We start from the raw sequence: 144,179 nt of genomic DNA, 5'->3' as shown, positions 1-144,179 counted from the left end.
TTCAACAAGGTTTTAAGTTTTGAGAATCATTTACCTGATTACAAATGCTGATAAGTCTGGCTGAAAATAGCCTTGTAAGAATTAGAGATGATGCTTGCAAACCATCATTAGAGTGTCTGATGCATGACAAGCACTTAGCACCTTGTGACTATGTTTCTTGACCTGTTTTAAACAGAAAAAATCAAGCTTATTTAATGTTGCCTTGACAAGCTTAATGTTTTCAAAAATACCAGTAAAGTTGCTGATCAGATGAAAATGGCAAGTGTCAGGACATTTTGTTTTACTATAAAATACCAGGAATCAGGAAGATATTATGTGGCAACTTTAGTATGTAAACACACATTGACCATCCTTCCAATTTCTGAAAAGTCACTCTCAGTATATGAACATTCATCACCAACTATTCTTACCACTAAATGGAAAACTGGCAAAAATATTGGGGTGTGGTGGACTGTAGCCCACCAGGCTTCTCAGGACAAGAAAGTGGTAAGGAGGGAACTGATACCAAAAAAAAAAAACACCATAATAGCAATATATTATACACTTCACCATAAAGCATATCCTTCATTTCAGATCAAATTTCATGCTAACTTTCAGCCTGAGAACCAAGAGTTTATTTACAAAGCCATTTTTTTTTTTCTGTAAAGATTTTCACAATGATTCATTCATTTTAAGAATCCGAGAGTTTCACATACTCTTTGTGACCCTATGGACTGTAGCTCACTGGGCTCTTCTGTCCATGGGAACATGGATTGCCATGCCCTCCTGTAGGAGATTTTCCTGACCTAGGGATTGAACCAAGGTTTCTTATGTCTCCTGCATTAGCAGGTGGGTTCTTTACCACTAGTGCCACGTGGGAAGCCCTATATTTATTCAATTACATGCTAACTGTATGAAACAAATATATAAGAAACAACTATGTTATAACACAACATCCCTTGTGAGCCTTCTCAATGATTTTAGATCACATATCTTTAACTCTGAATGACTAATCTACTTCTGTCCCAAGAGCTGAAGATCTGCTCTCTCCATATGTCTTAGAATAGTTAATAGCAGATTTTTTGCAGAATGGTCTCACTCTTGTTACATTTTAAGGCTTTATTAACAAATATAAAGCCTTTCCAAATTATACAACATGGAATTCTTAAACCCTCCCTTTCATTCAACCTGCTTTCCTGAAATAGCTATAACTTGGACAACACATAAATAGTAAAAATGTAAGTGCACTGTCCACAATGGTCTGCTGCTCTGGTAGCTCAGCTGGTAAAGAATTCACCTGCAATGCAGAAGAAACTGGTTCCATTCCTGGGTCAGGAAGATGCCCTGGAGAAGACATAGGCTACCCACTTCAGTATATTTGGACTTCCTTGGTGGCTCAGAAGGTAAAGAATCTGCCTGCAATGGGGGAAGACCTGGATTTGATCATTGGGTTGGGAAGATATCCTGGAGAAGGGACCAGCTGCCCATTCCAGTATTCTGGTCTGGAGAATTCCACAGACTGTATAGTCCATGGGGTCGCCAAGAGTTGGACAGGACTAAATGACTTTCACTTTCTATCTAAAACAGCATTTAAGTGTATGTTGTAAAGCATTCAAAGGGAAGTGTAGCCTCAATTCTTTGGGGATTTTTCCCAGTCACAAGGAGTCAAGGAAATATTAAGTGTATTAATAATAGACTTTAAAACGTGTAAGTTGAGAAACCTGTATGTAGGTCAGGAAGCAACAGTTAGAACTGGACATGGAACAACAGACTGGTTCCAAATAGGAAAAGGAGTACGTCAAGGCTGTATATTGTCACTCTGCTTATTTAACTTTTGTTTTTCTTTTTTCATTTATTTTTATTAGTTGGAGGCTAATCACTTTACAATATTGTAGTGGTTTTTGTCATACATTGACATGAATCAGCCATGGAGTTACATGTATTTCCCATCCCGATCCCCCCTCCCACCTCCCTCTCTACCCGATCCCTCTGGGTCTTCCCAGTGCACCAGGCCCGAGCACTTGTCTCATGCATCCAACCTGCTTATTTAACTTATATGCAGAGTAAGTTGAAGTATTTGTACTAATTTTGTACAGAGAAGACTGGGAACATGCTATCTCAGAAGATACTTTGATAATAAATAGAATCTGGCTAATAGTTATTGGTGGAGGATTTTCCAATTTTTTTACTAAATACTCATGGAAAGCCAAAAATAAGAGATTGTTTGAATGCAGAATAGTAAGGCTGACAGCCAATCTCTTATAATCTAGGATAGAATTCCAAAAAATACAAGCTCTAAAAAACTGGATTAAAGAATGTCATTAGGGGAAGTTAGCTAGAGGATATTTCACCCCTCCCCTTCCTTTATTCCCTCATTTATAAGCAGAAGGAAAAACCCACTAAATAATTGGGTATCCAACCATGGAGCTGAACATGGTGCTTTAGTTAGCTCAACTCCACACCAAAGCTATCATTGCCTTATGACAGTGGGCAGGATACTTTGGTGGTAGGCCAATGATAGTGATGTATTGAATTTTGAGACTTTGGTTTTCCAAGAGTAATTTGTTGTTGGCAGCCAGAGTAAAAGCCTTCGTAAATTCTTATAAGTCCCCATATGCTCTATCTACATGAGTATCAGAAGGGGAAAAAAAAAGACAGATGGAAAGAATCACAGTTATTAGAGCACTATGGCTAAAGCCCTCGGACAGTAAAACCTGAGCCGTATGTTGACACACACAGACCTGCTCTCCAAGTTTTGTTCAGAGAGGAGACATCAATCAGCAACCAAGAGGTTGAGATTTGCACCGAGTGAACATCAAACATTCATTTGGTATGCACCAGATTTTGACAGGTCACTATCAAGAATCAGTAAATCAAGGCTCATTTAGGATTGGAAAAAGGCTCCCTTTCTCTGTGCAGAGTTTCATAGCGTCACTCCGGAAGTAGTCATTATCTTTGCTTTACTGCCACATTCTCATAGTGCCCTCTGCTGCCTTTCAGGTAGGCTTGGAGATGACAGGTTGGTTGACAGCTAAAGGAAGTGCTTTCATATATTTGAGACCAACAAGAAGGAAAAATAATGAGGTTTCCTTTGTTATGTTTTTCATACCTAAAAGATATATTTTAAGGCCATTCTAAGTTCTTGTAAGCAGTACTTCGTCTTCAACCCCAGATCAAATATCCTCCATGAATATATCTTAGAATATTCTATCCAAGTAAATGAAAAGAAGTATACTTTAATTTTGTAATAATGGATTTGTTAACAAAAAAATGCTTTCAAGAAGTTAAAATAATCTTCAGTGGATGATGAGCTAACATTGATAAGTTAACAAGTCATGGCTTTAAAATCTTAACTACATAAAAATAGCATTTGTACTGAATATTACGAACCTCCAAATAAGTACTGTCATCCACTAATTGTTGAAATTTACCAGTATACCAGTAAATAATTCTAGAATGATTTTACAATTGAGAAAATTCAGTCCAATTTAAGAAGTTGAGAACTATCTTTATAATACAAATGCTTGCAAAGAGAAAAAAAAATTACACATTCTCAGAAAATTGCAATACAAATGCAACAAATGAGAAATAATTTATAACAAAGCTCATAAGATAGTAGTAGAACTTTTTTCATATTACATAGTTACACCTTTAAAATTCACCTAGTAGTTCTCATAGAAATCTGTAATGATATAGCAGAACAGTTTAGAGAACAAAATAAAATGGTGCAATGTTTTGAAATTCATTTCTTTTAAAGAAAGTCTGTAGTAAGTTAATATGAAATGGAGTTTAAAAAAATATCAACCTGTAGATATAAACTTGTGTCCAAAACCACACAGAATGCTGCAAGCCAATTTTATAACACATAAACACAACAGCAGTTTTGCTTTGAAATTTGCTTTATGTAAAATCACATTTTGATATTTCTTTTTATAGTGAGTAAATGTAAAAGCAAATATCATAGTAAAAATAATGTATTTTATACGTGCTTTGTGTTAATAGTGCAAATTTATCAATGAATATTGAAGCTAGCAGTGGAAAAAACAACAAAAAATTTCCAAAATACAGTAAATCACACAAAAACATAATTTGTTCTGTTATATATTCTAAAGGTTATATTTATACTATGAGCAGTGAATGAGATTAATGAGCTTTCTCAGCACAGTAAAAATCCTCCTCAGAAACAGAAGCTAAATTGCAATAAATCATGGATTTATGTCCACGTATTTATGGGATGGGAAAGATTTAGAGTTCTTCTGTAGAGAAAGCCATCCCAAGTAAAAGAGAAAATTATGGCATCCGTAACATAAAGGTAGATAAACTGGGGCAAACTCAAAGTTGTGCATTCAGTATGCTCTGATAATGTCAATAATTTATTAAAAGTAATTATCACAGCAGACTTGCCTGGTTATACTTCACCAGAAGTGACAAAATGCTAGTTCAATATGTTAGTTAACTTCATATGATTATTTATCAAGACCAATTAAATTAGAGCTATCATTTTTCTACATTTCCCTTAAAACTAAGTGCTACTTTTCCTTTCAAAAATGTGTCAACAGTATTACAGGTGATAGAGTGCAATTCATCAACTATAAAATATTTCATATCATTTATGCCAATAACCCAACAATAGATCACTGCCTAAAAATGTTTTTCCTTATTTATTAAAAAACAGATCTACTGATCATATTTGGTTTTCTAGTAAGAGTATAATCTCTGACATTTATATAAAAAAGATTATTGATCACAAATTTTGTGGTCAAATATCATGAAGACAATCTAGTATCATTTTTAAGTGAATAGGATCCTGGTTTCTTCAATTTGTGGCATCTTACTGGAAAAATTATCTGAAGACAAACACTGGGAATACAATTATAGCAATACTAACCCAGATGCCAAAAGCCTAGTAAATTTTATTTTGCCTGCACCTCTAAATGAAAGAGTCACTATCAGAAACAGTAGAGTGAACTTTCTACTCAATATCTTGAAAAGAAAAACAAAACAAACAAACAAAAAAACAATAGAATCCAATTTATTTGTTTCTGGGGATGTTATTCAATCTGCTTCAAATACACTGTAATGCTAAGAAAAGAGGCAACCAGGTTGATTTGAAAAAAATCAGAATCATTTCAAGAGAAATACTGATAAATAAGAAAATTTTACTGGTTAGAAAATAATTCCAATCTTCCAAATAATGATAAAGTAATGCAGACGAACAAAATCTTGCAAGGCCTGGAATGTCATGTTTTAGACATTTTGAAATGGGCTGTTTTCTCATCAATGTTCAGAAAGAGATCAGACAAACCACAGAGATAAATTTAGATCTTCTGTGGTCAGATGTGAGTAAAACATTTTTGTTAAGATTATACAGACTCTGTTAATTCTTCATACAATAGAGACTGCTTGATGGAAGCACCAGAAGTTACTCAGATTGAAGGGCAACATAACTTTCCAAAGGTAGATTATTTTGGGCTTTTTGAGAAATGTATATCCATTAATGGATGAGCAATAACTTTCATATGTCTAAACTATTTTAATCCATTCAGTTTAAATATTTCCAAAGAGCATATATGATGAGCACTACTTGAGAAAGAGCCAGAAGTATATGCATAATATTATCTCTAAAACAGTGAACAATCCTGGGTAGAGATAATATAATATGAGAGATTTTTGATATTTTATGAAATTAAAATGGAACAATTTTTAAAACAGCAGGCAACCTTGAAAAAGAAAAGGTTAATCTACATTTATTTCTAAGATTCAATAAGTAGCAAATTGACAAAAGGTAAACTATTTCTGATTTGGCATGCTTACAGACACCTTGTTACCACATATCTTAGTCTTTCTGTATGTCACATTTTCACATATGCATTCATACCATTAGACTGCTTTTTAACAATAAATGGCAAGTACCAATAATTTTTGTTTTATTACACAAATCAACAAAATAGTTTTTCTTATTCCCAGCCAAATTTCTTCATTTCTATCTAAACATGGAAAAATACAAAATGGGTTAAATGTATTCTTTTGTAGTGTGTTCACACTTGTTCAAAATTTTATATTGGCTTGATAGGAATTCTATTATTATAGCAGATTTTAAAACACCACACTCTTAAAAATAAGCTGATCAATGTATTATTCATGCCTCATAAAGTTGTACAATGTAAGGTGAAGTCAAAAGTAAGACTATCTCAGCTTAGTTCTTTCTTAAAACTTACTCATTTATAGTGAGTTTTACTTGAAAAATTTTACATTTACTCATTTCCAAGAAAACTACTTCTCTATGTAAAAGAACTATATAAGTATCCATCTTTCTTAATAACTTTAATGAATTTTTTCATAAAAGCATAAATGTGTAACAGCAAAAGGATATCAACTCTTCTCATCTACACATGACACGATTATCCTTTAATAGGAATAGTTCCAGAACACAAAACCTAAAGATGATTAAAGTGCTGTTAATAAAGAGTAGAAGACAAGTACAGGAAATTTTTCCAGGTTCAAGGAACATTCAAATCTACACAATCTCCAAACTTAGTAGTTATAACAAGCTTGGAATACAAAAAATAGGCAGATGAACTAAATTAACACCAGTCTGATGGCAGAAACATTTATTCTTATTTACTTTCAAGCAATTAAAATTATTCAACAACCAAAGCTCTCAGTTCAGGTCATTTCAGTTCAGTCGCTCAGTCATGTCCAACACTTTGTGACCCCATGAACCACAGCACACCAGGCCTCCCTGTCCATCACAAACTCCCGGAGTTTACTCAAACTCATGTCCATTGAGTCGGTGATGCCATCTAACAATCTCACACTCTGTTGTCCCCTTCGCCTCCTGCCCTCAATCTTTCCCAGTGTCAGGGTCTTTTCAAATGAGTCACATCTTCACAGCAGGTGGCCAAGGTATTGGAGTTTCAGCTTCAGCATCAGTCCTTCCAATGAACACCCAGGGCTGGTCTCCTTTAGGATGGACTGGTTGGAACTCCTTGCAGTCCAAGGGACTCTCAAGAGTCTTCTCCAACACCACAGTTCAAAAGCATTAATTCTTCAGTGCTCAGTTTTCTTCACAGTCAAACTCTCACATCCATACATGACTCCTGGAAAAACCATAGCCTTGACTAGATGGACTTTTGTTGACAAAATAATGTCTCTGCTCTCTAATATGCTGTCTAGTTTGGTCATAACTTTTCTTCCAAGGAGTAAGCGTCTTTTAATTTCATGGCTGCAATCACCATCTGCAGTACTTTTGGAGCCCAGAAAATAAAGTCAGCCGCTGTTTCCACTGTTTCCCCATCTATTTGCCATGAGGTGATGGGACCGGATGCCATGATCTTAGTTTTCTGAATGGTGAGATTTAAGCCAACTTTTTCCGTCTCCTCTTTCACTTTCATCAAGAGGCTCTTTAGTTCTACTTCACTTTCTGCCATAAGGATGCTGTCATCCACATATCTGAGGTTATTGATATTTCTCCCGGAAAACTTGATTTGATCTTGTGATTCATCCAGCCTAGTGTTTCTCATGATGTACTCTGCATATAAGTTAAATAAGCAGGGTGACAGTATAGAACCCTGACATACTCCTTTTCCTGTTTGGAACTAGTCTGTTGGTCCATGTCCACTTCTAACTTTTGCTTCCTGACCTGCACATAGATTTCTCAAGAAGCAGGTCAGGTGGTCTGGTATTCCCATCTATTTAAGAATTTTCCATAGTTTATTGTGATCCACACAATCAAAGGCTTTGGCATAGTCAATAAAGCAGAAATAAATGTTTTTCGGGAACTCTCTTGCTTTTTTGATGATACAGCTGATGTTGGCAATTTGATCTCTGGTTCCTCTGCCTTTTCTAAAATGAGTTTGAACATCTGCAAGTTCACAGTTCAGGTATTGCTGAAGCCTGGCTTGGAGAATATTAAGGATTACTTTACTAGTGTGTGAGATGAGTGCAACTGTGCAGTAGTTTGAGCATTCTTTGGCATTGCCTTTCTTTGGGATTGGAATGACAGCTGACCTTTTCCAGTCCTGTGGCTACTGCTGAGTTTTCCAAATTTGCTGGCATATTGAGTGCAGTTCTTTTTTTTTTTAATTTATTTTTTATTTATTTTTTTATTAGTTGGATGCTAATTACTTTGCAGTTCTTTCACAGCATCATCTTTTACGATTTGAAATGGCTCAAGTAGAATTTCATCACCTCCACTAGCTTTGTTCATAGTGATGTTTCTAAGGCCCACTTGACTTCACATTCCAGGATGTCTGGCTCTAGGTGAGTGATCACACCACTGTGATTATCTGGGTCACGAAGATCTTTTTTGTACAGTTCTTCTGTGTATTCTTGCCACCTCTTCTTAATATCTTCTGCTTCTGTTAGGTCCCTACCATTTCTGTCCTTTATTGAGTCCATCTTTGCATGAAATGTTCCCTTGGTATCTCTAATTTTCTTGAAGAGATCTCTAGTCTTTCCCATTCTGTTGTTTTCCTCGATTTCTTTGCATTCATTGCTGAGGAAGGCTTTCTTATCTCTCCTTGCTTTTCTCTAGAACTCCACATTCAAATGGGAATATCTTTCCTTTTCTCCTTTGCTTTTCACTTCTCTTCTTTTCACAGCTATTTGTAAGGCCTCCTTAGACAGCCATTTTGCCTTTTTACATCTAGACACAGATAACATCACTGATGAAATCTATCAAAAAAGAAATAAAATCAAATTTACTTAAATTTAGTAGAGGTATAGTAGAGGTATAGAGGAAGTGAGACTATGTCTTAGTTCCTTTTATGATATCAAAATATGACAAAACATCATCCAAAAATTACAAATATTCATCATAAGTATAGATGAGAAAACTTTTGGAAATATAAGTAAATAAATTTTTAATACAGAATGTTCAAATTATGTTTATCCAAGGAATATAAAGATGCTAACTCTGGAAAATTAATCAGTAAGTCATGACATTAGCAGGAAAAAAAGATGAACATAATTATATGGTCACCTCAATAGATATAAAGGAGTCACATGCAAAAATTGCACACATATGTATAATTTTAAAATTCAGCAAAATAAAAAATGAAACAAAAGTCATCCATAAAAAGCTATATCAAACATAGTTAGTCCTGAGGATTTAGTGTTTTCCTCTCAAATATTATAAACAAGAAAAGGAGATAGTCTTCAACACTTCTATTAAAATTTTTACTGCTGCTGCTGCTAAGTCACTTCAGTCATGTCCGACTCTTGTGACCCCATAGATGGCAGCCCATCAGGCTCCCCCGTCCCTGGAATTCTCCAGGCAAGAATACTGGAGTGGGTTGCCATTTCCTTCTCCAATGCATGAAAGTGAAAAGTGAAAGTGAAGTTGCTCAGTTGTGTCCGACTCTTAGCGATCCCATGGACTGCAGTCCACCAGGCTCCTCCATCCATGGGATTTTCCAGGCAAGAGTACTGGAGTGGGGTGCCATTGCCTTCAGGCTTAAGTTAACACGAGAAAGGACAAGAAAAACAAATTCAAGTAAATAAAGGGGAATAATGATTAAAATGAAAGAAATATAATGATCATACTCAGAATTATTTATATGAAATCTTAATATATAAATCCTAAGAGATCCAGAAAACAGCAACTAGAACTTTAGGTTCTGCAAGTTTGTGGGATACAAGTCAATATAAAAGAATCCATATAATTTCTATAATTATACAAATATATAATACAAAATATAACTTAAAATGAACTTATAAATATTGCAAACACAAATATCTTGAAAAAAATTAGGTTGTAGATGTAAAAGTTTTCTATTTTAAAATCTACAAAGTACTGCTAAGATGAATTTAAAGAGACCTAAAAGATGGAGAGATATATCATATTTATGGATGGGAAGGCTGAGTCTCCAAAATGATCTGCAAGTTCACCTCAGTCTCAATCCTACTACCAATAAGTTTTGGGGGTTTTGGTTTTTGTATAACATAATAGCAAGTGATGAGCGGATCATAAAATTTATATGGAAATACTAAGAACCTAGTAAGTACAGACAAATCTTGACAGAGAATAAATTCGGGGAACTTGACTTCAAGATTCAGGGTAAAGTTAAGGTAAAATCAAATAAGGGTAACTAAATAACAATTGGTACAAACAGTATATGTTAATAAAGACCAACAGGCTCATACACTGATTTTATACAATAGCAACCAAGCAATTCAATAAGTATGGGTTGTTTTTTTGTTTTGTTTCTTTTTTAATAAATGGCCCTAGAAAAACTAAATATACAGTGGAGCAGGGAAATCTAGGCTCTTAATTTTGCAACTTTGGGTTAAGCTAAGTATCCTTAGATCAGACACAGAAAAAATAATCAAAGAATAAAATAAAGTCAATTAATCTTCACTGAAACTAAATACTTCTGCCCATTAAAGATACTTTTAGGGACTTCCCTGGTGGTCCAGTGGTTAGGACTCTGTGCTTCCACTACAGGCAACTTGAGTTTGATCCCTGGTCTGGGAACTAAGATTCCATGTTCCATGTGGCAAGTATATGTATTTTAAATATGTGTATTTAAAGAAAATAGACCAAAAACTGGGAGAAAAGCAGAAGAAAAGGAAAGAAATCTTAACAACTTATTAGAAAATTATAAATAGAAAGTTCAAGAACATGCAGAACAAGGATACTGTGAAAAAACTCATAATTTTCTTTTTTCCTCTAGATAAGGAATTGAGGTGGTTCACTAGCAAGAGCCATGAAAGAACTTTTTGGAATGAGGTAATTTTTTTGTGGTTTGACATGGGTATCAAATGCAACACTCTATGCCTAGTCTGGGTCAAATCATAAGGATATATCTGATAACCTTAACCAAGATGCATTCTACAAAATCACTGGCCCACTGTAGTCTTCAAAAATATCAATATCAAGAAAAACAAAGACTAAGCTATCATATGTTCCAACGACAAGGAACCTAAAGACCTAAGGCAGGTAAATACAATAAATGCAGTGCCTTGAATTCATTTTTGGAACAGGGTAAAATAGATATAAAATACATTATTGGGACAACTGACAAAATGAGCCTAGACTGGTATAATGCAATAGTGGCAGTTTTCCAGGTTTTGATAATGTAATATAGATGTGTCAGAGAATTTCCTTATTCTTAAAAAATATAGATTGAGATATTTAGGCCAAAAAGGATCAACGTCAACTTACATGCTCCAGAAGAATATGTTTGTGTGTAAGAAAGAGAGAATAATAAAGGAAATAAAGCAAAATGTAAACAACTTCTGAATTGTGTAAGGACAGTACAGGAATTTCTTGTATTTCTGCAAATTTTCTCTAAATGTAATGTTTCAAAATGAAAGTCACACACAAAGGGAAATAGGAGAATTTGAAACAGAAAAAAGGGAATGTTTCAGGAGTGATTGAAGGGTAGGAGGTAGGACAGAAGAAACTTAGAGTTCTCAGCTCTGAGAATACATGATTCCTTCAGTTTTAGGCATGATTGTTATCCAGAGAAAGGATAATAGTGGAGGAAAGTCTCAGAGAAAACAGGAAGAAATAGCTTGCTGTCTAGAAGATGACTGTACTTAGTAGAAGGTACGTTTGCTTATAAGTTTTGTTTAACAGAATGATATCTTTGAGAAAGACAAACAGTAAAGAGGACCTCAAAGGTTCAACTTTTAACAAAGGATTTTCTTTAACGCAATGAGTCTCAATCAGAGAACACTGACCAAGATAGGTCAGTTCTAGCCCTAAGTATGCAACTTGGTAGTTAAACATATAAGCTAAATTTTGCTTGCATAAATTTCTCATTTGAAAGTAAGATATTTATAAATATCAATTCATGATATTTTTATTAAAAAGTAATGGCAATTCACATCAAATATTAAAACATTAACATTAATTATTTAATAAATTAATTAACAATTAATTAAATATTATATGAGACATCACCAGGCTCCTGTATAAACATAAATGTTACACCATCTTCTCACATTGTTAGGTGCAAATAGAAACTATACATCACTGGATTGCATTTTATGCACTATAAAATCAGAATGCTTGCAAAAAATAATCATCCATTGCTAAAGCACATTTTTATTAAAGATGTTGACATAATATGTGACCTTTGAATAGCATATAATCATTAAGATGTTTTATCCCAATTTTATTTCTGTCTTTTAGGGCTATGTTCTGTTTTGAATAGTTTGATCTGTCTTTCATTGGCAAATACAGAATTTCGCAGAAAGCAAGCAGCCTTGCAGATGTTTTCCTGATATACAACATATTTGAGCTGCTGTCTTGAGAAGTAGGGCATTTATATAGAATGAGTTGCTGCATATACTTGAAATGTCAAGACATGCTCTCAAGACTGTACAAGCTTTTCATGAAATCTAACTTAGAACACTGTCACATTTTTAATTCTACACACTGATTTATGAACAATCACAGTAGATTTTCTTGACACTTATTTTCTAACTTTTAAAGCTTGATCTAGAATTTCCAGTTAAGCACATTTTCTACTATCTTCTATGGAATGGTTACAGTTCTAAAACTTTACTAAAAAATCACAATCATTATATATATATATATATACTTGCAAAGGTCATTTAACATAAAAATGTTAAAATTGAGTCATGATATTAAATATGGTAAGTACATTTGTGTATGTATCTGCATGCATATATAATAAAATCTGCAAATGTCATAAAATTTTAACATATTAAGAAAGTCACAGAAAATGCTTCATAAATCAGTGTTGGTAACATATGTAGCTTATAGCCTGAGAAAGATCTCTGAAATAAGTCACATACATATGCAAATTATGAAAATACTTATAAAAGTGAATATAATATTCCTTGTAATTGTGATAAAGACACTGAACTGTAATTTCTGATTTTAAATTACTTTCTACATATTAAGGACTTAGGATTTGGTGTTTGAGTAGTCTTTTACATTTATTAAAATGTTATTTTGTCTTTAAAATCATAAATATGACTGCACAACACAAAAATCTATTATGTTCATTGAAATTAATGTGATGTACAGAATATGCTTTGACATATGTCTAGGATATTTGAAGATCTATCTAATTTTTAATGATTAATTTATTTATCATCAGACCATGACTTTCTCCACTTAAACTCACTCAGATGAAAAATAGCCAATCAAACAAGATTAAAGACTAATTCCTAAGTCATATCTCGTATACCAAATAGCAATGCACTATACAATGTATACAGTGTAACAAAAGTTTGCATATAAATGAAAGAGGTAAGGAAAGCAGAAAAGAAGGATAGAACTTCAGTTAAGAGTTACCAATTATTAGGCTATTGCATGTAAAAGACTACATAGAATTCCTCACATTTTACTTGCAGTCCAGAAAGAAAATGTAGTAATCAGTAAAGTGATCTATAATCATCTATCAAATAAATACAAGCTAATTGCTTGGGAAATGTTTGACTCTTCTTTGTATTTAAAAAAGATTATTTGTTTTCCTAAGGACATTAAAAAAGAACTTTGTGATTCTCCAAAAAGCTCATACTGCTAAAAACATCTATTTGTTCTCTTGCTCCTGGACCATTCTCTCTCTTCCTGAAGGTTAGAGAGACCTTAATAACATGTAAATCACATCCTTCTTTCCCCAAATTCTCAAATGGTATTTTATTACATGTGGTATAGTCTGATCTCTTAATTGGGTTCTACAAAGCTCTATCTGAAGTAGCCCTTACCTAAATCTCAGATATTATTTTATAGCTAGCATCTTCTCAGCTTTTCTCACTAAGCTTCTTAAATGCTGCGCTTCTTTTTTCTGTTGTTTTTTTTGTTTTTTCGTTTTCATTTATTTTTATTAGTTGAAGGCTAATTACTTTACAATATTGTAGTGGGTTTTGTCACACATTGCCAGCCCAGGTTGGATGCATGAGTCAAGTGCTCGGGCCTGGTGCACTGGGAAAACGCTGTACTTCTTTCCCATGTTCAAACAAACCTCATTCAGTAGAAGGTCATGTTTTGCAATCACTTTCACCTCCAGATCTACCCATTCACAGCTCAGTCAGTTCATTCAGGCCACTGCCTAACATTACCCTTTCTTGGACAACTTCCTCACTGACCCTGCTGAAAGTGACCTCCCTCCACGCAGTCTCTCAACTATAATACTGTTTTATCATTTTCCCAGAACTTAACATCTGATAGTGATTAGTACACATATTTTCCTTTTATTCTATGTTACTTACTCCTCTCCTTTCCAAAAACAATACAGTGTGGCCTAAGAAGCAAACTCTTGGCTATTATGCCACTACTATTACCCAGCCCCAAGAATGGTGTCTGGCTTAGAGCAGTCATTTAATACTGATTTTTGAATGATTGAAAGAATGGGGAATTAATAAAATATAAGCTAAGTACACAGCTCTCTGATTTCCTGGATAGTGCAAGAATAGAAATCAAATTTATAAAGGAGTGGTTTTTGATCCTCAAAATAAGACTCTGTGTTCAGGATAAATAAAGTCTATTCATCAAAAGATACCAAATGAGGAACTGCAAATTATTTGATACTAAATAAGCATTCTATCATTGATTCAGCTGCCTGCATTCTTATCTTTCTCCAAAACACCTTCCTTTTCTTTTTTTACACATGTGAGCTTCCTAAGATATATAACTTTTAAGAATAATAGGAGAATTTACTTTGTATCTTGTTACTCTTAGGCATTAATGTTCTAGAAAGTCTCCATCCCCCAAAGGCTAGTCAAGGCTCCCTTGTTTAGTACATAAGATACTTCACAAACTGGCTAGGCCAGCTTCTCCAGCCAACTTCCCACTTTCCTCTCGCACTCACTGTACTCTGGCTTTGGGGAAATTTGTCTTTCTTGTCCATGTTTCAACTCAGTCCAATTTCCCTTCCTCTTTTCAACTTTTCCCTTGTGCCTTTAGGCAAGACATCACACCCTTTTCTGTCTGTTGCTGTGAAAGAAACTAATTGGCTTTCAGTCAAGGATGGTATAGGGAACTTTCCAGTAGTGACACAGACGCTGGATTAAATAATCTAAAAAGGCACTTCCAACTTTGACTTTTCTACAAGCTATTATGCTTATATAAACATTATTCACGTCAATCAAAGTGCAATTACAGTTAAAGATTGTGCATGCGGATTATTAGAATAAAATGAAACTATGTTTCATTTGACTTCCCAAGTGGCTTAGTGGTAAAGAATCCATCTGCCAGTCAGGAAATGCAGGTCAATCCCAGGGTCGGGAACACCCCCTGGAGTAGGAAATTGCAGCCGATTTCATTTCCCAGAGATGCCTGGGAAATCCTTTGGACAGTGGATCCTGGTAGGCTATAGTCCATGAGGTTGCAAACGAGTCAGATACAACTAAGTTACTAAATAACAACAGCATGTCTTATTTAGCCTATGAACTGCATTTTTATCTTAGAAATGTTTGCATCTTTCAGAATGGTGACTCTGCATTTTATATTAAGTAGATATATATCAGTATAGATATAGTATTAGATAAGTATGTTTTATATATTATGTAGAATTGTATAAAATAATATACTATTTGCTAAGATTGATGTTAAAAAGTACTACAAACTGAATGGCTTAAACAACAAAAATGTATTGTCTCACAGTTTTGGATGCTAAAAGCCCAAGATCAAAATTATCATTTGCATTGGTTCTTTTCAAAGCCTGTGGGGAAAAATCTGTCCCATGCCTCTTGTAACTTACTGAAATCTTTGGGACTATTTGGCTTGTAAAAGCTTCCCCAGTCTCTGTCTTTATTTCACATGGCATTCTCCCTGTGGGAGTATCTGAATGCAAATTTCCCCTTTTTATAAAGCCAACAGCAGCACATTGAATTAAGGCCCATCTTACTTCAGTATGATCTCATCTTAACTGATTACAATAACCCATTCTAAGGTACTAGGGTTTAGAATTTCAACATATGAATTTTAGAGGGATACAACTGAACCCAAAACATATCTTAGTATCTATATGTCAGTATTTACACCACTGGCATGCTACTTTATTAGATAGTACTATTTTAATGATATGCAGACATAAATATAAACCATAGTATATTTATACTATGAGCATATTATTATTAGAAAATATATTAGTATATTTTATAATACATGGGGCTTCCCTGGTGGCTCAGATGGTAAAGAATCCACCTGCAATGCAGGAGACCCAGGTGTGATCCCTGGGTCAGAAGAAGATCCCCAGGAGAGGGGAATGGCTACCCAGTCCAGGATTCTTACCTGGAGAATACTATGGACAGAAGAGCCTGGTGAGCTACAGTCCATAGAATCACAAAAGTTGGACCCAACTAAGCAACTAACACATACATATATACATAGTACACAGGAAAGTGGTAGATAATTTAAAGATTGGCCTATTCTAAGCAAAATCTAAGCTGATTTATTTATTAAAGTACTTTGAAAAACATTCAAACAATTCTTCCTGAATCTTTTCCTCAATATACTAATTCTTTTAGGAGAAAGCACAAAATGTTACTGAGAAACATAAGATACTAATGGCACCTTACTCACGTGTTTGAATAATTAACATAAAAATAAAGTTTCAATTGTGTGTATAAGCTACAACTTTTGAAAGCTGCAATTTTATGACTAACTTGGAATTGTATTACAGTTGAATTTGTATATGTATACATGTAGTCCCATTCCTTCCTTAAAGATGTTCACAAACTGAAAATATTTGTCAAATATTTAGAGTGTATCCTCTCTGTTTATATTAGCAAAGTGATTAATCTTGTAATGGAAGTTTAAAATGCAGACAATATAAAGTATTTGGTCCTGCATAAATATGCATATCACTGTTTGTGAGTGTGTTTGCCATTTGCTAAAAAGTATTTTAATTAAAAGTCCAAAAATAACTAGTTTCATGGTATTTGGTGAAGTAAATAGCACCATTTAAAGCCAATCAAGTGTGACAAAGTGAAAAAAGTATTTGTAAAATGGCTCTTTTGCTTTCTTTGTTTTATCCATAGCCTGGATCCCTTTCCTTTACTATCACATCCAGTCATTTCCTGGGCTCCCATCAGACTTTGGAGAAGTATCTAAACATCAGAACCCATCTTGTTTTTAGAATCACTGCTTTCACTAAAAATAAATAAATAAATAATGACTAAGATTTCATTAACTAAAACAAGATTTTAATGACAAATTGTCTTCATTAAGATGCATTTCTTTTCCTAGAGTTTTTAAAGTCACACATGCACACAACACACACACACACACATATTAAAAGGAAAAATATTGTTTCCTTTCCACTACTGTCAACACTTTGTAAAAAATTCATAAATAGACACCTCAGTTAAATAAAGACTGGTGACCAGAAAGGGAAGCTCTCACACCTGTCACAATAGCAGAGCTCAACAGGAAGGTGAAAGACTTCTTTCCTAGCAAGGATTTAACCAATGAAAAGTCATGGACTATTTGTTTAAGATAGCCCTCCAAATTTCCTTCTCCTCTCTATAAAAGTCTTCTCTTTGCCTTGCTGGGCAGAGCCTTCCTAGTGACTGAACATGACTGCAGACCCTGAACTGCAACGTTCTGCTGACCACAGGTAAACCCATCTTTGCTGGAGACATACCCAGCAGTCCATCTGTTTCAGGTCAACAAATTCTCCCAACAAATTGTGTAGATTTTCCAATTCTTGGACAATAACTGGGTGTCCAACAATCAATTTAATTCTGACTCTATCTTCATAGAGTTAAAATCAGATCTCACAGCTTAAGGGCTCATGTCTCACAAGATTCCTCCCACTTTAGATTCCAGTCACAAGTCTGGATTTCCCATACTTCAGACTCAGGAAACCAATTTATTTAAAAGTATCCATTTCCTACAAAGGAGGTAACTCACAAACAGTCAAATAGAATAGATGCATTGGGCAGGGTTTGGAAACGGGATACAGAGCTTCCATTCCCTCCCTAGGGGTGCTACCACCCAGTACATGCATACATATATCCCTTCCCTCTCGCACCTCCCTCCGACCACTCCATCCCATTCCCTCTAGGTCATTACTGAGCACCTAGTTGACTTCCCTGTGCTATAGAGCATGCTTCCTATTAGCCACTTATTTTACACACAGTAGTGTACATATGTCATTTCTACTCTTCCAATTTGCCTCACCCTCCCCTTCCACCTCTGCATTCACATGTCCATTCTCTACATCTGTGTCTTTATTCTTGTGCTGCAAATAGGCTCATCTGAACCACTTTTGTACCTTTGATACACATGTAAATATTTGTTTTTCTCTTTCTGACTTACTTCACTCTGTGTGACAAACTCTAAGTCCATTCACATCACTACAAATGACTCAAGTTTGTTCCTTTCTATGGTTGAGTAATATTTCATTATATGTATGAACCACATCATTTTTACCCATTCATCTTTTGATAGGCATTTAGATTGCTTACAAGTCCCTGCTATTGTAAATAGTGCTGTAATGAACATATAGTTCTTATCACTTAGGAAATTACAAGGCTTTTAGAAAGTCTGACCATGAGCTGTCACCAAATATAAATTCCTATTATGTCACAAAATCACATACACTAGTATATATATATATGTATGTATGTATGTGTATATATATTTGTATATATTACATATGTATGTATATGACCATACATTTCTGGCAAGATGGCTCTAATTATTTGTAAGAAACATACAATATTTCTAAATTCCAGTGTAGATGATAGCTGGGATTCCTGCTATATCATATTAAATGGTTTCTATTCCTAATTCTGCTTATTAACTTATCCATGCCTATATAGTAGGGATAATAATATTACTGTAAGTATTAAATAATATAGCAGCTATAGTCAATGATCATTGATATATATCAAGAACACAATAAGTTCAGAATTACTATCATCATCACCACTCTTTTTTAAAAATCGTAGGTCAAAATATTAACAATAATTATCTTCATGTGTAAGGATTAAAACTGATTATTATATATTTTTAACATATTTTTCAGGACTTTACAAGGACTATGAATTGCATAGTAACAAATAAAATGCTGTTTTGAAATGAAATAAAAAGAACCCAACAGTATTTATCTAATAATATTAATAAATTATAAGCTGTTTATTATGTAAAATAATGTAACGTTGACTTTCTTTCAAACCAAACTTTAAAAAGTAATTACTGACAGTAATCTTGTCTAACTCAATGAAACTAAGCCACGCCATGTGGGGCCACCCAAGACGGACAGGTCGTGGTAAAGAGGTCTGACAGAATGTGGTCCACTGGAGAAGGGAATGGCAAATCACTTCAGTATTCTTGCCTTGAGAACCCCATGAACAGTATGAAAAGGCAAAATGATAGGATACTGAAAGAGGAACTCCCTAGGTTGGTAGGTGCCCAATATGCTACTGGAGATCAGTGGAGAAATAACTCCAGAAAGAATGAAGGGATTGAGCCAAAGCAAAAACAATATCCAGTTTGTGGATGGGACTGGTGATAGTAGCAAAGTCCAATGCTGTAAAGAGCAATATTGCATAGGAACCTGGAATGTTAGGTCCATGAATCAAGGCAAATTGGAAGTGGTCAAACAGGAGATGGCAAGAGTGAATGTCGACATTCTAGGAATTAGCGAACTAAAATGGACTGGAATGGGTGAATTTAACTCAGATGACCATTATATCTACTACTGTGGGCAGGAATCCCTTAGAAGAAATGGAGTAGTCATCATGGTAAACAAAAGAGCCCAAAATTCAGTACTTGGATGCAATCTCAAAAATGACAGAATGATCTCTGTTCATCTCCAAGGCAAACCATTCAATATCATGGTAATCCAAGCCAATGCCCCAAACAGTAATGCTGAAGAAGCTGAAGTTCTATGGTTCTATGAAGACTTACAAGACCTTTTAGAACTACCACCCAAAAAAGACGTCCTTTTCATTATAGGGGACTGGAACGCAAAAGTAGGAAGTCAAGAAACACCTGGAGTAACAGGCACATTTGGCCTTGGAGACAGGGCAAAGGCTAATAGAATTTTGCCAAGAGAACGCACTGGTCATAGTGAACACCCTCTTCCAACAACACAAGAGAAGACTCTACACATGGACATCACCAGATGGCCAACACCAAAATCAGATTGATCATATTCTTTGCAGCCAAAGATGGAGACACTGTATACAATCAGCAGAAACAAGACCGGGAGCTGACTGTGGCTCAGATCATGAACTCCTTATTGCCAAATTCAGACTTAAATTGAAGAAAGTAGGGAAAACCACTAGACCATTCAGGTATGACCTAGATCAAATCCCTTATGACTATACAGTGAAAGTGAGATATAGATTTAAGGGACTAAATATGATAGACAGATGGCCTGGTGAACTATGGATGGAGGTTCGTGACATTGTACAGGAGACAGGGATCAAGACCATCCCCATGGAAAAGAAATGCAAAAAGGCAAGATGGTTGTCTGAGGAGGTCTTACAAATAGCTGTGAAAAGAAGAGAAGTGAAAAGCAAAGGAGAAAGGGAAAGATATTTCCACTGAATGCAGAGTTCCAAAGAATAGCAAGAAGAGATAAGAAAGCCTTCCTCAGTGATCAATGCAAAGAAATAGAGGAAAACACCAGAATGGGAAAGACTAGAGATCTCTTCAAGAAAATTAGAGATACCAAGGGAACATTTCATGCAAAAATGAATTTAATAAAGGACAGAAATGGTATGGACCTAACAGAAGCAGAAGATATTAAGAAGAGGTGGCAAGAATACACAGAAGAACTGTACAAAAAATATCTTCATGACCCAGATGATGACAATGGTGTGATCACTCACCTAGAGCCAGACATCCTGGAATGTGAAGTCAAGTGGGCCTTAGGAAGCATCACTATGAACAAAGCTAGTGAAGGTGATGGAATTCCAGTGGAGTTATTTCAAATCCTGAAAGACAATGCTGTGAAAGTGTTGCACTCAATATGCCAGCAAATTTGGAAAACTCAACAGTGGCCACAGGACTGGAGAAGGCCAGTTTTCATTCCAATCCCAAAGAAAAGCAATCCCAAAGAATGCTCTAACTACCGCACAATTGCACTCATCTCACATGCTAATAAAGTAATGCTCAAAATTCTCCAAGCCAGGCTTCAGCAATACGTGAACGGTGGAGTTCCAGATGTTCAAGCTGGTTTTAGAAAAGGCAGAGGAACCAGAGATTATATTGTCAACATCTGCTGGATCACCGAAAAAGCAAGAGAGTTCCAGAAAAAAATATCTATTTCTGCTTTATTGACTATGCCAAAGACTTTGACTGTGTGGATCACAATAAACTGTGGAAAATTCTGAAAGAGATGGGAATACCAGACCACCTGACCCACCTCTTGAGAAACCTATATGCAGGTCAGGATGCAACAGCTAGAACTGGACATGGAACAACAGACTGGTTCCAAAAAGGAAAAGGAGTATGTCAAGGCTGTATATTGTCACCCTCCTTATTTAACTTATATGCAGAGTACATCATGAGAAATGCTGGACTGGAAGAAGCACAAGCTGGAAACAAGATCACCGGGAGAAATCTCAGTAACCTCAGATATGCAGATGACACCACCCTCATGGCAGAAAGTGAAGAGGAACTAAAAAGCTTCTTGATGAAATTGAAAGAGGAAAGTGAAAATGTTGGCTTAAAGCTCAACCTTCAGAAAACTAAGATCATGGTATGTGGTCCCATCACTTCATGGCAAATAGATGGGGAAACCGTGGAAGCAATGTCACACTTTATTTTTTGGGCCTCCAAAGTCACTGCAGATGGTAATTGCAGTCATGAAATTAAAAGATGCTTACTCCTTGGAAGGAAAGTTATGACCAACCTAGATAGCATATTACAAAGCAGAGACATTACTTTGCCAACAAAGGTCCATCTAGTCAAGGCTATGGTTTTTCCAGTGGTCATGTATGAATGTGAGAGTTTGACTGTGATGAAAGTTGAGTGCTGAAAAATTGATGTTTTTGAACTGTGGTGTTGGAGAATACTCTTGAGAGTCCCTTGGACTGCAAGGAGATCCAACCAGTCCATCCTAAAGGAGATCAGTCCTGGGTGTTCATTGGAAGGACTGATGCTGAAACTGAAACTCCAATACTTTGGCCACCTCATGCGAAGAGTTGATTCATTGGAAAAGACCCTGATGCTGGGAGGGATTGGGGGCAGGAGGAGAAGGGGATGACAGAGGATGAGATGGCTGGATGGCATCACCAGCTCAATGGACATGAGTTTGAGTAAACTCTGGGAGTTTGTGTTTGACAGTGAGGCCTGGCGTGCAGTGATTCATGGGGTCTCAAATAGTCAGACACTACTGAGCAACTGAACTGGACTGAATCGATTAAAAGTTTTTATTGACAACCACAAGAAGTTTAAAAATGATACATACATTGACTGCTTCTTGTCTTCTGTTGAGTGACAGTGGATCTGAAACTTCACACCTGGTCTCAGATTGGAACCGGAACCTGCTGTCTTTTATTTAAAATCACTCACCTGGTTTTAGGACTTACTGATGCTCAGGTTCTTAATGTCTCAGCATAGAATGAATTCAGCAAGGGGCAAAGTGACAGGGATGAAGTAGATTTACTAATACAAGATGCTTGTAAGGATATAAGTGGGCAATCAAGGGGACTCTGCTCCAAAATTAAGTAGGCCATAACAGAAAATGAGAGGCTCTAAGAGATACATGCTTCATAGATAGAAAATAGTACATATCAAAAGTGATTGTGGCCTCAAAATATGTAGCTGTTAGTCTTTATGGGCTGGGTAATTTCATAGGCTAAAAGTAGGAGGATTACAATACTATAATACTACAAGTATTTTGGAGAAAGGGTGGAGATTTTCTGGAACTGGGCCACTGTCCACTTTTATAGTCAGCCTCAGAACTGTCATAGGGCCTGTGGGTGTGTCATTTAACATGCTAATGTATTACAATGAGCATATAATGAGGCTCAAGGTGTACTGGAAGTCGAATCTTCTGCCATCTGGGCCTTAATCAGTTCTAACCAGTTTGTGTTGCACACTCAATAGCTATGTCATTCTTTTAAATGTGCCCTGCCCCTTTTCCTCCTTTCTAAGATCTAAAGGTATATAATGGCTTTCAATTGTCATTTTCCTTTGGTTTTTATGTTTGGAGAATTGACATAAATAGAGAAGAATATTTAAACTCAAACTATGACATTTTTGGTATGTGGATTATTTTGAGCTGAAGGAGGTCAAGACTGATAGAATTCAATAAACACTTTTACCTCTCCCTTAATTACCTAAAAGAATTTAGACTGAGGGCCTGGTCCAAGAAGAGAGTTATTACCAAAGATAATACAAAGATTATGGGCTAGTGTGGCAAGCTGAGGGGAGCTGGCAGGGTCTGTTTGTCTACAGTCTGTGTCCAGTTGTCTGTGCATGACATGACAAACATTTGTTTAGCAAACTATGCTCCTCTCATCTTCCTGTGACTGTCTGCCTTCCCGATGTCTACTTTCTCTGTAGCTCAGGATTGCATATATGCCTCAGTTACCTGTCTTTGAATCTTTCATATGTATGTGAGATTCCTGTATATATGAAATTTTCTTTTCCTATTAGTCTGTCTTAGATATATTTTTAATAGGTCAACTTAAAAAGCTGTCAACTACAAATTAGCACTTATCAAGAACATTGCCAACGACTGAACAAAAAAGGCATTTGCCATATGCCTCCATGGAGACTGAACCTCATACTGCTATTGCTGCTGACCTTTAACAATCCCTGAGGGAGTTCAGGGTGGAGTGAGGCACTCTGTGCTCCAGGGAATTTGGTGGGACAGGTCTTTAGATAGCTGGACATTTCTAGGAACAGATTTTCTGACCTCAGCCCTTGCATCTCCTCCTATCTAGAGAAGCACTAAATCCCTTCATGGTGACATCAGATTTTCATGACTAACAAAAAACCATTTGTAAAATAAATGAGTGCTTCATGGCATTGAACTCCCCTTCACCAAAACCTTACATATTGACTTTCTCCCATTGCCACTTTGGAGCAGTCTCTCAGAGCTATCTGAGATGCTGCCTCCTGGGCTGCAGTTCTCATTTTGCCCCAAATAAAATTTAACTCACAATTCTCAAGTTGTACTTTTGTTTTGTTTTGTTTTTTTAAGTCGACAAAGCCTATAAGGGTAGAGGAACAATTTTCCTTCCTAATAACACTTAAAAAAAAAAAAAAAAAAAAACCTAAAAAGGACTCTCTTTGCCCCTTTTATACCATTTTTTCTTTTTATATCATTTATCTTTTATACCATTTATCTGTGATTAACTTTTCTTCACTAGGATTTATGAGATAGCATTTACTATTGTCCTGGAGAAGGAAACAGCAACCCACTCCAGTACTCTTGCCTGGAAAATCCTATGGATGGAGGAGCCTGGTAGGCTACCATCCACAGGGTCGCAAAGAGTCGGACACGACTGAGCGACTTCACTTTCATTTACTATTGTGTGATTATTTTTTTATCCCTTTACACTCAACTACTGTATGTCCTTTGATTTGTTACTCTAAAAGAAGCATATACTCGAATTTCAGATTTTACTTGATATAGATGATATTTTATCATATAATATGTAGCTAAGCCTGTTTATATTTGCTGCATTTATTGACAATTTGGACTGTTTGGGCCATTTTCTTTTGACTTAATTTTCTTTTTCTTGTTTGTTTTTACCCACTTCTGACTTTTGTTAATTTTTTTCTTCCCTTTTCATCTTTGGGGTTGCATATTGTATATTTGTTACTTTTCCTTTTAAATGCTAACATTCATATCTTTAATATATTTTTCCTAATAACTGCTAATATTAATCAATGCCATGCTTTTTATCCAGAACAAGGCAATATCCAGAACATATGCCAGTTTCTTATGAACTTTTTCTCACCTGACTTTCATGTCATTTTTGCATATTTAGCTTAAATTTATTATTAACCACAAAAACCTATATTTATCATTTTTCTTTATATTTTATTTATTTTTCTTAATCCTTAGTAAAATTATTATTACATTTTACCTATATGTGTTCTTATCATTAAATTTTTGTCTTATTCCTGTCTTCTGCATTCCTTTTTTCTTTACCTACAGGAGTACCTTTTTGATAGTTCTTTTGTAAGCTGTCACTGGGAATATGCTTTAAATAACCACATACTTTTATTTTTTCAGCCATTATAACTAAAGAAAAGCTTGTTGTCCTGGTACTATTCTTCTGTAAATTTTTTTCTATGAATTTCTTTCTCTCATAGATTCTAGAATTTTCTCTCTGATCTGATGTTTTGTGATTTCACTGTGAGGTGTCTATTCTTCAGATAAGAAAGTGTCAGGTATCTATTGAGGTGCTCTTCAATTTGATGATTCATATGGTTGATCATTCTGGAATAATTTCAGGTTTGATTGTTTCAAATATTTTCTCCCTAATATTCACTTTACATCCTCTTACTACTCTTCTTTCTAATTTGTATCTGTTCAGCATTGAAATAACTTTTTGAGAATCTTGTAAAGCCTGTTGAGTAACGTTAGTCAGAGCATCAACTCGTAGGATAACATCTGTAGTTCCCAGGGAGGGAATGAATATTGCAGCCAGACAATCATACCAGTGAAATACTGATCTTGTCCAGCAAGGTTTAAGGTGTGCAGATTAGCAGACTTTTCTGGAAGCTCTGAAAATATGAAGCCACAAGTAAAAGGTAAACCTTGGATGCCATCTCCTTATGCAGCCAGGGGGAAGCCATGCCCATAGGTAACAGCCATATATCCAGTAGATCCTGTTAGGAGCAAACAAGTGTGGCTGAGGGATCCGGTCCCAGTGAGTGCCTGGCCAGGCAAAGGGAGGACCTGAACATGGGAAACTTTCAATTGGTGAAGAGGGACATGCTCTACAGACCCAGCGATTAGACTGATTATGGAATGCAGGGTAAGAATGAGCCCAGGACAGAAAGGTGTTGTCTTGAGGGTCAAATGGCAGACTCAGGACTTTTGGAGTCAGCAGAATCAGGCCCACATAGATTACCAGGCCCATCAGAAAAATAAAAGGTGAAAGCATAGAGGATAAAGACATAAAATGACATTGTTTATTTTTGGTTAGGGTGCCACTTTTTAACTCGAGTATGGTACACCCAGGAATCAATTCCTGGCACCTTGACAACTGTGGGAGAAGAAAGAATAATCTGATAAGGGCCTTCCCAGAGGGGCTCGAGAGATTGGCCTCCAGATCCCAAAGACTTTATCAGGACCTCGGAGCCTCGTTCAAACAGTGGCTTGTTTGACTCAGAGGCCAGGAGTCACCTCCCAGAGTTTCCATAATGATTCTTAAAAGGCTGAAAGCTGAGTCACATAGTTAGTTAATTCTAAGGCTTCAGGGTCTATAACAATGTCTGTGCATAAAAAGGGTCTTCTATACCATAGATACATTCAAAGGGGGACAGTCTTTCCTTTTCAGGAGCAGCCTGAACCCTCTTTAAAGCTATGGGTAGAACTTTAAGCCAATTGTCCTGAGTCTCTTGAGTTAATTTACACAGACGTCTCTTAATAATGCCATTAGCCTTTTCTACCTTTCCCAAAGATTGGGGTCTCCAGGAACAGTGTAAGTGATATTCTATTCCTAGAGATTTTGACACCCCTTGAATTACAGCAGCTTGAATGGTGAAACCATTTGCTCTGGAGGCTCTTTGGCAGCCTAAACCTGGGAATAATTTCATGGCTTAAAATTGTTATAACTTCCTTAACCTGTTCACTACAGCAGGGAAAGGCCTCAGTCTATCCAGAAAAAGTCTCTACCCAGACCTGTAAGCAAGAAAATCCATTTGTTTCTGGCATATGAGTAAAAGGAACCACAGCCTCATTTATTGAGGCTAGTCTTCATCTTGAACTAGTCTCCATTTATCATTTAACTTTTTCATACCCAAAATAGGAGTGTTTCATGGACAATTACAGGGGATTAATAGCCTCTGACCCTTTAAATTTTCAATGGTGGGTTTTAACCCTTCCTTAACCTTTAGTGGGCACTGCTTTCAATGTGGAAATAAGCGAGGGTCTTTGAGGTTGATAATGACAGGAAGAGCATTTTGTGTTTGACCCACCATTTTTCCATCAGCCCACACTTTAGTATTTACATTTGCTCAATTAATGGGAGAGAAAGTTCAGGCTTCATATTCATGAAAACAGAGGGCTGGACCTTGCCCAGTACATCCCTCTCCAGAAGGGGTGAGGGAGACTCTGGCACAATAAAAAACTTGTGAGAAAATAGCAGAGAACCCCAGTTTCAGCTTGAAGGATGACTGAAATAATAGCATTTGGCTCGTCCTGACAGTCCCATTACAGTAGTGGATTGGGAGGAAAGTGGACCAGGGGCTTCAGAGAGCACAGAGAAAGTTTTCCCAGTGTCCAAAAGAAAACTGACTGATTGACCCCCCAGTTATTAATACCCAGGGTGTTAATAGGGCGGGAGCTTGTGTGGGGACCTCCAGGCACCTTCAGCCCTAATTGACATGAGAGCCTGAGCCCTGGGGTCTACACCTCTGGGGACAGTCTCTCCTCCAGGGTGGTCCTTTACAGACCAGACAGGGAGCTGGGAGCAGCTTAGATGCCTGAGAGCAACTTCACTTGAGACGCCCCTCCTTTCCACAGTAATAGCAAGCCCATCCCTTTTCACCTGGGTTCCTCTGGGAATTTTTCTCTTCAGGCTGATTCATAACAGTTTCCACAGTCATCACTAGAGCCTGGGCCTTATCTCTGGTTCTCTTCTGTTGTCATTTTTCCTCATCATATTCTCTACTGTAATATACTGTCTGAGCCAGTTGCAACAGTTTTTCTAAACACTGATTTGGCCCAAACTCCTGTTTTGGTAACTTATGGCTGATATCTGTAGCTGACTGAGTGAGAAACTTATCTTTTGAGATCATCTCTCCCTCTGTACTCTCAGGAAAAATATTAGTGAACTTCAGAATGCCTTCCCAAAGTCTCTCTAGGAGTCTTCTGGGAGCTTCCTTCTCTTCTTGTTCTATGTTAACCAACTTAGCATAATTTAGAGGTGTAGTTTGAGCTTTCTTAAGCCCTGCAATAATGTAATTGACAAAGTGGGTCTGCTCCCATATCCCTTTCTCTTTGTGATAATCTTAATCTGGCTCTGTTATGGGAACAACTTGGTTCCCCTAGGGAGGAGAGCTATTTTATGTTCCTTCTTTCCCCTTGCCTCACACTCAAGCCACTCATCTACAAAAGCAGTAGTTCCCCCCAAAACTCGAGCTCTCGAGTCAGAGTCTGTCCCAAGACATACATTGCATCTCTCCAAGTAAACTCATAAAGTTAGTCCCATAAAGGCTTCCATGTACTTTTCTGGATCCTCTAGACAGTCTCCCAGATCTCTCTTTAACTGTTGTACCTCTGGGTAAGAAAAGGGTTTATGGATTTTTATGGATTGATCATTTTTCCCAGTGGGGGCCTCCTGAAGAGGCAGTAAATTGTGTGGCTTTTCCTCAGCCCCTCTAGTTACCTTTCACATGTGTTTCCAGGGATAGATTGGAGAAACCTGCTTTTTCTCATCCTCATCCTCTTTCTCACCCTTGTTTCATCCTTAGTTTTAGTTGTCTGTGCCTCCTCTGCTTTGACTGTCTGAGTTCCTATTGAAACCAAAGTAGTCTAAGGCTGCATTGGAACTGGGGTTGTTTGAACTTCTCTTGAGACTGAGGCAACCCTTCCTGGAGGGACTCCTTGACCCTAAGCTTGCTCAGTTGTGAACCCTGGATACAGAGGCAGAGGCAGAGTAAGAGGACAGGAGGGAGCTGAAGGCTCTGCACCCAAATCTGTACCCTTAGGACATAAGTCTGGCATATCTCGCAGAGAGAAAAAAAGCAACATATATGGCACTTCTACCCATTTCCCTTGTCTTCTACAGAACCGGCCTAGTTGTAAAATAGTATTGTAATTAAAAGACCGTTCAACCGGCCATTGTCTGCCACACTCTAGCGGATATTGTGGCCATGCAGATTTGGAAAACAAAGTCAGACCTGTCTTCTCTAAACTCTGGGGGTCGAACTTAGGCCAGTTTTTCAGGACACAATCTAAGGGCGTGAGTCTGGAACTTTGAGGAGCTTCCATCTGTAAGGGAGAAAAAAGTGGTGACCCGCGCCTTTGCTTCCTTCCTCTGGAGGCATCCTTCCTTGCTCTAGATGGGGTTGTAGACAGACTTTCCACAGAGGCTTCCCTTCCCTGGCCGGAGTTAGTCTGTCCCTTACTGACATAGGTGCCTTACTTGTCCCTCCCAGTTCTACCAATGAAGTGGGGTGGAGATGTACCAGGGGTAGACCTGACGGCATCCTGAATTGATTTCTTGTTCCATACCACCATGACCTCTGTTTGATTTGCCAGAGTAGTTCCCCAGAAACTACTAGTTTCTAGTACTACTAGAGGAAGCATCCATCTTACATGTGCCTGTTCACATTCCTGAGTACAGTCCTGACCACAGTAGAAGCAATGAATCATTGTCACATCAGTAAGCCACTGGAGAGCTTTATCTAGTCTGCTAAGAGCTAGTACTACCAAAGGAAGAGGCCCACTGTGCTCCCAAACTGGGATTCCAAACCTTTGTTCTTAGAAACCTCATGCTTGCTAACAGCACTTCCATCCATATAGTTTGGAGGCATAGCTATGACAAGGACTCACTAGTTCCACATGTTAGTTCCTAAACATGCTCCTAGCAAGTCTGAGTTCCCATGACTACCAAGCTTGGAATCCAAGTAAAAATACATAGTAACGGCATCAATCACAAGTCCATTGAAAGTCTATGATTGGGGGGAGGAGCTAAGATGGTGGAGGAATAGGACGGGGAGACCACTTTCTCCCCTACAAATTCATCAAAAGAACATTTGAACGCTGAGCAAACTCCACAAAACATCTTCTGATCGCTAGCAGAGGGCATCAGGTGCCCAGAAAAGCAGCCCATTGTCTTTGAAAAGAGGTAGGACAAATTATAAAAGATAAAAAGAGAGACAAAAGAGTAAGGGACAGAGACCCATCCTGGGAAGGGAGTCCTAATAGAGAAAGTTTCCAAACACCAGGAAACCCTCTCACTGACGGGTCTGGGGGAAGTTTTCAAATCTCAGAGGGCAACCTAACCAGGAGGAAAAATAAATAAAACCCACAGGTTACATGCCTAAAAGCAACTCTCAGCAGAAAAGTACCCCAGACTCTCACATCTGCCATCAGCAAGTGGGGGCTGAACGGAGAGGAGTGGGCAACATTGCTTAGGGTAAGGACTGGGCCTGAATGCCCTGAGGGCAATCTGAGGGAGCTAACGTGAGATAGCAACTTAAACTGTAGGACAGCAAGAGAGAGAGAGAAAATTAACATGCGAAAAGCCCTAACTGAAGACACCACTGGCCTTTCACAGAACAAAGGAAGGACTGAGCAATTCCAGAGAAGAGCTAGCCGGCTGTGGACCAGCCCTTCCCCCACCAGAGGCAGGAGGCAGGGGGAAGAGGAAAGGGGCAACCTTGGCCCCAAAGATGGCATCCCCTACCAAACTGCAAACAGGCCTCCAGTCTCTAACCAAGGACTTCCTGAGATTCTGGATGGTTGACATCCACCGGGAGGGTCGCAGCTAGAGACCAGCTCCCCAGAAGAGATACAAGGCGCACGCACCACACCTGCGCGCATGGAAACTGAGTCTGGGACCACAGAGGGGATAAGGCGCACTGCACCCGGGGAGAGTGCGCTCGTCAAGCTCCTGGCTACCTGAGCTGCTTGGGCCAGGGAAGGCACAAAACGCAGGCCCAATTGAGTCTGCGTCTTTGTGGAGTACCCGAAAACCTAAACCTGAGTGGCTTGGGCCTGGGAAGTGCACGCAACTCAGGGCCCGCTCCATGTAGAGCAGCCTGGAGCCTGAGCAGTGTAGATGGGGAAAGCACAATGCCATGAGCATGTGCAAACCCAGTGTGGCTGGAACACTGCGAGTGCTCCCCACACATGCCAGTGATATTTGTCTGCAGTGTCCCTCTCTCCCCACAGCACGACTGAACAAGCAAACTTAAACAAGAGACCACCTCTGCCCACTTGTGTCAGGGCGGAAATGAGACACTGTAGAGACCTGCAAACAGAATCCAAATAAACAATGGGAACCGCTTTAGAAGTGGCAGGTGCAACAGATTAAAATCCCTGTAGTTAACACTGACTACACTGGAAGGGGTCTATAGTTATTGAGAAGTGTAAGCTGATACAGGGAGCTATCTGAAATTGAACTGAAACCACACTGCCTGCAACAGCTCCAGAGAAATTCCTAGACATACTTTTACTATTATTATTTTTTAATTATTTTTTTTCTTTTTTCTTTTATTTTTTTAAAGTCCTCTATTACTCATCTATTACTCCTTAATTTTCATTTTCATAACCCACTATAACCTTGCCAAAAAAAAAGACCCTATTTTTAAAGCAAACCATATATATTTCTTAAATTTTTTGTATTTTTGTTTTTGTTTTTAACATTGTATTTTTAAGAAGCTAGCCTCTAATCTAGATTTTTAATCTTTGTTTTTCAGTATTTGATATCAATTTTGGACATTTAAGAACCCAACATTCAGTACCCATTTTAACTCAGGAGTGTGATGATTGCTCTCTCCCCCTTTTGACTCTCCTTTTTCTCCCCCAGATCACCTCTATTTCCTCCCTCCCCCTTCTCTTCTCAATCCAATTCTGTGAATCTCTGTGGGTGTTCTGGGCTATGGAGACCACTTAGGGAACAGAGTACTGTGTAGATCTGTCTCTCTCCTCTTGAGTCCCCCTTTTTCTCCTCCTGCTCATCTCTATCTCCTTCCTCCCACTCCTCTTCTTCATGTAACTCTGTGAACCTCTCTGGGTATCCCTCACTGTGGAGAATCTTTTCACCATTAACCTAGAAGTTCTATTATCAGTGCTGTATAGTTGGAGAAGTCTTGAAGCTACTGGAAGAATAAGACTGAAATCCAGAGGCAGAAGACTTAAGCTCAAAACCTGAGAACACCAGAGAACTCCTGACTACAGTGAACATTAAGTAATAAGAGATCATCCAAAAACCTCCATACCTACACTGAAACCAACCACCACCCAAGAGCCAATAAGTTTCAGAGCAGGACATACCACACAAATTCTCCAGCAACGCAGGAACATAGCCTTGAGCATCAACATATAGTCTGCCAAAGTCACACCAAACACATAGACCCATCTCAAAACTCACTACTGGACACTCCATTGCACTCCAGAGAGAAGAAATCCAGCTCCATGCACCAGAACACTGACATAAGCTTCCTTAACCAGGAAACCTTGACAAGACAATGGTCCAACCCCACTCATTGGGAGAAACCTCCACAATAAAAAGGAACCACTGACCACCAGAATGCAGAAAGGTCACCCCAAACACAGCAATTTAAACAAGATGAAAAGGCAGAGAAATACCCAGCAGGTAAAGGAAAATGATAAATGCCCACCAAGCCAAAAAAAAAAGAGGAGAAGATAGGGAATCTACCTGAAAAATAATTTAGAATAATGATAACAAAAATGATCCAAAATCTTGAAAACAAAATGGAGTTACAGATAAATAGCCTGGAGACAAGGATTGAGAAGATGCAAGAAATGTTTAACAAGGACCTAGAAGAAATAAAAAAGAGTCAATTAAAAATGAATAATGCTGCAATAAATGAGATCAAGAACACTCTGGAGGGAACCAACAGTAGAATAACAGAGACAGAAGATAGGATAAGTGAGATAGAAGATAAAATGGTGGAAATAAATGAAGCAGAGAGGAAAAAAGAAAAAAAGAATCAAAAGAAATGAGGACAACCTCAGGGACCTCTGGGACAATGTGAAATGCCCCAACATTCGAATCATAGGAGTCCCAGAAGAAGAAGACAAAAAGAAAAGCCATGAGAAAATACTCGAGGAGATAATAGCCAAAAACTTCCCTAAAATGGGGAAGGAAATAGTCACCCAGGTCCAAGGAACCCAGAGAGTCCCAAACAGGATAAACCCAAGGCAAAACACCCCAAGACACATATTAATCAAATTAACAAAGATCAAACACAAAGAGCAAATATTAAAAGCAGCAAGGGAGAAACAACAAATAACACACAAAGGGATTCCCATAAGGATAACAGCTGATCTATCAATAGAAACTCTTCAGGTCAGAAGGGAATGGCAGGACACACTTCAAGTAATGAAAGAGAATAACCTACAACCTAGATTACTGTATCCAGCAAGGATCTCATTCAGATATGAAGGAAAATTCAAAAGCTTTACAGACAAGCAAAAATTGAGAGAATTCAGCACCAACAAACCAGCTCTTCAGCAAATGCTAAAGGATCTTCTCTAGACAGGAAACACAGAAAGGTGGTATAAATGTGAACCCAAAACAACAAAGTAAATGGCAACTGGACCGTACCTATCAATAATTACCTTAAATGTAAATGGGTTGAATGTCCCAACCAAAAGACAAAGATTGGCTGAATGGATACAAAAACAAGACCCCTATATATGCTGTCTACAAGAGACTCACCTCAAAGCAAGGGACACATACAGACTGAAAGTAAAGGGCTGGAGGAAAAAAAAAAAAAAAAAAAATTTTATGCAAATAGAGACCAAAAGAAAGCAGGAGCTGCAATACTCATATCAGATAAAACAGACTTTAAAATAGAGGCTGTGAAAAGAGACAAAGAAGGACACTACATAATGATGAAAGGAGCAATCCAAGAAGAAGATATAACAATTATAAATATATATGCACCCCACATAGGATCACCACAATATGTAAGGCAAATGCTAATGAGTATGAAAGCGGAAATTAACAATAACATAATAATATTGGGAAACATTAATACCCCACTCACACCTATGGATAGATCAACTAAACAGAAAATTAACAAGGAAACACAAACTTTAAATGACACAATGAACCAGCTAGACTTAATTGATATCTATAGGACATTTCACCCCAAGACAATCAATTTCACCTTTTTCTCAAGTGCACACGGAACCTACTCCAGAATAGATCACAGCCTGGGCCATAAGTCTAGCCTTGGTAAATTCAAAAAATTGAAATCATTCGAGTCATCTTTTCTGACTACAATGCAGTAAGATTAGATCTCAATTACAGGGAAAAAAAATTATTAAAAATTCGAACATATAGAGGATAAATAACATGCTTCTGAATAACCAACAAATCATAGAAGAAATCAAAAAAGAAATCAAAATATGCATAGAAATGAATGAAAATGAAAACACAACCCAAAACCTATGGGACACTGTAAAAGCAGTGCTAAGGGGAAGGTTCATAGTAATACAGGCTTACCTCAAGAAACAAGAAAAAAGTCAAATAAATAACATAACTCTACACCTAAAGCAACTAGAGAAAGAAGAAATGAAGAGCCCCAGGGTTAGTAGAAGGAAAGAAATCTTAAAAATCAGGGAAGAAATAAATGCAATAGAAACTAAAGAGACCATAGCAAAAATCAACAAAGCTAAAAGCTGGTTTTTTGAAAAGATAAACAAAATTGACAAACTATTAGCCAGACTCATTAAGAAACAAAGGGAGAAGAACCAAATCAACAAAATTAGAAAGGAAAATGGAGAGATCACAACAGACAACACTGAAATACAAAGGATCATAAGAGGCTACTACCAGCAGCTCTATGCCAATAAAATGGACAACTTAGAAGAAATGGACAAATTATTAGAAAAGTATAACTTTCCAAAACTGAACCAGGAAGAAACAGATGATCTTAATAGACCCATCACAAGCACGGAAATCAAAACTGTAATCAGAAATCTTCCGGCAAACAAAAGCCAAGGACCAGATGGCTTCACTGCTGAATTCTACCAAAAATTTAGAGAATAGCTAATACCTATCTTACTCAAACTTTTCCAGAAAATTGCAGAAGAAGGTAAACTTGCAAACTCATTCTATGAGGCCACCATCACCCTAATGCCACAAAAAAAGAAAACTACAGGCCAATATCACTGATGAACATAGATGCAAAAATTCTTAACAAAATCCTAGCAAACAGAATCCAACAACATATTTAAAAGATCATACATCATGACCAAGTGGGCTTTATCCCAGGAATGCAAGGATTCTTTAATATCCACAAATCAATCAATGTGATACACCATATTAATAAATTAAAAGATAAAAACCATATGATTATCTCAATAGATACAGAAAAAGCCTTTGACAAAATTCAACATCTGTTTATAATAAAAATTCTCCAGAAAGCAGAAATAGAAGGAACATACCTCAACATAATAAAAGCTATACATGACAAACCCATAGCAAACATTATCCTCAATGGTGAAAAATTGAAAGCATTTCCCCTGAAATCAGGAACAAGACAAGGGTGCCCCCTCTCACCACTACTATTCAACATAGTGTTGGAAGTTTTGGCCACAGCAATCATAGTGGAAAAAGAAATAAAAGGAATCCAGAAAGGAAAAGAAGAAGTGAAATTCTCACTGTTTGCAGATGACATGATCCTCTACATAGAAAACCCTAAAGTCTCTACCAGAAAATTACTAGAGCTAATCAATGAATATAGTAAAGTTGCAGGATATAAAATTAGCACACAGAAATCCCTTGCATTCCTATACACTAACAATGAGAAAACAGAAAGAGAAATTAAGGAAACAATATCATTCACCATTGCAACAAAAAGAATAAAACACTTAGGAGTATATCTACCTCAAGAAACAAAAGACCTATGCATAGAAAACTATAAAACACTATGAAAAAAATCAAAGAGACCCAAATAGATGGAGAAATATACCGTGTTCATGAATTAGAAGAGTCAATATTGTGAAAATAAGTATACTACCCAAAACAATCTATAGATTCAATGCAATCCCTATCAAGCTACCAACAGTATTCTTCACAGAACTAGAACAAATAACTTCACAATTTGTATGGAAATACAAAGAACTTCAAATAGCCAAAGCAATCTTGAGAAAGAAGAATGGAACTGGAGGAATCACCCTGCCTGACTTCAGGCTCTACTACAAAGCCACAGTCATCAAGACAGTATGGTACTAGCACAAAGACAGAAATATAGATTAATGGAACAAAATAGAAAGCCCAGAGATAAATCCACATATCTATGGACACCTTATCTTTGACAAATGAGGCAAGAATATACAAGGGAAAAAAAGACAACCTCTTTAACAAGTGGTGCTGGGAAAACTGGTCAACCACTTGTAAAGGAATGAAACTAGAACACTTTCTAACACTATACACAAAAATAAACTCAAAATGGATTAAAGATCTAAATGTAAGATCAGAAACTATAAAACTCCTAGAAGAGAACATAGGCAAAACACTCTCTGACATAAATCACAGCAAGATCCTCCATGACCCACCTCCAAGAATATTGGAAATAAAAGCAAAAATAAACAAATGGGACCTAATGAAACTTAAAAGCTTTTTTACAACAAAGGAAACTATAAGCAAGGTGAAAAGATAGCCTTTAGAATGGGAGAAAATAATAGCAAATGAAGAAACTGACAAAGGATTAATCTCAAAAATATACAAGCAACTCCTGCAGCTCAATTCCAAAAAAATAAATGACCCATTCAAAAAATGGGTCAAAGATCTAAACAGACATTTCTCCAAGGAAGACATACAGATGGCTAACAAACACATGAAAAGATGCTCATAATCACTCATTACCAGAGAAATGCAAATCAAAACCACAATGAGGTACCACTACACACCAGTAGAATGGCTGCTATCCGAAGTCTACAAGCAATAATGTTGGAGAGGGTGTGGAGAAAAGGGAACCCTCTTACACTGTTGGTGGGAATGCAAACTAGTACAGCCACTATGGAGAACAGTGTGGAGATTCCTTAAAAAATTGGAAATAGAACTGCCATATGACCTAGCAATCCCACTCCTGGGCATACACACCAAGGAAATCAGATCTGAAAGAGACTTGTTTACCCCAATGTTCATCACAGCACTGTTTATAATAGCCAGGACATGGAAGCAACCTAGATGCCCATCAGCAGATGAATGGATAAGAAAGCTATGGTACATATACACAATGGAATATTACTCAGCCATTAAAAAGAATACATTTGAATCAGTTCTAATGAGATGGATGAAACTGGAGCCCATTATACAGAGTGAAGTAAGCCAGAAAGATAAACACCAATATAGTATACTAACACATATATATGGAATTTAGAAAGATGGCAACAATAACCCTATATGCAAGACAGAAAAAGAGACACAGATGTACAGAACAGACTTTTGGACTCTGTGGAAGAAGGCAAGGGTGGGATGATCTGAGAAAACAACATCAAAACATGTATATTATCAAGAGTGAAATAGATCACCAGTCCAAGTTGGATGCATGAGACAAGCGCTCGGGGCTGCACTGGGATGACCCAGAGGGATGGGATGGAGAGGGAGGTAGGAGGGGGGTTCAGGATGGGGAACACATGTAAATCTATGGCTGATTCATGTCAATGTATGGCAAAGACCACTACAATATTGTAAAGTAATTAGCCTCCAGCTAATAAAAATAAATGGAAAAAAAAGAAAAAAGAAAGTCTATGATTGGACAGAAAAGCAGAGGAACCAGAGATCAAATTGCCAATATCTGCTGGATCATCGAAAAAGCAAGAGAGTTCCAGAAAAATATCTATTTCTGCTTTATTGACTACACCAAAGCCTTCGACTGTGTGGATCACAATAAACTGTGGAAAATTCTGAAAGAGATGGGAATACCAGACCACCTGACCTGCCTCTTGAGAAACCTGTATGCAGTTCAGGAAGCAGCAGTTAGAACTGGACATGGAACAACAGACTGGTTCCAAATAGGAAAAGGTATACGTCAAGGCTGTATATTGTCACCCTGCTTCTTTAACTTATATGCAGAGTACATCATGACAAACGCTGGGCTGGAGGAGGCACAAGCTGGAATCAAGATTGCACGGAAAAATATCAATAACTGCAGATATGCAGATGACACTACCCTTATGGCAGAAAGTGAAGAGGAACTAAAAAGCCTCTTGATGAAAGTGAAAGAGGAGAGTGAAAAAGTTGGCTTAAAGATCAACATTCAGAAAACTTAGATCATGGCATCTGGTCCCATCACTTCATGGAAAATAGATGGGGAGACAGTGGAAACAGTGTCAGACTTTATTTTTGGGGGCTCCAAAATCACTGCAGATGGTGACTGCAGCCATGAAATTAAAAGATGCTTACTCCTTGGAAGGAAAGTGATGACTAACCTAGACAGCATATTAAAAGCAGAGACATTACTTTGCCAACAAAGGTCCATCTGGTCAAGGCTATGGTTTTTCCAGTAGTCATGTGTGGATGTGAGAGTTGAACTGTGAAGAAAGCTGAGCGCCGAAAAATTGATGCTTTTGAACTGTGGTGTTGGAGAAGACTCTTGAGAGTCCCTTGGCCTGCAAGGAGATCCAACCAGTCCATCCTGAAGGAGATAAGTCCTGGGTGTTCATTGGAAGGACTGATGCTGAAGCTGAAACTCCAATACTTTGGCCACCTCATGTGAAGAGTTGAATCGTTGGAAAAGACCGTGAAGCTGGGAGGGATTGGGGGCAGGAGGAGAAGGGGACGACAGAGGATGAGATGGCTGGATGGCATCACCGACTCGATGGACATAAGTTTGAGTAAACTCCGGGAGTTGGTGATGGACAGGGAAGCCTGACGTGCTGTGATTCATGTGGTCGCAAAGAGTCGGGCACGACTGAGCGACTGAACTAACGAACTCAGTCATTATGAGGCACTGTGAAACCACAGAGCAGGGCTTATCACTTCCTTTATACAAGGCGTGCCATTCATTCACACAAGCGCACTGAAGAGTTAGCAAAGTAAAGCAGAAAAACTGTATACTGAGAAAGCAAAGAGGCTAGAGCTCTGAGTTTCTTACCTTGTCCTACAGATCCCAGATGAGCCCCCAAGATGATAGCTTACGGTGAACGATGTCAGATTTGTGATCTCTGAAGAAGATTTAGCTTTGGGAGCAGAGACCAGGCTTGACCACTCAGGGCTCTTGTGTGGCAGAAGTTTTATTACATTTAAAAGGGACAGAACAAGCTTCAGAGACAGACATCCGAAGGGGGCAGAGAGGGCCCCAACCACTAACCTTTAGCAGGGAATTATATATTTTTTAATTAGTTTGTATGATAAATCAAAAAAATGTCTCAAGATTGTAAAACTTTTACCAGACCCACTCCCACAATTTACACTTTAGGATAACATGATTAGAATTGAACAATAGAAAGATCCTGCCATACCCACTCCCACAATATACGTTTTAAAATATCAGGATTAATCAGATGGCTTTCAGGAAGGAAAAACTGTCCTCAAGCAGGATACATTGTTGTTATATACTCCCTAGTACAGAGTTTAAACTGAGTTGTTTGTTGTGCAACCATCAGTTCCAGGCTTAAAGGAAAAAAAAAAAAAAAACAAAACGCTTTATGTGACTAAGATTAAAGAATGTACAGAAAAAAAAACAAAAAGTTTGTCCTTTCCTCTTTGAGAACCCCAAGCCCCTCTCTCCTCAGGGACCCCTAGATTTTTTAATCAATCTGCCTAGGAATTGACTCTCTCATGGCTTCACTTGATAAATTCCCTATAGACAATTTAGCTTGAAAACCGAAATAATTATTTACCTCTAAATAAAATACACTAAAATATATTTGTGTTATCTTAATTTTTTTTAAAAATCATCTTTCATTTCTTTCTCTTTCCCCTCATTTTTTCTTCCCTCATTTCCCTCCTTTTTCTTCCTCCTTTTCTCTCTTTCTTTCCCTCTTTCCTAGTTTTCAGTGTCCTTTTCTTTAGTTACTATATTTGCTTGTATCTTTGATAATTGAAAACATAATGTTGCTTATTATTCTGGGACTATGAAGTAAAGGTTAAACTGTTTTTAATATAAAATAGAAATATTTTATAGTAGAATATTACTATATTCTACTATACATTCTATATTCTAGAATAGTAGAAATATTTCAGCTTCAGGAAGTATTTTTTTAAAGATAAGGATTTTAAAAATTATGGAGGAAGTGTTGAAAAATCTAGCTTGTTAATACAGTAAGTGTCAACTAAAAAAAGATGTACAACTTGAGAGTTGTGAGTTAAGTTTTTTTCGGGGCAAAATGAGGATAGCAGACCAGGAGGCAACATCTCAGAGAGCTCTGAGACTACTTCAATCCTGTAGTGGGGGGAAGTCAATATATAAGGTTTTGGTGAAGGAGGAGTTCAATACCATGAAACATTCATTTTACAAAAGGCTTTTTGTCAGTCATGAGAAACTGATGTCACCATGAAGGGATTTAGTGCTTCTCTAGATAGACGGACTTCCCTGGTGGCTTAGATGGTAAAGCATCTGACTACAATGTGGGAGACCCAGGTTCAATCCCTGGGTTGGGAAGATCTCCTGGAGAAGGAAATGGCAACCCATTCCAGTATTCTTGCCTGGAAAATCCCATGGACTAAAGAGCCTAGTAGACTACAGTCCATGGGGTCGCAAAGAGTTGGACATGACTGAGCCACTTCACTAGATAGGAGGAGGTGCAAGGATTGAGATCCTAAAACGTGCTCCTAAAAACATCCAACTATCTAAACACCTGTCCCACCAGATTCTCTGGAGCACGGAGTGCCTCACTCCTCCCTGAACTCCCTCAGGGGTTTTTGAAGGTCAATAGCTATAGCAGCATGGGGTTCAATCTCCTTAGAAAGTGAAAAATGAAAGTGAAGTCACTCAGTCCTACTCTTTGTGACCCCATGGACTGTAGCCTCCCAGGCTCCTTCGTCCATGGGATTTTCCAGGCTAGAATACTGAAGTGGGTTGCCATTTCCTTCCCCAGGAGATCTTCCCAACCCAGGGATTGAACCCAGGTCTCCTGCATTGTAGGCAGATGCTTTACTGTCTCCTCAGAGAAAGATGGCTAATGCTTTGTTGTTCAGTTGTTGGCAATGCTCTTGGTAAATGCCAATTTATAGTTGACATAAGGAATATTAAAATAATAATTTTAAGTCAATAAGTATGATTTATAAAATGACAAAAAATCCATGCTATGTTTTAAGCACTAGAAAAAAAGTCAGCTTTAAGAAACTGATTTTGAGTATCAATGTAACTAGTTTTTAGAAATCAACATTTTTTCATTTCTATAATTTTTTTTGTGTGTGTGTGTGTGTGAAACTGTTAGTAGCTCAATTGTTTCCAACTCTTTGTGACCCCACAGACTGTAGCCTGCCAGACTCCTCTGTCCATGGAATTCTGTAGACAAGAATGCTGGAGTGGGTAGCTGTTTCCTTCTCCAGAGGATCTTCCTGATCCAGGGATCAAACTCAATTTTCCCACATTGCAGGCAGATTCTTTACTGTCTGAGCCACCAGGTAAGCCACACTTATTTTGAAATTCTATCAAATATCAAATGGTGGTTAATTTTTAGTATATAAACAATAAATGATAAAGGTCAAAAAAGAAAAATTAATGAATGCAACAAAGCATAGGAAAAATTAAAGTCAGATAAGAAAACAATAACAATTGCTAGAACAATTCAATAAAAATTCTAGATTATAAAAAATGTGAAGAATTAAAGAACATATTTTATATGTCCCACAAAACAAGGAATGCCACTGAAAGTAAAAATTACAATAAGTAGTCATCAAACTGAGATACTCAACTGGAAGATGGTGATAGGACCATGAACTTTGACTAATTATAGAAAAAAAACACTCTCTAGTGACAGGAACTCAGCATCAAGTCACAGGAGTAAAAATACAAATTATGAACGCAGGATTTTTATGAAGAGTGACACAAAAATATACTAACATAATTTCAAGTGTACACTTTTTGATTGCAAAGTTATTTAAAAACTAAAATGTATGAAAATTTGTATCTCACAATGTAACTTACTCAAGAACAACAGTGGTGGGAATCTTTCAGCATGTTTCTTCTTTAACAATATATTGATTTTTTAAATTAAAATAACTATTTTAAATTCCATATTTTCCAACATTTTATGCATGTTTTATGGGAACTCTTTCTTCTCAAGACTCTTTAAATATTACAAATCACTACTAGTACCATTAGCTTACATGCTTAGATTCAACCAAAACCTCTGAACATGGGTTCTGGACATCTCTTGTTTTCAAACACTCTGATAAAGATCCTTATAGGAATTGAAAAAATCACAATTTCTAATATAAATTTTTACAGTCCTTCTAGTCCTCCTTGCTTTCTTTAAACCATGGGGCTTCCCAGGTTTCACAGTGATAAAGAATCTGCAGGAGATGCAAGAGACCCGAGTTTGATCCCTGGACAGGAAATGGCAACCCACTCCAGTATTCTTGCTAGGGAAATCCCATGAACAGAGGAACCTTGGTGAGCTACAGTCCGTGGGGTCACAAAGAATCAGACACAGCTGACCACATACACACAAACACACATGAATTTTCCCACCTTGAATCTGTGGACAGCCTTTCATGTAGTAACAGTTCCCATATATTTTCTAGTTTTTGTCTGTGAGCTCATCTTCAGCAGTAATCATCTTCCACTATGTCCTTGTAGGGGGCTTCCACTGCTACCTGTTCCTGATAAATTCCAAAACAGCACTGATTTACTAGAGATTTAAATGTCATTGTGAATTCAGGTATTGTCAGTGTTAAATTTTATTCCTTTGTTTCTTTTTTTCTTTTCTTTTTTTTTTTTTTTGCTAAAATTGACTAGGACACTACTGAGTGACTAAAGTGAACTGACTAGGTGATGTTTAGGGTTTCAATATTTTTGTACTTGATTCTCCTATATTTCAGCTTATACAAGGAATTGTCTCAATCTTAGGTCCCAAGAAAATAGATAGAGATGTATGTTCTAGTCATTATTTATAGGTTATATAGTATATTTCTGCACTCTGGCTTTATTCATATGAATTTTAACTGAGTCTGGGTGGGATTAAATCCTATCCCTATTGTCCATATTTACTCCTTTTCCCTCTGTGATCCATGTGAATTTCACTTTTTCTTACTTTCTGGATACCCGTTTGTTTCTGGTTATTTGGAGGTTTCCTTTTCTTACTTGAACATGATTACCTAGTGAAAGTTAAATAAATATTTACTTGAAATAAAGATATTATAGCATGGATTAATCAGCCATCTTGATTTGAAGTCTTGAACACTGACTCTGAAATGTTTTGTTCTGATTAGGAAAAAAAAAAAAATTATATATATATATATATATATATATATATATATATATATATGCTTGTTTTATTCTTGAAAGTCATGATTTCTTTGGACATACATAGTAAAACCCCAAAATAACTGTAAAAGTGAAAAAATAAACTTAGTAAAATTGAAAATACAGCTAGTGAAGATGATGTAATTCCAGTTGAGCTGTCTCAAATCCTGAAAAATGATGCTGTGAAAGTGCTGCACTAAATATGCCAGCAAATTTGGAAAACTCAGCAGTGGCCACAGGACTGGAAAAGTCAGTTTTCATTCCAACCCCAAAGAAAGGCCAAAGAATGCCAAAGAATGCTCAAACTACCACACAATTGCACTCATCTCAAATGCTAGTAAAGTAATGCTTAAAATTCTCCAAGCCAGGCTTCAGCAATATGTGAACCAGGAACTTATAGATGTTCAAACTCATTTTAGAAAAGGCAGAGGAACCAGAGATCAAATTGCCAACATTTGCTGGATCATCGAAACAGCAAGAGAGTTCCAGAAAAAAACATCTATTTCTGCTTAACTGACTATGCCAAAGCCTTTGACTGTGCGGATCACAATAAACTGTGGAAAATTCTGAAAGAGATGGGTATACCAGACCACCTGACCTGCCTCTTGAGAAACCTGTATGCAGTTCAGGAAGCAACAGTTAGAACTGGACATGGAACAACAGACTGGTTCCTAATAGGAAAAGGAGTATGTTAAAGCTGTATATTGTCACCCTGCTTATTTAACTTACATGCAGAGTACATCATGAGAAATGCTGGGCTGGAGGAGGCACAAGCTGGAATCAAGATTGCCGATAGAACTATCAATAACCTCAAATATGCAGATGACACCACCCTTATAGCAGAAAATGAAGAACTAAAGAGCCTCTTAATGAAGGTGAAAGAGGAGAGTGAAAAAGTTGGCTTAAAGCTCAACATTCAGAAAACTAAGATCATGGCATCTGGCCCATCACTTCATGGCAAATAGATGGGGAAACAGTGGAAACAATGGCTGACTTTATTTTTCTGGGCTCCAAAAGCACTGCAGATGGTGATTGCAGCTATGAAATTCAAAGATGCTTACTCCTTGGAAGGATAGTTATGACCAACCTAGACAGCATATTAAAAAGCAGAGGCAATACTTTGCCAACAAAGGTCTGTCTGGTCAAGGCTATGTTTTTTCCAGTGGGCATGTATGACTGTGAGAGTAGGACTATAAAGAAAGCTGAGTGCAGAAGAATTGATGTTTTTGAACTGTGGTGCTGGAGAAGACTCTTGAGAGTCCCTTGGACTGCAATAAGATCCAACCAGTCCATCCTGAAGGAGATAAGTCCTGGGTGTTTATTGGTAGGACTGATGCTAAAGCTGAAACTCCAATACTTTGGCCACCTAATGGGAAGAGCTGACTCATTTGAAAAGACCCTGATGCGGGAAAGATTGAGGGCAGGAGGAGAAGGGGACGACAGAGGATGAGATGATTGGATGGCAGCACCCTCAATGGACATGTGTTTTGGCACACTCCGGGAGTTGGTGATGGACAGGGAGGCCTGGCATGTTCATGGGGTCGCAAAGAATCAGATTGGACTGAGGGACTGAACTGAACTGAACTGCTCTGAACGCATAACAGTATTCACTCAGAAATACATCTTAGCACACTGCTGGAAATTTTAAAACATTGTAATATTCTCCTGAAATGTGGCCCAATTTCTATCTAAGATCCAAAATATAAAATCAGATGCCATTCACATTTTAAGTGAGACTTTTTAGTGGTTTAATAAAGCAATCAAGAATGTATTAGGCTCGCAGGACTCTTCTAAGCTTAACTATTTAAGCTTATTTTTATAGTACAAACCAGACCCTGAGGTTGCTATCGTAATGTTCAAATGACAGCTATAGATAAAGATATTTTTGTGGTAGGATAACAGAAGAGACTTAATTTGCCCTCAATGATAATATTTTGTTCTTTGTCCTAGTTAGAAATCAAATCTTAATTACCCTGTTATTTTTCAGTGAAATATTCAGAAAAGTCTTAAAAATTCTAAATTGCAAGTTACTTAAAGATTTCAAAAAAATACATCTATTAGAAGGTATTGCTATTGATCTTTAATTCCCATTTACTTATTATGTTTTGGACATTTGAATTTATAAAAATGTAGGACAATTCTGTCAATTTGCTATGTGAATGAATGCATGTTTAATACATATTTCTTACAAAAGGTTTTTCATATTAGTCCTCTCAAAAAGAACCATTCTTAGCTAGTATGATTATCTTTAATTCACAATCTTTGTCCCCATTGCCCAGCCTTGCTTTTTTTACCTACTATTTATGAATTCCTTACAAATTTATCATTTTCTCTGACATTACATCCTACTTTTACTGTCAATATTTTTGATTCCCAATAATGGTAAGTGGAATTAGTCAGCAGCAAAGCACTAACAATTTTTAAAAGCAAGGATATTATTTCAAAAGCCAAGTCTTAGTTTGAAAAGTTACAACTTGGCAAGCATGCTTTAAAAATTCTGATATTCTATCAAATTGTAATAGTTTTAATTGCCTAATTATCTGCTCCAGTGTGATAATAAAGCCTTTTAATACTTCATTTTCTACTACAGGGAAAGATATTCTAGTCTGTACAACAGAACCTTCTCACCTTTTGTTGAATGTTATGTTGAAGCTCCCTAGTATAATCCTACACTTTTGTAACCCAGCTCCATCTGTCTGCCATCTCACTTTCGTTTCCTCCACCTCTCTCCTTACCCAAATGTTACTTGTTTATTCAAGGAACACCTCGTTTTCTTTCTTTTATCTTTTTGTCATTGGCAACTCTGCTTTTTTATATCCATTTTTATACTCCTCAATAAATTTCTCTCTATATCTATTTCTGTGTTTTTTAATGCAGGCAGTAACTTTGTTTCTGAATCTTATATGCCTCCCCATGCCTCTGAAAATTTTGTTCTACTTACTCTGGATCTTGCCATTAGCACCTCCCTTAATCTGTGGGCCTGTGCTGTACTGAATAGTTAGGAGAGAATCAATGCTTCTTTTCAAGCACTGACAGGAAGACTGCCTTGGGCACACTCAGCCAAACAAGGAACCATGAGGTCAACAATAAGAAGAGGATTTAAAGACAACTGTAAGACACTGAATTTCTACTTAAGAAATTCCATGATCCTTCTGTGTGTCCTTTATTGAATTGGTCAATCTATAAGAAATGCATAATAAATATGAAAAAAATATTTTATTTATTTACAACTTCAAGAATATGCTCCTTATACCAGGAATGCACAAGAAGTTCTGCGGTTTCATGCACAGAAATACTGTCAAAAATGTTCAAAATATTATTATTCTTGTATCAAGATCAGTACTTTTGGTTTCTATTTCCCATACTTGGCTCAGCCCATCAAGTTATTCAGCCTAAATCTGTATTTAAGAGCTACCTACTTACTCTTAAATTTTTGACACCTCACAATTGAAAATGAAAATGTTTATTTTCAGTTTCATTATAAGGTAGCAAAAGAATTAATCAACAGTAATTAGGGCTTTACGTATTTAATGATGATGCTCTGATTATAATCAGCTTAGGAAACAATGTAAAATCATTACATTTTCTTGCAGAAAATGTTCAACTGAGAAAATGGATAAGAAACTAAAGCAGCCACAATTTTGAAAATCATTTCTCTCTAACATAAGCTTTTTCTTTAGAAAAAAAAATTAATGCATTGCAATTTACAGGAAAATATTAAATGTAAGTATTAGTAAGAGATTTGTGTGAGTAGTACTAGTACTCCTATCATTAAGGAATTTCAATAATACATCTCAATAATTATTAACTGCATTACTATTTCCACCTAAAATTCACCTTATGACTTGGGGAAAAGGAAACTAGAGGGTAAGACTTAAAACTTATACTCATAATTGATCTTAAGATTTGATTTAGTTTATATACACTAGGAGTAGAAAATAGAGATTACATGTCTTTTCAAATAATACATTTTATAAATAAGCATCTGAAGAAGAAACTTTCACAAGAAAGTATATTTATATGCTAACAATATGCTAAAGCAGACCTAGATGTTTTTGCACTATACCTGGATCACTATTTTACAGACATGCTGAAAACAGCTAAGAATATCCTTCATTCGTTTTTGAAAAAGACTTTGATGAGAATTTCTGTGACAGGCCCAAGTTAAAAATTGCAAGTATAAATGATCCAGAATGGAAAACCAATCAAATAAGGATTTGGTTAAGAATTGAAGCAGGACATTTGACACGAAATTAATTGCCTTTATTGTTGTTATAGTGATCACAACATTGTTAATAAGGTACAAATAATTATGTGTTTCTGACAAAATAAAGAATATACATTATAAAAGAAAATATTTTTAGGAGAGTGTAGCTTATAAATATTTTTCATTTTCTTTGAAAATATTTTATTAAGTTTGTAATATTAACATAGCCTAAACATATATGCTTTATTCATTTCCAAATCATCTCTTTTCATATAAACTCTGAACTTAAATGCTTATTTATTTTACATATTTATCATGGTTTTTCAAAATCACCATATAGATCTTAAACTGAACTCTTTTAAATCAATAAGATAAAGCTTTTTACAAATTAGGTAAAAATGTGAACAGTTCTGTAATCATGCCTACATAGCTGCATTAGAAATCACATTCATGAGAAAAAAATAGAGCTCATATCCTGAAGGAGTTTCACTTGATTGAAAATCTGCTACATGAGTTTTGCAGGTATATTATTTCATTACATGTGTGTATGTTTAGTGGTATTCCTGCAAGTGTTGAAATAGTTAACTTTACACCTAACCTACAGTGTAAACTGCAGGGTGGAGTGGTCGCTAGGCAACCTAACCAAGAGAACATTAAGGACCAGATTTTCCTTATTTAAATCTGTTTGAGAGCTAGAGAAGTGAGAGATTTTTATGGGCAGAACTTTTCCAGTTGCTTTGGCTAAAAACTAAGCAGCCTGCAATTTGTATGCCTGAAATCTGGTCCGGTTGGCAAAGGCCAAAACTACAGAAAATGGTTTAAGGAAATACTATTACTAGCATGAGGAAGATTTTCTTTAAGGAGAAGACTCAGTTTTATTCTTAAGTAAAAAGATGTATTTTTCCAATACTGTAAAATTTCCTATTTGGTGTATTTTTATTCCTGTATCATTTGGTATTCTGATAATTCCTTTTAAAGAAATTTATTGTGCTTTTAAAATTAATTCAGACTCAGACATAACTTAAGAGAAAATCTTTACTCTTCTTTATAGATTCAAGAACAGAAAATTTCTATTTCCAATAAGTTCCTGACATTAATAATTCGAATTAAAAGGGTAGGGTGGTGAGGAGTAGATATGTCTTTGATTTAAGCCCTACAAGATATTATTTTTTTCATTTCTATTATAACTTTAAAAAATTATTTCCTTTTTTGAGTGCATGATTTCATTAACTATATGCATCATCCTAATTTATGTTAATAATTGCCTGTTTTGAACTTTATATTAATAGTATCAGCCATATTATCTTTTACAAATTAATAATTTTTCCTTAAAAAATGTTTGAGAAAATTGGTTGTGGTTTTGTATGTACTATATTCCATTGTTTGTTTTTTTAAAATTTCATTGTTTTTATTTCTCTGTGTTACTTAATTCTATGGGTTGTGACATCAATAAATAAAATAGATAAATATATTAATTATGTGTTTACTTCCCTATTAATGCCAAATTTAAGGTGTTTCCAATTTGAGGGTATTAAGAAAATTCTACTGTGTTCTTGTAAATGTCTCTTAGAGTACCTGTGAAGGTGCATATATTTCAAAGAATGAAGACTAGGGTCATGGGAATGTTAAAACTTAAACCTTAACTAGGTAATGATAAATTCCTCTCCAAAGTGGTTCTACTGATATATATTCTCACCACAATATTTAAGGATTTCATTAGTTGTTCAGATCTTCACCAAATTTATTATCAGCAGTTTTTTTTTTTTTTTTTTTTACCTATCTTTTCCAACCTGGTAAATCAATGGATACCTCTGTGGTTTTAGTTAACATATTCATGACTGATTGTGAGAATTTAAATCACTTAACATATATCTTGCCTGTGACATTTGTGACATGCCCCTTGAGGAACTGTATGAACATTTAAATCTTCTCCATCTTTACCTGAGAGATACTTACTAGTGGCTTTCCTACCAGAGGAGCATACAGCTGTGCCCTATTGAAGTCAGAATAAACACAGTGTGGATGGAAACTGTGTGTGTCATTTCCATGAACAGTATTTAAGTGTGTGCTTGTGATTTTCATGACCCTTTATACTCTATCCTGAGACCAGTGATGTTTCAAATAGTTTGGCCCTAAGAGTATGGATCCCTAAATAAGACCATGGAGTAAGGTTAAAGCCCACCAGTGATGGCTATGTGGTGTGAGAAATTAATTACTGATACTTAATTTACTAATGATCCTTAGGAGTTTTCTAAATACATTCTGGACACCAGCCTTTGTCAGATTCAAGTGTTGAAAATATTGTTTCCCATGATTTAATTTGCTTTTAATTCTTCTTGTGGTATCTTTTGATAAAAATTATTAAATAGAATTTACATAATTTTTTCCATCTTTACCCTTCTGTTAAGTTTAGCTTACAAATACTTTTATTTCCTGAGATAATTATATTCTAAAAACCTTTATTGTAAAACCCTTCACATTTCAGTATAACTTCACAGTAAATATATCAAGCCTTGAGATTCATTTGTTTGTTTGGTTTGAGAAATAATTGACTAATGTTTTACATTTTTTTTTTTTTTATTAGTTGGAGGCTAACTACTTCACAACATTTCAGTGGGTTTTGTCACACATTGATATGAATCAGCCATAGAGTTACACGTATTCCCCATCCCGATCCCCCCTCCCACCTCCCTCTCCACCCGATTCCTCTGGGTCTTCCCAGTGCACCAGGCCTGAGCACTTGTCTCATGCATCCCACCTGGGCTGGTGATCTGTTTCACCATAGATAACATACATGCTGTTCTTTCGAAACATCCCACCCTCACCTTCTCCCACAGAGTTCAAAAGTCTGTTCTGTACTTCTGTGTCTCTTTTTCTGTTTTGCATATAGGATTATTGTTACCATCTTTCTAAATTCCATATATATGTGTTAGTATGCTGTAATGTTCTTTATCTTTCTGGCTTACTTCACTCTGTATAATGGGCTCCAGTTTCATCCATCTCATTAGAACTGATTCAAATGAATTCTTTTTAATGGCTGAGTAATATTCCATGGTGTATATGTACCACAGCTTCCTTATCCATTCATCTGCTGATGGGCATCTAGGTTGCTTCCATGTCCTGGCTATTATAAACAGTGCTGCGATGAACATTGGGGTGCACGTGTCTCTTTCAGATCTGGTTTCCTCAGTGTGTATGCCCAGAAGTGGGATTGCTGGGTCATATGGCAGTTCTATTTCCAGTTTTTTAAGAAATCTCCACACTGTTTTCCATAGTGGCTGTACTAGTTTGCATTCCCACCAACAGTGTAAGAGGGTTCCCTTTTCTCCACACCCTCTCCAGCATTTATTGCTTGTAGACTTTTGGATAGCAGCCATCCTGACTGGCGTGTAATGGTACCTCATTGTGGTTTTGATTTGCATTTCTCTAATAATGAGTGATGTTGAGCATCTTTTTATGTGTTTGTTAGCCATCTGTATGTCTTCTTTGGAGAAATGTCTGTTTAGTTCTTTGGCCCATTTTTTGATTGGGTCATTTATTTTTCTGGAATTGAGCTGCAGGAGTTGCTTGTATATTTTTGAGATTAATCCTTTGTCTGTTTCTTCATTTGCTATTATTTTCTCCCAATCTGAGGGCTGTCTTTTCACCTTACTTATAGTTTCCTTTGTAGTGCAAAAGCTTTTAAGTTTCATTAGGTCCCATGTGTTTAGTTTTGCTTTTATTTCCGATATTCTGGGAGGTGGGTCATAGAGGATCCTGCTGTGATTTATGTCGGAAAGTGTTTTGCCTATGTTCTCCTCTAGGAGTTTTATAGTTTCTGGTCTTAGATTTAGATCTTTAATCCATTTTGAGTTTATTTTTGTGTATGGTGTTAGAAAATGTTTTACTTTTTTAATGACTATACAGCTAGAGAGAAGAAAGACTTCATGGTGGCTCAAATGGCAAAGAATCTGCCTGCAGTGCAGGAGACCTGTGTTCAACCCCTGGATCAGGAAGATCCCCTGCAGAAGGAAATGGCAACCCTCCAGGACTCTTGCCTGGAGAATTCCATGAACAAAGGAGCCTGATTGACTGTAGTCTGTGGGATCGCAAAGAGTCAGACACAACTGAGTGACTAATTTTCCTTTTCACAGAGCTAATTGTATTTCCTATTTTTCTTTTAGTTAGTTTTAATGCTATATTTTTCTAGAAATTTATAAACTTAAATACTATTAAATATTAACCTTAACTTTATGGGCATAAAGCTTTTTATATCATTCAGTACTTCTGTTTTTCCTTATTTTTTCCTCTAACTTTGGCTGTCCTGGGTCTTTGTTGCAGCGTGCAGGCTTCCCTGCTGGCTCAGACAGTAAAGAAATCACCTGCAAAGTGGGAGACCTGGGTTCAGATCCCTGGGGTGAGAAGATCCCCTGGAGGAGGGCAAGGCAACCCACTCCAGTATTGGTGCCTGGAGAATTCCCATGGACAGAGGAGCCTGGCGGGCTACAGTCATGGGGTTGCAAAGAGTCGGACATGACTGAGTGACTAAATACAACAGGCTGTTTAGTTGCAGTGCCTGAATTTAGTTGCCCTGCAGCATGTGAGATCCTAGTTCCCTGACCAGGAATCAAACCCTCATCGTCCACATTGGAAGACAGATTCTTAACCACTGGAACACCCTGGAAGTCCATCATTTCGGTACTTTTGTATATGAAATATCTATAATTTGTTAAGTATATTTGTTCCATCTTTATTTTTAGATAAATTTTAAAAGAAACATCATTTTTATTAGACTTTTGTATAATCAACTAGAAATTTGCTTATCTTTTAAATTAATTTTCATATTTATATCTATACTTTAAATTTTAACTGATGTATTTTTCTAATATCTTGAATTGGATACTTATTAATGTTAAACTGTATTCTTCTCTATTAAATAGTTAGATCTCTAATTACAAGCTTTATGAATAGTATTTTCATTATCATTTTTTATTTTCAATTTTTAGTTCTTTGTTTAATTCCTAGGTATTTTAGAGGCAGGTTTGTTAATTTCTAACATTTTTTTTTCTTTTGGATATTATTTTCTAGCTTAATTACATTTGGTCAAAAATTTTAATTCTTTACTATACTTATATATAATATACTTGTCCACACTACATGGCCCAGTATATAATTAAATGTTATAGCCATTGAAAGTGTGATTAAATATTTATTCTATATTTGTGTGCAGGAATAGCATATATAGATAATGGATAAATGGATACACAAACATAGATGCATAGATAAATACATTTCTATTAGATTATTTTTTATGAATATTTGTCTTTATTATTTCTGTTATTTTTACCTTTTAGCAATTATTCACAATGCTACTGAGAAAAGCATAATAAAATTCCCAACAATAAATTTATATTTGTCTTTTTCACCTTATGTGCCATGCTGTGCTTCATCATGTCCAACTATTTGTGACCCCATGAATTGTAGCCCACCAGGCTCCTCTGTACATGGGGAGTCTCCAGGCAAGAATCCTGGAGTGGGTTGCCATGCCCTCCTCCAGGATACCTTCCCATCCCAGGGATCAAACCCAAGTTTCCCACATTGCAGGGAAATTATTTCCTGTCTAAGCCACCAGGGAATTCCAAGAGTACCGGAATGGATAGCCTATCCCTTCTCCAGCAGATATTCCCAACCCAAGAATTGAACCAGGGTCTCCTACATTGCTAAGCTACCAGGGAAGCCCTTTTCATCTTATATTTCTCCACAATTTTCATTTCATTTATTTCAAAGCTATTTTACTGTTTTCATGCAAGTGCAAAATATTTTTTATTATTTGTTAATTTTGCTGTTTCAGATGCTCTGCCTTAAAATATATTTTGTCAAATATTACATTATTACTAATTATAATAATATATAATCCTAATAATTTATAAAACAGTTAAATTTAATGTAGTTGTAAATTTGACAAAAATAACTTATGTAATTACATTTCCAAAGCACAACATAGAAAAATTATCAGCCTGAAACAAAATATTCAGCAAAACTTTTAAGCATGAATGGCCCCCAAACTATGAATGTTTACTGTCAAAATACATTTACTAGAGGAATTTTGTGCTTAGTCACTCAGTTGTGTCCAACTCCTTTAACTCTATGAACTGTAGCCAACCAGGCTTCTCTGTCCATGGAACTTCCCAGGCAAGAATACTGGAGAGAGTTGCCATTTCCTATTAAAGGAGTTACAATGCTTGAAGTTCAAGAATTAGGCAAGTGGTCTCAAATGTCAGATATTAGGTTTAAAAAAAATGAAGTGGTAATAATAACTAACAAATGTGTAGACAAATTTTATAAATAGTCTGTGTTTCTTTTAGTTAAACCAGAATAGTACTTTTCTTTCAATTTCAGTTGTCCTACTAGTTCACACATAGTAGGAGATCAAAGACTATTTTTATACTATATTTATCTAGGAAGCAGAAGGCAATGTCACTCAGTACCAGTTTATCTTCTTTCATTAGAAGTTTGTTATATAAGACTTGGTGAATTGTGTGAGTTCTTAAAAAGAAAACATATATATTTATTTTCTTTGTGTTTCCCATAACTAGATTTTGCTTGGCATTATTATAGCATGTTCTCAGTGGCTGCTATTTGAATAAATCAATAATTTAATAAAAGAATTATATGACACAGCTGATATTCCAATATCAGACTTAAACTGTCCAATTCTAATCTTCATTAGTGGTATTAATGACTGTGTGTACTTTTGACCCCAAATTTGCAGTATATTTCCTTTAAATTGTCCTCAGTTATAAGATGTCTTCCATAGCAACCAAGGCAGGATTCAGAAGGCTAGGGCAAAAGTAGTGTGACTATCAACCAGAGAACACAGGTCATTCAGATATAGAAAGACATAGAGAAGTTGTAAAATCACACAGATAATAAGAGAGGTGATGCCTTATAGTAACTAATGGAATCCTTTGGTGAAGGACACAAATGTCACTCAACAAAATATTTGCTAAGAATCTCACAGTTAAGGTACTCTGGATAAGAACTGAAGCAGAGAAGAGTCTGAAAATACTGGTCTTGCACAAAAGAGTGTAACTGTGTTAGTACAGAATGACCTTGAGCAAAACAACACAAAGATAAAAGGAAATCAGTAGTATTTGGAAGACTCAAGAGGAAGAGAAACCAAACCAAGTCAGAGAAAAGAAAAGTCAGGAACTCTAAAATTCTGATATAAAATTCCCTCAATTTTCAGTGAAATGGAAATGGTATAAGTGATTCATATCAGAATCTCATATTTAAAGATTGTTCCTTAAGTTAACTCTACAGAACAGTTTTCACTTACTCATTTATTTATTCATTCAATGAAACTATATTTTTTGAAAAACTACCAAGTGCCAGGCAGTAAGAACATAAGAATTTCTTAATCTCTCAATGTCTCAGTTTTATCATCTCTAAAATAAGTATAAAAATATAGTCAACTCATTGAATTGCCTCAAGGATTAAATGAGCTACTCCATATCAAGGGCTTAGGCTTGTTCCTCATATATATAAAAAAATGCCAGTGAACATTAAAGACATATCTGCCAAGTAAGTGAAATAATAAGTTAAGGAATAGCAATGGCAATGAACAATGTTGTGCATTAATTTCTTTTTCTGACTACCCACATCAAGTGGGAGTTAAAACCTGAAAAACAATGACTGATAATTATGAACAAAATAGCAAGTTTAAAAATAAAAGTGCAAAAAATAAAAAATAATGAAAATAAAAAATAAAAGTGCATTTCACAATATTCTTCAGTCCCATCTATTTAAATGTTTTTGACACTCCCTTCTGAAAATAGAGATCCAGTAACTGAAAGGAAGTTTTGTCAGACCGTATCAGGTAAGGACTTCACTGTGTGCATGCATGCTAAGTTGCTTTAGTCCTGTCTGACTCTTGGAGACCCTATGGACTATATCTGGCCAGGCTCCACTGTCCTTGGGATTCTCCTGGCAAGGGTACTGGAGTGGGTTGTCATTTCCTCCTCCAGGGAAGCACCTTTCTAACTGTGCCCAAAATATTTTTATTTCTAGGGAAATTATGACCACACATTCCATGTTTAATTTAAATTTATTTGAGCTCTGGAGAGTTAGAGATGACTCACTGGATGAAGACTGAAAATAAGGATTCCAAGAAGACAAATAAATGCTTGGCAGGTGAGGGAGACTAAATACAGGATCCTGGTCAGCAGTTATTGATATTATTCACACACCATAACATTGGCTTTGACACCAGAGAACAAAGGTCATAAACTGTATGAACAGGCATGACTTTGAACTTGCCTCCTTCAGATTTTTTTTTTTAATGAATTAGAAAGTTCTAGAAGAGAAAAGGAAAGTTGAGATAACACAAGTTTCCTTTGGAAAGTGTAGGTTCTTGATAATATAGCATTAGTAATAAATGGGCCACTCTCAGGAAAAAAAAAAAAAAAAACTGGGAAATACGGAGAGAAATTGTAGTAGCATTTATGAGTTATTTGTGTAATTACTGTCAAGCTTGATGATGACTTGAGTTGCAATAATGGAATATTTAGCACTGAAGATTTCATCATCATGAATTCTACAATGACACATTCAGAAGAACCTGTTAGACTATTGCTTAGAACATGTTTTTAAAAAGTTAATTAAGAGAGTTAGAAGCCACGTTCATTCTCTGTTTGGGGGTGAATCCTTTACTTATCAATCTTATCACCTAGGGGCAACAAGTGTTTGATATTGCCCCAGAGAAAATGGGCAATCAGCTTCAGTTATTTTGCTTGACATTTTTTTCTAGTTAAGGATTCACATCCTAGCCTGGAAAAAAGTCATACTGCTGTACTGTTCCAACCTATTAAAAAAAAAAAAAAAAAGTGAAGAAAGTCCATCATTTACTCAGTCTTTCCTGAGTAAATATATCCATACATAGAAACTATTCTGGCTATATCCAAGAACAATTTAAGACACCTGTGGTCATATAGTCATACTAACTAGAAAAAATGAGCTAGTGCCTGTTATGGCCACAGAGCAGTCTTAATGTTATGCTACCACAAGAAGAGTCAATGCCAACCTGAAGATATGCACTAGGCAAAGTGAATACATCAGCCTTCAAGATACAATGTAAAAGGATTAAGAATTGGAAGGAGGTTGAGACTAGTAAGTGTGGAAAGAAACCAGCTACAAGACAAGAGGCAATAAAGTCCTAAAGAGATTTGGTGGCAACTCTTACTACAGAGGGGATTCTCAGGTGGCTCTAGCGATAAAGAAACCACCTGCCAATTCAGGAGACATAAGAGATGCAGGTTTGATCCCTGTGTCTGGAAGAATCGCTGGAAGAGAGCATAGCAATCCCCTTCAATATTCTTGCCTGGAGAATCCCGTGGACAGAATAGCCTGGCAGGCTACAGTGCATAGGATCACACAGTGTTGGACACAACAAAAAAACTTAGGATGCAGCCATGCATGCATGCTTACTACTGAGATAAGGGAAGAGGTTGAATCCTACAGAATCTGAGGATTTAAAAATTGATCTAGGAAAATAGGAGAAAAAAGTAAAGATATTATCCATATTTCAAGCCTGAAAGACTAAGGAGGAAGAAACTAGAACATCAAGAAGCAAAAAGAGTAATAGCAAAACAATGAGCTGAAATTAGACATGAACTTTCTTATTATTGGTAAAACTTTATCATGTGTGGATTCAATAACTTAAAGTGAGTCAAATTTCTCACAGATTGAATTAGAGTATAAGAAGCAGTGAAACTGGAATAAAGATAATTTGGGTTATAAAAAAATGTGTAGCTATCGAGTAATAAAAATGGTCATTTTGTAAAATGTATAAAATAGCTCAGAAGATTCATAAGAAATATTCCAGAGATGTTAAAATATCACTATTGTTATTGGAGCGACAACCTTTCTAAGTACTATTTTGATGAATTATCATTTGGATGCACAAGTTCTAGTATATACATTTAGAAAAATAAACTGATTTTTTTACCAGTCTTTATACATATATTTGTGTATTTTAAATAAATGGCTATAATTAAGGGCACTCAAATTTTGATGTTTATATTTTTAATGACAATAGATACTACAAAAATTAATGGTAGTATAACACTAGAGGTAATTCATAATAACCCAGAGAGAAGCGAGTAACAGATGAATATATCTGAATATATTCCTAATTCTCAAATTTATTCTTCCTAGACATTATCCCTACTAATGTTTGAGTATTTAGTAAATCTAGCTTTAAAAAACAGCATTTACAATAATATACAAAGAAAGCAATGGTGTTTTCATTTGGAAAGCAAGCAGTAAAATCTGGAAAGAAAGAGTTTGCAGAAAAGCATGCCCTAACAAAGAGTATGACAAGTGAAAATGAAAGTGAAGTCGCTCAGTCGTGTCTGACTCTTTGTGACCCCATGGACTGTAGCCTACCAGGCTTCTCCATTCATGGGATTATCCCAGCAAGGGTACTGGAGTGGGTTGCCATTTCCTTCTCCAGGGGATCTTCCCAACCCAGGAATTGAACCCGGGTCTCCCACATTGCAGGCAGATGCTTTACCCTCTGAGCCACCCAGGAAGCCCATCATATATATATATGTAAATAAAGTAAGATCATCTCTGCATTTCAAAATGATATTCATCACAAGATAGAAGCAGTACACAGCATGCAAAGGCCTCCTAGGTTGACTGATAAAGTGAAAACATCAAAGGTTTAAAAAAAATTAAAACCGATTACAGTGATTTCATGCTCACAAAGTGAATGAGGGAAATAAAACTGAAGCTCTGTGTGCTAGCTACATTGGGAGAAGCAAGTTATCCTGTCATCCATGATCGCAGGTTTTACTCTGTTACTGCCTGATATATTCAAGCATGCCAAATAGGTATAAAATGATAGTAGATGACCTCCTATGGGATTCTGTGCACAGAAAATGGGGGATGAATCCGTCTGCATTGAATTGTGTTTCTCTCTCCCACAGATAAATATTGCATGCTAAATCAGTCTGTGTACTCACATAGCCTTCCATTTAGCTTAATATATTCAGTGTCAACTTATTTCAAACTGAATATAGTTTGAGTCTATGTATCAATACACAGTTTGTCTGAAGTAAAAACTGAAAACAGTTAAAGTAAAATATAGTGAAATTCTTTTCCTACTCCTATAATTTTTTAGGGAATAGTGAGAAAAATCTATGAACTGCAACACCAACTTAACTGGTATTGCTAATACTACTTAATGGCATGAAAATACTGTATTCTTCACATTCTAAGGGAACATACTAGATTATTCTATTCAGAGATTCCTGTAAACTAAATCTTTTTTAGTCACTGTCTCAGTCAATTGGGATAAATCTAATTTGATTAGATTTAATTGGTCACATTTTCCCAGAATTTTACACTAGGTTATTACGTTCCTGAAAATATTGTTATCTACACATCTCATATCAGAGACATATTTTATGAAGTGGGAACTGTTTCCCTATCTCTAAGTCTTATTGTGACAAAACTGTGTGTGTGTGTGTGTGTGTGTGTGTGTGTAAAGCATGCACAATGTATTTCATAAGCGTGTGGGGGTGCTGGATTTAAAGTTCTTCAACAGTCATAGTGAAAATATGGTACTATCTGCTTTTATCCAGCAGACATCTTAGCCAACACCTGAAGGAAAGGTGAGGGCTGGGCAGGAAAGAAATTGGTAATAACTGATGGAAAGAACTGCAAGGTAAACTTAATCCTTATATAGGATAGAGACTGATTGGGGTAAATAGTGGTTTAAAGAAAATAGAAGCTTGTTTCTTTTTAAGGTAGTTCCTAGTTAATATGGTGACCCTTAAATATGGTTGAGGTGCTTCCTAATTTGTCATATAACATCTCTCTCTGGATGACCTAACTTCATACTTTAAAATGAGTCAATGTCAAGTGTGAAGTCTACAAACTGGAAAAGGAGAAAGGGGAAAGACCATGTATGACTGGATCAAACTTCTTTTTAAGGGTACAATCCTGAAGATTAAAAAAAAAAAACAATTTACACTTACATCACACTGGGTAGAAATTAATCACATGCCATATCTGGATTGGAGGACGTTGGGAAATGCAGTCCTTAATCTAGGAATGTAGTGCTTGTCTAAAACTTGAGTGTTCTATAATTAAATTGGATACTAATATTCACAGTAATCAATTATATTGCATTAACAAAAATTCCCGTCATAGTTCCCTATTCTTCCCATTCTAATAGGACTTATATACCTTATGAGAAGTGGTATGACATAAATGCTTGGAAAATCACCTCTTAAAACATATGCCTTTGGATTGAACTTGGTTCTGTTACTTTCTTGCTAACAACTTCTCTACTGCAGTTTCCTCATCTGTGAAAAATGGGAATAACTTTCATTAAGTGGCTATAAGTATCAAATACATTTTGGGATGCAAAGGTTTAGAACAACTAGACACAAGTAAGATTGGGATGGACAAATATACATTATTGCCATCATGCATAAAATAGATAACTAATAAAAACATACTGTGTAGCATGGTAAACTCCACTTACTGCATCATGGTCACCTGAAAGGGAAGGAAGTCCAAGAGGGAGGGGATATTTGTGTATGTATGGCTGATTCATTTTGCTGTGTGGTAGAAACTAACACAACATTGTAAACAGCTATATTCCATTAAAAATTAATTTAAAAAAATAATGCAATAAAGTTAACATGCATAATTATGTTTGCTTTTCTCTAGAATGTTTTTGAAAACAAAGTCCTTTATAATTTGTTTCATTTTAATGCTTGTTTATAGATTTCTATTTTTATATTCTTAGAACCCATATTGTCTAAAACTAAATAAAGGTCCTAGACTTATGTGTTTTTTCCTTAATTGGAACTTTTTAAAATAATTTCTAACACACTATGTTTTTTAATTTATACCCACTTCTATAAATGACAGCTTCATTAATTGCTGAATAAGCTTATCAATAAGCTTTTTCTTATTTTTAAATGCATAAAAATGTTAACTTTACAAACTCCTATGTACATGTTTACAAAACAAAACCAGACTGCTTTAGACAGCCAGAAACTAATAACTCTTTAATCTTTCGTTCCAAGCACACAGCAATAATAAAGATTTGTGAGTATCTACCGAAGCACAACACAGCTTGAGGAATACAGCTCAGAATGTTGAAGGCACCCTGATGAAAAAGAGTCAGATAAAATTTAAGAAATTATGTGGAGTATAAATTATAGGCAAGCATTAAACACAACAAACCCATGGCAAGCAGCTGATGTTCTGCATAACTACAGGGTTGGGCAATAGGAATAGAGTGTACGGTTCGTGCTTGAGCATGCGGATGTACTATTATCAGAAGGAAAAAGCATCCTTGCCCATGATGGAGCCACAGTGAACAGATTTTATATCCCAAGACAGAGACTCAGGAGAAAAACACACAGAGGGAGAGCAAGGAGAAGACAGGGAAGGGGAAAGAATGAAATGATAAGAGAGATTAATCTAGATTGGTGTAAACATTTTGGATCTGAAAGGGGGAAACAGGAACAGAGATAAATTATGAGGTAAAGAGACAAAGAAGCAAGGACAAAGAGAGAGAAGACATCCATAAGAAAAAGAAAAATAGAAAGTAAGTCTCTCTCAAAATTGAGGCCTGAAAATAGAGGCTAAGATGCCAGGCAGTAAGTAAGTAAGTGTTAGTCCCTCAGTCGTGCCCAACTCTCTGCCACCCCATGGACTGCAGCCCACCAGGCTCCTCTGTCCATGAGATTTTCCAGGCAAGGATACTGGAGTGGGTTGCCATTTGCTTCTCCAGGGGATCTTCCCAACCCAGGGATCGAACCCCAGTCTCCTGCACTGCAGGCAGATTCTTTAGCGACTGAGCTACAAGGGAAGCAGATCCCAACATAAATGACCAATATCCCTAGCTTGGGCCTCTGCTGCTATTCCAATAGTGCACCGGCCGTTCTGAGGTTCCTTCTTGTCTACTTTTCACAATCTGAGACCAAACCCACTTCCCTAGCCTTGACATCTCACCTCACTCTTGATCTACACATCAACACTCGGGTAACCACTGCTCCTTGAGAAGTCAGTTAACCTTAAGTTATAACACTTTAAACAGACGTTTGTCCACAGCAGATGGATCTGAGATAGGCTGGGAATTGGCACTCTTTACTAGAGTGCTTGTACTTGAACTAATGTCTCTTTGAGCTACAGAATACAAAGAAACTCTTAAGGGACTAAAAAGAACTACATGCATTTGCAGCCAGGGCAATTACGAACAAAAAGATACAAAAAGGTCATAAACCGACTGCCATGGCTGAGGTGCCAGAATCAAAAACGGGGTACCACCCATGATCCGTGTGCACAGCACCACCGGGGAGGCAGCAGACTCCCTAAGTTATGTCTCCCCGCTACGCTCCAGGAACCAGCTTACCCCCTACTCAGGGAGTGAGCAAGGGCACCGGTTTCTTGTTCTTACTCTGGCTCCCTTGTGCTGTAGCACAAGCCCCAGTAAAACCTTGTCTAAATTTCTCCTCTGACCTCTTATCAATATCTATTGATTATAGGGTCTGAGGGCCCAGGTTGGTAGCAGACCTAAGTAGAAGTTAGGGATACAAGTACATCAAAGACATTGGCATCAGTAGTCCTGGAGATACACTGTCCAATACATTAGCCTCTAGTAACACTTAGCTATCAAGCACTAGACCAAATCGAGATATACTATAAGTACAGAGCACACACTGGATTTGAAGACAGTATCAAAATTATGTAAAATATTTAATTAATATTTTATTTATTTAAAAAAATTTTTTTAATTAGTTTATTTTAACTGGAGGCTAATTACTTTACATTACTGTGGTGGTTTCTGCCATTGACATGAATCAGCTATGGGTGTACATGTGTCCCCCATCCCAAATCCCCTCCCACATCCCTCCCTATCCCATCCCTCTGGGTGGTCCTAGTGAACTGGCTTTGAGTGCCCTGTTTCATGCATCGAACATGGACTGGACATCTATTTCACATATGGTAATATACAAGTATCAATGTTATTCTCTCAAATCATCCCACCTTCGCCTTCTCCCGCAGAGTCCAAAAGTCTGTTCTTTATATCTGTGTTCTTTTGCTCTCACAATAGGGTCATTGTTACCATCTTTCTAAATTATATATATATATATGCATTAGTATATTGTATTGGTGTTTTTCTTTCTGACTTATTTCACTCTGTATAATAGACTCCAGTTTCATCCACCTCATTAGAACTGATTCAAATGTGTTCTTTTTAATAGTTGAGTAATATTCCATTGTACATATGTACCACACATTTTCTTATCCATTCATCTGCCAACAGACATCTAGGTTGCTTCCATGTCCTAGCTATTGTAAACAGTGCTGCAATGAACATTAGGGTACAAGTGTTTCTTTCAATTCTGGTTTTCTCAGTGTATATGCCCAGCAGCGGGATTGTTGGGTCATATGGCAGTTCTATTTCCAGTTTTTCAAGAAATCTCCACACTGTTCTCCACAGTGGCTGTACTAGTTTGCATTCCCAACAGTGTAAGAGGGTTCCCTTTTCTCCACACCCTCTCCAAACATTTATTGTTTGTAGACTTTTTGATGACAGCCATTCTGACTGGCATGAGATGGTACCTCATTGTGATTTTGATTTGCATTTCTCTGATAATGCGTGATGTTGAGCATCTTTTTATGTGTTTATTAGCCATCTGGATGTCTTCTTTGGAGAAATGTCTATTTAGTTCTTTGGCCATATTTTGATTGGGTCGTTTACTTTCTGGTATTGAGATGCATGAGCTGCTTATATATTTTTGAGATTAATTATTTGTCAGTTTCTGCATTTGCTATTATTTTCTTCCATTCTGAAGGCTATCTTTTCACCTTGCTTATAGTTTCCTTCTTTGTGCAAAGGCTTTTAAGTTTAATAATTAGGTCCCATTTGGTTATTTTTGCTTTTATTTCCATTACTCCGGGAGGTGCAAATAATATTTTCGATTGATTACATATTTAATTTTAATATTGAGCTTAACTACATTATTATGATAAGATTCAATTCATCTGTTTCTTCCTACTTTTGAAAAATGTCGGTACTAGAAAATGTTAAGTTACACATGTGGTAAAAATTGTATTTCTATTGGATTGCACTGGTCTGGAACCTTGCAGCCTTACAAGCCAAAATTATTTGCCTTTCTATAACTTAAAAAAGGGCTCCCTCCTGAGTAGAGCATAAAAGCTTTGTAAGTGCATCATCTGGTGCATGGCCCAAAGGGAAATGACACGTGATTTTCCTGGTCAACCACAACGCCTGTGCCTCGTCTCTGTCTGAAGACTTAGAATATACACAGCCTAAATTTGTTAAGCCAATTTAACCAATCACTATTTCTTACACTCTTCTAGTCACCTTTTATCGGAGAAGGCAATGGCACCCCACTCCAGTACTCTTGCCTGGAAAATCCCATGGATGGAGGAGCCTGGTAGGCTGCGGTCCATGGGCTCGCTAAGAGTCGGACATGAGTGAGCGACTTCACTTTCACTTCTCACTTCCACGCATTGGAGAAGGAAATGGCAACCCACTCCAGTGTTCTTGCCTGGAGAATCCCAGGGACGGGGGAGCCTGGTGGGCTGCCGTCTATGGGATCACACAGAGTCGGACACGACGGAAGTGACTTAGCAGCAGCAGTCACATTTTATACATTCTCCCTTACAATGATTAATGGCAAAGGGGAAATAATCATGAACACTATATATACTCTGAGAGTCGGAGTAAAGATATTTTTAAATATTCACTGAAAAATTTGGATAGGTGACATGTATTCAAATGAGGCATAGAAACTAAAGCATCCTACTCAATATTAAATGTCTGAGAAGTCAGTACTCAATACCCATGTCAGTCCGCAGCAGGAAAATCCTACAGTAGGTAAAATATTACGTTTCATCCATTATGAGTTACATTTTTTTTCCTTCATATTTTAACATCCTTGAAATCAAGATGCATCATATGATTGATGACATCCTACAATTTCTGCCAGTCAGACAGCACTCACAACAAACTCATCACTGTCTGCGTGTGCAAGCATCATTGTTACTTGTGGCAGGTTAATACCACTGAGATGGTGACATTTCATCTCAAACTATTTAAGAGCCATCTGAGAAAGAAATAACAGTTCTGTTTATATTTTGGAAACCTTCCGCAGACACATCCTAGTCAGGTAAATAAATACAAGTCTTATAGAATTGGTGTCCACATCACAGAAACAAATTATGGAGACAATGCCAAGTAGCCTGAAAAAATTATCTATCATCAACTATCTTGATGGTTCAAGGCACAATATATTTTGGGAGGAAAAAAAAAGAGATATTACTATAACTGAGATAAACAGTGATTCAGACTCTTCATATGAAGAACTTTAAAAATACCTTAACCAGCTTATTTGACTTTATTTCCACTCATTTACTCACTAATGTGATATGTGATAAAAAGCCTATATATCAGTCTAAAAACATTTTTTAAATGTATAAAAATGCAATTCTAAATTATAGTAATGAATTGATTTCTAGTTTGATTTCCAGATATTTTTCCTTAAGATTTAAAAAAAAAATAATGATACTTTAGGTTGGTACTATAATTTGTTTTGCTTGTCATAATTTCTTTCCTATTAGCCTTCCAATTTTGTTTGTGTTTACTAATCTAATCCTTTGGTGTGTGTGTTCAGTCTCTAAGTCAAGTCTGACTCTTTGAGACCCCATGGACTGTAGTCCACCAGTCTCCTCTCTGTCCACGTAATTTTCCAGGCAAGAATACTGGAGTGGGTTACCATTTTCTTTTCCAGAGGATCTTCCCAACCCAGGGAGTGAACCTGTGTCTCCTGTGTCTTCTGCATTGACAGGCAGATTCTTTACTACTAAGCCACCTGGGAAGCCAGTCTAATCCTTTACCTGAATACATTTGCATAAAACTAATTTTTGATCTATTGGTTATAGACAACATGTATTGAAACTCTACAAATGACTCATCTGTCATACTGTCTCCTCTGGGTTTCTGTTTATTGTGCTTTTCTTTTACACTTTCATGGCTACAGTATTTATATTCTTAAACTGCAATTCAATTTACTGCCTTTTTCTATATGTTGATGGAACAAACTAAAAGTACTATACAAAACCATAACATGCTGAAGTAACTACTGTCTTCTTCAGGGTCAAATGCTATGATTGAAACCATAAAGAGAAAACATAAAACTACACCAGAATATTTGTGCATCTTGGTTGCTTAGAAATCATTTTTTCCAACATAGATGGATTAAGACTGTTTTGAATAGCTTTTCATTTTTGTTACAATTTTAGATTACTTTTTCACCCTCTATAGAAAAAATTCCTCATCGTAAAAATTTAACTTCTCTTAAATTGCAGTGTAATACCTTGTTGGAGATATTTTTTATAGATTCATTTTAGTACCTGCTACTCCTTTAACGCTCAGTATTTTTAAAACTTCTAGTCCTGGTTTAATTCACTGTTTCTTTAATTGTGTGATAGCTGCTTTGCTAATTTTTTTTTCATTTTACTTTGTTTAATGGTGTGTGTATATACATCTTCAAGTATTTTTTTCTCAACAAGAAGAGTCTGTGAGAGGTGGATTTTATAAGTTTTTCTGTGCCCCCAAATATCTATTTTTTTTATTCTTAAATTTAATTTGGTAAGTGTTACAAGGAACAATTGGCTTCCTTAATACTATTTCCCAGACCCATGATCCTTTGCAGTCTTCTAATATAAGGCCTAAGAGAATGAAACTCAGTACTGTTTTCAGCTTCCTGATGGCTATGATTCCCAAGAAACAGACAGTTGAATCTGATGAATCTAAGTGAAATCCTGCTGGGAGAGGGACATATCTAGAAAAACTTTTGTTCCTGGAAGAAATACAAATAAAAAGATCCAGCTGAGATGATACCTTTGCCCTCTGCTCTCCCCTTACTATCTTGCACATAACTGGAAAGACTAGTCAAGATGAGTAACAACAATCTAAACAATTATCTATCATTTTTCTGAAATTGAAATTGAACTACATGCCCTATTTGTTGATTTGTTTGCTAAATCTAGCAACTCTAAGACAATCTTAAGGTTAAACAGAATATACAGATACTCTCACTCAGAGGGGAGACCTAGAGAGAAAAGAGAGTAAGTATCATAGTATTCCCAAAGTATTGGCATTAATAGCCAACATGCTTTACATAGTATAAAATTGGATAGAATAGACCAAGAAGTTGTGAATGTCCATTTCTGTGCTGAGTCAGATCAAGAAGCTTCTAAAGGCTTGAGGATTAGAAGCTGAAGGAGAAAGGGTCTGAATGAAGAGAAACAGAAGGAATCAAAGAATCCACTAATGTTCAGAATTTTAGTTCAGCGGTAGGGAATGAAGGTTCAGGAAAAAATGGGAAGTTCTCCCCAAGTAGATATTTCTTGTATTAGAAATAAATCTGAAGGAAAATACTCCGTGTGACCTACATATCTTTTCAGGGTCATCAATAAAAATAGATTTTAATGAGGCTTCAATATATATTTGACAAGATAAGGAAAATGGGGAGTAGTAGGTGTCAGTGATGTTGGATTCAATGAGTAGGAAAACATTTGTCTCCCAGAAATATAAGAATAATAATAGTAACATATGACATTTCTTGGGCATGGGGAAAGAGATAAGGCACCATTTTTTGTGGATCATAAGTAGTCAATTCATTTTTACTGAGTTTGTGGGAGCCAGTCCCAGAAAAATATTGAACCCTGTCAAATTAGTCTTATATTCCAACCAGGTTTAGTGTTGTGTGTATGTGTGCATGTGAGTATGAGTGTGTGTATGTGTGTGTGTGTGTGTGAGAAAGAGAGAGTTGTGTGTGCAAGTGTGTGTATGCATTTGTACACAAACACATGCATGTTTCAGGTGGGGTGAACATTAATTCTATATCGAACTACAAACTGTATATGTATGAAAAATGAAAGTGAAAGTCACTCAGTCAAGTCTGACTCTTTGCAACTCCATGGACTATATATATATATACAGTCTGTGGAATTCTCAAGGCCAGAATATTGTAGTGGGTAGCCATTCTCTTCTCCAGGGGATCTTCCCAACCCAGGGATAGAACCCAGGTCTCCTGCATTGTGTGTGGATTTTTTACCAACTGAGCCACCAGGGATATGTATATAAACACTGCATATATGCAAAGTGTGTATACCATGTGCTAGGGTGTTTAAAGAAAGAAAATTTCATATAAAATATATTACCTTAAGCTTCAGAATGTCTTCCTTTTCTAAACAACATTTAAAAACCAGGATATATGAAACATTTTCAGAGGTATGACCCTTTGTTTTGCAGTGAAAGAAAATCTTCTGGGTTACCACCCTGCTGCAAAATATCACAGAGTCTGTGAGATAAGAAAGTCAATATGTATTAGACAAAGAGAAGAAAGGAGTGTATAGAGAGTGAACAGGAAATCAGCGATGAGGAAAACAGCAGGGGGTTGCTTGTTGAGCCAGGTGACCTTTTTCTATTCTTAATACATAGAAGATTGTGTAGATCATAGGGAAAAAAAAAAAAAAAAGATTTCTTTAATTCTTTAGTTTTCTATATACAGATAAGGATTTTTCTCTTTTCTTCTCATTTAACTTTAGTAACTTTCTCCAGTAAGGTTATTATGCTTGCACATTGAATTCAGTGTAAGCTAAATAGGAGAAAATAATAAGTATCTTGAAGCTTTTCCTACTACTAGTTATAAAACTCTCCAAGAACTGCAAGTATTTTTCCCCTAACAAGTAATACTATATTCACCGAGGGAAATGAAACAGAGCTTAGAGTGAGTCTTGCAGCCTATTAAACATTTAATAAGTAATAAGACTCCATCAAAGTGCAGACTATTCTTTACAGATGATGACTGTAGACAGTCACTTCCCAATTTGAGCTCTAGAAGCCAGGAGGGAAGCTATTGTGATGGAAGAATCAAATATAAAGTGACTAAGAATAGCCGATTTATTGTATTTGACATTTATTAATATGAACTTTCAAGGACTGGGTCATGAATGCAGACAGTTTTGAGCCATTGTCTATGTACATGTGTCTCTAGCTCAATATCTCAAAATATAGAGATCCTATTTTATTTTCAATGTCTTAATAACCACTTTGATACATTCATTAATCAGATCTCTGAATTGCAATTTGTCTTGTCTTGTGATATCAGGGACTAAGACCAAGGTAGAAGACATTAAACCTAATTTGATAATTTGGAATGCCTCTCATATTCTGGTTGTCAGGCCTGGCTAATTTCACAGTCAAAGAAGTACATTTCAGGGGTAGAAGCTTAGAAAGCACATCACCAGGAGTAAGTCACTTGCTTCCCCTTCGTTCCACCTTTTAAATCTAGGTTGCCTTCATAACATTCTGAGAGTAAGGCATGTGTCTCACTGTCAACTACTGTTTACATTAAATTTCCTCATATGTTGTGATAGGTAGGCAGAACTCTAAGATAGCCTCAAGATTCCTGTCCCCTGGTGCTCATGGCCTGTGTAGCTTCCTCTCCTTGAGTGTGGTGAACATGATGGATCTCATTTCCATGTTATGGGACATTGTGTGACAAAGGTAAAGGGATTTTGCCTAGGTCGGCCCGTCCTAATGAGACAGCCCTTTAAAATCATACTTAGACTTTTCCTGATGTCAAGGATTCTCTTGATGTCTTTGAAGAAGTCAGCCAGTTGTGAGTGAGCAGCAGGATAAGGTATTGAGGATGGCCTTCCTCCAGTTGCAGAGAGGGATTCTCATTGACACTCAGCAAGTAAACAGGTTTCTCAGAAATAAACCACAAAAAACAAATTTTGCCAACAACCTGGATAAACTACGAAATGGATTCTTCCCTATCCAAGCTTTTGGATGAAAACACAGCCTGCCTGATATCTTCATTTCAGACTTATTAGGCTTTGAACAGAGAACACAGCTGAGCTATGCACAGACTTCTGACCTGCAGAAACTATGGATTAATAAATGGATGTTGTTGTAAACTGCCAGTTCAGTTCAGTTCAGTTCAGTTGCTTAGTCCTGTCCGACTCTTTGTGACTCCACGGACTATAGCACACCAGGCCTCCCTGTCCATCACCAACTCCAGAAGTTTACTCAAACTCAAGTCCATTGAGTCAGTGGTGCCATCCAACCATCTCATCCTCTGTCATCCCATTCCCCTCCAGCCTTCAATCATCCCCAGCATCAGGGTCTTTTCAAATGAGTCAGTTCTTCCCATCAGGTGGCCAAAGTATTGGAGTTTCAGCTTCAGCATCAGTCCTTCCAATGAGTGTTCAGGACCTATTTCCTTTAGGATGAACTAGTTGTATCTCCTTGCTGTCAAAGGGACTCTCAAGAGTCTTCTCTAGCACCACAGTTCAAAAGCATAAATTCTCGGTGCTCAGCTTGCTTTAAAGTGCAACTCTCATATCTATACATGACTACTGGAAAAACCATAGCTTTGACTAGATGAACTTTTGTTGGCAAAGTAATGTTATGGTAATTTGTCATGCAGCAATAGCAAGCTAATAAACATGGCTTCTAGGCTAGAAGCATCTTAACAATATAAAATGACATTGAACAATGTTGTTTCAAAGGTTCTGAAACACTTCGAAGGCAGTACCCAGTGTTGCAAACACAGTACATGCTTGGATAAAACTTGCATATGTGACTGAATAAATGGTTAAATTATAATAAATGTTTTACACTGTAAATTATAAAACACCTTGAGGTATGTTGATTTTTAATGATAAAATATTGATAGATATTAAAATATACATTTTAGAACCGAGAAAAGAAACTCACAGAGAGGTAAATGACTCAACTGAAGTCGTGGCCTTGGAAAATGACAAAATTTTCCACCATAATCTCTCTACCTTTATTGAACAGAGGTATTAAGAAAATAAGCAATGGAAACATGCTTGAAAATAAATAGAATTCTGGTTAATTCATGAAAGCAACTAGAAATAGCATCAGGAAACTCACTCTTGGGGCATGTTATCTAACGTCTCTGAATTTCAATTCTTTCATCTATAGAGTAACATTAAAATAGTACCAAATTCATAAAGAGCAGAGCATTCACATAAGCTTATCTCTTACAGATTAACTTTGAAAAAAATGGAAAATGTAGAATTTTAAAATCCTACAGTTTTGTATAAACTTGTAATATGCTGTCTTTATAGATCTCTTCATATATACTAAAATAATAAAGAAAATTAAATGTCTTATACATGTAATTTTAATAGATACTATACACTTAAAACAGCATTAGAGGTTGTGGGATAAATATTTTCTTTTTAAATATTTAAGTCAAATGTTTGTTGTTCACAAAAGTGTTTAACATCCTCCAATATTTTTCTACCCAGCACCAATAAAAGATCATAGAAAGTAAGGTTCATTTAAAATGACAATAAAAGCACATTACAGTTCTAAGTTAGTATGTCCTCTTTAGAATTTCAGAAGCAATAAAAATCACTCTGGAATATTAAGCAAAGGACTGGGTAACTTCTCAAAAGATTTTTAACTCTCTGAGAGAAGACCAGGGTATATTTTATCATCAAATATTGAAAAGAAAGTCATTTAGTAAATAGCTTTCTCAGACACTCTGAAGTAAGTTTCATCATCATATTTGTACCTCTTTAAAATATTAAAATAACTTCACAAAAATCACTTTTATCTTTAGATTTGAGACTTGACAATATATTTCCAAAGTTACTTTATATTTTCCAAATTTGCACATACATTTTTTAAGCCTAGTAATTATTTTTGGTATCTTCAAAATAATTTACTTCAGTGTTTTGGCCAGAGTAATGCCTGTGGATTCTTGAATAGTACTTCCTAATAGATGCATTTAAATATGAAGCATCTTGCAACATGGCTGACACATTCTCATACATACACTAGAGCTACAAAAAGGAGATATTATTTTCTGGGACTGCAAAAATAATGAGTTTAAAGCATCTAGCATTCAATTTAATTTAACAGTTATTTTCTTGACAGTTACATGAAAGTAATAGATTGATATATCGATTCATAAATGATAACTAACACTGTATTCTATGCAGAGGAAAAAATTAGACTTTGCGTATATTTATTTTTGTCACCATAAGTGAATGAGTATCTGTGAAAATTTCTCACTTTTTAAAGCATTTGGATTTGTCTCTTTTCAGTGATTTTTCAAACTATAAAATACTTTAAAAAAATCCCAAAGATCCAAATCCTTGTTCATTTGCAGTAGCTTTACGATTTTTACTATCCTAAGTTCTAATAATGCTTTATCCAGCCATATATGAGTGTAACAAAATGAGTCATCTGCCATTACAAATCTTAAATTCATACAAGATGTCTTTACATAAGTTTTCACACCCAGAAGTCATGATTTTCCCTGTGACAAATGGGTCTTCAAACACAAGAAATTTCCTATCTCCATCTGCTCTCATCAGATAACAAAGACACTGTGATTATTCTCTATCTGTATTTTCATATTTATAACACAAATGTAAAATTAATTATATCAATAAGCAGAGGGAGGGGGAAAAGGCATATATACAAAGTAGGGAGGTTTAATTTCCAGAAAAGTTTTGGAAATAGACGATGAAGAAGGATGTACATGCTGCTGTGTCTCCAGGCCAAAAAAAAAAAAAAAAAAAGCCAAATTTATTCAGTCTGACTTGAAAATAGTGCTTGTTGACTGTACATCTTGACTGACAGTTAGAATTCCAACATTGTCATAAATTACATTGACAAGTATAGGTGATTAATTGTGATTGTAGAGAAATACACATACACCGATAATCAGGAAACAACAATAAGGCAATATTTTAAATATTTTTATTAGTTTTTTGTTTTAATGTTGCAATAACATTTGACTCAGAGATGAAAATTTCCCATAAATAAATGTCTAGAAACTAAAACAATGCATTTTTACTCAGGCACACACAAGCTACCATAATGAAGCTGCAATGAACATTGTTGAGAAGGTTGAGCATCAGGAAAAAAATCCTGAGACTTATATGTAAGACTAGGATTCATTACTAAAAAACTGAGAAACCCTATAACAATTAGCAGATCATTTTAACTTGACAAATTGTTACTTTTTAAAAATCTTTCTATCTCTGAAAGAAATGCAATTAGGTGTTTGCAAGTCCCCCTTGTTTGAACAGCAATCATATGCACCTTGTCCCTGTCACAGTGCTTGATATTATCTACAGGTGAGTGACAGAAAAGTCCAGGACTAACAAAGGCTCGCTCTGTTCCTGTCAGCCATCTCTGGGATGTCTTTCTTATTAGAAGTACCCGGGAGTTTTCTCTGCACAGGTAGAGTCCTAGAGTAAGTAATGTTGCCTCCTATTTTAACCATTTATACTCCTGAATCAAAGGTGGTCTTTCCCTTTTCAGAGAAATGCCTGCCCCCTTTTGGCCAAAAACCAGCAACTTCATTTTCATTGAGAAAAAAAAAACATAATGTTTTCCCCTCCTCTGAATGACATCTGTCTTAAGTAATGGAATGAGCAGTTCTCAAATTGAAAAAACAGACAAACTATCATGGTGCAGAATTTAAACTACAAGCAGTCTTCTATATTTTGTTATGATGTGGAAGTAGAATCTTGAGAAGAACATGATTTTAGTTTTAGTTTCTAAATGAAAATAAAAGCTTATGTTCAGAGAAGTTCAAGGTTAAATATCCTCCTCATCAGGCATAAAAAATGTATTACTTTTCCTGGATTAAAATAATTGTAATACCAACAATAATAGCTGGAAACAAGAGCTTAGTAAGATCACAGCTTAAATTGGCAAACTTTTAAATTTGAACTTGTTTAAAAACTATTTTATATATTCCATAACTCACAAAGTTGTCACTAATTATTGATGCTTAGAAGAAAAATAATAAGAGTTTGTTAGTTGTTAATATATTACTTGGTTCTGATAGCTTAATCCGAGCATACTGTTTTGTGAAAAATATAGGATAGAATGCGAAGAATTAGAAATACCAAAGTGCAAAAATAGCTGATTGAATCATGAATGTGAATAATCAAGGAAGTAAAAAAAAAAAAAAAACTAAAGTCTGGGGGGGAAAATAGAACAATTTAAAGAAAGTGTCAGGTTGGTCAAAGACTAACTTTGATTGTGTGATTAGGAATGAGAATTAGGTTACAGTGCCTGTTTCAGAGAGAAAAACAACCAGCACTTCTTGCCTTTACACTGAAAAGGTGATTATTTAATCAAGAATGACATTGGATTTACTTTCTTCTTTGTGTGTACACAAAGCCTACACTAAGATTGGCTGGCAAACTATTTCTCTTGGAAACAGACTGAAAAAGAAATAGTAACTTTTTAAAAGAAACTTTAAAAAGAAACTTTTTAAAAACATTGTTGGGAAAACATATATCTGTTGACAAAGCCACATCATTTCATTTAGTAATTTACTTAATTAAATCTAGTAAGAATAAAGCAATATTTTCTTGAGTGTTTCTGGATCTCATGAACTCTAACAATTTCAATACTGCTTGTTTTGGTTTGCAGATATTTATTAACTCCCTGATTTGGGGCTTCCCTGGTAGCTCAGACAGTAAAGAATCTGCCTGCAATGCAGGAGACCTGAGTTCAACCCCTGGGTTGGAAGATCCCCTGAAGAAGAGAATGGCAACTCACTACAAAATTCTTTCCTAGTGAATCCAATGGACAGAGGATCCTGTAGCCCAACAGGCCTCTGTGACCCAACAGGTCACAAAGAGTCAGACACCACTGAGTGACTAACATTTTTACTTTTACTTTCACTTCTTTATATAGGCTTGGAAGTAGTGTGCATTATCCCAAAGTAACGCTCATTCACACACACACACACACACCCCTATATGCAAAAAGACTCTATTTTGTAGGAATATAAATCTGGGTTTTTCTCTCCCTCATTCTGCCTTGAAGAAGTAACACTGTCACAAGTGATCAAGACGGGAAAATGGCCTTAATTTTTCCTTCAGCTTGACTGAATTTTAAGCAAAAGTCTTTATGACTCTAGGCCCTGATTTCCCCTTTCCTAGAAAATTTACCTTATAAAATTTATAAACATAAATTCTTTATCTTTCTCTTTGAGGTACAAATCTTTTTAAAGGCTTCTTGCAAATTTTAGAACCCAGGAATGTTTTCCTCAAGGACTAGGGATCCATACCTTTGAGATATGTTAATCAGGAGAAATAGTATATCATCACTGAGTTTCTGTGGGAGGATAGGAGTATATTTCAATTGGGAGCTTTGCTTCAGGTTGTAAATCTCCTGTCATGAGAATAAGAAGTTTACTTTTCCTTTTAATAAGAATCACTTTGCCAACAAAGGTCCATCTAGTCAAAGCTATGATTTTTCCATGAGTCATGTATGGATGTGAGAGTTGGACTCTAAAGAAAGCTGAGCGCTGAAGAATTGATGCTTTTGAACTGTGGTGTTGGAGAAGACTCTTGAGAGCAAGAAGATCCAACTAGTCCATCCTAAAGGAAATCAGTCCTGGGTGTGCATTGGAAAGACTGATGCTGAAGCTGAAACTCCAATACTTTGGCCACTCATTTGAAAAGACCCTGATGCTGGGAAATATTGAAGGCTGGAGGGGAAGGGGATGACAGAGGATGAGATGGTTGGATGGCATCACTGACTCAGTGGAGATGAGTTTGAGTGAACTCTGAGAGTTGGCAATGGACAGGGAAGCCTGGCGTTCTGCAGTCCGTGGGGTTGCAAAGAGTCGGACACAACTGAGCGACTGAGCTGACTGAACTGATTAACAAATATAAGTCACCTATGCTTCCCACTCAGCTCTGAAAAACTTTCCCAACTTTTGTTTCAATGGACTTTTCTGTCTCTCTCCCCCATTACAATAGCCTGAATAAAGTCTTCCTTGCCTGATTCACTTTGACCAGTTCAATGCTTACTGTCACAGAGCCAAATTCATGGTATTAGGGAACAGTGTTTTCATGTTATGTGGGATAGAGCTGCAATCTATTTATAGTTCAAATTCTTAGTCTATTGCCTCTTATTGGGCTTCCCAAGTTACGCTAGTAGTAAAGAGGTTAGCTGCCAAAGCAGGAGACGTGAGACACGAGTTCGATACCTGGGTCAGGAAGATCTCCCGGAGAAGTGCATGGTAAACCACTCCAGTATTCTTGCCTAGAGAATTTCATGGTCAGAGGAGCCTGGCAATCTATAGTCCTTAAAGTCACACATAATCAGACACAACTGAAGCAGCTTAGCACAATCTTTTATGAAACCCTATTTCAATTTGGGGCTTCCCTTGTGACTCAGCTGGTAAAGAATCCACCTGCAATGCAGGACTGCTGGGTTCGATCCCTGATTTGGGAAGATGCCCTGGAGAAGAGAAAGGCTACCCACTCCAGTATTCTGGCCTGTAGAATTCTATGGACTATACAGTCCATGGGGTTGCAAAGAGTTGGACACAACTGAGCGACTTTCACTTTCAATTTGTGTCTAGAGATTTTTCTTGATTACTGTTTTTGGGATTATTTTCTTATATGACATATTTCAAAATATAGTTGTGATGGCTCTGATTTTGGCATTGTGCAATTTTTTTCTTGAATTCTTAAGTTTGGGTTACTAAAACGAACACTTAAAGTCATGGGATGAATACTCCATTTCACTTTCTAATCTTTTCTTAGATTTATTTTTGTCTTTGATCCTTCTTAATACCAAGACCATGAGGACCAAGATAAAGATACAGGCATAGAAAAAGAGATTTAAACTTCTTTGTGTCATGAACCCCTTTTGACAGTTTGGTGAAACCTATGAACCTCTTGGACTATTCCATTTAAATCCATAAAATAAAATTCATAGGATTAAAATGGAAGCTAACAATATTAAAATATACCAAATGTTTTTATATTGTTACATGGTAATATATTCACTATTTTAAATAAATTATAAGATACAGAGATTGATCCATCACCAATGTTAACCTCTGAATTATGATAAGTGATATTTCAGGATATCTTCAACACCTTGGTAACAAGAAAAAAAAATCTATTGGTATATATCAACAGATTAGCTGATGCTGCTGAGGCTTTTTTGCCTATATTTATAATTGAAGGAAGTGTTAAATTTCAACTGGTGGCTAATGAAAAAAATGTAGTTTTTTTTCTTATATAAGTAACTGGTTAGCCTGGATAGTCTAGAGTACAGAACCAGAAGAGCTCTTTGATTCTAAATCAGGACTGCAAATGGAAACTTATGACCCTACTGGCCCATTGTAACTTGTCATCATTAGTGACAATGTACAGGAGATTGTGGCTGAATCCCTACAGAAATAAACTAAAAATTCCCTCCAAATATCTTCCTTATAAAACTGAAGCAGTGCTTAGATGAAAATTCAAAAGGTTGGAATTCCAGCACAGTTTCATCACATCTTTATTTTTACTAACCTCTAACTGCCTGAGCAGAAAATGTACTCACTCATCTGACTATGCTAAGTTCAAATGCCTTAGGGACAAGCTGCTCACTTACAGTGGGTATTTTTATAGTGTAAGATAGGAAAGACCAAAGGAGAAGGAATTTTTGAGTAATGACAGAGAAACTGTAGGGATCATTCACTTTCAGAATGTTCTTTAACCTCTTAAGTACCTGGAGTTTTATAAAAACTCCTCCCATAACAGCTGTATAAAGCTGAGCTTGTTTATGTATTACAATGACATTACATAATTCTCTCAAGTGCTGGTTGCTTTGCGGTTCCCATGTTGTATTGATTTTCGGAAATCATAATTTTGAATGGACCTTGAAAAAAATGATAAACAAAAATACAATTAATAATTCTGCAGTAAAGAAAGAAGCATTACATTTTACAATCATTGCTACCTGATGATTATACTCCTCATTATGCTTCATTCTAACATCAAGAAATGTCAACCTCATCAAAAAATTTAAAAAAAATTGTAGAATTCTTGAACAAGATTAGGTTGGAAATAACAAATTCCTCAATAATGGCATAATCAATACTGCAGTTGGGCAGGGGGTGCTAGTTAATATTAAACCTAATACTTTTAATCCTGTTGTTTAGTTGCTGAGTCCTGTCAGACTCTTCTGACCCCATGGCTATAGCCTGCCAGGCTCCTCTGACCATGGGATCTCCCAGGCAAAAATACAGGGGGGGATGCCATTTCCTTCTCCAGGGGATCTTCCCAACCCAGGGATTGAACCTGCATCTCCCGCATTGACAGGCAGATTATTTACCATTGAGTCATCAGGGAAGCCCACATTTAATCCTATATTCTGCCAAGATTCACTATTTTGAACCTGAATATCTGTTTTTTTTTTTTTTTATACTTCCTTTTTTTTAGCTTTGATGCTATTTTAAAAATTATTTTACCTTCAAAATTATTTGATTTACAATGTTGTATTACTTTCAGATATATAGCAATGTGATTTAGCTATACCTAAACTTATATGTGGGCTTCCCAGGTGATTCAGTGATGAGGAATTTGCCTGCCAATACAGGAGGCTTAGGGTTGATCCCTGGGTAGGAAAGATCCTCTGGAAAAGGAAATGACAGCCCACTCCAGTATTCTTGCCTGCAAAATCCCATGGACAGAGGAGCCTGGTAGGCTACAGTCCACGGGGTTGCAAAGGGTCAGACAGATACAGCGACTGAGCCTGCATACATACACACATATACCTATTATTTTTCAGATTCTTTCCCATACAGGTTATTAGAGATTATATGTTTTTTTTTTTTTTTTTTTTTTTTTTAATACAATGTGTGCTTAATGCCTCCGGCTAATCCTTTTCTATTTTATGAAGCCAAATCCAAAGTTTTAAAATTTTCTCTTTGACTAATGCTAAGAAGATGGATAGAAAAAAATAATTCACTTCATATTTGTGTTTATTAGGTGATCAGGTAAGCCCACCCCACTTGTTTCCATCAGAAAATGCCTATATTATTTACTGAATATAGAGTCTTCTGGAAAAATAAAACTGTCAGATTAAGTCATAGATCATTTCCCTGCACTGGGCAGCAACAACAAAAGTATTTGACCAGTGGACTACCAGTTTGCCATTTCCTACGACTGCCCAATACACACTAGAGTTAGAAAAAAAAGGAAAATTGAAGTAGCATTATTGGTTCCATAACCAGCTCCCTGACCAAGAACACCTCAGTCTTTGATGTGGAGAGGTGAAGGATCACTGTGTACATTTTGATTTGATAGCTTCTCAGAGTATCTCTTGACCCAACTCCACTCAATCAAATGTCAGAATCCCTAGAAAAGAAAGGTTATTATAGAGAGCAAGGCAAATCAAAGCCACATCACTATGCTTTCTGTAGACAAGAGGCAGTTCCACATTGTGACTTTAGTACAACAATAAGAATTTAATAAAGGGGAAACATTTGAAGGATGACAACAAGACAGATACACTTTGCAGGAATTTTTAGGTGGAATCATTCACCAGGCTGCAGCATCGGTCAAGTGGTATCAGCTTCTAGTATACCTGAAGACATCTGTCAGTGACTGATGTATTGTCAATATACAAGCCAGGAAGCCTTGTAAAAATAGGAAGAGAGATGGAGTTGTAAGACCTCCTAGGATTAATTGAGCAAGTCAGAAAAACATGAACAGGTGCCAGTTTCAGCAACTTAGCTCCTGAGTAGAAACTCCTGGTAACTCACAAATCCCTGCCTTTTTGATGGTGTTTGTCCCTTGATCTATTATTACCCTCAGGCCACTGGCATATAGTGATGATAACAGGTGTTCAACCAGTTTTCACAGACTTCACAACTTACTTGGATCTAAATAATACATGTTCTCCATGTAACATTATTCAGAAATAACTATTTATTTTTGCTGAAGATATCAGCAAGGCTCACTTGTCCATGGATGAAGTGATATTTGAGTTAATGGTCTATGCAATATTCACAAATAGAATTACAAATCTTTGAAATGTAGTGAAACAACATCTTCCTTCAGAAGCATTAACTTCTGGTTATAATAATTATGACCCCAACAACTTATTGAGAAAATTAAAGTAAAATGTCTCTCCTCTTGATCTGAGAGAAATATATGATCATTTATCATAGAAAGAGATAATTGAAATTCAAGTTTAGAGATCGCCTTATTCGTGTTGCTCTATTAGCTCTGTCAGCAGAAGATGCATGTATTTTCACCTATCAGCCTCCAGTATAGTAACTGGGGCACAATCAGTGACCATTAATATGATAATGAATGGGAAAGACCAATTCTTAACATCTTTTCCTTTTTAGAGCCACAGAAAGAAAACCGTGACAAGCATATAAGGGATATTTCAATATCACTGGGGAAATTAATATCACGTCACAATATTGTCCTAAATTAAGTATTTATAAGCCTTCCTTAATCTAAGCCAACAAGTTTTAAATATGTCTCTTAAAATTTTGCATCAGGCAGTGTGATATCATTTGTTACTCTGAGAAAGAGACTACTTCTTACCTTAGTGCTGATTTTTTGTGGTAATGACATTCATTCAATTTATTGAAATCCTACTTACTTTAGAAGTGCACTTAAAGGAAAGCAAGTAGACCTTTTGCATGTTAAATATGCAAATACAATTGACATTATTTGCTATGGAAAAAACAGGAAAACTGGGGGGAAAAGGAAACAAAAAAGAACTCAAGAATGATTTTCATTTAAGTGAATTTGTCTAATGAGACTACTAAAATATTAAAATTCTTTAATTCTGTTTTGCAGTCATTGTCTTTTTGTTAGCACTCATATACTAGTATACATTGTTGGTTACCTTCTCGTATTTATGGTCCTTTCTTCTGTCTAAAGCATAAATCACCTGAAGAGGTAAATATATCTCATATTTTCTTTGAAATAGCATCTTCCTTACATGTAAGTATCTGTAAGTATCTAGTTAATTATTATCAGTTTAAATGTATGCCAGGTCTTTGATACCATTGCCTGAAATATTTGTCTCCTCCAATCTCAACCCAAAGAAAAAATAGGTTGCTAAAATTTTATGTTTCAGTGTCAATTTTGGGTAAAAGTATCAAAAAGTTACTTTTTTTTTTTAACAATAGTCCAAAGTGCTCTTTTTTTTTTTTTTTTAAATAAACCTATCTTTGTACCTGGTGGGAGCTGAGGCTTTCCAGAGAGTTCAAAACTACCCTATCACCAGAAGTGATGCTATTTTCAAGAGATGATGAGAGACCTGAGAACTAACTCATCCTTTGTTTCCCTAGTCAACTTTTGACTCCATTATCTACTTCTGCTTTTTTTTAAACGTGAACAATCTCTTGAAAATGTCCATAGATCTTCCATTTCATAGACAAAATAAAGAGAAATATCAAAGAGAAATGTTGCCAACGTTTAATCTTTCTTTTTCTTAGTCTTCCACTGGATCTTCTCAGACACATTAGAAATCCTCCTCAGTATAATTTCAACATATACCACCAGTACACTGAAGGTCCTTTCCTTTGTTACAAAGTCATGGGATATTCTTCAGCACTTACCTTCCTAGAGCTTTCAACAATAATTATATGTGGAGTTTTCTCTTCCTTTTGCTTCTGTGGCAGTGAATTCTTGTTTGTTTTTTCTCTCATGTCTGATTTTTCCTTTTTAGTTTCTTTCCATTTCCTCTATTTCATAAACAAGGTTTTCCTAAGTCAAAAGAAAAATAACAAACTACAAAGATATTTGCAATATGCTTCTCTTCTAAGTAATGAGAGTGTTTATAACCAAAGAGAAGCTCACATGAAAACTGAATTCTGAAATTCTGTAATTTATTTCATGCATATCAACAAAGTTCTCCATCACCATCATCAGCAGTATTTTTAGCCCAAACACTCATCAACATTACTCTGAATATTAGGAATTTATTCTAGCCATTTTCTCTATATATTTCCTGTGACTTCCTACAATCTCATATACAAAAATCAGATTAATATTTTTAGTATGTAACCTGAATATTCCCAAAACACACACACACTCACACACACAAACCACCTTCCCCACACACAGCCAACCATCACTACCACTTTAAACTCTGTTTTTCTAGGGATGAAACCCCACATTCTTATCATGGCTTGCAAAGTGCTGTATGGTTTTGCTTTGTGTTTTGCAACTGCCTCACTTCACACAGTGCTCTTGGGACAACTTTGTCACCAGTCTGCTTTCAGTTCCTCTAATATGCCCTACTTTTGCATAATCTCTGTAATTTTTGGCAATTACAGCTCTTCTAGCAAGGCTTTCTTCTCCGCTTTTACCCACTTAATTTTATTTCACTAAATTGTTAGCTCATTCACAACATCTTCAAGGCAGCTCTCCTGTTATGACGTCTCTACTACACATTGTTTTAGCACCATCTATCTTTACTTGGTCTCATTATTAAAGTTTATAACCTTAGATTTAATTTTATGGTATCACTGATTGGCTCAGGGCAGAAATGAAATACCCAATGAACTATTCTTGTCCCTTCTGCCCACTTAAGTTTAAAAGTGTTAGTCGCTCAGTCTTGTCCAACTCTTCATGACTTCATGGACTGTAGCCCACCAGTCTCCTCTGAGAATCCACTGTCCTTGGGATTCTCCAAGCAAGAATACTGGAGTGGGTTGCCATTCCCTTCTCCAGGGGATCTTCCTGATCCAGGGATTGAATTCAGGTCTCCTGCATTGCAAGAAGATTCTTTACCTTCTGAGCTACAGGGAATCCAGAATTACTTTGTTAACATAAAAATAGACAACTTCATCAATCTCATCACTTAGAAAATTCCAAAGGTTCTAGAACCTCTGTGCTAGAAATGGGGGTGACAATCAAATGTATATATTTTATTATAAGTCACAGTATCACAAAATCAATGGCTCATCAGTTAACTTTTATTGTGATAATTAATATTCTTGTCTAACTTCCCTTAATATATTATGAACTTCCTGAAAATTATAATATCAATATTTATAAAACTTCATCAACTGCAAGTTGATTTTATTTGTATTACCTCATTTGACTTTCAGAACAAATGAAAATGAGTTTTCAAGAATATATTTGAGATTCAATGTGATAAAATGACTTGTTTAAGGCCATAAACTATTACATGGTATTAAATTATAGCCCTTGTTTAATTTCAAATTATGTGCTTATCACATTAATAGTTTCATATGCAAATGTCCAAAAGCACATAGCTAAGTGACTGCACAATTTTTTTTTTAATGAAAGAATGAATGCATTAGTAATCTAAATGAAAATTTCACATTTTTGTTTGAAATTATAATGTTTGGAAGATTATAAAAAAGATATAGTGGATTTGAAGTACTTTGGAAGTTGGCACTGTATGACAGAATGTTTAAAGTATTGCAGATTGAATGCCAAGTTAAATGACATTAATTTAATTATTTTTGAAAAGATTAGGATATAAAGAAAATTGCAGGTAAATACAAGAAACAAACTTTAGCTAGGACTTTTTTTTTTGTTTCAAATTTAAATTTAAAATTGGTTATATATCAGATTTAACTTTCCTGAATACATAGAAACAGGGGAGTGTGCAATTTCCTCAGTTCTGTCTCACTGCAGAAACGATTTGAAATGGTGGATCAGTGTAACAGCTCAGTTACAGCTTGGAGTTTTATTCGGCAAGCAAAGGATAGTACACCCCTGAGGCATGAGGGAGAGTGACCCAAAAGGGAAGCCTCAGTCGTCTTGGCTTCCTCCTTTTAAACATTTGTCTCCTCCCTGCCTTGAGCCTGCCCTATGCAAATTAGGCTGGCAAAGAAGGGAGTGTGTTTTTTCACCTGTGGATTTTCTTTTATTCTATTTTCATGGGCTTTTCCCTTTCTTTGTCTTTTAGCCATCACCATTTTGGACTCCTTTTTCCTATTCTAACTACCTAACAGAAATGTTCTAAAAAAGCACACTTAACTTTTTAGAGGGTTTTTTTTACTTTAAAGTTAGTTTACATTTGAAATCATACTTTTTAAGGCTTAATATCTCTGTAAAGCAATATGAATCACACGTGCCTTTATAAATCTGTTTATGTAAGTATGAATGTAATTATAAGAATGAAACATTATAAACAATTTATATTTATTGTAATCTTGCTTCTATTGCAGTGTGAAATGATCATAATAATGGTCCTGGCAAGAAGAAATGCACTGAACATTAAAAGAGACTGCCCCCCAGAGTGCTTTCTTCAAACATAATGAGTATAAAAAGGCCACTATGCTCATCTTCAAAATATTTTCAGTAACATGGCAAGATTTATTCACCTTAAAAATAAAATCATCATTATTAACATTTCTAAGTATCTGTACGGTACTCACTATTGCTGAAATCTGAAAAAGAAACAAAGAAAGGAAAATGAAAAAAATCAAAGCCTTTTTTCATCCTTAAATTATGCTCTGAGATAGACTTATTTCAGTCACATTAAATAAGGAAGTAAGTGCTCTTGATTCAAATGAAAGGAAGGAAGGAAGGAAGAACAAAAGAAAAAGACCAAGAACTACTATGCTTTATTAGTTTACAAAGATATTTTAGTTTTCATTTTTAATTGATTTCATTTAATGGGATGGAACCATAGTATTTTAAATGTTTCCCCTCAGATTACATAATTTGAAGGAAAAAAAAATTTCAATTGTCAGGCATAATTTCAGTGCTCAAAGATTCTATTGTCTGCTGTATTATGCAAATATCTTATATGGTTTACAATAATTGCTTAATATATTTTAATCTATTTCCTAAGAGATAATTATCCATTTAATTAAGATATGGACAAATGGACTTCCTAGGTGGTGCAGTGATAAATTATCCACATGCCAATGCAGATCCCTGAGAGTAGGAAATGGTAACCCACTCCAGTATTCTTGACTAAGAAAGTCCATGGACAAAGGAGCCTGGGAGGCTACAGTCCATGGGGTTTCAAAGAGTTGGACATGACTGAGCATTCAGACACAGACACACTTGCACAAATGTCCTCACACAAACAGCTGGATATATAGGAGTAGTTAAACACATGTAAACATTTCAAAAGATAGTAACTCCCAAAATCAATTAACAGTAGTCCTTAAAATATGCTCTGAAGACTGCATTCCCATTGTATAGACTGTAAATTAACAAACAAAACAAAGCAAAACAAGCTTTTGCTCCTATGGCTTAAAGTTGTGCAAAAAAAGTTGTAAATTAGATAGCTAGAATGTGGTTAAATATACAGTTACTATATGAATAGTCAGATGACTCTGGAAACAAGCATACATTCTGATGCTAAATAAAGGTGATTTTTATTTCCTGCTTGCATCACACAGAGATCAGTGAGTAACATTTTTCTTTGTTGTTCATTTTCTATGGTGAATAAGACCACAATGAGGAGGCATGTAGACATTTCCTATAGTTATCCTACCAGTTCTCATTCATGCCTATAGGAAAGTTACTTCTCCAACAGATCTAATTCAGAAGGATACACACATTCCCTGTGCTTGTCTGGATCAATTTTATGCATGATTAATTTCCTTCTATTGACAGTAGGCCCATTTTGGTAATGATTTATGTGATTGTGATTCTTTTTTCTACCAAGAAGCACAACTGAAAAAAAAGTTAATGATTTCAAATATTGGTAGGCTCCAATTTTATAAATTCCATCTCTAACTACATCCTACAAAACTCCAAGTATCCACGCATTTACCCACTAGCAGCTCTGTGTATCAATTAAGGCCAATTTTTAATCTTTTCTAACGTGATTCTGAGTTCACTTATACTACCTATACTGCTTAAATCATATTTAAGAATCCAATTTATAATATTTACCAATATAATATATTTTTCTAGTCCCACAGTGCCTAAACTGGGTAAGAATACAGTTGAGAATTAACAAGCATTAACTACATTTGAATCGCTAAAAACCTATGAAAAGAAAGGAGGAAGGAGATCTAGATGGCAGAGTAGGAGGCTGAGTTCACCTCCTCCAATGAACACATCAAAAATAAAACTACATGTGAAACAATTCTCACTGAAAACACACTGGAGACTTGCAAAAAGACTCTTATGCAACCAAAGCTGTAAAAAAAAAGGAAAAAATCCAGATGGAGTTGAGTAGGAAGGGAAGAGAAGCAATCATGTTGGGACTGGTGTTCCTGGGAGGGGACACAGAAGAAGAGAAAGATTACAGACTTGAAAATCATTCCTGGGGACTGAGGGATTAAAACCACATGCTGGGCACCCCAGCCCTGGAGTCTTGACATTGGGAAGACAAGTCCCCTTCGCTGCCTTGAAAACTAATGGGACATACTGTGTGTGCATGTGTTTTGTGGGTGGGGTGGTGGGGAAGGTCTGTAGTAAATTTAGATACTGACCATGAAGAGCATGCACATACTTGCTCATTCCTGGGAACAAGGTGGAGAAAGTAGATTGAAACTGTCTTGGACTCTAGCCAGTTTCCTGTGACCACCCCATTGCACCCCAGCAAAAGTTAAAAATGAAGAGGGGATTCTAAAGACAGCAAGAGAAAAACAAAGAATCACGTACAGAGGAACTCCCATAGGGCTATCAACTGCTTTTTCTGCAAAAACTTTGCAGGCAAGAATGGAATGGTATGATAGATGTAAAGTGCTGAAAGGGAAAAACCTACAACCCAGCAAGATTTTCATTTGTAATGAAAGGAGAGATAACTTCTCTGGCAAGCAAAAACCAAGAATTAATCAATACTAAACCAATCATAAATAAATGTTAAAAGGCCCTCTCTTAGTAGAAAGAAAAGGCTACAATAAGAAATAAGAATATATAGAAAAGTAAAAAATATCACTAGTGAAAACAAGCATGTAATAAAGGTTGTGGGTCAATCACTTAAATAAGGTAGTGCATGGATTAAAAGACAAAAATTATAAGCTATAACTACAATAAACAATGAAGGGATAACCATTAAGATGAAAATATAACATTAAAAACATAGAACATGAGGGAGTGAAAAAATATAAATATGTTAGAATGTGTTTGCACTTAAATAATTATCAGCATAAAACAGGTAGTTATAAGTTAACATATATGAACCCCATGGTAACTACAAATTGAAAACCTATAATAGATAGACAAAAACTAGAGAGAAATAAGTGAAATTATACTGCTAAAGAAGACTATCAAACCACAAGGGAAGAAATTGAAAAGAAGCAGAAATGAACTACAAAAACAATTAGAAAACAATAAAATGGTAATAAGTGCATACCTATCAGCAATCACTTTAAATGTCAACGAACTAAATCCTCCACTAAAAAGATATAGTGTGGCAATTGAAAAAAAAAAAAAATACAAACAAAAAAAATTCATCTAAATGCTGCTTACAAGAAACTCACTTCAGAGCTACAGACACACACAGACTGAAAGTGAAGGAATGGATAAAAGTATTTCATGCAAATAGAAATGACAAGAAAGCTAAAGTAGTGAAACTCCTATCAGACAAAATAGACTTTGAAACAAAATCTAAAGCAAAGGCAAAGAAATGCATTGCATAATGATAAATGTAACAAGTAGTAGATATTTGTTAACATGTATGCACCTAATATAGAAGCACATAAGTAGATAAGGAAAATATTAACAGACATAAAGGGAGAAATTGACAGTAATACAATAATAGTAGGGAATATTAACACCCTACTTACATAAATGAACAGATCACCCAGACAGAAAATCAATAAGGAAACAGTGGTCTGAAAAGATACATTAAACCTGTTGGATTCAATACATATGTATATAAAGGGCATTCCAGCCAAAACAGCAGAATAAACACTCTTTTTCAAGGGCATTTTCCAGGATAGATCTCACGCTATACCACAAGACAAGTGTCAACACATTTAAGAGGATAGAAATTATATCAAACTCTTTTTTGACCATTGTGATATGAAACTAGATATGAATTACAAGAAGAAAAATGAAAAACACACACACACACAAACACGTGGATACTAAATAGCATACTAGTAAAACAACAACAACAACAATAAAAACAAGTGGGTCGATGTAGAAATCAAAGAAGAAATCAGAAGATAACTAGAGACAAAGAAAATAAAAACACAGTTTCCAAAATCTATGGAACTCAGCAAAAGTAGTTCTTCTAAGAGGGAAGTTTACAGTGATACAAGACTATCTCAAGAAGTAAAAACCTAGGAAATGATACATATTCTGCTTTACATAGACTTCCACTAATGCAAATCCCAATGGAAAAGAATAACTCTATAATTGTCCCATAACTCTTCTTGACATGTAGTAGTAATTCATTAATCTAATTCCCCCAAATTTGTTTCTGGATTTGAAATCACTGTTGGACAAAATCATAAAAGACTCCACTGATTAAAGAGCCACTATAATCTCTGCTATCAATCCATGACTGGTTCCTTATTTTTTCATATCAATTATTTTCTTTCTTTGTTTAGGGATTCCTTTTAGGTATCAGTACAGCAGCTCTGTCCATATTTCCAGAATTCCTCCTGTTTTCAGTATCATCCATGCTTTTCTCACTTAGCTGGTGACTTTGCCTATTCATTCTCTGGGAAGATGGAACTTGATTTTCACCATATCCTTTCTCTAGTCAAACCCAACACCTGTCAACATATTATTTCTTTCAATTTTACTAAAGGTCTATACCTTTATATATCACTCTTTCTAGGTCAAAGGTAGTCTTTGATCCCAGACCTTCCTTACTTTTCTAGCAAATATCCCTTGTCTGTTCAAAAGTAAAAGTATTCTATGATCTTGCACAGGATTTAAAATTCTGTGATGCAAATAACATCAATATCACAAATATAGCTTCCTTAATGTTTATTCTATGCTTTATTATTATTATTATTATTTAGAGGTTAACATGTACTGCAGAAAATCCATTCTGGCATTTCCAAGGAGTTGCCAGCAAAACATCTATGAAATCAGTTACTGAGAATACAGGAACTGGAAGGAAGGAAAAAACAAATACTTATTACAATTCAAATTTTGTTGCAAAAGAAACATGTTTGAATCTTAGTTCAGATAACTAAATTTTTATGGATAAATAACTATATAAATATTAACAAATTGGGTTTAAAGAACATTTATTATGCTCTTTTGTTTTGATAATACTATCTTTTTTGGCTAAAGAGTTATATTTTAAGTATTATCTATACTTATATAGATATGCTATATATATACTATATACTATAAGTATTATCACTTGAAATTTCCAAGATTTCATATACTTATTGGCTGAAAAATTCAGATTCTTCTCTCTCACTATAACTTCCTATGCTAACTCCCACTGTCTTTTACTCTTTATTCCCATTCTGATATCTAATTTTTTTTCCCACTCCCTAGCTGCTATCACAAATGTCCAGCATAATTATAAAGTAATTTTCTGTCCTGTACAGCCAAAGCCACAACGTATTCCAACCAACAGATATCTGAGCATCTCTAATGCACATTTACTAATGTTTGGACCTTAGTAAGCCTATTATCTATTTTATTTAATCCTGGATCTGCAGCTTTACTAGAGAAAGTATGGTAATTGTATTAATAGGTCTCTGTATATTTTCAATTTCATTTAATTCAACAAATACTTTTCATTGCCTTTAACAGTACCTATACCATGGTTGAATATCAGGAATAAAGAAAAATTAGGCTTTTTTTTTTTTTTTTTTTAACTTTACAGACAAGTTCTGTGTAATCTTACTAGCATACATGGTTGAGGTAAGAATCGCAAGCTACCCAGTAGGCTGTTCCCCACCTTCCAACAAGCCTAGAGCTTGCCTGTAGTGTCTGTAAGTAGTTCTATCTTCTGGACTCAGACTGCCCTACCTGCTCTATTCATAAGTCCAGGATTCTTATACTTTGATATACAGAATGACTATAGAAAGTATGTCATCCAAATCAGCAGCCCCATTTACAAGAAGGCAAATTCTTCTGAGACATGGTATTCAATATATATATAAAAGAGAATTTATTAACACTTGTTAAATGCTAAGAAAGAAAGAAAACATATTGTGAAGGTCTGATAAGAGGACAAATGAGGGACACTTCACTCAGGTTAGAGCGAGCTTGGAGAGTGTCATGAGAATAAATGAATTCCAGGTAGAAAAGACGACTGTAACCAGAAGAAATAGCCTACTGTGTTTAAGGAATTATAAATACCTTCAACCTAGGGCAAGAATTGAGGCTGAGCAGACAATAAAAATGTTGCTTATAAAGGAATTTGTACTGACAAATTTTTAAAAATAAATAAAGAAGTGTTAGTAATTTGATCAGGAAGGGGAAGGCATGGAGAGTATGGCTATGATAAATCTGATTAGGAACTTCAAAATTAGTTGCACACCAAGAAATAAAATATACACTTTTTAAACACAGGATAGATATCTGGATAGAAAATGTGTATCTGAGAAAGTCTTTTTATAAGTAATAAATAAATGTATGCTTGTAAATAACACCATTCTTCTGGTTCTGATCAAATAAGAAGGATAAGTGAAAGACAGAACCTTAAGGAATAGCAGCAGAACATTAAGAAGCAGGATGAGAAGGAAAAAACCTGAAACATCTTAGAAAAGGGCTAGAGAATCCAGACTAAAACTCAAAGGTGACAGTCCCACAGAGGACAAGAATGAGTTTTCAAGAAGGCTGTATATAAGATTTATCAAAAAACATGGGATGAATAACATTGAATATTCATATGATCTCTACCTAGAAATACATTTTCTAAACATAAAAGTATATATAATTTCACAGGTAAAATATAAATGTAACTACATAAAATTAAAAGGATCACGAACCTCAAAAGAAAAAATACATTAAAGACAGTCATCAAATCAAGAGAAACTTTAGGAACATGTGTAACATAATTAAAATTCTACTATATGAGAATTCACTATAATTGAATACAGGAATATCATCTAGTAGAAAATTAGGCAAAACTTTTGAAGAGAAAATTCATAGCTAATAGAAAACTAAAATTGAAAGTGTAGTAAAATGTTCAAAATTACCAATAACCAAATAAATTCAAGTTAAATCAAGAATGAAACACCATTTTTCCTATCAAATTTATTAGACTACCTCTCTGCTGGCCAGTATGGGGAAATAAGAAGTCTTAAACATGGATAATTGGGGGGAAATTGATGAAAACTTTCCTATCATTCTCAGCATCAGGATTTTTTCCAATGAGTCAGCTCCTTGCATCAGATGACCAAAGTACTGGAGCTTCAGCTTCAGCATCAGTCCTTCCAGTGAATATTCAGAGTTGATTTCCTTTAGCATTGACTGGTTTGATCTCCTTGCAGTCCAAGGGATGCTTAAGAATCTTCTCTAGCATCCCGATTTGAAAGCATTTTTCCAATGAAAACTTTGATTATTGGACATAATCAAATGATAAAAAAATATAATTAAAGGATTATGTTCAATAAAAAATCTCAAGTATTGGAGATACAAATGTAAATATATTACTTTCAAGCTTTTGATCATAAGCACTCCTGAAGATGTGGCTCATGGTCAGTATTTCTGTTTCCTTCTGGTGAATGTACCAAGGAAATACTACCTGAGGCCCCTCCAAGAACATAGCTCAGAGATGACTCCATTGGCAAACATAAGAAAACATCTATATAAGTTATTCCATATTCACTTGTTCTCTTTGTGGTTTAATATATATTCATTATTGCTGTATGTCAAAAATAGAATGCATTTTTTGAATGCTTGTGAATTTTTTAGAATGCTTGTGAAATTTTTAATTTTTATAAATATCAATATTTTAATATCATTGAGTGTATTGTTCTCAATAAATATGTATTACTGATGAACCTACAGAAAAAGAGTTAAGATTTTGTTCATTTGTGTGGGGTTTAGTAGTACTTACTAAGTAAAAATATAGCAATACTTATTTATATCAAGATATGCTGCATACTCATTAAGTTTATGGCTGGGGAGCCATCTCAAATATATAAAATTTCTAAAAATGTATAGGCATTCAAACCTATTCTTAGCAAGTCACATGCTTGCAGGTAATATAGCAGCCACAGATACTATGGTAACTTAAGCCAACAGCTGATTGGAGTTTATAAAACTGTAAATATTTTCCAAGATCTTAATATGATAACTACCTCCCCATATAGATTGATAACATATTAATATGAAACCAGTAAACTCATGATTTGTCTCATTTTCAACATTATAAGGATTAGCTGGAGTAGAATACTGTATTTTACTATAATTTCATGTTTTTTACTTATTTCAATTGAATAATATTAATGGATCTGTAGATTAAAAATCCCATCAACAATTAGAAATGAGATATTCTTGCCAAGTAGCCAACAATATAGACAACACATAATTACTTAACTATTAATGTCTTCACTCATACCAGTTCAGTTCAGTTCAGTCGCTCGGTCCTGTCCGACTCTTTGCAACCCCATGAATCACAGCACGCCAGGACTCCCTGTCCATCACCAGCTCCCAGAGTTTAGTCAAACTCATGTCCATCCAGTTGGTAATGCCATCCAGCCATCTCATCAGCTGTCGTCCCCTTCTCCTCTTGCCCCTAATCCCTCCCAGCATCAGGGTCTTTTCCAGTGAGTCTACTCTTCGCATGAGGTAGCCAAAGTATTGGAGTTTCAGCTTCAGCATCAGTCCTTCCAATGAATACCCAGGACTGAAGTCCTTTAAGATGGACTGGTTGAATATCCTTGCAGTCCAAGGGACTCTCAAGAGTCTTCTTCAACACCACAGTTCAAAAGCATCAATTCTTTGGCGCTCAGCTTTCTTCACAGTCCAACTCTCACATCCATACATGACCACTGGAAAGACCATAGCCTTGACTAGATGGGCCTTTGTTGACAAAGTAATGTCTCTGCTTTTTAATATGCTATCTAGGTTGGTCATAACTTTCCTTCCAAGGAGTAAGCATCTTAATTTCATAGTTGCAATCACCATCTGCAGTGATTTTGGAACCCCAAAAAATAAAGTCTGACACTGTTTCCCCATCTATTTGCCATGAAGTGATGGGACCAGATGCCATGGTCTTAGTTTTCTGAATGTTGAGCTTTAAGCCAACTTTTTCACTCTCCTCTTTCACTTTCATCAAGAGGCTTTTTAGTTCCCGCCATAAGGGTGGTGTCATCTGCATATCTGAGGTTACTGAGATTTCTCCCAGCAATCTTGATTTCAGCTTGTGCTTCTTCCAGCCCAGCGTTTCTCATGATGTACTCTGCATATAAGTTATATAAGCAGGGTGACAATATACAGCCTCGATGTACTCCTTTTCCTATTTGGATCCAGTCTATTGTTCCATGTCCAGTTCTAACTATTGCTTTCTGACCTGCATATAGGTTTCTCATGAGGCAGGTGAGGTAGTCTGGTATTCCAATCTCTTTCAGAATTTTCCACAGTTTATTGTGATCCACACAGTCAAAGGCTTTGGCATAGTCGATAAAGCAGAAGTAGATGTATTTTTGGAATTCTCTTGCTTTTTCGATGATCCAGTGGATGTTGGCAATTTGATCTCTGGTTCCTCTGCCTTTTCTAACATACCAATTAGATAGTCCTTTTTTTTTCCCCTTATGTCCCAAAGATGCTAAAATGATATTTTTATCTATTCACATCATGGATAAGAGATGTTATTTAACCAAAATAAATGTGCAAAGTGATTGGAAAGGTAGTTGTTTGTAACAGAAAAGATAGCATGCATGGTGGGCAGGTTTAAATATTTATACAGTTATTAAAGCCCATAGAATTAAAAAATAAGTTGATTAGTTATGTATCTTGAAAAGAAATTCTTAAGTATGTCACAATGCCTTGTAGCTTGTATTTTAAAAAAATTAATCACTATGTTTTCACAGAATGGCATTGGTAAAAATCACTCTCCTACCAGAAGACCTTAATATTTTATCTAGGATAGTATTTAAATTAAATTTTTTCTTTTACTTTTTAAAATTAATTTTTATTGAAGTATAATTGATTTACAATGTTGTGTTGGTTTCTGCTATACAGCACAGTGAAACCCTTACACAGATTATAAAATCAATGAAGAATGTGCCAAGATTATTACTCTATACCTTTATGTTCTAGGGTATTAAGTGTGATATTTCACTGCAAAAACAGAAACTAACTCAATGTCCTTCATAAAAAGTGAATGGACAAGACAAAAAAAGACTTATTTGATAATAATGTTCTGGGAAATTTGTTTTTTCACTTATAAAAATATATTATAATATTAACTATTTAAAAGAGATCAAAGGCCAAACATTGGATCTTTTTATAATTTATAAAATTTAAAAAATTCTCGTGTACAAGTCCTAATTGATGCAGTGTTATTTATTCCTTTCTTCATTTATAACACTTGAATACTCATATTAATATACATCATTGGCAAATTTTATTCATCTCCTTCATATGCTGATTTCTTTGCTAGGAAAATAAGTGTTGTTATTATTCACATTCAGGGATATTAGATATGGGGCATATAATTATGAAAATTTCAATGTGCAATACTCATGCCATTTATTTTATTAACTCAATACCCATTTCTCACAAACCAAATTTTTACATATTAATAACTGATTTTAGAAGAGTAAGGGTTAAAAAGAATAAGGCAAACCAAATATTCAATCGTAGGAAGTAGATCAATGATGTGATTCTTCTGTTTATTTAACTTTCAGTGTATCTGAATGATTCCCCTCTCCCTGTGTGTAAAACAAGGGTTTTCTATAACATAAGTTCTATATATGCTTTGTGTTTGGACTCTGCACAAAGGAGGTTCAGATAAACATTGAACAATGCCACAGTCAAAACCCGTATCATACATTAACATTGGTGTTTTTTCGTCCTAGTTAAAGAATTATACCAGTAGAAATTGAAGCTGTTTTTCATTTAGTACTTACAGTTACCTAAGAATTTTTTACAGTCAAGTGATAAAAAAGAGATAAAAAAATCTTTACAAATCCAATCAGCAGAAAAAAAATTATATTGTTAGATTTTGACCACATGCCTGAAAAGATAGATTTCTACCTATTAAAAAAGTACTATTTGACTAACTATTTTCCACTGAAGGCTGTAGAAGTAGAATTATTAAAGATTCACACAGTGGTCTACAGTGTGGTACCAGGCATGCACCCAATGGGTGTTCAATAAGTACTAATTATTGCTGCTGCTTCAGTACTCTATAAGGCAGCCTGGAACATTGTATAATCAATGGGAAAAGAGCACAAATTGCATTAGTGTATTTTTTTTTATTATTATCTCAGGGTAAGGATGGGCAGGAATAAATAGAGCAGATACCTACTGACCCAGCATTGTTAAACAATAGTGCAGGAGAGCATGAATAAAATGTCTGTCTGTTGTGTGCAATCCTTCCCTGTCCAGTTTTGTCTAAAATATCTTAATTCATCTCCTGAGGCCATAGGCAATTTAAGCTCTTATTTGATTTTCTCTAATAATATACAGGATATTTAAAAATTAAAATAAAATAAAAGAAAGAAAAACAGAACATTACTTTAAAAGGAAAGAAAACCTAGGGGAAAGAAAGAAGTAAGGAAGAAATAAAGGGAGGAAGGAAGGAAATATAGAAGGGGAAAATAATGGTAGAAACATGACTTTGCAGTCTCACTGTCTTTTGGTCATGAATGAGGGGCAATGACTCTCCCTTGCCGGGGAAATTGTTGACATCCTTGGTTCCCTATATGAAAGCCAGTGACACCACCTGTCACTCTGAAAAGCAAAGCCTCCTGCAAGCATTTCCAAATATACCCAGGCAGAAGACACATCTTAGTTTGAAAACCACTGCAGGATTTTGTATTTCATGGAGCTCTTCATAAACTAAAAATATACCAGAGACATTTGGCTTCTACACCAGTGGTTCTCAACCTTGGCTGTGCATTAGAATCCTCCAGGGAGTTTTAAATTTCCAATACCAAGGCCATGACCCAACTCAATTATGTCAGTCTATGGAGGAGGGACTACACATCAATATTTTTCAAACTTCTTCTTTAGACCAGTGGTTTTAATGTTTTAAACCATTGCATTGACCCCATCTCCTGTCCAAACCTTTAACTTGATGGATTGACTTAATAACCCAATTAAAACTGTACTTTCTACCGAAGAGTCTGGGTCTAGGATTTTAAGAAGGTAACAAAAGACATTGACTATTTATTGATAGCCTATTATATATCAGACTCCTACTAACTTGCATATATTCATATATATATATGAATATATATATGATATATATAATCTCAGTCCTCAAAGCCACACCTGCAAAGCACAAGTTACCAATTTTATTTTTTTGATGAGAAAATGGGTTGTGATGATTGACTCGTTGAATGTGGTGAGAGATTCCATTTACAAGCATTAGGCTCTCCACCCTTTCCTTTCAGAATACCCCATAACATTAAAAAAGAACAATTCCATAGGGTAGACCCAAACAAGAACCAAGGCCAGAGCCAGTCTGGGAAAGCTTCTCCTCTGAAGACGAGAGCAGGAGGAGAGACAAGGGCTATGCCAGTTTCTCTCTAGACCAACAGATCCTACAACTAAACTTGGTTTACAAAAATTCAAACTTGGTTTGTCACATTTCAAAATCAAGGAGGTGAAACATAGTAGTTATGGGACATGAACCCTTTAGAGGCCAAGGTTGGTGGTAGGGACAAGGAGAAGGGCAGTATGACCAAAGTATAACAATTTTAATTTTTAGCACTTTCCTTTTAGATTCAGGGCTCGTAATAGCTAAAACATAATTCAAATCTAGAGAGAATTCCTATGTAAATAATCATGTGGCTTCTAATTCTTTTATCCCAAAATGAAAGAGACACATAATGATTACAGTGGTCAAAATAGAAGATGAGTTATTTAGGGAATGTATCACCACAAAAATAAAGTTCCTGAGGAGACTAGTTCTAAGCACTATAAATATATTTTATTTTCAGCCATTTTATTGAAGCAAGTGGGGAAATGATGTGCTGAGAGGAGAAATAAACCCATGTAACATTCACCCACATAAAAGAAGGTAAAAATCTGCAGAAAACATTTCATTTTATATCTTGGTTGAATATCACTCCACAGAAAACACAGTGTTCTGCTTCTTGTTGATTATAACAGAAAATTAATGCCATATTTTGTTTTTTGAATTAAAGATTTTTTCCAACTATATACAACAATTATGATATACCCCCACAAGTGCAGCACATTCATGCCAATCTGCTTAGAATTCATGCGTTTTAAGAAGAATACGATTAAATATTAAGTCTACTCACATTTTTCAAAGCATAATCAGGAAAATCATATTTCATTATTGAGCTCCTTTTTCTCTTTGTTTCTCTTCCTAAAAATTATTTGAGAATATTATAAATAAATTATAAAGAGGAATTATGTTTTAAGTTTATTTTTGTAAATAAGCATTTGTTCAGTATTTTCTTTTATCATACTATACAACTGGAGTGATTAAAGCTTAAATTTCTAGTTATAAGCATTTTTTGCTTACATAAAAGTAACTTCAAATATTTTAAGCAATATATTTTAAATGTCTGTGAAAAAGAAATTGGGAAAATAAATGACCGATAAGAACCAGCTACAGAGTTGGTAATCAAACCTGTAATATTTTGTCTTGAAAAAGAATCATGGGGCTATATACTAACTACCTCACTTTTTTCTTTTTTTTTCCCTACTCCCAAAGAGAATATGACTTTCCCCTGCAAAGCATTCAAATTGTAGTTTGTATCCAGTGCTCTCAGACTCTCAAATTGTTTAAGACTTTAAAATTTAATCAAGGGATTTCTTAATGGAAGCTAGGAAGAGCAACATCAGAAATACATTTGACAACACAGTAACAAATTTCTACTTAATTATTTACAATAGCCATATATGGCTACAGAGGGACAGAGAAGTAGTCAGAATCATGTACATCAAACTCAGCTGTCTGAAAAAACAAGGGCATCAATTTGTCCTCGTGCCATGCAGTTTTCAAGATTGCATCTTGTAGATCTTGATGAAATTACAAGACTACAATTTGAAGCTTCTTGCTGATAATTTATTGCCACAGGTCACTCTGAATTGAATGTTTTCAGGGTACAGAGATATTTGCATGCATCTCATTTTGCCACCTAAAAAGCATGTTTATCATCATTGCTAAAAGCCACTACTTTTAAACTTCCATTTTCCCCATTCCTCTCTTTTTTCTTTTTCTTGCTCTGCCTTTCTGTATCATTATCTCTATCTAGCCCTCTTTCTAGAATAAAACAGAAAAGTTTTCCACTGAGCCCAACATTATAACAAGCATCCACATGAAATGATAGGCTAAAGAAATTTAACCTACTAATTTAGGCCAGAGTTTTTTTTTTTTTCTTTTTTGCCATTTACTGAGCTAGACTTATAGATCAAATATTTCATTAGTTTTATTCATAGGAAAACCCTTTAGCTTTCATACTTTGGATTATGCATTTGTTAACTTTTTCCCACACGTAATTGCCCTGGTTTTCTGTTACTAAGACAGAGATACAATTTCAAACCAATACTTGCTTTCCTTGAATTTTACTATGTAGTACATTTATTAGCCTTGACATTCTTAAGTTAGAAGTTATATATTTTTTAACTTTAAATTTCTGTTACTGTATTTTTATTGAAGTATGGTTGATTCACAATGTTGTGTTAGTTTCAGATGTGAATCACTTCAGCAAAGTGATCCAGTTATATATATAACTATGCTATATACTTGTTGATTATCTATTTTATATATAGTAGTATGTATCTGTTAATCTCAAACTCCTAATTTATTTCTCCTCTTTCTTTCCCATTCGGTAACCATAAGCTTGTTTCTTATGTCTGTGGGTCTATTTTGAATCTTTTTTCTTTCTTTTTTTTTAGATTCCACATATAAACAATATTATATGATATTTGTCTTTGCCTGATTTACTTCACTTACTATAAAAATCTCTAGGTTATTAGAGAACATGGATTCACCCATGTTGCTGCAAATGGCATTACTTTATTAATTTTTTATGGCTGAAAGTGAAGTCACTCAGTCGTGTCCGACTCTTTGTGACCCCATGGACTGGAGCCTGCCAAACTCCTCCACCCATGGGATTTTCCAGGCAGGAAGACTGGAGTGGGTCGCCATTTCCTTCTCCAGGGGATCTTCCCGATCCAGGGATCGAACCCTGGTCTCCCGCACTGCAGGCAAATTCTTTACTGTCTGAGCCACAAGGGAAGCCCTCCTTTATGGCTGAGTGATATTCAATTGATATATGTGCCACATCTTCATTATCCCTTCATATGCTTTATTTTTTAAAAAAAAAATGTTTGTATACTGGAGTATAATTGATTAGCAACATTGTGTCATTTCCAGGTATACAGAAAAGTGATCCAATTATACATATACATATATCCATTATTTTCTAGATTCCTTTCTCATATAGGTCACCACAGAGCATTGAGCAGAATTTCCTGTACTATATACTAGGTCCTTATTAATTATCTATTTTACATATAATATTGTGTATATGTTAATCCCAATCTCCCAATTTATTCCTCTCTCTTTACCACCAGTAAGCATGTTTGTTTTCTACATTTGTGACCGTACTAAGATTTTGTAAATAAGTTCATTTATACCATTTTATAAGATTTCATACATTAACAATATCATATGGCATTTGTCTCTCTGTCTGGCATACTTCACTCAATATGACAATCTCTAGGTCTCCGTGTGTTGCTGAAACTGTCATTATTTTGTTTGGTTTTGTGCTTAAATAATATTCCACTGTATATATGTACCACATCTTCTTTGTCCATTTGTCTGTTGATGGATATTTAGTTTGTACCCATGGCTTGGCTATTTTAAACAGCACTGCAGTGAACATTGACGTGCATGTAACTTTTTGAACCACAGTTTGCTCTGAATATATGTCCAGTAGTGGGATTGCGGGATCATATGGTAGCTCTATTTTTACTTTACTTTCTAAAGGACTCCCCATCCTGTTCTGCATGGTGGCTGTTCCAATTAACATATCCACCAACAGTTTTGCAGAGTTCCCATTTCTCCACATCGTCTCCAACATTTATTACTTGTAGACATTTTGATGATAGATATCTGATTGGTGTGAGATGATATTACATTGTAGTTTTTATTTGCATTTCTCTGATAATTAGTGATGCTAAGCTGAAATTCCAATACTTTGCCACCTGATGCGAAGAACTGACTAAGTGGAAAAGACCCTGATGTTGGGTAAGACTGAAGGTAGGAGGAGAAGAATACGACAGAGGATGAAATGATTGGATGGCATCACCAACTTGATGGGCATGAATTTGAGCAAGCTCTGGGAGTTGGTAATGGACAGGGAAGTGTGGTGTGCTGCAGTCCATGGGGTCACAAAGAGTTGGACACAACTGAGCACCTGAACTGAACTGAGTATCTTTTCATATGCCTTTTGACTATCTGTATGTCTTCTCTGAAGAAATGTCTACCTAGGTCTTCTGGCAATTTTTGACTCGGTTGGTTTCTTGTTTTGGGGCTGTTGAGCTGCATGATCTGTTTAAATTAAGTTAAACATATCATGATAATAAATCTATAGGTCTCTGAAGTACGCTGTTTCTTGAAGAGGAGGTATCAGCTTATTTTTTTCACAATTGAAAGACTCAAAGATTGAGTAAATGTTATATGCATTTATGAGTTGTAGGGTTTATTTTTATGAACAGTATTTTCTGAACACACAAGTTCCTAGAAATTATATAAAGCTGCATGTATATTAATCCTTGGAATAATCTCATATATATATATATACATATATATATAAGTTTGCCTTATTTTCAACACATGTAAGGGATAAAATGGGAGAATTAAGCTAATGACATATAAAATGTCCCTGGAGAAGGGAAAGGCTGCCCACTCCAGTATTCTGGCCTAGAGAATTTCAAGGACTGTATAGTCTATGGGTCGTAGAGAGTTGGACATGACTGAGCAACTTTCACTTTCACAATTAGATTGCTAACATATGACAGAAATATATATAATTAAAAATACTATTTTTATAATTTCTAAAAGCTTTAATATCATTGAGTCAGATTTGGGGGAAAATGTATGTCTTATAATATGCCTTCTAATAGCAAATCCCTTTTATGACATTCTGAGCAAGGATCCAGTTATTTAGAAACTAAATATGAAAATATAACTCATATCCAGAGTGAAGTCTCTTTTGTTGCACATTATATATCATTGGATTACTTACAATAGTTAGGAACTTTCCTGTGTCTTCTACTAAAGCAAAATTAATAGATTTCCTTGGAAACTCTCTCTTTTTTAGGGTACACATGTGTCTGAACTACAGATCTCACATTTCCCATAACTAAGATCAATATATTTTGGCATTTAACTTCATCCATTATGAACTTCTATAATACATTCAGCATCCTTTTTACAAAGAATGGGTACATACTAGTCATTTTTTAAAATATAAGTTAATCCTAAATTGCCAGAATGTTTCATAATGTTGTATTTCTCTTCACCATACTAGCCATCTCAGAAAATGTAACTCTTTAAAGATTTGAAGGTTTATGACATTAAAGATTTATGACAATAGTAAATTTGAAGGGCAACTGGTATAGGATAACTGAGAAATGCTCACACTTAGCATACATTCTTCTCTAGTTTCACAAGAATTCCTAAGCCATTCTAATAAGGTAGGAACCATCAGGAGGTTTCATAATGATGAGTGGAAATGGGAGACATGGAAGCATGGACTTACAAGAAATGATAGTAAGAGGAGCATGATTTTATATTTCAAGAACTGTGGAATATCCGAGTTATTATCCTCTTTGCAAATTAACATGTTATTACGCTACCACACTTTCATAGATGCTGGCAGAAGACATGGGTCTCCTGGGTCAGAGAAAAAGGATATTATTTCTTTGTTCTAAGGCACACAAAAGACAGTGAATCAGTCTCCTCAGCCCCCAATTTCCACGGAATTGAAGCAAAGCTGGGCTCAGGTGGATGTTGCATACAGTGGATTAGTGTCACAGCTGAGAGTGCTGAGCTTAGAAAACCACAACTTAAAAAAAGAAATGACGGCAAATCTGTCTTCACTTTTCCAGGAAGGAGACATTATCTCTTTTAAGCTGGTCTGTAAACAAACCTATCTGCAACTGGAAAGGAGGACACCCTTTCTATCTTCCAAGGCTATTTGCTATACAAACATTCTTGGAATTCAGTCCAGAACCAAAGCTGATACATGTGCAGATGTGTAATAGGGAACTCTCTCCCTATTAAAGCCCCACATATCACTTCATTGTGATTGAGAATTTCAGAAATAGTACAAGCTAGAACTGACAAAACTATTACTATGATCCAAAGAAACTTAAGCACTTCATATGTATTTGTCACCAAGAACTGTGAAAAAGTTCCACTGGGTTTTTCTGAAATTCTGTATTTATAATGAGCAATCATTTTCCCTGGATTAATACTCTTGGGACAATAACAATCAGCATAACTGTTAGATAAATATTCTAAGTGAAACATTAATCCATTTTGCATGAAAGTCAGCCTTGTTATAATTAAATTTGTCCTAACAGCTTTAGAAATTTGTAGATCATTTTAGTCTTTAAATATCTCCTTTTTATTTTTCTCTTACTCATGCTTTCTTTGATTGTAATAATTTTCTTGTCACCCTCAAAACCATCTAAAGAACCTCGCCCCTTCCCTGGATCTCAGGAATAGATAGTATAACCTGAATCTTCAGGCCTTCAAATCTTTGTACCCATTCCCATATTCTATGGCACTAAAGTGGGAACAATGGTTTTCACAGCCATGCAAGTTAATCTGTTCAGTAATATACATATTTCTACTGCTTTGAATTGTCAACATCATTCTGGAATATAAGGAAAAATCACTTTCATTTACTTATATGCAGTCTGTGTGATCAGGGTTTATTTTAAAAGTATGTATAGGCCATCACAAAGAGGTAAAAATCATAATCCATACGGTGGAAGAAAAATATTTGCTTCATATCTAATTAACAAAGAATTAGTTAACACAAAAATTAAAATATACTAAATATTTTTAACTACAAACTAATAGGAAAATGGATAAAAGTTGCAAACAAGCATATCAAAAGATAACACGAATGGACAATAAATATATGCAAATATACTAAGCCTTAGGTGTCAGAAAATTTATAATTAAAACTACACTGAAACAGTGTTCTGTACTACTAATTTGGCAAGAGTTCCAATTTGTAAGACTATAAAAGGCTGGCATACTTATGGTACTCAGGAACTCTCATATACCGCTTGTGGGCTAAAACTGATATAATTACTCGGGAAAATAATTCAGTGACATCTTGTAAAAAGTAAATGCTTGTGCATCTGGTCCAAGAAACAAGGAAAAAACACCAGAGAAGCATTGCTTTTAATGTAATACTAATGAAAACCATTAATGTCTATTGAAAGAATGCTTAAATAATTTTTCATTAAATGAATAATATACATAAATAAAAATTGCTGCATTATAGCAATAAGAATCAAAATCTAAAATAAATAGAAAATGTATAATTATGAAAATATTTTACAAAACAAAGCAAAAACTGAAAGTTAATAAAAAGTTGAGATATATACATATATATATATATATACATTACAAAAACAGAGACTAAAAAATAAACCAATTTGGAAATTGTGTGTTTGTGTGATATATGTGTGTGTTTTCTCTTTCTCAAAGAGAAAAGGCTGAAAGATAGATTGGTTAAAAAATAAAAAGTATGAAAAAATTGGTAATGTTTTAATGTTCTCTTTCTTTTACTGGAGAGTGAGCTTACTACTATCCTTCATACTATATATATGTATCTAGCATCTTTAATGTACCAATCATTTCAAAATAAAAGATGGGAGTAAAAGTCAATCTATGTAAACCTGGTTTTTAATAAATGGATATACCTGAACATACTCACATGACACATGTGCACAAGACAGAGAGAGAGGGTAAGTGGAGAGATTTGGGTTTGGTTTGAGTTGAGATGGGTTAGGACAGGTGCATTCAATGTCATTTTTAGGCAAATTTTCCGTATTTAACCTCATCTTTATTGAAACAGCCTTTGAGGTTTTTTAGACCAATTGTCCTTGGCTTTTGAATCTTAATCCCCAATTCTCTTAAGATGTATTTTCCTTCATCTTTATGAAAATTAAAATTTAGACTATTGACCCTCTTTAGACTTGCTGGAATTCTAGGAAATATGAAACATAAGATGAGCTTTGGCTTGTAAACTTGAACAATAATTTTTTTAGTTACTGACTCTATTGGCCTCATTTGAAGCAACTGACAAAAAGGAAAGCTTGCTAAGACTCCTTCTCTGGTGGGTTTTATTTGCATCTTTGTATATTAACTCACCAAAAATGACATTGTTTTGGGTTCATCACATCTTTTCCTTTAAAACTGGAATATATTCTTGTAATATTCATTTTCCCCCAAGATGACTCCATGCTTCCTTAGTTTTTAATAAGGAACAGAGAATGAGTTAGAGACTGTAGGTTTCAAAATGCCATGGATAAAAAGAAGAGTACTTTAACTGTTCCTCCTTTAAAAAACAAAATGGAGGTGGATTTAGACAAAATTTTATTTTTTTAATTAAACTTGGTGGTGACACTAGTGGTAAAGGATCTGCCTGCCAATGCAAGAGACACGGCAAGAGACACAGTTTTGATCCCTGGGTCAGGAAGATCCCCTGGAGTAGGAAACAGCAACATGCTCCAGTATACTTGCCTGGAAAATTTCATGGAGAGAGGAGCCTTGTGGGCTACAGTCCATGGGGTGTCAAAGAGTCAGACACGATGAGTGACTGAGCACACACATACTTAGTGTTAATACTATTGTGCAATATGTTTGTTTTATAGACTAATTAATTATTAATCACTGAATTTGAAAACAGCTTTTGCAAACTACATTAATATTTTATGACACTTTGTTGGCTTTCATGGTATCTAAATATGTGTTATACCTTCTGTGGGGTCCACTGATGATTAAAAAAAAAGGCACTTCATGCTTATATGGTTATCACGACATTAGAGAATTTTCAAGACTTTAAGGATTTTCTAAATTGAGGATTACAATACACTGTTAATGAAAACTTTACTGTTAAACTGCAGAGAAAATGTAAATCTTAATTTCTGCAAAAATGACAGTCTCATAATAAATAATGAAAATATATAGACCTTTTATTCTGTTTTATACTTTTATCTCAAGATCTTAAAATTAAATGTAAAACCAAGTTGATTTTCATGAGAGTATACTTTATATTTAAAACTATTTTATGCCAGGTATTTGTGATTATAGCTTAAATTTTAAGCACAAATTATACTTGAGATTCTAGATGCCGTTACATACATTTGCCAAAAGTATATAAAGAGAAACTTAACAAAATGAAGTTTTATTTTTTCAGATAGTAAAATTTACAACATTTATATCTACAGATAAAATATATATGTATAGGCTTATCAACTGTTAATTAAGTACCAAAATTGCATTTGTCTTATGCTTTTTTTCTCAAAATTATAAAAACAAAGGGCATGAGTCAAATGTTAAAAAAATTCTCTAACATTTTTCCCATTTTATTGAAGAAATAATTAATTTTTTCCAGCACATTAGGCAGCATTTGTGCCACAAAGAAAATATAGAGTATTTTTTTATACTCAAAATATTTGTACACATGTAAGTAAATATCTGCATGTTTCATATGTGTACTCATAAAAATGCATGGATATACAGATATGTATGTGTGTGCATATATTTCAGTTCAGTACAGTTGCTCAGTTGTGTCTGACTCTTTCCAACCACATTGATTGCAGTATGCCAGGCTTCCCTGTTCATCGCCAACTCCCAGAGCTGACTCGAACTCATGTCCACTGAGTCAGTGATGCCATCCAAGCAGCTCATCCTCTGTCATCCCCTTCTCCTCCTGCCTTCAATCTTTCCCAGCATCCATGCCTTTTCAAATGAGTCAGTTCTTCACATTAGGTGGCCAAAGTATTGAAATTTCAGCCTCAGCTTCAGTCCCTCCAGTGAATATTCAGGACTGATTTCCTTTAGGATGGACTGGTTGGATATCCTTGCAGTTCAAGTTACTCTCAAGAGTCTTCTCCAGGACCACAGTCCAAAAGCCACAAGTCTTTGGCTCTCAGCTTACTTTATAGTCTAACTCTCACATCCATACATAAATACTGGAAAAGCCATAGTCTTGACTAGACAGAAATTTGTTAGCAAAGTAATGTCTATGCTTTTTAATATGCCATCTAGATTGATCATAGCTTTTCTTCCAAGGAGCAAGTGTCTTTAATTTCATGGCTGCAGTCACCATTTGTAGTGATTTTGGAGCCCCAAAAAATAAAGTCTGTCACTGGTTCCATTATTTCACCATCTATTTGCCTTGAATTGATGAGACCAGATGCCATGATTTAGTTTTTTGAATATTGAATTTTAAACCAACTTTTTCACTCTCCTCTTTCACTTTCATTAATAGACTCTAGTTTTTCTTCCCTTTCTGCCATAAGGGTGGTGTCATCTGTATATCTAAGATTATTGATATTATTCCTGGCAATCTTGATTTCAGCTTGTGTTTCATCCAGCCTGGCATTTCCCATGATGTACTCTGCATAAAAGTTAAGTAAGCATGGTGACAATATACAGGCTTGATGTACTCCTTTCCCGATTTGGAACTAGTCTGTTGTTCGATGTCCAGTTCTAACTGTTGCTTCTTGACCTGCATGCAGGTTTCTCAGGAGGCAGGTCAGGTGTCCTGTTATTCCAATCTCTTTAAGAATTTTCTGTAGTTTGTTATGATCGACAGCATCAAAGGCTTTGGCTTGTCAATAAAGCAGAAGTAGATGTTTTTCTTGAACTCCCTTGCTTTTTCAATGATCCAACAGATGCTGGCAATTTAATTGCTGGTTCCCTTGTCTTTTTAAATCCAGCTTGAACATCTGGAAGTTCATGGTTCATGTACTGTTGAAGGCTGGTTTGGAGAATTTTGAGCATTACTTTACTAGTGTGTGAGATGAGTGCAATTGTGTGGTAGTTTGAACATATTTTGGTATTGCTTTTCTTTGAGATTGGAATGAAAACTGAACCCTTCCTTTCCTGTGGCCACTGCTGAGTTTCTCAATTTTGCTGGCATATTTAGTGCAACACTTTCACAGAATCATCTTTTAGGATTTGAAATAGGTCAACTGGAATTCCATCATCTCCACTAGCTTTGTCATAGTGATGCTCCCTAAGGCCCACTTGACTTTCCATTCCAGGATGTCTGGCTCTAGGTAAGTGACCACACCATCGTGTTTATCTGGGTCATTAAGATCTTTTTTGTACTGTTTATTTGTATATCCTTGCCACCTCTTCTTAACATCTGCATCTGTTAAGTCCATATCATTTCTGTCCTTTATTGTGTCCATCTTTGCATGAAATGTTCCCTTGGTGTCTCTAATTTTCTTGAAGACATCTCTAGTCTTTACCATTCTTTTTTTTTTTTTTTTTTCCCCTCTATTTCTTTGCACTGGTTACTGAGGAAGGTTTTCTTATCTCTTCTTGCTATTTTTGGAACTCTGCATTCAAATGGGTATATCTTTCCTTTTCTCCTTTGCCTTTAGCTTCTCTTCCTTTTTCAGCTATTTGTAAGTCCTCCACAGAGAACCATTTTGCTTTTTTGCTTTTACTTTTCTTGGGGATGGTCTTGATCCCTGTCTCCTGTACAATGTCATGAACCTCCATCCATAGTTCTTTAAGCACTCTATCACATCTAATCCCTTGAATCTATTTTTCACTTCCACTATAATATCATAAGGGTTTTGATTTAGGTCATACCTGAATGGTCTAGTGGTTTTCCCTAGTTTTTTCAATTTAAGTCTGAATTTTGCAATAAGGAGTTCCTTATCTGAGCCACAATCAGCTCCTGGACTTCTTTTTGCTGACTGCTTAGAGCTTCTCCACCTTTGGCTGCAAATAATATAATCAATCGGATTTTGGTATTGACCATCTGGTGATGCCCATGTGTAGAGTCCTCTCTTATGCTGTTGGAAGAGGGTGTTTGCTGTGACCAATGTGCTCTCTTGGCAAAACTCTGTTAGCCTATGAATGCTTCATTTTGTACTCCAAGGTCAAATTTTCCTGTTACTCCAGGTATCTCTTGACTTACTAATTTTACATTCCAGTCCATCTTTTTTAGGTGTTAGTTCTAGAAGGTCTTGTAAATCTTCATAGAACCATTCAACCTCAGCTTCTTCAGCATTACTGGTCGGGGCATAGACTTGGATTACTGTGATATTGATTGGTTTGCTTGGAAATGAACAGAGATCATTCTGTTGTTTTTGAGATGGCATCCAAGCACTGCATTTTGGACTCCTTTGTTACTATGATGGCTACTCCATTTCTTCTAAGGGATTCTTGCCCACAGTAGTTGATATAATGGTCATCTGAGTTAAATTCACCCATTCCAGTCCATTTTAGTTCACTGAGTCCTAAAATGTCAGTATTCACCCTTGCCATCTCCTGTTTGGCCACTTCCAATTTGCCTTGATTCATGGACCTAACATTCCAGGTTTCTCTGCGACATTGCTCTTTACAGCATCAGACTTTACTTCCATCACCAGTCACACCCACAACTGGGTGTTGCTTCTCTTTGGCTCCATCTCTTCGTTCTTTCTGGAGTTATTTCTCCACTGATTGGGCACCTACTGACCTGTGGATTTCATCTTTCAGGGTCCTATCTTTTTGCCTTTTCATACTGATCATGGGGCTTTCAAGGCAAGAATACTGAAGTGGCTTGCCATTACCTTTTCCAGTGGATCACATTTTGTCAGACCTCTCCACTACGACCTGTCCGTCTTGGGTGGCCCAACACAGCATGGCTCATAGTTTCATTGAGCTAGACAAGGTTGTGGTCCATTTGATCAGTTTGGTTAGTCTTCTGTGATTGTGATTTTCATTCTGTCTGCCCTCTGATGGATATGGATAAGAGGCTTATGGAAGCCTCCTGATGGGAAAGACTGACTGAGGGGGAAACTCGGTCTTGTTCTGATGGGTGGGGCCATGCTCAGTAAAATTTTAATCCAATTTTCTGTTGATGGGCCAAACTATGATGGAGGTAATGAAGATAATTTTGACTTCCTTCAAAAACCCCATGCACCCACTGCTGCGCTCAGTGCCCCCAACTCTACAGCAGGCCACCATCGATCCACACTGCACCCGGAGACTCCTGGACACTAATGGGCAAGTCTGGGTCAGTCACTTGTGGGGTCTCTGCTCCTTTCTCCTGGGTTCTGGTGCACACGAGTTTTGTTTGAACCCTCTGAGCATCTTTGGTAGATAAGGGGTCTGATTCTAAACGTGATTTTACCCCTCCTAGTGTCTTGCTGGGGCTTCTCCTTTGCTCTTGGATATGGATATCTTTTTTTGGTGGGATACATTTTCCAGTCGACGGTTGTTCATCAGCAAGTTGTAGTTTTGGAGTTCTTGCAGAAGACGAAGACCACACACCCTTCTACTCTGCCATCTTATGCCAACAAAGCATATGTTTGTATATGTGAATAGATAAATGATAGATGGATAGATGCATAGATAGAAACATATAAGACAAGGTTTGCTGATAATTAAAATAATCTTAAGCAGACATTCCCAAAATAAATTATTGTTGCATAAAAACATGAAAGTTCTTATAGTTAGTTAAGCTTAGCCACATATTTTTTAATCCCTGCAGAATTCTTCAAAAATGACTATAGGTGTGAAACTGTCTTCCCATAAGAGGATGATGAGACAATTACAGGAAATAAAATTTGAAGATATTGGATTTGTTTTTATATTCTTCTATAAGGTCAAACACAATTACCAGCTCAAACTTTTCACTCTTTCAATCACCGAAAATTATCTTTAAAGTGTAAAAATAGCTCCTTGTCGTCCTGCAATAGGATGGAATCAATCTCATAGTTTCTCAGTGAACACACTAAGCTCCCTAGCCACTCATCCTGCCGGTACTAACAACTAACTCTTGCTTGGTTTAGACAAGATGGTTCTAAGGTTTACTGTATCTTTAAGTTTCTATGACTCTCTAGTGTAGTCAATTTAATCATCGTATTTCTATCAAGTTACCATTCAGATACTTGCTAGTTCTTACATTACCTATTATCTTTTATCCATTATCATTTACTTTCATTCTGAAGGCCTATATTTGTTCAAATTGAATTGGGGCTGCTTTTATATGTCAACTAAGTTCATTGTAATATAGAAATTGTAAAACCATGAAAAGAATTCCTCTTCTTCACTCCTAGGATTACTACAAACATTCAAGCCCCCACTTTTTGTCTCCTGAAGTATTAAACGGCCTCTGCTTCCAATTTCATCACACTGTCACTTAATTGATTTTTTTCCAAAACAGAAGTCTGATCATATTTGTCTTCTTAAAATCTTGCAATGGTTCTATTGCCTGGAAGCTAATATCCGCATATTTCAACACAATTTAAAGCACTTCATTGATTAGGTACAAACCTTCCTTTCCAATTATTTTCCAATCACACTCTCTACCTCTGAGGTACATTATTCCTCTCTGCATTTGTTCATGCAGTTCCCTCTGAATAGAACAACCAAACATGTGTTCCTCTTGTTTCTCTTTCAAACTTTAGCTCAAGCATTACTTCTACAAAATATCTTGCTGATCCTCTTGAGAGGAGGAATACATATCCTCCTTTTTGTTTTTCTCCAAAACCTCAAAATTACAACATTCACTCAGCTACTACTATGCTGTGTTTATTTCTCCATGTGCAAAAATGCAATATTAGTGTTTGTTAAATTATATGTCTCTTTTAATAGATTCAAAGTCCCTTTAGGGAAAGGTCTTCGTGTAATATGACCAGACTTAGTACAGGGCTGGAACATACTATTAGCATCTGAGTCATGCTTTCAATTGACATCTACTGAAAAATAGAATGAAGCACCCACACCAAAGCAATAACAATGTGAGATTAATAAAAAAATATGAATTATGCAAGGGAATTCTTTGCATTTATACTCACCTATATATTTGCATATTTACATGAAAATGTACACAGTACAGTAAGTAACATCAAAAAATCTGAAGTGTTTATTATAAATGTATATTTCTGGATTTCAAGAACTAGAAATGTTGACTTCTTAGATCTCTAGGACACAAAAATCTGTACTTTGGCTAGCTCCAAAGTTGATTCGTCTTCATACTAAGGTAAGAGGATAAATTCTTATAAAGTATTTCAAGAAAAATGAGATGAGCTTTAATTGAGTGATGGACAAAACATCTTTGTTTTCATAATGAGCAGAGTTGAGTTATGGAATTCTAAAGCTCTGAATCTGGACTATCAACAAGTTTCCTCATAGGTAAGTTCAGCTGTCTCCAGATAGCTCATGATGGCATCTGCTACCAGCAGGGTTGCTTAATAGTCTTAGAGGTCAGAGTCACTTGATGGTTTAAGCACTAAATGCCCCTTTTCTCAATTAAATCTCTGTTAGCAGAATTTATTGAGGAATAGCAAAAGTTTACATAATATACAGATTTTCTATTATTATTACCTATGTTTTTCTATATATAAATATACATATATACACACACATTTTTACTAATATAGTTTTCAGTAATCAGAATATAAGTGATGAAGGTAAAAATCTATCTGAAACTTGAAATACAGTATATTTCAGTATATGAAGTATAGTATACTTCTTGAAGTGTACTTACTAAAATCTGAATGCTTCATCCATGCACCTAAATGCATTTATCATAGTTCGAATAGAATAAGATAGTATTATTGCTCCACTTTAGTCTCCTCTTCTCAGGAACATATATAACTTGCAAAATGCTTTATATTTCTGTGTGGACACACACACACACATTCAGTTTCTTGTCTTAAGGACCATATGGTCTATTTTAAAATCTTTTGTCTTCCAGATTGTATAGACTTTTACTATTGATTTGGCTTATCTAACTCATTTTCAGAAATGAAATGAGCTTTCTGATTAACTTGACTCATTCTTAAATGTGTAGATTAAATGTCCCTTAATGTGGCTGTTCACATCTGGTATTCCAGATGTTTGCCATAATAATCGTATAAAACCAACACAGCATTTCCAAGGCCATGAAAAACACTGAAGAATGAATAAAGGCAGAATTGTGTCTCTTCCTACATATGACTCCCTAGAAATAGGTATTCTGTGCTGCACGACCCAAATCAATTCATCAAAACCTTAAAACCCAAATAGTTCTAATCCAGCCTTAAATGAACTGGAGCTCTAAATAGCTTAAAATGAATTTCCCGTTCAAAGATTCTCCTGAGAACAGAAGTCTTTCCTGACAAATACCCTTGAATGTTTCCTTTAACACGATGATTTTTTTTTTAAGTCAAAACTGAGGTTTGATGGGATATGATGCAGTCTGGACTAGACAGCCAGGATGAGGAGGCTCTACAGGGAAGGTTCAAATTTCAGATACTAGGAGAAGGATGGTAACATGCATGTGTCACTTCAGAAGTGGTTGCCATCAGACAGTAGGTTGGGACACTAGTGCAGTGGGGCAATATGAATGTTTCTGGGTGTGTGGCAGTTAGACACTTTAGAATATGAATGTGATGGAACAATTTATACCTTTCCCATGTATTGATATTACAGAAAAAGAAGCTGAGACAGAATATTCTTTTAACTTACCAGAATCAGTAATTGAGATTTCCCAATATGAATGACAGCAAGAATTTCTGAGTTCACAGCTCTATACTAGACTATTTCAATTAAAACCACCAGGTAATCTTATATTTATTCTCTATTCAATACGTTTTTTTTGCACAAAGTCATAGAGGGTATATATACAGGTTAAAAATTTTGAATTTAAGTATATTCTGACATACTTACATGATGGGTATAAATAACTAAGATAAAATGAATGCTGAATACTGCAGATTTCATGTATGATTAGAACAGATTAAAGAGGGAAAGTACAGAATGAGGACAACACACACACTAACGAAAATATCTATGGAAATAAATATCTCAATATAAACTCAATATCATTTGAAGACTCAAATTCTAATATAATTACTAATCAATGAAAAGAAATATTTTTGTTTGTTTTGACCAAGAAGAGAAATATTCCACCGTGTTCTACATATTTAGTGTTCAATTCTGGGGAACACCTGTGTCACAGAGAACGTTGGTAAACAATTATGTCCTGAGAAAGCAATCAATTCAATTCAGTTTAACATTTACCAGCATGCTGGTAATTTGCCAAACCCTCTCTAGATTTTATAGACTATTTCATTCAGTTCAGTCACTCAGTCGTGTCCGGATCTTTGCGACCCCATGGACTTCAGCACTGCCAGGCTTCCCTGTCCATCACTAACCCCCGGAGCTTACTCAAACTCACATCCATCGAGTCGGTGATGCCATCCATCCAGCTCATCCTCTGTCGTCCCCTTCTCCTCCTGCCTTTAATCTTTCCCAACATCAGTGTCTTTTCCAATGAGTCAGTTCTTTGCATCAGGTGGCCAAAGTCTTGGGGTTTCAGCTTCAGCATCAGTCCTCACAATAAACATTCAGGACTGATTTCCTTTAGGATGGAGTGGTGGATATCCTTGCAGCCCAAGGGACTCTCAAGAATCTTCTCCAACACCACAGTTCAAAAGCATCAATTCTTCAGCACTCAGCTTTCTTAATAGTCCAACTCTCACATCCATACATAAATACTGGAAAAACCATAGCTTTGACTAGATGGACCTTTGTTGGCAAAATAATGTCTCTGCTTTTTAATATACTGTTAGGTTGGTCATAACTTTCCTTCCAAGGAGTAAGCATATTTTAATTTCTTGGCTGTAGTCACCATCTGCAGTGGGTTTGGAACTCCCCCCCCCACCAAATAAAGTCTCTCACTGTTGCCATTATTTCCCCATTTGCCATGAAATGATGGGACCAGATGTCATGATCTTCATTTTCTGAATGTCGAGTTTTAAGCCAACTTTTTCACTCTCCTCTTTCACTTTCATCAAGAGGTTTAGAAAGCCTTATATCAAACATGTAATTTGTCAAAGTGAGACTGTACTTATCTGAAAAATGGAAGACTTTGAATGATATTTGGAGACATACATTGTATTGCTTCACTTTTTTTTTTTCATTTATTTTTATTAGTTGGAGGCTAATTACTTTACAATATTGTAGTGGGTTTGTCATACATTGACATGAATCAGCCATGGAGTTACATGTATTCCCCATCCCGATCCCCCCTCCCACCTCCTATTGCTTCACTTTTGAGGGCATAAAAGACTGAATTCCCAGTCTTTTATGCGGGAATGACATCCCAAATCCCTCATAAAATGAGGGAATTACATTCATTAGGAACTTAATAAGAAAGAAACTGAATGGATTATTTTATGAGGTAGCAATTTTCCTATTAATCCACATGTTCAAGCAGAGGGCATTGGTGAGAATGTTTGGGTACCCTGAAAAAAAATGGGGTTGTATCTTACATTTGGTGAAAACCTCCTTGCAATTCAAAATTTTGTTTCTTCTCAGCTGCTTTATGGCATGTGCAGAAATAGAACCTACTATTAGAAATAGAACTAGGGATCCTGCCTTTTATTCTTTCCAATGCACTTTGACTTATCTGGGTGATATTTACCAGCCTTCTTCATCTCTTTCAGCAGTAGAAAGATAATGCATTAGAGCCACTTCATATCAGAGAAAATTTCCTCTGACTCTGTCTACTGTGTCCTTGATGGTAGCCTTACAGTAGTTTTTTTCTTATCCAGAAGGATGGAAAATTATATACTTGACGCAAAGGACCATGAGGAATTTGGAGGTGATATTGTTTGAAACCTAACCAAAAGAAACATTATTTAATTTATTACTTTGAAAAATGTCATGATTATACTTTTTCTGATGTCCTTAACATAATGATCAGATTATACAGTCATTTTCTCATTTTATTTATACTATAAAAATTATTTTTATCCCCTTTGTGATGGGAGGACAATGTAGGACAAGAATTTAATAAAATGTATTCTACTTGATTTTCAATTGGTTTTGAAAACAATGAGGTATATAAAAAATGATCAGCCTGCCATATACTTGCTTCATTTTTGAATTATATGGAGGCTTAATGTGTGCCTGACAAGATTCTTACTACATCATATGAATTTAATATTTTAAGCACTTTGGTCAATATTGAAAGAAAAGCTCATTTTCACCTAATGAACATACCAAGTTAATTAGCCATCATTTATAATCCTAGCAGTGTGGAAGGTAATATAGCATTTCAAAATAAATTTAAGACTGTTGCTGACACAGGCAGCATAATATTTTTGCAAGATATGGAGGTTATAACCACAAAATCATGTTAACCTTTAGGTGTCCTTGAAAGTGACCAAGGTAAAGCAATTCATATAATTACAAAAGACTAATGTTTTTTCCCAAAAATCTGTATAATAAATATCATTTTGAATGTGAAATACTTCAACTGTATTTGAACATTCCATATTTCTTATTTACCAGTTTTCTCTACTTTAGCAGATGTTCTACATGACAGGTTAGATACCCTGTAAAGTCTTTGCCCTGGAAAGATATCCTGGCTGACACTGGTGACTAATTTGCTCCAGTACACAGATATGAAAATATTTGACTGCAAAAGAATTCCAAGTAGTTCAAATATGAAAATATTAGGAATGAAACACTAGAGAAATGTCCATATAGCTGAAGCAGACAAAATGTTTTCTCTCTGCTCACTATCCAGAACTTAGAATATAATCAGTTCTGCAAATGTAAATGTTTCTTGTAAGTGGCACATTGCCTCTTGAGAATTTCTCAAGCAGTTCTTTTATTATATCTTTTATCTTTTATTATAACTTTTATCCTAAGTTAACTCAACATAAGTCATGGGCTTGGGTCATTGATTGTAAAGGGAAAAATCATAAATCCAAGCTTAAAAAAAGGAAAACAATTTGCAATCAGTTTAAATCTTTATATTTGCATTATTTAAATCATCCTCAAAAAGTATTTTAGAAAAACTAAAATTAACTAATTTAGCACTTTACTCTAGAATTCATACATTCTAATATGAGTAAAAAATATGAATATAAACTGTTGGAAATCAATTAATCAGGTCTCAAATAATATATGATTTTTCACTTGCCACTTTTATATACTGATCACAATATGTATTTTGGGAAATAATTCACAATGAGTGAACATAGGTCCCCAAATCATAATGTTCACTTCCCATTCAATATAATTTGTTAGTTAGCAAATAAAAAACTGAAATACAAAATCTTTATCAGTTAAGATAATTATAACATTTTGTTGAAAAATATTACCTAAATGAAGCAGGAGAGAAGGAAAATATAGAACTCTGTCTACAATTTAAATGTATTGGAAATAACACTTGACCTCCATCAGAGATGTTTCAATCATGCAAGTAAGTTGAAATTTTTAGATGTTATTATTTTTGTCTATAACAAGTAAAAGTAACATCTGCCCTATATAAGTTACAGTATTGTTGTGTGTTAAAAAGTGATGAAATGAGTTTTTTAGAAATTATAAGAAAGCACATAATTAAGTGATTAATAAATGAATAGACAAAGGTTGAAAAGATCAGTTTGCTTGAAGTCTGTATGTTTCAGTTCAGTTCAGTTGCTCAGTCGTGTCCGGCTCTTTGCAACCCCTTGGACTGCAGCATGCCAGGCTTCCCTGTCCATAACCAACTCCTGGAGCTTACTCAAACTCACATTCATTGAGTCAGTGATGCCATCCATCCAGCTTATCCTCTGTCATCTCCTTCCCCTCCCTCCTGCAATCTTTCCCAGCATCAGGGTCTTTTCCAAGGAGTCAGTTCTTCGCATCAGATGGCCAAGTATTGGAGTTTCAGCTTCTGCATCAGTCCTTCCAATGAATATTCAGGACTGATTTCCTTTAGAATGGACTGGTTGGATCTCCTTGCAGTCCAAGGGACTCTCAAGAGTCTTCTCCAACACCACAGTTCAAAAGCATCAGTTCTTCAGCACTCAGTTTTCTTTATAGCCCAACTCTCACATCCATACATGACTCCTGGAAAAACCATAGCTTTGACTAGATGGACCTTTGTTGGCAAAGTAATGTCTCTGCTTTTTAATATGCTGTCTAGGTTGGTCATAACTTTTCTTTCAAGGAACGAGTCTTTTAATGTCATGGCTGCAGTCACCATCTGCAGTGATTTTGGATTCCCCCCAAAATAAAGTCTCTCACTGTTGCCATTATTTCCCCATCTATTTGCCACGAAGTGATGGGACCGGTTGCTATGGTCTTAGTTTTCTAAATGTTGAGTTTTAAGTCAACTTTTTCACTCTGCTCTTTCACTGTCATCAAGGGGCTTTTTATTTTTCCTTCACTTTCTGCCATAGGGTGATGTCATCTGCATATATGAGGTTATTGATATTTCTCCTGGCAAAGTTGATCCCAGCTTGTGCTTCATCCAGCCTGGCATTTCTCATGATGTACTCTACATAGAAGTTAAATAAGAAGGGTGACAATATACAGCCTTGATGTACTCCTTTCCCAATTTGGAATTGGTTTGTTGTTCCATGTCCAGTTCTAACTGTTACTTCTTGAATTGCATACAGATCTCAGGGGGCAGGTCAGGTAGTCTGGTATTCCCATATCTTTAAGAACTTTCCACAGTTTGTTGTGATCCATACAGTCAAAGGCTTTGGCATGGTCAATAAAGTAGAAGTAGTTGCTTTCCTGGAACTCTTGTGCTTTTTCTATGATCCAGCAGATGTTGGCAATTTGTACATTTACAGTTATCTTAATCCTATCTGAGGGGTTTGTGCTTCTTAAACGAGGCATATTCTGAAGGAACAAGATACCATTCTCAACAGTCTTCAATGGTTAAGTGAAAGTGAAAGTGAAGTTGCTCAGTCGTGTCCCACTCTTTGCAACCCCATGGACTGTAGCCCACCAGGCTCCTCCATCCATGCGATTCTCCAGGCAAGAATACTGGAGTGGGTTGCCATTTCCTTCTCCAGGGAATCTTCCCAACCCAAGAATTGAACCCAAGTCTCCCGCATTGCAAGCAGGTGCTTTAATTTCTGAGCCACCAGGGAAGCCCAATGGTTAGGAGTAAACAAATGATCAAGGTTTAGAGGCTCATAGTTTCTTGCCTGAGACATTGAATCTTTAACAAGAGACCCCTAGAGGACAGAGCTATTGCAATTGTTTTCCTGCCCCAGATGCCCAGCAGTGGTGATGAGAACATTAACTAGGGCAGGAATAGAGACAGTGATAACAGATGCATCAGTGATGTGGGCTCAGAGTCATCCTAGGGTGTGGGCCCCAGCTCTGGGCCCCAGCCCACTGTCCCCTGACCTTTGGCTTATCTCCTGAGCCTGGTACTCCAATCTTTCTGTGATTTCTAATACCTGTTTAACATTCTTCCAAAATGTATCATCTTCTGCCAAGAGAGTCAGACTTGGCATTTGCTAATTGAAACGAACAAACAAACAAAATCTGACTATGTCATGCAAAGAATTCACTGGGGGTTTATTTGATACAAACCTAGTTATAATAATATAACTGATACTCTCTTTTAAAGAGTAAAAACCCAATGATTGAGTTCATGAATTCGTCTTGTTGCTAGAAAGTCTCTTTCTTTCTATCTCTCTGATCTTTTATGTATCTTAATATATTTATACTATCTTGTATGATGCCTTACCTGGAATGACTGTACTCAGAGACATTCCGTAATTCCTTTTGTAGCCCAAATTCCTATCAGAACTTACAGTAATCACTGTCCTAAAAAAGAGCTAGTTAGAAGTGGCATGTACCAAAATAAGAGGATTGGTATATTAGCAATGCACATCTTAGTGTCAACAGTTGTTCTACTTTTCACTGAATACAGTGTTTCTTACCCTTCACTTGTGTAATAGAATAAATGGCATATTTCTGAGGACTGATTTATTTGTCTTGGTTTGTGTGAATTCATTCATTTTAAAGCATTCGACAGAATAGTTGGTATCAAAATAATGCTGTATACAAAACACATAAATGCATTATTGAATGAAGAATGAACTAAAAGACCATAAGTTCTCAAAGATGATGCTCACAGCAAGAGGATTAAATTGCATAAAAATCAAGTCACTACTCTGAAATACATAGTGTAATAAAAGCTTGAGAGAAAAATGTAAGATGAACCCAATTTCTCAGCCATTGCTATGAGTCTGGATGTGCATCCTGCTGTTATGTGAACAATTACCATGCCTGGAGGGAACTGAATGAATGTTGGCACCTATTGGCAGATGAAATGAAAACCTAAGCTTATTCTCCTATCATGAGGCTCACATGCCATATGCTAAAAGCTAATACATTAAGCTGGCATAATGAGGAAGATAACACATTGTGTTCCTGCTTGCTTACATTGCAAAAACTATGACACCATTATACAAATTGTCTGTAATTCATTGATCTTCCTTTTTTCTTGCAGTTCTTTGAATTTTAGAAGTACCCAAGTTATGAAAATATAACAATTGATTTGCTTAAGAGTAGAAGATACATTGAACTTTGACCTAAATCGTTTTCTCTCCATTTTTCTTGAATCTGCCAAGATATTTGCCATTGAATGCCATTTTCTGTATGTGCCTTTTTTATAAAACAGGACTGTATAGAAAATCCACAGCTATAACACTGAAAATCCTATTTTCATTAGATGGGTTATTCTTATAACTTTGCTTTTCATTTTAACTTTATTACTGTGTTCCCTGCATGAAAGATATGCAAAATATGTAATCTGGTTTAGGTTTTGGGCCAAGGGATCAATTAATATTTGACTGTGGATTGATAATTGATACATGGGATGTTTGGAAACTTAGAATGAGAACTAAGTTCATTCTAAACTTAGAATGAAGCTAAAGTGAGAATGTTTGGGTGTGGGGAATGAACCATTGCCTCAAATAAAGAGAAGCAAATTGAGTTCTTTCCAATTACCCTAGTGGATATTTCTGAACATAAAAACAGACAGAGCAGCGTTAAGGTCACAGGTATATAAGAGTAATGCACATGTGATTGCTAGAGCCCTAGACCCCTTATCAAATCATCCAGTCAGCAGTATGTTCTGCATTTGGCCATACACAGTAAAGTAGTCAAAGAAATATAGGACACAATTTTTATTCTCAAGGAGCTTAAAATTCAAACAGCATGCCAACATAAACAGGGTTATAGTATGGAAAATAAAACTGCATTAGATTAAAATTAGGTGTAATCTAGATGGGATAAATCAAACTACTGTGGGACTCCTGAAAAATCAGAAGACTTTGTGTTTCTACACAAAGATTGAATTTGATTTGTTGAAGGATGTGAAGAATGTGGATAGTAAAGCAAAGGTGTTATAGATGCTAGGGAAAGACAAGTCAAGATAAACAAAGCCCTATCTTAGCAATAAGCATGCTTTGTCTTCAGGAGAAAGGAATAGTACTAAATGATGAAATGTCACTGAATAATTCAAATATGTGTGGGGAGGAAAGAGACGACAGCTCATGGAAAATATTGAAAAAGCAGATATTTGGAATTGTTCTGGTAGATAATAAGGAAACATTGAAGAAAACACAATTTCATTCAAAGCTAATACATATTAATGTAATTCCCAACTACTGGCTGGCCATTGTGCAGGATGGTAAAATAGCTAAAAATAATTTCCCCTGCTTTATAGTAATTTCAGAGGAAGGGAAAGACTCTAAGAGTTATATCATTGGAAATTGCCTAGCTCTTATTAATGTTACATATTGATAAAATATTCTAAGTGTATCAGCTAGTATTATAGAGTATGTGGTTTTTTTCACCTTGAAAATGTTTTCTGCTTTGCTTCAGAATTTACTTTTAGACACCCAAAAAGAGAAAAATAGAATATGGAATTTCTGGTTAAGTGACTTTGTAAATCGATATTTTGTGTTTCTCTGATACACTATATCCTCCGTCAAAATATGCAGCACTGAAAGAAAAATTATATAAAGAGATACAGGCTTCCCAGGCGGTGCAGTAGTAAAGAATCCACCCGCCAGTGCAGGAGAAGACTAGAATTAAAACAACATATCTCTTGCTTAAGATCTGAATTTGCAACATCCCTGGTATCGTTGTGAGATAGGAGCTCCAAACTGACTCTTTAAGAACTGGTTTTGTATCAGGGGCCTTGTGGGTTAGTTGAAAAGAAGTGAAAGTGTTAGTCATTCAATTCTGTCTGACTCTTTGTGACCCCATGGACCCACACTCCTCTGTCCATGGAATTTTCCAGGCAAGAATACTGGAGTGGGTTACCATTCCCTTCTCCAGGGGATCTTCCCAACCTAAGGATCTAACTCAAGTCTCCTGAATCACAGGCAGATTCTTTACTGCCTGAGCTATGAGGCATTTAAATTCAGTATGCAAGATGGTTATAAGAAAGAAAGGGAGAAAGAATCACTGCTCTGATTACTGCCACACACCATACAAGATGAACCTGAAAAATCAAACTTCTGATGAACATAAAGAATGGAAAATAGTAAATTACTCTAAACAAATATACATTAAATTAAATAAGAATAATATAAAATTTGTACATACTCATATTTAATGCCATTAAAGAGATGAGGAAATAACATTCAAAGACTTATTTCTGCAGAACTAGTGCAGAAAGGAGACACTATCAGATGACTATGATATTTTCACTGGAAATATTAGAAATATTTGAAACAATGTGAATGTTAAAGACAAAAGCACAAAGTAGGATGAATTCTGAAATGTTTAGAGTTGGGGTCTACTGTGTCAATTAAACCTGATGATGGAGACAACTCTTCTGGATGCTTTGGAAAGACTCCCTTGTACAAGGAGATGAGAGATAAAACCTTCAAAAATTCAGAGGTTGCATGTGGGCGAAATTTTTAGGATTTCAGTAATCTTTGGCATGCCAAAATATTCTTTTATGTCAGTGGTTCATTAACATTACCCTTGGAGTTTCTGATTAGTAGAAGTGGTCAAAACTCAAGTATTTATATTTTTAACAAGTTCTCAAGTAATGCAAATCCATGCCATATGAAACAGAAATCAAGAAATTATTTAAAGAGCATATTGTCCACTAATTGAGGTTAAGTGCTTGGCCATGTGACATCAGGAATGGATATTATCACATTCAGGGACTCACAATATTGGATAGATACAGCAGCAATATGTTATACAAAAGAAATGATACTCTTGGGATCCAGCCCTGCAAGATCCAGAGGACACAGTAAAGTACAAAAAGAGGTAGCCCAGACTTTCATGTTTCCAACCTATGTTTCATTACTGCCTCTCGTTCAACTTAACACCCATATCCTCCTTGAGGGTTCCCTAAGACTCATTGGCAAAGGTGGATATGAATTCAGCTTTCATTTGCAGATGAGTTAAGTTGTTATTAGAAGAAAATGGACTGCTTCCAAATTACAGTCTTTTTGAGGGCTGACCCTAAAAGCCCTGGGCAGGAGGAAATAGCCTCACAGTGTGAAGCGCTCTATACAGAGCACATGATCACTTACTTTGGGGCTGAAACAGCTTTGAGTAGTTATACGCTGACTCCTATGTAGGCATGAATGGTGTCCTATGTTGCCCCAGTACATGGCATAATGGAAGTCATAATGGAAGGCAAAGAGTAAAATGGTGGCTCTATGGGGCTGAGTGCCAAACACTTATATTGTTTTTCACATTAATACACACCAGAGAACAATGTTGAGAAACTCTTAACCAAGATAGACAGGTTGATTTTTCTTGTCTTTGTCTATCAGCCTCCCTCTTCATAAACTTCCATGCTGGTCCAGTGAATCTGATAAGAGCGTAGCTGGTAGCAAGTCTATAAACTGGACTCAAGAACATATATTCCCGTTCTCCACCTATAAATCTACAAGAGGAAGAGGCAACTCTGATCCCCTTATCTTATCACTATTCCTCAATGAGAACTCTGTGCCAGCTTGAATAGATTGGACCCTTTCTATCCTGGACAGTACAGCAGTTTGTTCTTATTGAAATTGACACCTACTTCAGATAAGAGTTTGTCTTCCTTGCCTGCATAGTGCTTCTTTGAGCATTACTATCTTAGAGCCAAGAGAACGGGCATGGAATCCTGTACTGCACTGTTTCATATTGTGGACCAATTTTATGGCAGAAGAGGTATGACAATATACCTGATCATAGAACCCGCAATATATTGCATCACAAATCCATTGCTTGCTATTAGACTGATAGAATGGATATCAAAGTCACCACACAAAAAAAATAGCTCAGATTACTATTTCTTGTGACTTTGAGATACTGTTTTCCAATATTTGCATTGAACCAACAGCTTACATCTGGGGATAGGTACTTAGAACCTGGAATGCTTTGATCCGGAAACCATAAGCAGAAGTAAGATCTGCCCCTCTATACAGTCCTCTCAAAAACCTGCTTGAGAAACAAAGGGTAAGATTAGTGATGTAGATCTTGAAGAATGAATCTGGGAAGACTCACTCTATTGAATACTAATCTATCTATCTACCAACCTATTTATATTATCTAATATTGGTATAGATTGATAAAATGGAGTGGTAACTTTTAAACATGTTAAATGACAGATTTGACTTCACAAAGCAATAAAGAATGGGCTTTCTATGTAGTAGAGCTAGAAAGATTGGTTGTTCTGTGGATAATATAAATTTGGATTCTTTCCTCATATCATATAACAAAAATCTTTCCAGTTAGATTACAATTTAAGTGAGAACAGCAAAAAGTTAAAACTGTAAAAAAGTATGTAAGAAGATATGACCTCAGGATAGGGAAGAGTATCTAAGGGCAAAAAGAGCACAAACATACAGGAAAATATTTATAAATTTCACCATAATTAATTTAAATTTTCTTATATGGGCACACCATAAGCAAAATGAAAAGAATAACCACAGTCTTAAAAATGATATTTATTGAGCCTATATAAAAGAGCAAAAATTGAATTATATATTGTTAAGAATCTCTCCAGTAGTAGTAATCAATAATAAAATGCCAACCCAAAGGAAAAATCAACGATAATAAAAACAATGCACATAGGAGGAAGCCTGAATTAGTAGTGAATACAAAAAAAGTCACTAACAGCAGAAATAATTACAAAAATGAAAAAACACAGTTAGGAGCTATTACTATTATTATTACTATTACATAGGCAAGAACTTTAAGATATATGCCAATCCCAATAACTGCCAAAGATATAGAAAATAAAATTAAGAATTTTCTTATGCTCCAGATATTCATGTAAAATAACACCAGCATTTTGGAATGCAATTTGACTATATCTAGGAAGTTTAAGAGGCACTGTATCATTTAGAATGATGTTCAGGCATAAGTAATTATAAATCAGATTACAGTGTTTAAGCAAGCAAAGGGTTTGTCTCAGGCCTATAATAAAAATTATCTGGAAGCCCTGGGCATCCCAGGGCTGAAGCAGTGTCAAACAATGCCTTCAAGCACCAGACTTATTTTGCCACTCTGCTTTCCTTAATGTGTGGCTGCTGAACCTCCAGGATCATCACAATTCTGGGCAAGAGAAAGGTTAGGGGAGATTAAACTGGCTTTGGCAATTTATTCCGATATTGTCTTGGCCAGAACTGTCTCATAAGATAGCCACTTCTAGCTGCAAAAAGAGATTTATTTTCAAACTCTAAAGTTGAGATAGTCAACTATTAAAAAGATGTGGGCATTGCTGAATTTACCATATATACATGAGATCCACTATCTTGCTACTCAAAGTGTGTTCTCTTCTCAATGAATAAGACGGTGCCTCTGTACCACTTAGGGCTTCATAGGTGGTGCTGGTAAAGAATCAGACAGGGAGCAATGCAGGAGACCTGAGTTCAATCCCTGGGTTGGGAAGACCCCCTCCTGGAGGGCATGGCAACCCACTCCAGTATTTTGCCTGCAGAATTCCCAAGGATACAGGAGCCTAGCGGGCTACAGTCCATGGGGTCACAAACAGTCAGACACGACTGAGTGACTAAGCCCAGCAGAGCACTGCACCATTTAGGAATTTTTAAGAAATGTAAAATTTCAGGCACTACTTCAGATTCACTTCAGTATCTTCATACTAACAGGGTCCCTGTAGATCCACATGCAAGTTAATCATGTAATAATATACATTGTATCTTACCAAAAAATGGAAGTAACTTAAATGCCCATTAATAACAAAATAAATATTCATTTATTCAATAGAACAATTTAAAGGGCAGTTGAAAGAAATAACTAGATTGACTAGTACTCATTTGGACATATAACAAAAGTAAAATAGTGATTTACAAAGATCAAAATTAAATCAATAGTATGATATAATTTTATATGTTTTTAAAGCATAAAGCAATATTTCATATGAATACAAACATACTTAACAAAATATTTAAAAATGAATGGATGAGAAATGCCTACCAACTTCTTTATTGATTAACTTGGGGTAAAGATAAACAGAAATGTGATTGAAATGAGTAAAAAGTTGTTTTAATTGCATTTGTTATATTTTATTTCTTTAAAAACTGCAAATATGGCAAAATGTTAAGAAATATCTGCATTTGATCTAGAGTCAGAAAAATTGTTCTCTAAACTTTTAATACATTTTAAATATTTTTAATATATTTTTACATGTAAAATGAACACAAATAATTTTTTGAAAGGATACTAATAATGTAACTCCTTTCACACTGGCAATTTGTTCTTGAATGACTTAACAATAGCTGGGTAAAATGAATATATTATTTATAAGGATTAAGTCAGCATTAGAGTAACATTTGTAACTGATTTTTATGATAGTGAGTCCAAAATATTTCAATGAATTTGCAGCTCTCTCCTGATGATAACACAGTTAGGAAACTCAAGAATATATCTAAATACATGCACACATATTTATAAAAAGCTTGCTTCAAAACTGCTAAGGATGAATAGAATAAATGTGGTGAAGTTGAATATCCTTTGTAACCAAAGATGGAGAAGATCTACACAGTCAGCAAAAAAAGACCGGGAGCTGACTGTGGCTCAAATCATAAACTCCTCATTGCCAAATTCAGATTTAAACTAAAGAAAGTAGGGAAAACCACTAGGCCATTATTCAGGTATGACCTAAATCAAATCCCTTATGGCTATACAGTGGAACTGAGAAATAGATTTAAGAGACTAGATCTGATAGAGTACCTGGTGAACTGTGGACGGAGGTCCGTGACATTGTACAAGAGACAGGGAGCAAGACCATCCCCAAGAAAAAGAAATGCAAAGAAGCAAAATGGCTGCCTGAGGAGGCCTTACAAGTAGCTGTGAAAGAAGAGAGGCAAACGGCAAAGGAGAAAAAGAAAGATGTACCCATTTGAATGCAGAGTTCCTAAGAATAGCAAGGAGAGATAAGAAAGCCTTCCTCAGCAATCAATGCAAAGACATAGAGGAAAACAATAGAATGAGAAAGACTAGAGACCTCTTCAAGAAAATTAAGAGATACCAAGGGAACATTTCATGCAAAGATGGGCTCAATAAAGGACAGAAATAGTAGGGACCTAACAAGCAGAAGATATTAAGAAGATGTGGCAAGAATACACAAAAAAACTGTACAAAAAAGATCTTCATGACTCAGATAATAACAATGGTGTAATCACTCACCTAGAGCCAGATATCCTGGAATGTGAAGTCAAGTGGGCGTTAGGAAGTGTCAATACGAACAAAGCTAGTGGAAGTGATGGATTAATAGTTGAGCTATTTCAAATCCTGAAACACATCATTTCAGATGCTGTGAAAGTGCTGCACTCAATATACCAGCAAATTTGGAAAACTCAACAGTGGCCACAGGACTGGAAATGGTCAGTTTTCATTCCAATCCCAAAGATAGACAATGCCAAAGGATGCGCACACTACTGCACAATTGCACTCATCTCACACACTAGTAAAGTAATACTCAAAATTCTCCAAGCCAGGCTTCAGCAACATGCAATCCATGAATTTCCAGATGTTCAAGCTGGTTTTAGAAAAGGCAGAGGAACCAGAGATCAAATTGCCAACATCTGCTGGATCATAGAAAAAACAAGAGAGTTCCAGAAAAACATCTATTTCTGCTTTATTGACTATGCCAAAGCCTTTGACTGTGTGGATCACAATAAACTGTGGAAAATTCTGAAGGAGATGGGAATACCAGACCACCTGACCTGCCTCTTGAGAAACCTGTATGCAAGTCAGGGAGCAATAGTTAGAACTGGACATGGAACAACAACTGGTTCCAAATAGGAAAAGGAGTACATCAAGGCTGTATATTGTCACCCTGCTTATTTAACTTATATGCAGAGTACATCATGAGAAACGCTGGGCTGGATGAAGCACAAGCTGGAATCAATATTGCCAGGAGAAATCTCAGTAACCTCAGATATGCAGATGACACCACCCTTATGGCAGAAAGTGAAGAAGAACTAAAGAGCCTCTTGATGAAAGTGAAAGAGGAGAGCGAAAAAGTTGGCTTAAAGCTCAACCTTCAGAAAACTAAGATCATGGCATCTGGTCCCAACACTTCATGGCAAATAGATGGGGAAACAGTGGAAACATTAGCTGACTTTATTTTTGGTGGCTCCAAAATCACTGCAGATGGTGATTGCAACCATGAAATTAAAAGACACTCCTTGGAAGAAAAGCTATGACCAACATAGATGGCATATTTAAAAGCAGAGACATTACTTTGCCAACAAAGGTGCTTCTAGTCAAGGCTATGGTTTTTCCAGTAGTCATGTGTGGATGTGAGAGATGGACTATAAAGAAAGCTGAGCACGGAAGAATTGATGCTTTTGAACGGTGGTGTTGGAAAAGACTCCTGGGAGTCCCTTGGACTGCAAGAAGATCCAACCAGTCCATCCTAAAGGAGATCAGTCCTGGGTGTTCATTGGAAGGACTGATGTTAAAGCTGAAACTCCAATACTTTTGCCACCTGATAAGAGCTGACTCATTTGAAAAGACCCTGATGCTGGGAAAGATTGAAGGCAGAAGGAGAAGGGGATGACAGAGGATGAGATGGTTGGACAGCATCACCGACTCAATGGGCATGAGTTTTTTGTGCACTCCAGGAGCTGGTGATGGACAGGGAGGCCTGGTGTGCTACGGTTCATGGGGTCGCAAAGAGTCAGACACGACTGAGCGACTGAACTGAACTGAACTGAACTGAAGTTGAATATCATGCCCATTTTTTAAACGAATCTGCGTATTCTTGGAACTTACACAACCATTTTCCCAACCTCTTGAAGTTTTTCTCTTCATCAATCGCTTTGACTTTGATACCGGTGTTTAGTATATATTATCTCTTTTTCAAAGATTAAATCTGTTTGAAAGCTTTGCACCCTAGTTCTTGTCATTGTGTTTGCTTCTTTTTCAGTATACAACTTTCTCTGTGTTTTTAATGTTTAACATTAACACTAGAAATGGCATTTTTTTTCTTCTACAGAAAACAATTTCTTAGCATTTAATAGTCCTAGAGAGAAATAGTCTTTGTTAATAAAAGATTGCTCACTCAGTATCTCTGCTATCTGCACCACTTTCATGTTTACTAGCCATGAGATAAGCAAACTAATAGGAAAAAAAATTAAGTGACATGCCATAAGGGCACACAACAGTGAGTGGAAGGATTATTTTGCTCTTTTTGAAGCTTTCATTATCTTCATAATATTCTAAAATCAAAACCCAGAGAATTAGTTTCCTACTAAGGTAAGAGATTTTTACTTTATTCTGATATTGGCCTCAAGTACTACTCCTTGTCTTCTCCCTGTAACAGACATTAAGATAGTTGATTATTATAAAAGCCGATCAGAGGCTACTTGCTCAACTTTACCTGCATGCACCAATGCCTGAAGTTAGAGCATCCAGAGGGTAATTAGAGAGAGAGCGCGATGGTGAACTTTTAAATTGGTGAACCAAGAAGGAAAAACTAAATGTCATTAGTTGCACATAATATATTTCCATTCTGAGTAAATGCAGGACCACTTAAAAAGAAATAAAACTAATGAGTATTCAGTGAAATTGCCAGATACAAGGAAACGCCAAAATAGTAAGTTTTCCAAATACCAGAACTAATCAGTAGGAACTCACACACACACACACACACACACACACACACACACACATACAGTTTAAAAAGAACCTACAAGATATTTAAAAATGAACTTCAGAAATTAGAAAAATACATATCTAAACAAAAATAAAAGAGTTTAAAAGTATTAATTTAAATGGTCTAGTAAAAATAGATTCTATATACCTGTAAATGAAAAACTGATAATAAAAGTATATTAATCATTCTAAAATAAACATGCTCTTTCAACATAATCTCTTCAAAACTTTAATAGAAAGTAAATAAACACACACTGTCCTAAAATGGAAATATGCACAATGTGCACTACTAGTTGAGAAAAAATAAAATGTATAACAATATCTGGTACTTTCATAATTGTTGTAGTTTTACATACAGAGACTGCAAGAAGTATGTGTGCAATTTCTTCCTTTCTCTGTTGTATGCATTTGCACAGGAATGGACTAACTGTCATCAGACTCTTAATATCAGTCATTGCTGGGAGACAGGTGGGAGTGAAGCGGGGATAGAAGAGATTTTTACATATTATATACTTTGGTGTTGTTTGAAATGTTTATGTGGCCATATTATGAAAGAGAAAAATGAATAAAGTACCAAAGGAAAAAAAGGAGGTGTGCCATATTGAGGAAGATCAGTTCACTTCAGTTGCTCAGTCGTCTCTGACTGTTTGTGACCCCATGGACTGCAGCACCCCAGGCTTCCCTGTCCATCACCAACTCCTGGAGTTTACTCAAACTCATGTACATTGAGAAAGTGACTCCATCCAAACATCTCATCCTCTGTCATCTCCTTCTCCTTAATCTTTCAATCTTTCCCAGCATCAGGGTCTTTTCAAATGAGTCAGCTCTTCACATCAGATGGCCAAAGTATTGGAGTTTCAGTTTCAACATCAGGACTGATGACGTTTTCCAGTCCTGTGGCCACCTCTGAATATCCCAAATTTGCTGGCATATTGACTGCAGCATTTTCACAGCATCATCTTTTAGGATTTGAAATAGTTCAACTGGAATTCCATCACCTCCACTAGTTTTGTTCATAGTGATGCTTTCTAAAGCCCACTTGACTTCACATTCCAGGATGTCTGGGTCTTGGTGTGTGATCACACCATTATGATTATCTGGGTCATGAAGATCTTTTTTGTACAGTTCTTCTGTGTATTCTTGCCACCTCTTCTTAATAACTTCTGCTTCTGTTAGGTCTATACCATTTCTTTCCTTAATATGCACATCTTTGCATGGAATGTTCCTTTAGTATCTCTAATTTTCTTGAAGCGTTCTAGTCTCTCCCATCCTATTGTTTTCCTCTATTTCTTTACACTGATCACTGAGCAAGGCTTTCTTATGTCTCCTTGCTATTCTTAGGAACTCTGCATCCACGTGGATATATCTTTCCTTTTCTCCTTTGCTTTTGGCTTATCTTCTTTTCACTACTATTTGTAAGGCTTTCTCAGACAGTCGTTTTGCTTGTTTGTATTTCTTTTTCTTGGAGATGGTCTTGCTCCCTGTCTCCTGTACAATGTCACGAACCTCTGTCCATAGTTCATCAGGCTCTGTGTCTATCAGATCTAGTCCCTTGAATCTATTTCTCACTTCCAATGTATAATCGTAAGGGAATTGATTTAGGTCATACCTGAATGGTCTACTGGTTTTCCCTACATTCTTCAATTTAAGTCTGAATTTGACAATGAGGAGTTCATGATCTGAACCATAATCAGCTCCTGGTCTTGTTTTTGCTGACTGTATAGAGCTTCTAAATCTTTGGCTACAAAGAATATAATCAATCTGATTTCGGTGTTGGCCATCTGGTGATGTCCATGTGTAGAGTCTTCTCTTGTGCTGTTGAAAGAGGGTGTTTGCTATGACCAGTGCATTCTCTTGGCAGAACTCTTATGAGCCTTTGCTTTGCTTCATTCTGTACTCCAAGGCCAAATGTGCCTGTTACTCCAGGTATCTCTTGACTTCCTAATTTTGCATTCCAGTCCCTTATAATGAAAAGGGCATCTTTTTTGGATGTTAGTAGATCTTCATAGAACCATTCAACTTCAGCTTCTTCAGCATTACTGGTCGGGGCACAGGCTTGGATTACTCTGATATTAAATGGTTTGCCTTGGAAAGGAACAGAGATCATTTTGTCATTTTTGAGATTGCATCCAAGTACTGCATTTCAGACTCTTTTGTTGACTATGATGGCTACTCCATTTCTTCTAAGGTATTCTTGCCCACAGAAGTAGGTATAATGGTCATCTGAGTTAAATTCACCCATTCCAGTCCATTTTAGTTGGCTGATTCTTAGAATGTCGACATTCACTCTTGCCATCACCTGTGTGACCACTTCCAATTTGCCTTGACTCATGGACCTGACATTCCAGGTTCCCATGCAATATTGCTCCTATGCAATATTGAGGAACATAAAGAAATCATTTTTTGTAGCTTTATAAACTTGTTTCAAGTAAGAATAAGGCATGCTGAATAATGAGCCCTTCAAAGTCCAAATCTCTGGAATATGTTACCTCTCATCGTAAAGAGCCATACAAACATGATTAATTTAAGGATTTTGCAATGGGGGAAGTTATCCTTGATTTTCTAGGTGGGCCTAATGTAACCACAGGTTTCCATACAACAAGTAGGCAGAAGAAGATTTGACTACAGAGAAAAGATGTGAAGACAGAAACAGACATTAGGTGAAACAGTCATGAGTCAAAGGTTGTCAACAGACTAAAATCTGGAAGAGTCAAGAGCAGATTCACTCCTGGAGCCTCCAGAAGGAATCAGCCTAACAAAGCTGGAGTATAGGCTGTAAGACTGATTGTGAATTTCTAGACTCCAGAACTCAAAGAGAATACATTTGCATTATTATAGGTCACTAAGTATGTGGTAATAGGAAATATGAAAGCAGGCAGGAAAAGTGCACTGAACAAAACTGCTTTGTAGTTAGGGTAACCAGGTAACCCATGTGGCCCAAAGCCTAAAGGCTGATTAAGTTAGGTAAATTTGACAGTGCCAAGCAAGAGGAAAAAGAGGATGTGACTCACCATGGTACAAATAGAGAAGACATTTAAATCAGAAGCAGAACAATAATAAAAAAAAAAAAAAAAAAGCAGCAGCAGCTCTGCAATAAAACTGAGTCAAAAGTGAGAAGCCAAAATCTATCAGTCAGCCAATTAACAAATGGGCTTTGAGTGTGTGGTTTGCACAAGGCTTGGGATGGAAATGTAAAGAGAAATGGACTGTGGATTGTGCCTTTACAGAATTTGCAATCAGGAAAAGAAATAATCCCCTGCATAATTTTGGATGAATGATCCACAAGAAGAACAAAAGCCTATGCCACATGCGGAAGCCACAGAAAAATCCCAGATCAGAAGCAGAAAAAAGACCAGGTCAGGGCAGCCGTAGGGGTTGAAGATCAAAGAGATAAACCATGCCCATCACATCTCCTCTGTAATCCAAAGGCCTCTCAAGAGGCGACTCAGGACTTTTCCCTGGGGAAACAGGCCTGCATTTCAGATGTCCCAGAACGAAGGACACTTATGCTCTCCTAAATAGAGTGTTAGCCTATATAAGAAAGAAGCAAAACCAAAATTATATTGAACACACATCAGTGCCAAACTTGAGTTCCTTGCTGAGCTAATGCCAGTTTGCATCTGTTTATTCATATAGCAGGGCCATTGAGCTATTTCTAACCCTCATAACGGAGAAATGAAGAAAAATGTACACACATGCACAGGCAAATATGTAAATTGTTTTTGTACAATATCAGATATTCTATTAAGGTTTTAGAAAGATTATCTGCTTATTTAATGTCCACATTTGTTTTCATCCTGTAGTATTGGTTTTAAAATATAAACTTTTGAAATGAGAGTGGTGTGGTCTTGTTAATCTGCTCCAAAGCCATTTCACAGTCAGGCACACATTATACACTAATTGGATTCCTGATGCATCTTTAAAAACTAATTTCAAAACACTAAGTAATCAGAGGCTTTGTCTTCAAAACAAGACATCGCATCAGCAAAAAGTGTTTATTAGTCAGCCACCTGTGTTCTGCACAAAGCAATTTAAACAGACACAGTCCCTGCCCTGAGGAACTGTCTAAAGCCAGTGCCACTGTAACATTCAAAGACAGACAACTATGCTAATGACAAACACAAGGTACTTACATTATTAAAAATTGAAAGAACCCACTTCATAATGTTATTTGAATCAAAAGATGAGCTCTTGCTTTGTTTTGGAAAAAATGGCAGACAGACATGCAAAACAGTTAATAAATAAATGTTTATTAAATAGATAGTGCATTCAACAATACAATTTTGACAAAAGAGATAAAAATGCAAATGTAAATAAATTTTTATTAGAATATATTATAAATGGTACAGTCAACTGATGTGGATATACTTATCTGAGGAGCAGGTTCTCATATGCCTTTCTGCCATTTCCAAGAGATTGTAATGCACCTGAAGTTAGAACCAAGAGATTTTTTTATTTGCATACTTTTTTTCATCCCAGTGTCTGATATATGATATTGAGCTTATAGAAATGTTGGAGATAACTAAAAATGAATAGTTAAAATGATATTGGAGCAATTTTCTATAAGTAGCAATGTTCCTTCTCACTAGGCCTGCTATTTAATATTTGTGGAGGCATATGAATATGTATAATGTCACAAAGAGTCGGACATGACTGAGCAACTAAACTGATGAATATATTAATACTTTCAATAGAAAAGGGCTTCCCTGGTGGCTCAAAGATATGCTAAATCACCCTGGCTTTTCTTATAACACTTTCCCAGATTTTACGGTTTGCCTTGTATCCTCCACTCTTAAATTGCAAAACACATGGACTAAATGAATTTCTAGTTGAGTCTATTTTACAAGCCCATCATGTATGAATGTACCTCAGAACACCAGAGGCACCATTTACATATATATCAATATAATTGGGAGTGATGTCTCTGGAGTTGTACATTGTAGTGGCCCTGCGTGAGTTAGGGCAGTAACATAATGCTTAGTGTAGACAATGACTTTTCTCACAAACTAATGTACACAGACATCATGCCCAGATAGAGCAATCTCTTCAAGGGAACACTCAATCTTCTTTCCACTACACAAGTGTTCTCTCAAAATAGAACTTTTTCCCTTTAATGGGAAACAGACAAAAAAATAGACAACAAAATTAGAACATTTATGACATCCTCATACATCTTTTCTAGGAAAAAGGAATTAATTCTATCAAATATGGAATAAAGTTTATTCAATAAAGTTATGGCACCAGAAGTCATTGAATTAACTTCAATTGTTGAAATCAATTTAAAAATATTGATAAGCTATAATTAAATTTGTGAGCTTCCCAGGTAGCACTAGTGGTAAAGAACCTGACTGCCAATGCAGGAGACATCAGAGACATGGGTTTGATCCCTGAGTCAGGAAGATCCCCTGGAGAAGAACGTGGTAACCCACTCCAGTATTAATGCATGAAGAATCCCAAGGACAGAGGAGCCTGGCTGGCTATGGGTCAAAGTGTCACAAAGAGTTGGACATGACTGAGTGACTCATAATCAAATTTATGCTGTGACAAGGTTTAGAAAAATATTCAAAGCATAGTTTCTCCTTTTAAAGGGGTTTAAGAGTAGATACCAGACCACCTGACCTGTCTCTTGAGAAACCTGTATGCAGGTCAGGAAGCAACAGTTAGAGCTGGACATGGAACAACAGACTGGTTCCAAATAGGAAAAGGAGTACATCAAGGCTGTATATTGTCACCCTGCTTCTTTAACTTATATGCAGAGTACATCATGAGAATCGCTGGGCTGGAAGAAGCATAAGCTGGAATCAAGATTGCTGGGAGATGTATCAATAACCTCAGATGTGCAGATGACACCCCCCTTATGGCAGAGAGTGAACAGGAACTAAAAAGCCTCTTGATGAAAGTGAAAGAGGAGAGTGAAAAAGTTGGCTTAAAGCTTAACATTCAGAACACTAAGATCATGGCATCTGGTCCCATCACCTCATGGCAAATAGATGAGGAGACAGTGGAAACAGTATCAAACTTTATTTTTGGTGGCTCCAAAATCACTGCAGATGGTGACTGCAGCCATGAAATGAATAAAACGCTTACTCATTGGAAGGGAAGTTATGACCAACCTAGATAGCATATTAAAAAGCAGAGACATTACTTTACCAACAAAGGTCCATTTGGTCAAGGCTATGATTTTTTCAGTGGTCATGTATGGATGTGAGAGTTGGACTGTGAAGAAAGCTGAGCACCGAAAAATTGATGCTTTTGAGCTGTGGTGTTGGAGAAGACTCTTGAGAGTCCCTTGGACTGCAAGGAGATCCAACCAGTCCATCCTAAAGGAGATCAGTCCTGGATGTTCATTGGAAGGACTTGATGCTGAAGCTGAAACTCCAATACTTTGGCCATCTCATGCGAAAAGCTGATTCATTGGAAAAGACCCTGATGCTGGGAGGGATTGGGGGCAGGAGGAGAAGGGAACGACAGAGGATGAGATGGCTGGATGGCATCACCGACTCGATGGGCATGAGTTTGAGTAAACTCCGGGAGTTGGTGATGGACAGGGAGGCCTGGTGTGCTGCGATTCATGGGGTCGCAAAGAGTCAGACATGACTGAGCGACTGAACTGACTAACTGATGAGTAAATAAGAATTAGAAAGTACATAGAGTAAGATCTAGTGTTAGAACTTTTACTATGAAGACACTTGGGGAAATTCTCATAAATCATGTAAGGGAGAATTTTGTACAATCAATTGCATGATCTTTAAGTTATATTTTATATAATTTCAAAGTGTATTATAGATAGATAGACAGATAGATATACTGATCCATACACTTTAAAGAATGGGAGAAAATAAAATCAATAAAAATTAATAAATAAATGAGAAGCAATAATAGTTTCACTTCACCCCTAATGTAGTATGTTGAATAATGGTCCCCAATGATGTAGGTCATAATCCTCAGAAGCTGTAAATGTTACCTTATTTGGAAAAGAGCATCTTTGCAGATGTGATTAAATTAAGGATTTTGCAATGGGAAAATTGGGCTTCCCAGGTGGCTCAGTGGTAAAGAATTTACCTGCCAACAGGAGATGAATGCTTTATCTCTGGGTTGGGAAGGTCCCCTGGAGAAGGAAATGGCAACCCATTCCAGAATTCTTGCTTGGGAAATCCCATAGACAGATGAGCCTGGTGGGCTACAGTGCATGGATTCTCAAAGAGTTGGGCATGACTCAGTGACTAAACAACAGCAACAATGGGGAAATTATCCTAGAGATGATATGCTTTGATTGCAATCACACACCATTAGGACTGAGTGGAAAATGAAATGTGAAGACAGATAACTGAAGGGGTGCTATGCTGATGAACTGAAAGACGAAAGACAGAATATGCAGCCATGAACAACGAATGTAGCCCTAGAAGCTAGAAAAGACAAGGAAATACCCACCCCCACCCCCACCCCCCACCCCCGATAACTTACAGAGGTAGCAGAGCACTGCTGCTACATAGGCTTTAACCCAATGAAACTACTTTGGACTTCTGACCTCCAAAAAATGTAAGGGAATAAATGTGGGCTTCCCTGATGGCTCTGTTAGTAAAGAATCTACCTGTAATATAAGAGACCTGGGTTGGGAAGATCCCCTGGAGAAGGGAATGGTAACCCACTCCAGTATTCTTGCCTGGAAAATCCCATGAACAGAGGAGCCTGTCAGGCTCAGTCCATGGGGTCACAAAGAGTCAGACACCTCTGAGTGACTTTTACTTTAAGCCATTAACTTTGCAGTAATTGGTTAGAGCAGCCACAGGAAACCAATATACATATATTCAGCAGAACTAGAGTCTTAAAAGATTCTCCTCAAATGATTTCTCTCTCTTCCTTTTTAAAATGATTAAATAATTTCAAATACAAACATCTTCATGAAGGCTTAGTAAGTTAATCAAAAATATTTAACTGTCATTCTCTTTAATGATTTACTCTATTTCTGCTTTTCAGATCTTCCTTTAACTTCATGCTTTCACTTAGGCTCTAATCCTTTGTGATGTGTGTGTGTGTGTGTATACATATACATATATATATATGTATATAACACTTTGATAATTTTTACTTAATATTTATATTTTATTATATGTGATTTCTCCATAATTTGTATTTAATATAAATTTATATTTTTCATATTAATTTTGTGCTACCATAAGTTAAGGACAATTGTTTTAGCTTTCTGTTGGTACTTGAAGAAACTTTCACAAACTAGTTGGCTTGAACAATAGAAATTATTTCCTTACATTCTTTAGGTTAGAAGTTAGACACAAGTCTCACTGCAATCACTCAAGGTGTTGGTAGACCTATGTTCCTTTCTGAAGATTCTAGGAAATATTCTGGGTTTTTTGTTTGTTTGTTTTGTTTTGTTTTGTTTTACTTTGCCAGTTCCAGTGTGTGTTAATTGCTCAGCCATGTCCAACTCTTTGCAACCCCATGAACTGTAGCCCACCAGGCTCCTCTGCCCATAGAATTCTCCAGGTAAGAATACTGGAGTGGGTTGCCATCTCCTTCTCCAGGGGATATTCCCAACCCAGGGATCACACCCAGGTCTTCTGCATTACAGGCAGATTCTTTAATTGGTCTGAGCCACCAGGAAAGCCCTGACAGCTTCAGAGACTGTCCATATTTCTGGGGCACATATTCTCCATCTTCAAAGCAATGACAGTGGGGCAGCTTCCGCATGTTGCCTTTACTCTGGTTCTCTGACCACAGCTGGGGACAGTTATCAACTTTTAATGAAATATATGATTAAATTGGGTACACTTGGATATTTCAAGTTAAACTACCATCTGAGAGTCTACACTCTTAATTACAACTGTATAATTTCTTTGCCATGTAAGGTAATATTTTTAAAGATTCTAGAGATTATGTATAAACATCTCTGGAAGTCATTCTATCTCCACACCCATCTATTATATATTCATATGTACTGTTTATAGTATGAAAATCTAAAATATATTGTTGATAGATATTTGAAATAATAATGAGTAATTTTAAATGCAAACTATTTTTGCACATAGTTTATCCCTAAAAAATATAACTTACAGAATTATTCTTAAAAGAATAAAATTTTAGTAATTTTGAAAAAAAAATGGAGTAAGATGCATGAGGAAAGTATTTTTAAAGGAGGTCTGAGAAAGCCTCAGAAAACCTAGCTAGACTGACAACAGATATTTGTCAGTTATTAAAGACTGGAAGAGATAACTGCTGCTTCAAATTTGAAAATAGAAGTGGAAAACTTCAAGAATATGAAAAATTAAAGAGATGTGACACTACCATCATTTGCTTTTACAGATAATCTTTCAGTAACTGATCCCACAGGCCGAGTTCAAGAAAATAAAACATGAACAAAAGGAGAAGTTTAACAGAGAGTGAAATCATAAAAAAAGAACCAATCCAAAACTCTGAAGCTGATGAAATGAAAGACTGGATTTATTTATTTTAAATTTCAATAGAGAGCATTAAAAGCAGAATGAATGAAGCAGAGGAAAGAATCTATGATATAGAACATAAGAATTTTGAAATTATCTAGTCAGAAGAGAAGAAAAATCTAAAAAGAGTGAAGAAAGCCTTATAATCTATTAAATACCATCAAATGAACCAATTTGTGAGTTTCTGAATTTCCATAGGAGAAAGAGGGAGAAGAGAAAAAAAAAAAAAAAAAATTAAAGAAATAATGACTGAGAACTTCCCAAACTGAAGAGAGATTTGGATATTGAAATTCATTGACTCATATGTGTGCTAGTCATTCAGTCATGTCCGATTCTTTGTGACCTCATGGACTGTGGCCTGCCAGGGTTCTCTGTCCATGGGGTTCTCTAGGTGAGAATACTGGAGCAGGTTGCCATTCCCTTCTCCAGAGAATCTTCCCAACCCCGGTCTCCTGCACTGCAGGAAGATTCTATGCCATCCGAGCCATCAAGGGAGTCCTAGGACACCGAACATGGACTCACAGTACACCAAACAAACACAGGGTAAAGACACCTTCACAGTGATACATTATAATAGAATCATTGAAGATCAAAGACTGTAGCTTTGTAGTATAGTATAGCTGGGAAAACTGGTCAACCACCTGTAAAAGAATGGAACTAGAACACTTTGTAACACCATACACAAAAATAAACTCAAAATGGATTAAAGATCTAAATGTAAGACCAGAAACTATGAAATTCGTAGAGGAAAACATAGGCAAAACACTCTCTGACATAAATCACAGCAGCGTCCTCTATGGCCATCTTCCAGAGTGATGGAAATAAAAGCAAAAATAAACAAATGGGACCTAATTAAACTCAAAAGCTTTTGCACAACAAAGGAAACTATAAACAAGGTGAAGAGATAGCCTTCAGAATGGGAGAAAATAATAGCAAATGAAGAAACTGACAGAGAATTCACCTCAAGAATATACAAGCAGCTCATGCAGCTCAATACCAGAAAAATAAATAACCCAATCAAAAAATGGGCCAAAGAACTAAACAGACATTTCTCCAAAGAAGACATCCAGATGGCTAACAAACACATGAAAAGATGCTCAACATCACTCATTATCAGAGAAATGCAAATCAAAACCATAAGAGGGACCATCTCATGCCAGTCAGAATGGCTGTCATCAAAAAGTCTACAAACAATAAATGCTGGAGACAGTACAGAGAAAAGGGAACCCTCTTACACTGTTGGTAGGAATGCAAACTAGTACAGCCACTAGGGAGAACAGTGTGGAGATTCCTTAAAAAACTGGAAATAGAGCTGCCATATGACCCAGCAATCCCACTGCTGGGCATACACACTGAGGAAACCAGAATTGAAAGAGACACATGTACCCCAATATTTATCTCAGCACTGTTTACGATAGCTAGGACATGGAAGTAACCTAGATGTCCATCAGCAGACAAATGGATAAGAAAGCTGTGGTACATATACACAATGGAATATTACTTAGCTATTAAAAAGAATGCATTTGAATCAGTTTTAAAGAAGTGGATGAAACTGGAGCCTATTATGCAGAGTGAAGTAAGTCAAAGAAAAACACCAATACAGTATACTAATGCATATATATGGAATTTAGAAAGATGGTAAGGATGATACTATATATGAGACAGCAAAAGAGACCCAGATATTAAGAACAGACTTTTGGACTCTGTGAGAGAAGGTGAGGGTGGGATGATTTGAAAGAATAGCATTGAAACATGTATGTTACCATATGTGAAATACATGACCAGTCCATGATCAATGCATGAAACACGGCACTCAAAGCCAGTGCGCTGGGACCACCCTGAGGGATGGGATGGGGAGGGAGGTGGGAGGGGGTTCAGGATGGGGACACATGTACACCCATAGCTGATTCATGTCAATGTATGGCAAAAGCTGCTACAATATTGTGACGTAATTAGCCTCCAATTAAAAGAAATAAATCAATTAAAAAACAAAGCAAACAACAATAACAAAAGATCAAAGACTAGAAAGACTTAAAAGCAGCAAGAGAAAAAACTTGTAACTTATAAGGGAACCTCCAAAAATTATCAATAGATTTCTTAGCAGAAACCTTACAGGCCAGAAGAGAGTGGGATGATATACTCAAAGTGCTGAAAGAGAAAACTAACAACTAGAAATGTTCTAAGTGGCAAAATTTTCTTTCAGAAATAAATAAAAATTAAAGTCTTGCCCAGGCAAAAACTGTGGGACTTCATCATCACTAAATCTGCCGTAAAGAAATTCTGAAAGCTTTTCAAAATGAAATAAAAAGGTGCTAATTAGTATCATGAAAACATATGAAAACACACAACACACTGGCAAAGTTAGATATATAATTAAATTCAGAATACTCTAATACTGAAATTTGGTGGAGTCTTAGCAACTTAACACTTGTATGAAGGTTAACAGAAAACAGTATAGCCTTCTTTCCTCTTCTCCATCTTCACAAATAAATGAAAATTAAACAACATACCTCTGAAGAAATTAATGGATCAAAGTGAAAACTGAAAGTGAAAAGTGCTGAGTCATATCTGACTCTTTGCAACCCTATGGACTGTAGCCTGCCGGGGTCCTTTGTCCGTCGGATCCCCAGGCAAGAATACTGAAGTGGGTTGTCATTCCCTGCTCCAAGGGATCTTCCTGACTCAGAGATCAAACCCAGACCTTCTGCATTTCATGTAGATTCTTTACCAACTGAGCCACCAATGGAAAATAAAAATATATGTAATTTGAAACAAATGTAAATGCAAATGCAACAGTGAAAAATCTATGGGATGTAGTCAAAGCAAATCTAAGAGAAAAGTTTATAGCAATAAAAACCTATATTAAGTAAAAAGAAAGATGTCAAACAACCTGACTTTATACCTCAAATAACTAGAAAAAGAAGACCCAAATTGAGCCCAAAGAGAGCAGAGAGAAGGAGATAACAAAGATCAAAGAGGAAGTAAGTGATACAGAGACCAGAAAAGTGATAGAAAACATCAACACAATACAATTCATCTTTTCAGAAAGATTAACAAAATTGACAAATCTTTAGTAAATTAATAGAGAAAAAGACCCCAAATAGCCAAAACAATCCTGATAAAAAGCAAAGTTGTATGCATCACACTCCCTGATTTCAAACTATACTGAACAGTTATAGTAATCAAAACTGTATGATACTGGCATAAAAATAGACACACAGGCTATTGTAATAGACTTGAGTCCAGAAATAAATCCTTGCATATATGATCAACCAATATTTAAGAAGAGAGTCAAGAATATTCAATGAAAAAGGACAGTCTCTTCCAGAAATGATTTTGGGAATACTTGGTAATCATGTGCATGATAGTGAAATTAGATTGTTATCACATATCCACTCACCAAACTCAACTCAAAATGCATTAAAGACAGAAAACATAAGACCTGGAACTGAAAAACTCCTAGGGAAAAAAGAGGGGAAAAGCTCTTTGATGTTGACCTCAGCAATGATATTTTCTAATAAAGCACCAAAAGCATAAGCAACAAATGCAAAAAGTAATAAATGGCACTACATGAATTTAAAAAGCTTCTGTACAGGAAGGGAATCAATAAAATGAAAGGACATATTATAGAATGTGAGAAAATATCTATAAAATCTAATATGATTAAAGGTTGATATTCAAACTGTGTAAGGGACTCATATGACTCAGTAGCAAAGAACTCAAAGAATTTGATTAAAAAATCAGCAGAGGAATTGAATGGACATTTTTACAAAGAATGCATGCAAATGTATAAAAGGTACATGAAAAGGTACTCAACACCACTAATCATCAGTTCAGTTCAGTTGCTCAATCGTGTTCAACTCTGCGACCCCATGGACTGCAGCATGCCAGGTCTCCCTGTCTATCACTAACTCCCGGAGTTTATTCAGACTCATGTCTGTTGAGTCAGTGAGGCCATCCAACCATCTCATCCTCTGTCATCCCCTTCTCCTCCTGCCTTCTATCTTTCCCAGCATCAGGGTCTTTTTAAATAAGTCAGCTCTTCACATCAGGTGGCCAAAGTTTTGGAGTTTCAGCTTCAACATCAGTCCTTCCAATGAATATTAAGGACTGATTTCCTTTAGGATGGACTGGGTGGATCTCCTTGCAGTCCAAGGGACTCTCAAGAGTCTTCTCCAACACCACAATCCAAAAGTATCAATTCTTCGGCACTCAGCTTTCTTTATAGCCCAACTCTCACATCCATATATGACTACTGGAAAAACCATAGCCTTGACTAGATAGACTTTTGTCAGTGAAGTAATATCTCTGCTTTTTAATGTGCTGTCTAGGTTGGTCATAACTATCCTTCCAAGGAGTAAGCGTCTTTTAATTTTATGGCTGCAATCACCATCTGCAGTGATTTTGGAGCCCAAAAAATAGTCTCGTTTCCACTGTTTCCCCATCTATTTGCCATGAAGTGATGGGACCAGATGCCATGATCTTAGTTTTCTAAATGCTGAGCTTTAAGCCAACTTTCTCACTCTCCTCTTTCACTTTCTTCAAGAGGCTCTTTAGTTCTTCTTCGCTTTCTGCCACTAATCATCAGGAAGATACAAACAAAATCCGCAATGAGCTATCACTTCATACCTGTTAGAATGACTATCATCAAAAAGACAAGATATAAATATTGGTGAAGATGTGGAAAATAGGGATTCCTTGTGCACTGTAGATGGGAATGTAATTTGGGCAGACATAATGGAAACAACACTGAAATTCCTCGAAAAATTAAAAACAAAACTACATATGATCCAACAATGCCACTTCTGAGTTTATATCTAAAGGAAATGAAATCAGGATCTCTAATATATATATCAGTACACCCAGGTTCATTGTAGCATTATTCACGACATCAAGATATCAAAGCAACCTAAGTGGTGATCAGTGGATGCATGGAGAAGCAGATACAGTATGTGCATATGCAATGGAATATCACTCAACTATGAGAAGAAAGAGAATTCTTCTGAATTGAGAGTAGTATGCTAAGTGAAATAAGCCAGACAGAGAAAGTCAAATACAGTATGATATTCACTTATATGTGGAATCTAACAGAGCTGAATTCACAGAAACAGAATAAAATGGTGGTTGTCAGGCACTGGGGCAGGGGGGTGTGTATGATAAAAGAAGATATGTTAATCAAAGAATATAAATTTCCAGTTATAAGATGAGTAAATTCTGAGGTCTAATGTACAGCATGGGTTATCACAATTAACAATGTTTTATTTTATACTTGAAAGATGTTAAGAGTGTAGACCTTAAATATTCTCACTACAAGAAATAAACCTTAATTGTATGAGGTGGTTGAAGTATTAACTAACCCAAAATGGTAATTACATCACAATGAATAAATGTATCAAATCTTTCAATATACATGTATATAATATTACATGAAGATTATGATTATAGATAAATCTGGGAAATAAATCTTAATAAATCTGGGGAAAAAAAAGATTCTAGACTAGGTTTTGCCATACTTTCAGGTGGGAAGATAAAGATATCCCTTGTATTAGTAAGATAAAGTTGAAGCAATGAAAAAAAAAGATAAGTTAACTTAAAACTTGCTTGCCTGGCATTAATGGTAGTTCTAATGGGTCATCAGGACTTTTGGAGGCCTCCCTGTGGCTCAAACTTGGTTAGCTTAAGAACTTTCAAAACCCTCAAATGCAAATACTATATCCTTACTATGCAAATACATCTTTAAGATCAAAATCCCTTCAAAAACAGATTTTTAAACAATTTAAACAATTGTTTAAACAATTTTTAAACAATGTAAAACAACAGGCATTTTAAACAATTCCAATAAAGATTTACATGAATTGCCAGAGAAGTCGTATTACCAAGTTGCATGGGACTGTCTGTGTTCATTTTCCCTTCTTACATCCAAACATTGATATTAAAACCAATTTTTTTCACATTCTAATCTCACAATTTCTGGCATTTGCATGTGATTTCTAATCGAGAAATGTGCCAAATGACAGATACAGATGTTGAGGTTTACCTGCAGTTTAACTATCCACCCAGATGTAAACCTACTAACAAATTCTGTTCATCATTTTTTGTCCACTTAGATATGTATTTGCCTGTGTAACAAAGCAGAGGTTTGAATTTTAGCTTAAATTCAGATCCCTAAACATCTGTTTAAATGTCTTTAAAATGATAGCTCTATGAACAAACACTGAAAAAAAAAATGCATACACAGGAAATTGCCTATCACACTAGGCAATGTAATCA

The sequence above is a fragment of the Dama dama genome, chromosome 30 (genome assembly GCF_033118175.1).
Source record: "Dama dama isolate Ldn47 chromosome 30, ASM3311817v1, whole genome shotgun sequence".
Classification (NCBI taxonomy): domain Eukaryota; kingdom Metazoa; phylum Chordata; class Mammalia; order Artiodactyla; family Cervidae; genus Dama; species Dama dama.
Note: the sequence above shows the minus strand (reverse complement) of the source record.